Raw genomic sequence first — 142,132 nt, 5'->3', positions numbered from 1 at the left:
GCAGTATCAAGAGCATCTGTCACTGGGGAAAGTCACAGAAGGTTATGGAGGATCAGGTAGGCTCCGGTGAGTGAAAGGGCCTCAGAAAGGTCATACTCATCTTCCAAGTGTAAGCTTCAAGGTGAAGACAGATTTGGTGTAAACACCCACTCACCCCAAAGCCCAACACAGATGTCCTGGAAATGCCCTAACACCCAATGGCACAGTGGCCAATGCCCAACTCATCCATCTGGCTTCTGCCTTTGGCAAAACGAAAAATGAAGTCTTGATTGACTTGCAAGTACAAAATCAGTTTCCTGGATCTGTCAGGAAGCTGACCCACCTCCAGCCTGGAGGATGTGGGTGCTGCCAGGCACCCTGAAGGGTTATAGAAACGAGATGTTCACCAGTTCCCCTTGGCTTGGAAGCTGATCCTTCCCATCCCCCCATTAATTCCCATACACATCCCTTCTCTCAGCTCCCTGTGTCCCGTAAGCCACGGGTGCTGGAGCCACTGGTGGAACTAGGAAGACTGGATGAAGCATCATTGGAAGAAAACTGAGAGGAGGAAGATTTGAGACATTGCATTTCAAGGGCTTTGACAGCATCCAGTCTGCACCAGCTCACAAAATAGACAGCGAGAAGATACACAATAAAGATTCCATTAATTTGGAAAGAAATAGAAGACGATTTTAAAGCAGCACCTCTTTCATTAATAAAAATGCTAATAAAATAAAAATAACAGCCTCTATTTATTTACTTACTCAGTGTTGGAGTCTTGTTCTGTCGTCCAGGCTGGAGTGCAGTAGCATAACCACAGCTTACTACAGCCTTGAATTCCCTTGCTCAAGAGATCTTCCTGCCTCAGCCTCCTGAGTAGCTGGGACTACAGGTGTGCATCACCACACCAGCTAAGTTAAAAAAAAAAAATTAAACAGGGTTTTGCTGTGTTGCCCAGGCTGGTGTAGAACTCTTGGCCTCAAGTGATTGTCCCACCTCAACTTCCTGAGTCACTGGGATTACAGGCAGGTAATTTATCTACAGGTAAATAGATAGGTAAATAAAAGTCTAGCCAACATTTATTCAGCAGGATGCACCCCCAACGTAGTGAGTGACTTATGAATGGTTTTCTGATTTAATACTCTTGCCTCAAAGGGACCTTAGGTAAGGCACACAGGGGGCCTCTCCAGGTGACTTCTTGTACATCACCTCCTTCCTGCTAAGCAGGACTGGGTGGATGTGTGTGTGTGTGTGGGGAGGGGGGAGGCTGCATGAGTTCTCTGTAACTCAGCCCTCAGGGTCACTTGATTGGTGTCTGTTTCTCCTTTGGAACTATCAGTCCCAGGAGACCAAAATCAGTTTCTGTTTCTCTCACAGTTTTGTCTTAACCGCTCACATGGCAGAACTTCATTCATATTTGTTGAATGAATAAACAACCCAAAGGGTTAGGTTCTCCAGGACCTCTGAGCGCCTCCCTTGGAACTTGGAGTCATGGTTCTCATGGAAGATCTAGAGTTCAGTTTTAACCCACATTAAACTTGGAAGGAGGGACCTGAGGGCCCAGGCCTCCAGCTGCGGTAGCTTTCCTTCTTTAGAAAGTCAGTTATATTCTGATGATTAATGGCTGTGTAACAAACCAGCCCAAACCTTAGTAGTTTAGAGCAACCATTTGTTATCAACACTCACATTTCTGTGGGATGACCAGACTCAACTGGGTGGATCTCTCTTGGGGTCTGAATTAGTCCGTTCTTGCATTACTATCAAGAAATACCTGAGACTGGGTAATTGACAAAGAAAAGAGGTTTAACTGGTGTACGATTCTGCCGGCTGTACAGAAAGCATGATGCTGGCATCTGCTCGGCTTCAGGAGAGGCCTCAGGAAACTACAGTCATGGTGGAAGGCGAAGGGGGAAGCAGGTATGTCTTACGTGGCTGGAGCAGGAGGAAGAGAGAGAGAGACAGGGAAGGTGCTACACATTTTTAAAGCAATCAGATATTTTAAGAACTCACTATCATAAGTAGGACCCAGGGAGATGATGTTAAGCCACTCATGAGAACTACCCACCACGATTCAAGTATCCACCAGGCCCCACCTCCAACACTGGGGATTACAGTTCAACATGAGATTTGGTAGGGACAAGCATATCAGGGTCTCTCATGTGCTTATATCCAGATGGTGGCTGGGGCTGAACCATCCGAAAACTCAGCAGGATGGAGGTCCAAGACAACTTCGTTATGTGCATGTCTAGCTCCTCCTTTTTTGAGATAACTAGAACAGCTGGGGGCCACCCAGCAATCTCTGCAGCCTCTCCACGTGCTAGCTTGGGCTTCCTCAGAGCATGGAGGACAGTTGTACATCTTACATGGAGGCTGGCTTTCCCTAGAGCTAGGGTTCCAAGATTCCTAGGTGGAAGTGACAAGGTTCCTTGTGCCCTAGATTTGAAAGTCACACAGCGTCACTTCCATCACATCCTGTTGGCCAAAAGCAAGTCACAGGCTCCCCCTGTCCTGATAAGGGGAGGGGACCATGAAAGGTGTGAATATCAGAGGTGTGGTTCATTGAGGGGGTCATCTCTGGAGACCAGCTTCTCCAGAACTGAAGAGGAGATGTGGTGTAGCAGTCAGGTCTCTGTGTTGGGAGTCAGCAGACCTGGGTCTCAGTCCTGGCTCTTATGGTCACCCTTGAGCAACTCTCTTGACCTTTCTGGAACTCAATTACCCAAGGTAAAAAATGAGGAAAACCAACTAGATCTCAAGGGTTCTCCAGCACTGACTGGGGCTTTTGGTCTCTGAAGCACGAGGCTGGTCCTGCTCTCCAGCCTGAGCCCTTGTGGGATGGGTGAGCCGATTGTCCACCTCCGACCCCTGGAGTCCACGACCTCTATCGAGGCTCCTAAACTTGAGAACTAAGAACAGCTGGGGCTCAAAATCCTGAGCTTTGGGGAACAAACTAGCCCTCCCTGGCTATCCCAGGGCACATTATTCACTGGTTCATTACTGTTTAATTTAATCACCAAATGTCATCCAAATACCATTTATTCTGCCTTCTCACTGGAGATTTATCTATTTATTTTACATTTCAAATGAATTGCTCATTATTCTGTCATTCGGAGCTTTATTTTGTAATTTATTTGGCGAGTTCCAACAGTTAAATATGATGCTGTATTGAACACAGTAACTTCTGAGCCCCTCTCTGGAGTCCTTTCCTTAAAAGGACCTCCCCTGAACCTCTCCCTTTAAAAGGCCATACCAGGCTCTCTCCATCTTTCTCATGGGGGATGGAAAGAGGCACAGAGACCAAATTCTGCTCTTCCCTCCGGTCCAAACCCTACGTCCCTGTGACTCTCAAACAGGTACACGGATGGCCAAGGTAGGTAAATCAGACGGCACAGGGCAGGCTGTGCAGTGAGCACACCTAGGTTTAAGCTCAACTTTGATGCTTAGCTACCAGCCGAGTGCCTTAATTCCCTGGGGCAATTAACTCTCTGAGTCTCAGTTTCCTCATCTGTAAAACGGGATGGCAATAGATGTCGTCTACAGAAACGCTGTGAAGATTAAATAAGATGGGGCGTGCCCACTATCTCCTGAGCACCAGACACGTCTCTAGTGCTCCCTAAACTCGTTGTAGCCTCATTTCATCCTGAACACAACGTGAGACACGGCAATCCAAATAAGTCCCTGCCAAGAAGCAGGGGGTTAAACGCCAGAGGCTGTGAGGACTCGAATGCAGTGGGCAGTTCTGAGGCGCCTGCGGCTCTGGCAAGGTGGTCCCGGACCCCGTTCTGTCAGCCTCAGCCTTAGTTGAGGGGCTCCTGGTTTCTTGGGATTGGATTTAATCTCAGCAACCCTCACAGGCATTTTAGCTGCTGCCCAAGAAGTGGCTGCTGAGCCTGCAACACGGGAGGGACCATCGATCTAAGAGACTGGTGGACCCAAAGCCCACGTCTATATTACAAAGACGTGTACTGTACTCCAGGCAGGTTGATGTGCTGTGCTGCCAGAAAGCTCTGAGCCAGCTTCCCCAATGGGTTCCCTTCAAAGTCAATGGGGAGCCCCCACCCCAAGATTCAGATTCCATAACCTAGGGTGGGGTCTGGGGTGACCCCCGGCAACGAGGAACAGTTGCTTTCTGAGTGCCCTTCTCTGATGCAGAAGCTTCCCAGGCCTCTTGGAGTCTTAAAATTTTTATTTGTTTTCCTAATTATATGATCAATACCTGTGTACTGAAGGAGAGTTGGAAGACAGACACAGAAAAACCCACACAGGGGAATACGGTAATCCAGCTGCGCAGAGACTGCTAATGTTTTTGGCAATTTACTCTCAGCCTTTTTCTAAGAGCGTATTCCAACATGTAACGTATTGTTTTGCATTGTACTGTTTTAGACTGCCTTTTCAGTTAAGAGAATAATGCCATAAATGCTCTTCCTCAGTAGGAATTTTTATGCCGACCCCCATCTTCCATCCCCCCATTCTGGGGCTGGCTCGACATATTCTTCCTCTCTAATATATTTGCTCTTCCCTCTCTTGGGCTCAAATTTTCAGCCAGTATTCTTAGATTTCCTCGTCTTGGATTCTTTCTCCTCTTCAAGCTATTTGTCCATGTTCTTTTATGAATTTACTGTCAATTTTCTAAAGAAAAAAACCCTACCTTGCCCATGCTCCCCTCCACCCCACCTTTGTCTATTTTTAAGATATTCATTTCTTGATCGTAAAGCCCGGCTCTTGTCCCTTCCCGGTCCCTGGGGTGCTCTGGGGTAGCACAAACGGTAGAAATAGGATGTGAGCCACATACCGAATTAACATTTTATAGTAGCCATGTTCAAAGCTGGAAAAGGAACAGGTGAAATAAATTTTAATAACATACTTCATTTAACCCAATACACCAAACTATCATCATGTCAACACGTAACATGTAATCAACATCAACATTATTAATGAGATATTTCACATTCTTTTTTTTTTTTTTTTTTTGAGACAGAGTTTTGCTCTTGTTACCCAGGCTGGAGTGCAATGGCGCGATCTCGGCTCACCGCAACCTCCGCCTCCTGGGTTCAGGCAATTCTGCCTCAGCCTCCTGAGTAGCTGGGATTACAGGCACGTGCCACCATGCCCAGCTAATTTTTTGTATTTTTAGTAGAGACAGGGTTTCACCATGTTGACAGGGATGGTCTCGATCTCTTGACCTTGTGATCCGCCTGCCTCGGCCTCCCAAAGTGCTGGGATTACAGGCGTGAGCCACCGCGCCCGGCTCACATTCTTTTTTTTGTACCAAGTCTTCAAAATCCAATGTGTATTTTGCATTTATAGCACACCTCTATGTGAACTAGTCACATTTTAAGTGCTCAGTAGCCACATGTGGCCAGTGACGGTGGTATGAGACAGCACATACCTGAGGGACTCACCGAGTACCCAATGGTCAAACCCAACCACCTCTTTTCAGGAAGTGGATGTCTAGAGTGCATTCTGTATCTGGCACAGCTGTCCCTCATTTCACCTTCACATGTTAAATTTTTACTTTGGAAACTTCTTTTGTGTATCAGTAATACATGGCCATTGCTAAATATCAGAAAAACTCAGATCTGGTGATCTGGGGGGGTCCCCCTATCTCACTGTGTTGCCCAGGCTGGTCTCAAATTTCTCCTGCCTCAGCTTCCTAAGTAGCTGGTACTACAAGCTCAAGCTACCAGGCTGGTAGTCTAGATTTTTGAAATAGCATCTTTGTGACTTTTTCTGCACCCCGTCCCCAGACCCCTCCTTGTGGTCAACCCGTCTTGGTCAGGTAGAGGGCTCACTTTGCAATAGGGTTAATTACGGCTGAAGCCCAGAGACAGGAATAGTCACTGTTGGAATTTTTGAGGATGAAGAGGGAAAGTCCCAAAGGAAGCTGGATTTGAATTTTGTGCAATAGAAACAGAGCAGAGAAGATGGGTGAGCCCAGCTCCACTTCCCCTGTGCCAGGGAAACAAGACAAGGACACTAAGGTCAGTTTTAGAGAAGACAAGGGATATTTTGCAGAGTCTTCAGTGATCTGCAGAATCACTGGGCACTGAAGTCCCAAATTTCCACTTGAGCTTTCGGGATCCATTCCTACAGTCACATGGCAGAACTGGCCACCAACAGGGAGGCTGTCTTTTCTGTTGTCAAAAAGCCACTTGAGGAATCAGGAGGCTGTTCTTACAGCTACGGGCTTCTGATCACACTGCCCTGAACCTACTGCTGAATTAGGATGCAGCTACTACCATTTACACCAGCAACACTGGGGTTTTGGAGGCTGGGAAGTCCAAAATCAAGGTGACTGCTGATTTGGTTCCTGGTGAGGGCTCCCTTCCTGGCTTGCGGACAGCCACCTTCTCCCTTTGTCTCTGGTGTCTCTTGTTATTAGGGCACTAATCCCATCATGAGGGCCCCACCCTCATGGCCTTATCTAAACCTCTCAAAGGCCTCATTTCCAATACCATCACATGGGAGGTTAGGGTTTTAATATATGAATTTTGGGAAGATAAGATTCAGTACATAGCAGTATTTTTAAAATTGCAGGATTACCAAGGCTACTGAGCTGCAAGGGAGCCTGGGAAATATAGTGATTTTGCTCTGGTTTTCCCAATCTCTGCAATAGGGAAGGTGTGTTAGAAGGGAGTTGGGAGACATTGACACAATTGATGTGGGCATGACATGAAGGCAGCACTGGGGACCCCTTGGAAGCCGACCCCCCACCCCACAGACACCCTCCCCATCTATCACCAAGATCCTCTTTGATACTGTGTTGTAGTTTTGTAGACTTTAATAAATGTATATTAATGACCAGAAAGAAATTTGAGATTCTACTCAACACAGGATTCCAAGAGGGGCATTTCTATTTGATATATTGTTGAATCTTTTCTTATGTCTACAGACATTTGATGTCTACACCATCAATGTTGTTAATACCTTCCTGATATTTCACAGTCAGGATTTAAAAACTGATCATTTATTTAACCAAATGCTTATTGCTGGCATTTTTTAGAATGTATCGATATTTACATTATTCCCAATTTTCCCCATTAGACACAAAATTGCAAAAGACATTCCAGAAGTGAAATATAATGATAACTGACTGAGAGTAAAATTGCTCAAAAGGGGTGTACGTATTTTGAAGACTCTGGATATGCTTTACTAAATTGACCTCCAAAAAATTATGTCAAATTATACTCCCACCTGTAGTGTTAGAAAGTGCTTATTTCCTTAGGTCTTCAACAACACGGTGGGTTGTGATTAGAACTTTTTTCAACTTAATAGTGAAAAATTTCCCCAACTCATCTCCAGCACTTTGATGTCCTCCTCCTTCGATTTCGCTGGTAATTCTGCCACCCTCTTGGTTGGCACAGGTTTTCTCTTCCTCCCTTGGCCTCCAAATGTCTGTGCCCCCAGCTGTCTGTCCAGCCATCTTCTTTTCCTTCCCAACATCCCCTAGTACATTTGAGTGTAACTAACCTCTAAGCTCTCCCTCTGCCAGACACTCACTTTAAAAAGCCTTCATCATAATGTAGGCAAAGCCCCAGAGTAGGGCTTAGACCCCGAGGGTTCTTGGCTTTGCTCAGGAAAGAATTCAAGGGCAAGGAGTGGTAGAAAACAGCTTGACTGAAGAGGCAGTGTGACCGCTCCATGACTGCTCCCACAGAGCAGGGTTACCCCATAGGCAGGGAGTAGCAACTCAGGGCAGTCATACTTATACCCACTTCTTTTTTTTTTTTCTTTTTTTAAGACGGAGTTTCACTCTTGTTACCCGGGCTGGAGTGCAATAGCGCGATCTTGGCTCACCGCAACCTCCGCCTCCTGGGTTCAGGCAATTCTCCTGCCTCAGCCTCCTGAGTAGCTGGGATTCCAGGCACGCGCCACCATGCCCAGCTAATTTTTTGTGTTTTTAGTAGAGAAGTGGTTTTACCATGTTGACCAGGATGGTCTCGATCTCTTGACCTCGTGATCCACCCGCCTCGGCCTCCCAAAGTGCTGGGATTACAGGCGTGAGCCACCGCGGCCCGGCCCTATACCTACTTCTAATTATATGCAGATTAAGGGTGGTTTATGCAGAAAATTCTAGGGGAGGGGTAGTCACTTTTGAGTCATTGGGTCATTGTCATGGAAAAAGGCAGTAACTCCCAGATGTTGCTATGGCAATGGTCAACTGACAGGGCACACGGGTGGGCGTGTCTTATGAAAAGCTGCTTCTGCCCTGGTGCTGTTTCAGCTAGTCCTCAGTTTGGAACGAAGTCTGACCTCTGCCTCCTCCCTCAGTAACTGTGTCTCTCTTGTCCTCAGCCCCAAATAAACATGTGACAAATAAACAAATAGGAACTAACACTTCTAGTTACGATTTGCAACCAGAATATGGAGGGGCCATCTTCAGAACCTGACCTTAAGGGAAAATTGTTCGCATTCAGTACACTCAAGATTTCACCAGCGAGAACCAAAGAGAAAGCCCTGTCTTAAAGAATCAGCTTGAATGTGCCTTCCTGCAGTTTCCTGGGAACACAAGACAGATCTGGAACAGGGCAAGGCGGCGGTTCTTAGGAAGCACATCCTACCTGCAGATTGCAGAAGAGTTTCCTACGCCTCTCGTTAGAAAGATCTGCAGCAATACAATACCTTCAGGGGTGCTTCGGTTTACTCTAAAACAGTTTTTGTTTCCACCTCCAACAGGGTCTGGCCAACTCATTTCTGCTGCTAGAGACCTTTGCAAAACAAGAACCAAACAACAAAAAAGGATTTTCTCGTCTCTGTAGGGGAGCCTTAATTGTCATCGCCACCTCTTGAGCTTTATTTTTATTTTTTAGAGATGGGATCTCACTGCATTGCCCCACCCAGGCTGGCTTCAGAGTCCTGGGCTCAAGTGATCCTCCTGTCTCAGCCTCCTGAGTAGCTGGGACCATGGCGTGCACCACCATGCCTGGCTTCTCTTGAGCTTTGGGCTGGACATGAACTAGATGCTCTGCTGGGATCTCGGACTCAAGAGGCTACTGCATCATTTTCCAGTATTCTCATTTTTATTGATAGCCGACATTTATTGAGCACTATCTTCGGTTGTTTTCCCAGGAGCAAGCCCAGAGATGAGACATGGGTGCAAATAATTTATTGGGAAGTGATCCCAGGAACACTAGTTGGAAGAAATGAAGTTGGAGGGGGTGAGGGAAGGCAGCCAATACAGGGGGTGCTGATGGGCAGATGACTATTGTGGGCACACGGGGCTCACTCTCCTGGGGACGGCTGGGAGACTTCATAGAGCAGACTTCATGTCACCCAGGTGAGGAGCAAAGAGGCTGGTGTCTACCCACCAACTCTTCTTCCTTCCTACGGGAAGGCTGAAGGGACTGGTGCAGTGAGTGAGGTCTCTGGCCAAGGACCCACAGAGGCTTACCGTAGGAAGCCATTGGCTGTGCAGGGAGGGTGAGTGATATGGCTAGGTTTTGTGTCCCAACCCAATCTCATCTTGAATTGTAATCACCACAATCCCTCTAATCTGCACGTGTCAAGGGAGAGACCAGGTGGAGGTAACTGAATCACAGGAGTTGTGTCTCCTAAGCCGTTCTCGTGACAGTGAGTAAGTTCTCATGAGATCTGCTGGTTTTATACGGGATTCTTTCCACTTCACGCAGCACTTCTCCTTTCTGCTGCCTTGTAAAGAAAGTGCCTTGCTTCCCCTACGCCTTCCACCGTGATTGTAAGTTTCCTGAGGCCTCTTCAGCCATGCAGAACTATGAGTCAATGAAGCCTCTTTTCTTGATAAATTACCCGTTCTTGGCTATGTCTTTACAGTCGTGTGAAAATAGACTAATACAGAGGTGTTCGTGGGCTCAGAGGGTGCACGTGACATACCTTCCCTGTGAGAGTGTCTTGCTGTGTGATTTGCACACGCCATCTCCATCTCCACAGCAGCTCAGGAAGCAGAGACTCTGATGACCTCCACTTGCAGATGGGGAAACTGAGGCTTGAAGAGGACAATGGATCGGCTCAGGGTTGCCTCCGGAAGGGGAGGAGGCTGGGCTTTAGACCAGGGAACCTGACCCAAAGCCTGTGCTGCTACACTCCGCACCTCCTGCTTCCTGACACACGACTGTGCTCCTCCGAGGACGGCACGTGGCGAAGAAACGGGAGGCAGAGAGAACTCAGGAGCTTACTGAGCCTCCATGCTGTGCATGTCTTTAAATCACAGGATTCTTGCAATTTTCCGAGCTGCTGGCTCCCCTGCTTGGTGAGATTTTGGGTTCTGAGGTGGGAATTCTGCCTGGGAAGCCCTGCAGAGGGGAAATGAACCAGGAGCAGCCCTGGGGGCTTGGTAATCACATTAGCTGGATTTTGATTAAAGCAAATATGTGTATGTGAGATTTCTTAGAATGCTTTTGGGGGGGGTGCATTTGGTTGGAAAATAACCATTTCTTGGCTTCGAATAATACATTCTAAAGGCGTTCCCTCCTCTGTCTATTGGGTTCAGAAATCTCAGTCAAGCACAGGAGAAGAAACGTATTTTCATTCCTGATTTTCTTTACCTCGTCACTTGCTATTTCCTTCAATAAAATCATAGTAGCAGCAGTAACAGTGGTTATGGACAGAGGGCTTACAGTAGGTACAAAATGGTATAGAGATAATATATAAACATGTATTTATGTATATGATATCTAAATGCATAAGTATGAATATGTAACGATTATATTACTTAAGCTCCACACAACACTGTGAGATGAGTGTATGTCCATTTTGCAGAGGCTGAAACTGAGGCTCAGGAGGTGAAGTTATTTGCCTAAATTCTCACAGCCAGGAAAGGGTGGGGATGAGGTCCACTCCCAGCTGCCTGGTGTCAAAGCCTTCATTTCTAACCCCTCCCCACTCTGCCTTCCTCTAACCCACTCCCCAGTAACCCTGGCTTCTCCATTCCATTTTCCAGATGGGACCTAAGTTGTTGTTTTGGTTTTTTGAGACAGGGTCTCACTCTGTTGCCCAGGCAGCAGTGCAATGGCGTGGTCTCAGCTCACTGCAACCTCCGCCTCCCAGATTCAAGCGATCCTTCCACCTCAGCCTCTGAAGTATCTGGGAGGCCTGCGTGACCATGTCCAGCTAATTTTTGTAATTTTAGTAGAGATGGGGTTTCACCACATTGGCAGGGCTGGTCTCAAACTCTGATCTCAAGTGATCAGCCTACCTTGGCCTCCCAAAGTGCTGGGATTCCAGGCATGAGCCACCGCACCAGTCAGGGACCCAAGCTGAAGTGGGCTCAGCTTCTATTCTGGGTCATCTGGTAGAGTCGGTTGTGAGCCTGGGGACCTTGGGAGTGGCCCTGGAACCCCATCCCTGTTCTGTGTCCCAGGAGCCACCGACTGTGCCCTCTGCTGAAGGCCTCTCATCACAGGTAAATATGTCACAGCATGATTTGTTAAGCATCAGGACTATGGGTGATTTCTGTTTTACCTTCCATTCCAGTTCCTCTGGCCATGAAAGTAGGCGCCATGAAAGTGAGTTCCAAAGGCTTTATCCTCCCCGTTCCGCTCTCCCTCCTGGCCATCCTCTTTCATCCTGTCTCTCCTTGGGCATGTGTTGGATGTGAACGGCCATTCAGCAGCCCCAGCAGTGACACGGAGCTGTTCTCCAGCCCTGAATGTGGCTCTGTGTGGGGACTGGGGTCTCTCTCCACCAGAGAGAATCAACACAGGAAAATCAGCACCGTCACTTAGTGGGAGACACACAGACGGAAAGGCTCGGAAATGATGTTCTAAACAGCCACCAAATAAAAGACAGGGAGACCCAGATCCCACAGCCAGTAACGGAGCGCCCACTGGGAGCGGATGCCTGCCTCACGGATGCCGTCCGGCGGGAGAGGAGCAGGGGGGATTGAGCGCTGAACTCAGCTTCTTGGTTTCTAAGTTCTGCCAGCTCAGCCTCTCATTCAACAAACATTCCTGAGCATCTGCTATGCTCCACACCCAGTTTTAAGGCACTGGGAACGTAGCAGGCAAGTATTCTGGCCTCCTGGAGCTTAGATTCTAGCAGAGAAAAATCGAGTAGAACAAGATAAATCAGTAAATAATTACTAATAACCATGGCTTGTGAGATGGTGAGGAGGTAAAGCGGGGAGTGGGGCTGGCTGGGGCCATTTGTACTTTAAACAGTGTGGTCTGTGAAGGCTCTCGGAGGAGGTGGTAAAAAGACGGGTAGCATGGGTGGGTGTGAGCCCTGTGGGTCTGTGGAGGCAGAGCATCTGAGGTAGATGAGATGGAGCAGGGCAGTGAGTTTGAGGAACTTGTTGGAGCAGGTGAATGAGTGACCAGTGCCAGATCGTGCAAGACCTTGGGGTCAATGTCTTGAGTCAGAAGGGAGCCATTGGAAGGGTCTCAGCACAGCAAGGGTGCAATCTTGTGTGTGTGTGTGTGTGTGTGTGTGTGAGAGAGAGAGAGAGAGAGAGAGAGAGAGAGAGAGAGAGAGAGAGAAGTTCTTGCTCTGTCACCAAGGCTGGAGTGCAGTGGCACAATCATGTCTCATACCAGCCTCAGCCTCCCAGACTCATGTGATCCTCCAGCTTCAGGCTCCTGAGTGAGTACCCAGGACTATAAGCACACATCACCATTTCCATCTATTTTTTTCTTTTTCTTTCTTTTTTTTTTTTTGTAGAGATGGAGTCTCACTATGTTTTGTTTTGAGATGAAGTTTTGCTCTTATTGCCCAGGCTGGAGTGCAGTGGTGCGATCTCAGCTCACTGCAACCTCTGGCTCCCGGGTTCAAGTGATTCTCCTGCCTCAGCCTCCTGAGTAGCTGGGATTACAGGTGCCTGCCACCAGGCCCAGCTAATTTTTTGCATTTTTAGTAGAGATGGGGATTTCATCATGTCGGCCAGGCTGGTCTCGAACTCCTGACCTTCAGGTAATCCACCCTCCTCTGCCTCCCAAAGTGCTGAAATTACAGGCATGAGTCATCATCATGCCTGGATGGAGTCTCACTATGTTACCCAGGCTGGTCTTGAACTCCTGGGCTCAAGCGATCTTCCCACCTTGGCCTCTCAAAGTGTTGAGGTTACAGGCATGAGCCACAGTGCCCGGCCTGGGAGCACAATGTGATTGAGGATTTAATGGAATCCTCTGGCTGCTGTTTCTGGAGAAGAGGGTGCAGGGGTCAGAAGGGTGGATGCTGGATCCTGGGAGGGTGACCCTGTGGGACTCCAGGCTTGGGCCAGTGGGTGCTAGGAGGAGCTGAGGAGCCGCGGGTTCTGGAGGTAGAAGGTGGCACCGAGGGGGGCTTGCTATTAGGCTGGGTGAGGGGTGTGAGAGAGACAGCACTCACGCTGACACTGGATTTGGACTGAAACGGGGCAGGCTGCAGGAGCTGCGGGTTGCGGACAGGCCGGGGCTGCTCTGGTGAAGCAGGGAACGTGCAGTGCACGTGGCCGAGAAGACAGCCTAGGCCCTGATCGCTCGGCCACTTTCCTAAATGCAGCTTTAACTCTCTGGGCTCCGCATCAGGAAAACGGGCCAGCAACCTCTTCTCCATGCGTTGTCATGGGGCAGATAATAACAGCTGACGTCTGTCCCAGGCCACCCGTGCAGCTATGCTGCTAAGTGCTTTATGCCCCTTAACTCATTTAATCTTCACAGCAGCCCTGTGGGCAGTGTGATGGTTAACACGGAGTCTCAACTTGATTGGATCGAAGGATACAAAGTCTGGATCCTGGGTGTGCCTGTGAGGGTGTGGCCAAAGGAGAGGCACGTTTGAGTCAGAGAGCTGGGACAGGCAGACTCACCCTTGACCTGGGCAGGTACCATCTCATCAGCTGCCAGAGGGGCTAGAATATAAGGAGGCAGAAACACGTGAGAGGAGCTTTGCTGCGGGGCTTCCAGAAGAAAGCGTTTCCTCCCACTCTTGCCTACCTGCAGCCTCCTCATCTCTTCCAGCTTGTAATTTCCCTTCACCTCCTCAGGAACCAAAGCCATCGCATTAACCCACATTGCAGGGGGAGCTGTTTTTAAAGATCTTTTTGATTCTATGTGGCCTTGGTTTAGCTCCTGGGCAAATATGATGTCTGCTGTGGCCACCTGCATCCAGCTGAATGGAGCTTTCAGTAGCTGACCCTACAAGTGCCGCTAGTGGTTCTGAAAAGCATGGGTAGGAAATGCCAAGTCTATTTATTCCAAGACATGGCCACGGTCTCCAGGCAATTCTTCACTGTTTCTGAAGAGGAGGCGATGAAGAAGTTGAGTGTGTACGTGTGTAAGTGTGCATGTGTGTGCAGGTGTGCAAGCATTTGTATGGGAGAAAAATCAGGAGCTGATAGCCTAGAAATGCAACCAGCACTACACACATGAATCTAACCCTTATGAATTCACACCTACTGTGGACGCATGACATGTTCCTCCTAAAAACCCTACCAGGTAGGAACGTTACATCGTCTCTGTTCTACAAGTGGGTAAACCGAGGCACGGGGAGATGCAGTACATTGTTCAGGCTTCCACAGCTGGTAAGTGGAAGAACTGGGATTTGAACCCACAAAGTCTGGTTCTGGAGTCTGTGGGCTAAACCGTTGCACTCTGCAGCCTGGAGAGACTCTCGGGTCATCTCTCGGGTCATCATCTGCAACTCTCGGGTCATCTGTGGTGGGTGCCCATGGTGATCACTTTTGCTGGTGCCTCTGGGTCAGGGGTGGCCAGTAGGGGACATGCATGTGGCAGACTCAGAAAATCATGTGTGGCGGTCCTCCCCCACCCAAGAATCCAGGCTAACACTGTGCTCCACGTGGCTGCTACCAATCCTGGTGAGAAAATCTGCTCAATCTGGCTTAGGCTGAACAGGAAACGCACTGGTTCCTGTAGCAGAACCAGGGGTGCATCTGGCTTCCAGTGCCCAGTTCTCTCTCCACTGGCTGGCAGCTGCTGTGTTGGCTTGAATAGGGCTCTGGGCAGCAATGTGCAGCTCAGCATCCTGTCCTCCCAGGTCCTGGCCCAGTAGCTGCTTCCGAAGCCCCTGGTCCACTGAGTCAAGGGGCTGGAATGGTGAGATGGATGACCTCCCACCAGGGTGGGGCCTTTTCCCAGCACGATGGTGGAGCATGCAGGAGACAGTGGTTGCGGGGTGCCTCATCCCCTTTCTCTCCCGGGTGGTCATGCTCCTTCCTGTTCCCCACTCTCTCTTTTGGCTCCAAAGGCTCAGAGCCCATTTTCTCAGATAGCATCTCTTCAGGGGGCTGAAGATTTCCCTGAAGTTTGAGGTCTTCTGTTTCCTCCCCCTGCAAATCACTCCCCACCCCAGGCAAGGGAAAATTATGCCCAGCTACCTGGCGTGTGTGTGTGTGTGTGTGTGTGTGTGTGTGTGTGTGTGTGTGTGTGTGTTGTGTGCATGTGTGTATAAAGCCTGCACACACACAGATCAATATCCCAATACATTATCCTGGTGATGGAGTGGCGAGTGAATCAACCCTACTCCATCAGGAGTGGAAGCTGTGACATCTTTCAGCTACCTGTGGCCCCTCAGGTTCCCCGAACAGGACGGCTGAGCTCTGTGCCTTACATCATGATTGGCTGGAACTTCCTTTCTGCTCACCCCGGCCACCCACAGATTTGCTGCTGCCTCTGCCTCTGTCTGGACAGCAGAATGACAGAAGAGAAAAGTGGCCGAGCAGATTGTCATGAGCCCTCCCAGGAGCCACGCTCGGTGCTGTGCCCTGGATGCGGCTTTTCCTACTGGATTTTCCCAGGACGCCTGCCTGTGAGTTTCACGAGGGCAGGGTTCCTGCTGCCTGCTCTCAGAAGAAACTCCACTAATAATTATTGAAAGAATAAATGATCCACTGAGTTAGCTACTCTGTTATGCCATTTGTGAGACGAGGAAACAGAGGCTCAGAGAGGTTAGTAACCTGCCCAGGGTCACACAGCACAGAGGTGCAGAGGTGCAGAGGTGCAGAGGTGAGATTCAAACACAGGCAACCTCTGCCTGTAGGTACTACTCTAGCCTTGCCTGCTGCTCTGCTGGGAAGAGCCCAAAGTGACAGAAACCAGGGACAAGGCCAGGACAATATGGGGCTGAGTCCTGGGGACCTGCCCTGGTTCCTGCCAGGGGCCGCAGCTCAGCAAGCTCCCAGGCTCTCCGTGGTTCTGCTCGTGCTCACTGAGTGGCCGAGCCACCTGCTAAGCCACGCTGGCTTTTGTGCTCCTCCTCCCAGCCACGGTGAGTTCTGGTCACTGGGTGTCTGTGATGCAGCCTAAAGCACAGAGCGTACTCACCCATCAGCCGTGTTCCGGCACGCAGGCCATTACCACTGAACAAGCCGGAATGTTCTGCCTTCTTCTTTTATTAGGCTTGACACAAAACCCCTGCTCCTGGGGGAGTCCAGGGGAAAGTACACCCCACTCCTCAGAGGAGGCGGACAACTAGGAAACGAGTCAGCCAGGACCCTTCTTTAGGGAGGAGGCATCCATGCCCTCACTGCTGCCTGGCCTGGAACTTTCTCCCACTCTTCCCTCTCCCCCTCCCACCTGCCACCCAGCTGACTCATGCCACTCCCAGCGTCCCCAGAGCACCCCCAGCTCCCTGTCTTCTCATTGTCGCTCCTTCATCTTATTTTCTCACTGGACTATGAACTCCATGAGGACAGTGACTCCAAGTTTTGTGTTTGCAGCTGTTCCCTCCGAACCCAGTTCACGGTCCTCTGTGCAAATCCAAAAATGGAGCCTCTCCCTCACGATAGTCTGTTGTCATCTGATATTCATAGACAGTTGTCCCAATTCACATACAAATCTACGAACACAAAGTGTGATCAATGTCCTCTAGATTTGCGCAGTGCACAGCCTACAGAGGTACATGAGAACTTCTGTACAGCATGTGTTTATTAACCGACGATAGTTATGAATGAAATGTAATTCAAATGCTCAAATATGTAAACTAAGTCATTTAAATAAACAGCATCTGCTGTGGCTAAAGAGAGTCCAACCTTTGGTACACAGGGCAGAAAACTGGGTCAGGGATACCTGGACAACTGTCAAGAGGCTATTCAGAATGGCGAGGCCCAAAAATGGGTCGGGGCTTGATCCTGTGCAAATTAATGACTGTTTACTTAGTGACTTATTTAGTGGCTGCATGGTTGGAGACTTAACTCATTCTGTGGTTGAGCTGCAATAGAATAACAAAATTCCTTTTTAAAAACACCTTTCCATTCTTAAAGTAAGGCCTTTTCTGACCAGGCGCGGTGGCTCACACCTGTAATCCTAGCCCTTCGGGAGGCTGAAGAGAGTGGATCCCTTGAGGTCAGGAGTCCAAGACCATCCTGACCATTCTTTAGTAAAGAAACCCCATCTCTACTAAAAATATAAAAATTAGCTGGGGCCGGGGGTGGTGGCTCATGCCTGTAATCCAAGCACTTTGGAGGCCTAGGTGGGTGGATCACCTGAGGTCGGGAATTCAAGACCAACCTGACCAACATGGCGAAACCCCGTCTTTAAAAAAAAAAAAATTAGCTGGGCATGGTGGTGTGTGCCTGTAATCCCAGCTACTCTGGAGGCTGAGGCAGGAGAATCTTGCAGTGAGCTGAGATCTCACCATTGCCCTCCAGTCTGGGGGACAAAAGAGAAACTCCATCTCAAAAAAAAAAAAAAAAAAAAAAAAGTGAGGCCTTTTCCGCTGAGGTCAAGACTCAACATATCTGTCCCGCTGGCAAGGCGCAGGCAGAAGCAGGGACAGTAGAATCTCTTGTCTTGATTTTCTAACAGCTTGGAGAAAATTCAGATCAGCCTCTCCCGCTATGTGCTTAGGCTCTGGGAAACTCTGTCCTCAGGGCCCTCTGATGCCCCATGAGTATGTTGTGAAAGGGGCAGTGGCAATCAAGGATGCATGTATATGGGAGCAGGGAGATACAGACAAGTGGGAAGAGAAAAGGCCTAACACCTAGTGAGGCTGGCTATGTTTGGGCGCTCTCGGCACCTGTAAGCAGGTGATCTCATTTCATCTGCCCGACAGCTGCAAGAGCGAGCCTCACCGCTGCTGTCACTGAGCAGATGAGAAGACAAGGTTCGGGATCAAGGGTTAGCACACTTTTTCTGTAAAGAGCCAAAAGTTAAACAGCTTAGGCTTTGCGGGCGGTCTAGTCTCTGTTGCGACGTCTTAGCCCTCTCCTTGTCACGTGAAACCATGCCATAGACAATTCATAAACAAATGGACATGACCATGTTCCAATAAAACTTTATTTACAAAAACAGGTGGTGGGCTGGATTTGGTGCACAGATGCTCAGGATGATTAACTTGCTGTGCTGAGGTCTAATAGATGAAACGACATGGTGGATAAGGACGTGGAGGTTGGAGCTTGATAAGGACATGGGGGTTGGATCCCATCTCCTGAGCTTACCAGCGGATCCTGCACAGATTTCATAACTATTTTGTGCCTCAGTCTTCTTATCTGCAGAATGGGGACAAGCTCAGTACCTCCTTCATAGGTTTATGTGAGGATGGCCAGGTGAGCTAAGTCCCTGGTGCCATTAGTCAGTGCTCTACCAGCCTGGGGACATTTGGGCTCAAAGCCAGAGCTCTCTATCTTGCAGAGGGGTGGGGAAGGGGCAGCATCCTTCCCTCACCCCTCCCCGCCACCTCCCATCCACCTTGTGGAATATGTATATGCTACAGTTGAACCCTCAAGCCCAGCACTAGTCTCATCAAGTGAGGATGGGGAATGGGGGATGTGGGGCTTGTTCTAAAGAGAATCTGGGGTGTCGCCTTCCAGGCTGGAGTTGTTTTTCTTACATGCTCCCCACTGTCCAGGTGCCCTCTGACCCCAGGAGAACAAGACCTTAGGCTTTTTGAGAAGTGGGGTGACACCCAGTTGTTACCATGTCACTATGAAACAGGTAGGTGGCTGTGCTCGGGGCAACTGCAAGACAAGGATTTATGGGGTGAAGCGAGAGGCAGCCTCCCTGGTGGATTAGCTTCACGCAGCACTGTTTAGCATGGGGAGGAGAAAAAAAAAACATAACGAATGAGATGCCGTCCTGGAGAGTCAGCTAGTGCAGCCCATATATTTCTGCCTAAAAGAGATTTTATACAACTTGGCACTCGCTCAGCAGGGCCGCTGTGTGTTTACAGACGGGGGTTTTAAAGGAACGTCTATGACTAGTCCATAAAGTCACAATTAGCCAAACCCTAATTTATGAGCCTAATTTGTGGTTGCTGTTAGAGCTGGTGCCGCCGTGGCTTGCTGGAAACTGCCAGCATCTGCGCTGCACTGGCAGAGGGAGGCTGGGCTCTGTCTGCCACTGCAGGGCTGCTTGGGAGCAGATGGGGTACAGAGGGTGTCCCCTAATCGGGGGAGGCTCCCTGGTGCACAGCTTGACATGAGTTCTCAAATCCTCAAGACAACCCTACTGATAGTTTCTGATATTCTCTCCGATTTGTAAGTGAAGAAACCGAGGCTTGGGGGTGTTAAGTAACTTGTGTGGGGTCACGTGGTCTGTAAGTGATGGAGCTAGAGCCTGAGTCCAGAGCTGGGGATGGTGGGTGTAAAGCCCTTAGCACCATCCCTGGCACCGCTAGTGACTCTGAAGGATGGCAGACCTGGGCCCCAGGCGCAGCCTCATGCTCACTGCTGTGTAGCCTTAGGAACATTACTTACCCTCTCTGAACCTCATTTTCACTGTCTGGAAGATGGGGATGATGAAAAAGGCTATCTCATTAGACAAAATGACGCACAGGGCTTAGCTGTGGATGCATTTCCTATGGCTGCCGTAACAAATCTCCACCAGCCAGATGGCTCAGAACAGTGGAAATTTCTTCTCTTACAGTTCTGGAGACCAGAAGTCTGAGATCAAGGTACCATCATGTTGGTTCCTCATGGGGGCTGAGGGAGAATCTGGTCTGTGCCTCTCCTGCACCTTCTGGTGGCTGCCAGACTGCTTGGCATCCCTTGACTTGTGAACACATCACTCCTGTCTCTGCCTCCATCTTTACATCAGTTTCACCTCTGTGTCTGTCTTCTGTCTCCTACAAGGACATGTGTCATTGGATGTAGAAACCACACCAGTAATCCAGGGGGATCTCATCTTAAGATCCTTAATTTAATTATGTCTGCAAAGATCATTTTTCCAAATAAATTTACAGCCACAGTCTCTGGGTGGCCACATCTTTTGGGAAGCCACCATTCCACCATTACAGCCCACAAAATGGGTCCAGAGATGTGGTTCTTGCTGTCATCATCAAGGGCTTGCTGAAAACCTCTGTATTAGCCTCCCCAGACATCCCCAACACCCCAACCCAACTTCCGTTTTTGAGTACTCAGATCTGAGTTCTGTCTCTTTTTCTTTTCCATCTCTGGGTCTCAGGGCTGAAGGACAGATGCTCCCCCACCCTCCCTGATCCTCCGACAGACTCCCCTGCATTTGCAAACATGGCGAAATGGAGGCTTGTCCTTGGGTGTGAGGTGGTGCGCTGCGAGGGGCTGCCCAGTTCTCAGGAAGCTTCCCTTGCCCCCAAATTGTGGCTGAAGAGGTGGGTGTGGAAAACCCCTCGGATTCCCCTAGAAAGATCCAGGGTGGTTAATCGCTGAGACCTCCCAGCCTAGGGCAGAAACATGGGCCTGGGCCTTAAGGAGGCCAGGCAGGGAAAGCCGGAACTGGTGAGCCCGTGTTCTCACGCCAGGCCTGCCCTTGCCCTGTGGGTGCAGGAGGCAGCAAGCTCAGACGATGAATAGACTTCAAGTCTATTCACTTTTAAAATCAACTTCGTTGCTGCTATTGCAATAGCAGACGTGTTCAGTATGGAAAATTTGGCAACTGTAGAAAAGAAGAAAGGAGAGAAAGAGGTCGCTCCTGTTTCTCCCACCCAGGGGCAACCATCAACAGTTGGTCTTTCCTTCTTTCCTTCCAGATGGTGGTGTTTTTTTTCTCTATGAGTTATTTTCATTTCACTGGGTTTAAACTTTTTTTTTTTCCTGAGATGACACTTTGATCACCCAGGCTGGAGTGCAGTGGCGCTGATGCAGGGCCGGTGATCCCCAACCTGGGGCTCAGTCCACGAGAGTTCTTGGCTTTGCCCAGGAAAGAAATCAAGGACAAGCCGGTCGTAGAGTAGAAGGAAACGGGCTTATTGAAATGGCGATGCTACGGCTCCGTGACTCCTCCCGCAGAGCGAGGCTACCCTGCAGGCACAGGGCAGTTTTGCAGTTATGTTTACACTCGCTTCTAATCGCATGCAGATTAAGGGGCAGTTTATGCAACCATTTCTAGGGAAGGGATAGTAACTTTTAGGTGACCAGGTTATTGCCATGGAAAGGGGCGGTAACGCCAGGTGTTGCCATGGCAACGGTAAACCTCGTGGCGCACTGGTGGCATGTCTTAAGCCGCTTTCACCCTTGTCGTCCTGTTTTAGCTAGTCCTCAATTTGGTCCAATGTCCGAGCCCCGCTTCTGGCATTGAGCCCTGCCTCCTGCCTCAGTGGGATTGCGGCTCACGGCAGCCTTGACTTTCTGGGTTCAAGCAATCCTCCTACCTCAGCCACCTAAGTAACTGGGACCACAGGCAGGCATGCTCCACCATGTCCAGCGAATTTTTTGACTTTTTTGTAGAGACAGGGTCTCACTATGTTGTCCAGGCTGGTCTTGAACTCCTGGGCTCAAGCAATCCTCCCTCCTTGGGCTCCCAAAGTGCTGGGATTGCAGGCGTGAGCCACCGCACCTAGCCTGATACTGTTGATATAATTTCGTGTCTTGCCTTTTCCCACTTCCTCCTATAGCATGTAAGTATTTCCCCGTGTAATGCCCACGTCTTTATAAATAGCATCTTGAATGGCCAGGAAGTATCCCACAGAGTGAATACTGGGCCGTTTCCCTAGCCAGCCCCTCTGGCTGGACCTCATGGTTGTTTCTGGGGCAGGAGTAGCCATCAGAGCTGGCAGCCAGCAGCAGGGGAACTGGCGGAGGCCCGGCATGGGGTCTCAGGCTGGCTGGGCAGGACTGGGGCAGGCCTGGGCAGGGCTGGAGGGCTGGCTGAGCTGCATTCACTGGCCACCTGTAAGAACGGCCGCCCGGCTGGAGCCGCTGTCGCCGCCGTCAGACCTCCTCATCTGCAAGCAGCTTTATCTTCATTTCTGACTGATCTGCAGGGCTTAGCTCTGACACTTCCTCTTTATGTCTCTCCCTTTCAGAGCCTCTCTGTCAAGTAGCTAATGAACTGTAAACAGACACTCCAGTGCTCCAGGGGGCCCTCCAAGGAGCTGGCAGAACTGCCTCTGTACAGCAAAGAAGCCTTCAGGGAGGCGGATGACACTCCACCGCTGGCGGGGACAGAGACCCTGAGTCCCTGCATGTGCTCTCCCTGCAGAGGACACAAAGGCCCAAGGGGCAGAGGGATGGCGGGGGCTCTCCCCAGACAGCCTACGCCCTTGGATGCCATTGCTTGTTACTTTGGAAGCCTCAGGGGGTCCCTGCCCCGCCTTCCTTCTCCCTGTCCCCCAGCATCTCTGCTGTGTATAATCCTGGTTCATGGCTAGACTCAACAGAAGACCTTTTGGAAAATGCAGATTCCCAGGCTCCTGAGCCTAAAGATTGGGACTTAGTGGGTTGAGTGGGACTCCCATCTGATTAGATTGTCAGAATGCTTTGGGAACCACTAGCCTAGGCTGGGGACGCCCTCAAAACTATTTTCAGAAGCCCCCTTTTTCGGGAAAGCACCCCAGGATTGCCCCTTCCTCACTTGGAGCTTGGGATTGCTGTGCTTTTTTTTTTTTTTTTTTTGAGATGGAGTTTCGCTCTTGTTACCCAGGCTGGAGTGCAATGGCGCGATCTTGGCTCACCGCAACCTCTGCCTCCTGGGTTCAGGCAATTCTCCTGCCTCAGCCTCCTGAGTAGCTGGGATTACAGGCACCCGCCACCATGCCCAGCTAATTTTTTGTATTTTTAGTAGAGACGGGGTTTCACCATGTTGACCAGGATGGTCTCGATCTCTTGACTTTGTGATCCACCCGCCTCAGCCTCCCAAAGTGCTGGGATTACAGGCTTGAGCCACCGCGCCCAGTCCTGCTGTGTTTTTAAGAAGCCCCGATGTCACTCCATTCGGGGAGGGATGGGCCCTTTACACTGTGTCTCCCTGTTAGGCTTGGAGCCCTTTGAGGCCTGGTGCACAGTAGGTACTCAACCACGTTGAAAGTAAGCAAACTTGGGCCAAGTGTTACGTGGCATTCCCCGCTTTCACCCTCACAGCCCTTTGTGACGTGGGGCCTTTTATTTTCACCCCCATTTTACAGATGAGAACACTGAGGCCCAGCAAGTTTGCATAACTTCCCCAGGTCACAGGGCCTATAAGAGGAGGGAAGGGATCAAATCCTGTCCCTTCCCATCGCTACACCATGGATACAGGTCCCTTATCAGACACATGGTTTACAAATGTTTTCTCCCGTGTTGTGCAGCGTCTTTCTACTTTCTTGATGGTGTTCTTAGAAGTTCAGAAGATTTTTTTGTTTTTGTTTTTTGAAATCGAGTCTCTCTCTGCCACCCGGGCTGGAGTGCAATGGCGAGATCTCAGCTCACTGCAACCTCCGCCTCCCAAGTTTAAACAATTCCCCTGCCTCAACCTCCCAAGAAGCTGGGACTACAGGTGCCTGCCACCATGCTCTGCTAATTTTTATACTTTTTGTAGAGACAGCATTTCACCATGTTGGCCAGGTGGGTCTCAAACTCTTGACCTCCAGTGATCCACCTGCTCCCGAAGCACTGGGATTGCAGCGGTGGGCCACCATACCCAGCCAGAAGTTCAGACGCTTTTAATTTTGGTAAAGTACAAATTTATCTGTTTTTTATTTATCATTTTGTTTTGTTACTTTTGCTTTTCGCGTGGTATCTGAGAAGGCTTTGCCTAACCCAAGGTCATGGAGATTTACTGTTATGTTTTCTTCTAAGCATTTTATAGGTTCAGTTCTTACATTTAGGCCTATGAGTCATTTGGAGTTAATGTTTGTGTACAATGTGAGGAAGGAGTCCCATTCCTTTATTTTTTATTTTTATTTTATTGTATTTTATTTTAGAGACAGAGCCTCACTCTGTCACCTAGGCTGGAATACAGTGTGTTGTGATCATAGCTCATTGCAAACTCTAACTCCTGGGCTCAAATGATCCTCCTGCCTTAGCTGGGACTACAAGTGAGGACCATCACGCTGGCATTTCCTCTCCTCTTTCCCGTCCCTTCTCTTTCTTTCCTTCTTTCTTTCCTTCTTTCTCTCTCTCTCTATATGTGTATATATATATTTATTTATTTTACTGCACTTTAGGTTCTGGGGTACAGGAGCAGAACATGCAGGATTGTTGCGTAGGTACATACATGGCAATGCGGTTTGCTGCCTCCATCCCCCCATCATCTATATCTGGCATTTCTCCCCATGTTACTCCTCCCCAACTTCCCTACACCCCACTGTCCCTCTCCTATTCCCCCTCAATAGACCCCAGTGTGTGATGCTCCCCTCCCTGTGCCCATGTGTTCTCATTGTTCAACACCCGCCTATGAGTGAGAACATGCGGTGTTTGATTTTCTGTTCTTGTGTCAGTTTGCTGAGAACGATGGTTTCCAGGTTCATCCATGTCCCTATAAAGGACACGAACTCATCATTTTTTATGGCTGCGTAGTATTCCATGGTGTATATGTGCCACATTTTCCCTGTCCAGTCTATCATTGATGGGCATTTGGGTTTGTTCCAGGTCTTCGCTATTGTAAACAGTGCTGCAGTGAACATGCATGTGCATGTGACTTTATAATAGAACGATTTATAATCCTTTGGATATATACCCAGTAATGGGATTGCTGGGTCAAATGGAATTTCTATTTCTAGATCCTTGAGGAATCGCCACACTGTCTTCCACAATGGTTGAACTAATTTACACTCCCACCAACAGTGTAAAAGTGTTCCTATTTCTCCACATCCTCTCCAGTATCTGTTGTCTCCAGATTCTTTCTGTCTTTCTCTCTCTCCCTTCCTTCCTTTCTTCCTTTCTTTTTCTCTTTCTTTCTTTCTTTCTTTCTCTCTTTCTCTCTTTCCTCTTTCTCTTTCTTTCTGACAGGGCCCTGCTATGTTGCCTGGGCTGGTCTTGAACTCCTGAACTCAAGCAATCCTCCTACCTTGGCTCCCCCAAGGGCTGGGATTACAGGCATGAGCCACCATGCCTGGCCTCTACTCTTTTCTTTTGCTCAGGAATATCCAATTGTACCCCCTTCATTGCTTGAAGAGGCTCTTCCTTCCCCACTTACGACTCGCTTTTGAGGGCAGGAGGGAGGCGGGTTTACAGTATGTCTTCCCTCACAAGTCTCATTACTCAACTCTCAGAGGTCCCAGAGAGGCCATGGCAAGCTTCCAGCTAGAGCCACCCCCAGCCCTGGATTTTCCATCTCAGGGTGACTCTCTCCGGGAATGGGAAGACACGGAGGGGAATCGGAGGGACACAGAGGTGGCCACAGCCTGTGAGGGAGGGCAGGCACCCCAAGGAAGATGACCCAGGCCATGTACAACTTTCCAGGGAGGTGCTTGGGCTCTTGGAGCTGACCTTTGCCGTCAGAGGGAATTTTGCTGGTCTAGGGGCTCTAAAAGGAACACTGGGAAGGGGTTCTGCCAAGTGTTTGGATGGAGGCAACAGGACAGTCCGAGTCAGCAAGATTCTCCCAAAGCCAACTCCTTCAGCTCTCCCCATGCCCATTGGACCACAACTACTCAGTCCCCAGGAGGGCTTCCCTGTGCCCACAGAGGCCCTCCCATGGCCGTCTCCCAGGACTCCTGTGTTCCTGCCTTGGGGTCTTGGCACCTCCTGCAGTCTGGGATGCTCTCCTGAGTCCTGCCAGTGCTGCCTCTGCTTCCCTCAAGGGCCACCCAGAAGCCCACCCCATGTCTCCCAGGCTGCTCTGGAGCGGGACGCTGGGACATTGCCTGCTCTCACCTGAAGAATTCTGGGACAGCAGAGCCCTGAGACCATCAAGGCCAGAGGTTTGCACGCTGTCCCTCAGGGGTCTCTACAGCGCCAAGGGGCAGGACTCTGGATCCTCCCAGCCACCATCTTCCAGACCGATTTCACATAGGGAACTTCCGCCGAAGACTTTGTTTATACAGACGGTCCCATGATAGAGAAGTTTGAAAACTGACTGATGTAATCCAGTTCCACCATGTTACAGCTGCGTGAATGGAGGCCCAGAGAGAAAGGCCTTGTCTAAGTCCCTGGCGTAGAGCTGAACTAAAACGTGGCTCCCTGATCCTCCTGTTCCCCCAGATCCTGTCCCTGTGTCCGAGAGCTTCGGGGCCCCCTCCCATCCCCTGCTGCTGGAGCCCAGTTGGGCGGAGTGCTCAGATGGAAGTAGGATGAACGCCCCTGCCCCACCGCCCCGCCTGTCTCCCCACGGTTGAGCTCGGCTGCCCTGGTTCTCCTGCCTATCTGCAGCCGAGCTAATACAATTCTGCAGTTCCAATAGACTGTTAGGTCCCGCCAAGCCCTCCAGCTGCTTTAGTTTCCAGTGGGTTTTGCAAGGAGAGGAAAAGGCAAATGTCTATCACTTTGCCTTTTGAAGGTGACAATGAATAGTAACTCCTTTATCTCTGAAGTCCTTTTCATGCCTGAAATTCCCTGATCTTGCCCCAGATCTGCCTGCAGGGATTTGATGGCCTCCCCGACCACGTGCAGATTTGCTGACATCCTGGGGTTTGTGTCACGCACAGGGACCAGGTCCCTGGGGGAGGTGAGGATGCCTGAATGAGAGGCATGAAAGAGCGTGGTCCCCGCCCTGGTGAGGGGGGTGAGTAGCTCTTCTGGTGCCGCAGAGGGAGCGGAGTGTGGGGTCTGGGTTCAGAGAGGGGCCTGAACTTGTCATAGAATGCGTGTGCATGTGTATGTGCGTGCTTATGCGTGAACACTTTTGGGTGAAGGGGCTGGCAGCTCCGAGCCTGTGTGTCCCCTCCGGTGTGGGGTCTTCTCTGAGGCAGAGAGGCATCGAATGGGTCCACAGAAGGGAGCGGTGGCAGCTGAGGGCGCCCAGTGTCTGAAATGAAATATGGATGAGGCTTAGCATCCTGGTAAATTGGTAGCTGAGGCTGGAGGCGGTGCTGGCTGGAGGCCCTGGCACTCGTCTAAACTGAAAACGGCCATTCTCAGTGACTTCTACTTCCTCACCTCTGGTCTTCCCTCTTGTGTGAGCTTATCGCTGCAACTCTGGGATGGAGGTTGGGGGCTGAATGAAGAGATAGGATGGGGTGGGGTACAGTGGGGGGCCTGGAGGGAGCTGGTTTTCTAGGGAACTCAGATGAGTTCTCTTCTGGGGTGGAGTGGGGCAAGGGATGTCCTGAGTGTCATACTGGGGCAGCTGCTTTCAGAGACAGGGACAGGGACAGTACCTGCCCTATTCTCCCGAACCCCAGTGCCCAGCAGAAGTCCTAACATGAAGGTTTAACTAGTATTGCTAACTTGATGAATGAAGAACCTCAGCATCTTGTCCCTTCAAAAGCTTGTTTTCAGCCAGGTGTCAACTAGTACCATGGTCTGAACTAATCTATTCATTGACCAATATATATTGAGCACCTACTATGTGCTAGACCAAGTCCCTGTGGTCAAGAAGCTCACAGTCAGTGCTGAAGGCTTGCAGCTCTCAGGGAACATTTCAGACGCAATTTCTTGATGGTGGGCATGTTGGGATCATGTAGGTACCGGGGGAGGAGATCGCTGGTTTGGGAAAGAAGAGAGACTTTCGAATTACTATCTTGTTGGAGCCTCCCATGGATCTGAGCCAGACAAGGCAGGCAGGTGAGGAAGTGGAGACTCCAAGAACGAATTCCCATTTGCCCTGGGAGTTGGTGGTAGGGCTGGCAGCAAGACTGTGGATTGAGAGGGGAAGAAGTACCTTTGCGCTGTTTTCCGGCTGCTGTGGACAGCCCGGGCTGGGAGGAGCAAAAGTTTCTTTCTCTTGCACCCACTCCCCCAACTCTGTGACTGGTTGCAGCTGTGGGTGGGCTGCGGTTGCGTGATGCAAACGTCCAAGTGGAGATACTGACGCTGCGGAGAAGAACGGGGATGGAGGCCACCGAGTGTCCTTATCACACTGAAGAGTGTCTGGCAGGACGTAAAGGATCCATCTGGGAGCGTCCCCAGCCTGTCCCTTCCCCTGCTTGTTAGAGAAGGCTCTGGCATTGCCTATTCAGTTCTACCAGACCCCCTAACCCCCCACCCAGCTCCAGGGAGAGCCCTACTGTTGAGATGAGACTGGCTCTTTGGCACTCTGGGATGCAGAATTGGCAGGAGAGGGGGAGTACTGGGAAAATAGAGGGCTGCGATGAAGCCAGGGCTTGGTGGGAGGGTGCGGGGTTGCAAAGTGAGAGGGAGGAGGGTGGGAAAGGACAAGGCAATTGGGAAGTTTCTCCGACTATGTGTCCCCTTCCAAAGGTTTGGGAGCTGCAGTGGAAGACTTTGAAATAATTTTCATTAGCTTTTTGGTGGCCGGACTATGTGTCTTTATGTGACACCGACTGTGTGGATCGAGGTTTTAGTCAGGTTATGTGTCCTAAGACAAAAACGGTAGCTAACGGGTACTGAGTGTTATGCACTAGGTATGAACAGAAGTTATGAACCACCCCACATTTCACTTAGCAGCACTCTTCTGCCTTTTTCTCCTTTATACGGTAAGCTCTGACCTCCTCAGGCTGCCTTTTTCCCCCCTCACTGCTGACTAATAGAATTTCAATATTTGGTCTTAAAACCCTGGATTCTTAGTAACTGCTGGAGAAAGAAATGTCAGCAAGAGAAGATGTTAAAAAACATCTCTGCTCTCCCTGCAGCTACAGTAGGAAAACACATTCTAGTCTGCATCCAAAAAATCCATCCTTGTAAATATTCTTTTTTTTTTTTTTTTTTTTTTCTTGTTACCCAGGCTGGAGTGCAATGGCGCGATCTCGGCTCACCGCAACCTCCGCCTCCTGGGTTCAGGCAATTTTCCTGCCTCAGCCTCCTGAATAGCTGGGATTACAGGCACGTGCCACCATGAGTTTTAGGGACTTCAGAATAGTTGCAATGCTTGATGGTAAACACCTTTTACTCCTTAAAAAACTCCATGATTCTGTTTGATTGTCTTACTTAATAATTGATTACTCTGGCAATAGTATTTAAAGTGACATTCCTGTTTTCTGAAACATATATACTTGTGAGTAGTCTTTGTAAAACCAGAGGGGGTGGGCACTGCCTTCTCTCTGCAGGAATGAGGTGAAAAAAAAAACCCAGGTATCTGTTAGAATTCTTATTTAAACAAAGAGTTTGAGAACCTTTGTCTCATTTGAATTGACACCAGCAAAGTGCTGAGTTCTTTACCTGGGTTATCTTGTTTAATCCTAACAACCTCACATGGCAGGCTCTATTGTTATCTGTCTTTTACAGGCAGGACAATGAGACAACATGAGTCTGGCAAAGGTGCTGGAGGACATGCAGCTGGCAGGTGGCAAAGCTGGGAGTTTGAGCCAGGCGGTCTGACATGGACTCTCTCGCTCGAAGTGCTGTGCCACCTGGGTGTGGGGAGCTTCATTTCTTCCTGTGGGTTGATGATCTGGGAAAAGGAGGACAGAGAAACAGGACCCTTCTGGAGAATCTAAGCATTCAGAAAAGAGGAGAGAAAGGTTTCAGAGGAAGGGCAGCTTTGGAGAGCCTGGAAGGAAGGAATGGCCCAGAAAGGAGGAGCAGAACTGAGAGTATTCCTGGGTCAGGGTCCAGGAGGCTGTGGGGTAGCACGGAGTGGAGAAGAGCCCAGGGAGGGGCTGCCAGAATGACTGGGGTGGGTCTGGCAGGCAAAAGGCATGGGGACCTTAAGGCCAGTGCCATGGACATGGCACAGCTCAGCTCAGAGGGCACCACTTACCAGGAAGCCTAGGTGACGAGTGGCCCCTGGGCTTGGGCAGCGTGGAGACCTGGTTTCGAGAAGCAGCCAACTCACTGGATGAAAGAAGAAGAGGGTATATGCAGAAGAGCCTGATAAACGCTTTAATGCTCTGCCAAGCCAGCTGGGAAAGAGAGGCTGCATACCCGGAACATACTTACTTCTACATTGCCTGGATGGCACAAGCACTCCTCCTAGTAATGAAAGTTGGTACACTGCAAAATAGCGGGCACAATTCTAGGTTCTTCAGGTATAAGACTCAGTGCCTGTTTGCCTAGTGTGCTTCCCCATCCTCTTTCTGATCCTATATGAAGCTATCCTTTGCACACACACACACACACACACTCACACTTCCAGTTATCTTCTGCTACATAACATGTTACCCAAAACTGAGTGGCTTAAAACAACCAATCTGTCATGCCCACAATTTCTGTAGCTCAGAAACTGGGAAAGGGCACAGCTGGGACAGCTTGTCTTTGCTTACATGACTGAGTCTTCATTCAGGAATTCTCAGTCTTGGGGCAAGAATCATCTTGAAGCAACTTCATTCACATGCCTGGTGGTTGATGCTGGTTGTCCACTTGGATCTCAACTGGGGCTGTCAGTCAGGATACCTGCATTCAGCCTCTCTGTGTGGCCTGGGCTTCCTCACAACATGGCGGCCTTGATCTTCTTGAATGGGAGCACAGATCTCCAGAGGTGAGTGTCTCAAAAGGTAAAAATGCAAGTTTCTGAGGCTGGGCCCAGAAAAGAGGAGAATGTTACTTTTGCCGTATCCTGTTGGTTGAGGAAGCCACAAAGATCCACCCAGCTTCAAGGGGAAAGGACATAAACTCAACTATGAGATGGGGGGAGTGTGTACAGCAAGTTCCTTTTGAACTGGTTACCAACTTGTCTGAGTCTGGAGAGACAGAACACCCACACACATCACAAAGTATATGAAGCAGATTTAGTAGTTACAGACAGAAGACTGGGATCCATTGTGAGCTGATCCCCCAAGGCTCAAGAAAGCTGCCCAAGGCAGATGAGCCTCAACTGCACATGCCCTACCTACACCACAGCTGAGTGACTCAGAATGGCAGCCCACCCTGGGTTATTATGCATATATGGACCATGAGACTCACTGGGCTAAGGCTTGTAAGGGCATCTTGCTTCCTGGGGAGAGAGGGACCAAACATGGACTGTCCCAAGCACTTCCTCCCTAACTCAAGTGTTACATTTCCTAGAAAGGACTGGAACAAGACCCAGGCTGTTTCAGACAGTTCTATAGAATAACCTTATCTCAGGATATTGCATTCCCAATGCATTCCATAGTTATTCTACAAGGAAAGAGAGCTGGATCGGTCCACAGTCACCCAGAGAACCCTCCCGCAATGCCAATGAAACAGGGAAGGAAAGCATGTGGGATGGGAAATATCGTGGGATCCATCTTTGAAAAATACATACACCTTTGGCGGTCTTGGCATGGTTGCCAATTATAGTGTTCCCCACTCCCCTCCAGGAATGGTCACCTGGTTTACATGGATTCATCAGATTACCCCATCCCTCTGTCACAGTGAAATGTTCAGGATTAACTATGTGACCCAAGTAGAGCCATTTGAATTTTTCCTGGTGTTGGTCTATGGATTAAGGAGAGGAATCTTCTGGGAGGATACACATGTGTGGGCCTGCTGGGGACCCTCTTGGATCCATTGTAAGCTGGCCCCCCAAGGTTCAAGAAAGCTGCCAGAGGCAGATGAGCCTCAACTGCACATGCCCTATCTACACCACAGCTGAGTGACTCAGAATGGCAGCCCACCCTGAGTTATTATAAATGTCAGAACAATGAGACTCACAGGGCTAAGGCTTGGAAGGGCATCTTGCTTCCTGGAGAGAGGAACCAAACAGCTAGGGCAGCTAGGGTGTCTGTGACCCAAGCAGAGCCATTTGAATTTTTTTCTGATGTTGGTCTATGGATTAGGGAAAGCAATCTTCTGGGAGGATACATGTCTGGGCCTGCTGAGGACTCTCTTGGGTCAGCTAGGGCAAGCCTGCCTTTGGCATGATTCCAGGCAGACACATGCAGAGCTGGGAGTTCGAGAGAGACAGGCAGGGGCTGACCACATTGCTTGAGCCTCTGGGTAGCGTCATGCCCCTAACTCGGTCCTGCCCAGGATTTTTATGTTTCTGACATAATGAGAGAATTCTTACCAATAGACCAGGGGACGGGGATGATTAGACCACGAAGGTAGCAAAAGAACCAAGATTTGGAGTCCCAAGACATTCTGTGGAGGAGAAATTTCCTCCAGAGGGAAAGCAGAATCTCTCCAGGGAAGAAACAGTGAGAGATGCTTTGAGGAGTCCCCACCCCCATGAAGTCTGTCACTCCTATCTCCTCCTCTCCTCCCATAATGATCTTATTTGCAAAATAATACAAGAATCATGGAGATAACGTCAGAGTTGGGTAATTAAGGGTATCTGCTTCCCATTCCTGTGATACTGAGCAAGCCACTGAATCTCAGTGTTCTCATATAAAATATGGAGATTGGGGTTGCTTGAGGATTGAATGAGGTGATGGCTGTGAATCTCTGATAGCAGCACTGGGGACACAGTGAACTCGTGAGGACTGGAAACTGTTCCATGAGCTCCTTGGGTGGTCAAGACTCCTCTGATGTTAGCACAAAGATTCAGGTGTCAGCATCTCCAAAACAGCTTCAACTCTGCCCAGGCTTCTCTCAGTGCTGCCTGTGGAAAGACTGGAAATGACAAGAGGCGGTCTTACAGATTGATACATAATGGGTGAATGGTAATTTCCTTAACAAACAGGCACATACAGCAGGACACAGATTCCTCCAAGGCCCAAAAGCTGCAAAGGGAACACCTAGTAAACCAGGACTGGTGGATAAAGCCCAGAGTGTCCTCCTCAGCTTCCTCATGTTAATGAGCTGACAGATTCCAATCACAAGCCCAGTGGAAGGACCCGAATGGTGAAGTTTGACAGTGGTCTTAAAACCAAAATAGCAAATAGCAATACATACAGAGAGCGTGCAAGGTGCACGGGCATCTCCATAGCCCTGCACACCTCCTGACAATGGCCAGAGTTAGCAGGAGAGGAACAGGAGGAGGCTGGGAGGAAGGGAAAGGAATATCTGGGGAGTGAAATGAGGAAGGTCCTGCAGAATTAGTTGTTGTCAGTTCCCTTTGGGACAGGAAGTGTTTACCTGGTTGCATTGTAACGGCATCTCTGCTCCCACTAGCTCAGGCAGTTTGTAGATTTGTGAATAGTCCCATGTGACCTTCAGGTCTCATTCTGAAAAATGGGCACAACAATACAGGCTTTCCATACTTACTGGTAGTTTTAGGAGCAACAGCGGGGATACTCAGGTGTGGAAGCAAAAGCAATGTGGAAAACGCAGACTTCCAGACTATTGGAGCTGGAGGATCATGGAATTCAAATCAACCCCCTAGTTTTACATTTGAGAAGAATAAGGCCCAGGGACAGGAAGGCGGTTGGTTGCCCGGCATCCTCAAATGAATTAGTGAGGGAGAAGGAGCCCTGATGTTAAGCCACGTGATCCTCGTTTTCCCCTCATTGCTCAGTTTGCTTCCTTCCTGGCAGTCCTATCCAGGGCATATCCCCAAGTCCTATCCTGTGGCTGGTGATGAGGTAGGAGGCAGGACTCAACTCCAGAGGCAAGGCTTGGATACAAGACCTAATTGAGGACTAGCTAAAACAGGGATAAGAGGTGAGCACCTCCCTGTAAGACTTGTCCACCCATGTGCCATGTCAGCATGCTGTTGCCATGGTGACAACCAGAAGTTACCATCCCTTTCCGTGGCAATGACTTGATGAGTCAGAAGTTACCACACCTTTTTCTAGAAATGTCTGCACAATCTTCCCCTTAAATTGTACATAATAAAAAGTGTGTGTAAATATGACTGCAGAAGTGCCTCTGAGCTGCTACTGTGGGCACAGGGCCTCTGGGGTAGCCCTGCTCTGCAAGGAGCAGTATCTCTGCTGCTGCTGGGCACAGCTGCTTCAATAGAAGTTGCTGTCCAACACCACCAGCCTGACCTTTAATTCTTCCCTGAGCAAAGCCAACAACTCTCCTGGGCTAAGCCCCAATTTGGGGGCTCACCCGCCCTACGTCATTGAGTCTAGTTGAGTGGAGCATGGGCTTGTCCACCATGCACTGAAGGTCGCTTTGGGTCCTCTGGGTAGTCTGGGAAGTGATGGCCCTGTTTTACTAATACTTTAATTAACATATATGTTGATGTTTTTGTTCACTGCATAACTGATAGTGTATGGTCTCCCTGTTGGCCTCCCATCAGTGTGAGCCCAGATTTCCCTGGCTGTGGTGAGGTTCGTTTCTTAGGTAGTAAGGGTAGATTAAGCACTCTGCAAGCCCTCCCTCCCCAACCGGTGGCCCATGAATTTAAAGGGTTTGAGAAGAACCAGCATAGAAGTGGTAATAGATTCTATTTCTAGATGAGCCAGGTGGTTCCAAAGCTACTACTCATTCATCCTTTCAACAATAAATGCATACGCCATCTAAGTGACTCTGCTCACCTTCTCTCACCACATCTCACATCTCATTATATCTGGTGTCACGAGAGACACTAGAGGAAAGGAGCATGGTTGACTTGGGAAAGTGCATTCTTAATTTTGGAGATAAATCCCTCTTGGTGGGAGACAAGGAGAGGTTATCATTGCCATAATCTCAGTGGAGCACTGTAAGGCCCTAAACTGGTCTCCCAGGCTCCCCTCCCACCTCCCAGTCTCCCAGTCTCTTCTCCACAGAGCAGTTGTATGAGTCAGGGTTCTCCAGGGAAATGGAACCAATAGGAGATGTACACACATATCATTGATTTGTGTGTGTGTGTGTGTGTGTGTGTGTGTGTGTGTTTATTTATTTATTTTAAGGAATTCATCCATGTGATTATGGAGGCTGACTAGTCCCAAGATTTACAGTTAGCAAGCTGGAGATCCAGGAGAGCTGATTGTGTAGTTCCAGTTCAAGTCCAAAGACCTGAGAACTAGGAGAGCCAATGCTATAGTTGCAACCTGAGGGCTGGTAGGCTCTACACCTAGAAGGAGCCATTTCAGTTCAAATCCCAAGGGAAGAAAGAACTTAGATTCCAGCTGGAAGGCAGTCAGGCAGGAGGAACTTCCTCCGATTTGTGGGAAGGGCAGCCTTTTTGTTCTATTAAGAGCTTTGATTTTTTATTTTATTTTATTTTTGTCAACCCAGTCTATTTCCATACGCATTTCATGTGTGAGTCTCTGTCCCTGGTGCTGAACACAATAGCTTCAGCCGGGCACCTGGGCGTTGGGAGGGGGACACCTCTGGCGTTCATCCGCATTAGGGAGGGCCATCTGCTGTACCCAGTCTACTGATTCAAATACTAATCTCATTCAGAAGCACCAAGACTAATGTTTGACCAAATTCCAAACACCTTATATGACCCACAAGGTCCCCTCCTACATCTCCAACTTTATTGTCCTCATCTTCCTCTCACTCACTACATTTCATCCCTACTGGCCTCCTTCCCTTTTTTTTTTTTTTTTTTGGTCAAGGTCTTGCTCTGTTGCCCAGGCTAGAGTGCAGTGGCACAATCACAGCTCACTGGAGCCTCAACCTCCCAGGCTCAAGCAACCCTTCCACCTCAGCCTTCTGAGTAGCTGAAACTGCAGGTGTGCACCACCACATCCAACTAATTTTGTTTATTTTTTGGTGGAGATGTTGTCTTCCTATATTGCCCAGGCTGACCTCAATCTCCTGGGCTCAAACAATTCTTCCACCTCGGCCTCCCAAAGTGCTGAGATTACAGGTTTGAGCCACCATGCCTGGCCCTTCCTATCTTCTGATGCCACATTTCTTTTCATCTCAGCACCTCTGCAGTTCTGTGCCTTTTGAAGGATGCATTCCTGCTAGATCTTCACAAGTCCAGCTCCTTCTCATTGTTCAAGTCAAGACAAACATCACCTCCTCAGAGAGGTCTTCCCCTGCCATCCTAGCTAAAGTAATTCTCACTCAATCACTATAGAGCCCATCACTCTGCTTATTTTCTTCATAACACATAGAGCAAACTGAAACTTTCCTAGTTATGGATATGTTCATTGTTCATTGTCTTCCCCTCCCACTAGAATGTAAACTCCCTTAAAGCAGAGGATTTATTGGGTTCATTTTTATAATTCCAGTTCCTACTGCACAGTAGGCTTTAAGCAAATAGTAGTTGAATGAATGAATTAATTGTTAGTGGCACCTATTTTAAAGGAAAGATTTTAAAGTAGCTTTTCTTCACCCTCTCAGGAAAGACTTTTTGTGTCTATGTTTCAGAAAACAAGGTGGGTCGCAGTGGTTCTGTTCTGGCAACTCTAACTATGAGGAACCCCATTTACCTGGGCATTCACTTAAGTGCAGGTCCCTTGGGAAGCACCTGGATTGGAAGAAGGAGGTGGCAGTAGAAGGGAGGTAAATGCTGGATGTTTTCCAAACCAATCTTCTCATCACACATACATTTTTAATGCTGTCAGAATTTAATTTGTTATACAAAGCTGGAAGCAGTAGCGTTGTGTGTAAATAGCAAACCGTGGGAAGACTGCTCTCCTCAAATACGTTTTTTTTTTCCCTTTCTCCAACCGAGTCTATTTCCATTTCCATTTAATGTGTGGGTCTCTGTCCCTGGTGCTGAAACAATAGAATCAGCCGGGCACCTAGGCTTTGAGAGGGGGTCACCTCTCTCCGAGGTGCTGGAACGCCCTCCTCTCTACCTCTCATGGAGCTGCCAGCAGTGTGTGGTCACTGTGCCCTACCGTTGCTGGGTCACGCTGCAATGATAGCTGCAGGAAATCACAAGGCTCGTTTGCAATCTCTTGAAGCTCATCCAGGCACTGCTGCTGCAGCCATCCTGTTCTGCTCTAGGGAGAGGGACTATGGGATTCTAAGTCCTTTTGGCAGCTCCACGGGGTGTGTCCAGCCTCAGGTGTTGTGAACCCATCAATAATGCCATGAGAAAGGGCGGAGGGGCCACAGATCTCGGTTCGCCACCTCCACTTAGGATGACACCTGCCAGTCCAGCCTTAGGTTGCCTAGTCTATGGTGGCACCTCGGCAGGAATCCATGTGTCCAACGGGCAGATATGTTTCCATTTGCCTCAAGATTGAAAATAAGGAAGAATCTCTGTAAATCTCGTGGCCCACAAGAAGTAAATGACAGATAATAACTTGGATTTTGGAATGACAGGGTGACAATCTAAAAATATTTATTGACCGGTCATGGTAGGTGGCTCACGCCTGTCATCCCAGAACTTTGGGAGGCTGAGATGGATTGGATCACCTGAAATCAGGATTTCAAGACCAGCTTAGTCAACATGGTGAAACCCTGTATCCAGTAAGAGTACAAAAGTAGCCGGGCCTGGTGGTGCACACCTGTAGTCTCAGCTACTCAGGAGGGAGGCTGAGGTAGGAGAATCCCTTGAATCCTGGAAGTGGAGGTTGCAGTGAGCTGAGATTGTGCCACTGCACTCCAGCCTGGGTGTCAGAGTGAGACTCCCCCTAAAAAACATTGCTAAAAATTTTGAGATATGACATATAAAGGACACAAATCTTAAGTGCACAGCTTAAAGAATGTGTGTATGTGTGTGTGTGTAACCACCATCCAGATACAAACACATAACATTTCCAGCCTGCTCCTGCCCTAACAGGCAGCATTTTCCACCAAAGGTAACTACTTTTCTTCTATCTGTCACCATAGATTAGTTTTTCCTGTTCTCAAACTTCGTGTAAATGGGATTATTCCATAGGCCCTCTTCTAGGGTTCACTTCTTTCACTCAACATCATGTTTTCAGATTCATCTATGTTGCTGTGTATAAAGCAGTTCACTTTCATTCTTTTTCATTGCTGTTTAATACTCTTTTGTGTGAATAAACCACATTTTTATCTATCCATTCTACTGTTGATAAATATTTGGGTTGTTCCCAGTTTGAGTCTATTATGAATAAAGCTTTGAATACTTCTGTGCATGTCTTTTGATGAACAAAGCACTCGATTTTGTTGAATACATACCCAGGAGTGAAATTGCTGGGTTGTGGCATATACCTATGTTTTCAAAGTGGTTGTGTCAGTCTACAACCATTGCTTGAAAAAAAATTAATTTCTCCTTCCTGATTGTACCTCTTCTGTGTTCTCTTGATCAATGGAGATGTTCTAGGGAGAGGCTCTGTTTAAATAGTTATGGCTTTAGAGTTTTCTAGGGCACTCTATTAATCAATATTGATTAGATGACCATTCTCTATGAATCCCTTCCTAGAAACCATTCTTCTCACACATCTTTCTTCTCTTTGGCCATCACCACGACTGACTCCTGTAATGGAATCTGAATGAGATGGTGCAGAGTTAAGAGAAATCACCTCCTTTTCTTCCTCCACATGTCAGGCTTGAACACGCCTGAGAGAAGACTCCAGCCAAGGAGAATCAGGAGTGTGGTCTTCACCCCAGGTACCCTGGATGAGTCCTAGAGCTCCAGATAGGCAAAAGCCAATGAAAAATCTGCAAGGAGCCTGGGTGCAATGGCTCATGCCTGTAATCCCAGCACTTTGAGAGGCTGGAGGATTGCTTGAGCCCAGGAGTTCAAGACCAGCCTGGGCAACATAGGGAGACTCCCATCTCTAAAATAAATTTAAAAATTTGTGGGGAAGCCCCGGTGGCTGAAAGCCAGGGCAGAAGTGCTGGTCCCACTCGGGATTCTGGGCTCAGTTCCACTGAGGCAGTGACTTCAGTAGAAGAGAGGAGACTTTGGACATGCTGGTACCTCGCTGTTGTGTATTGCAGCATTATTTCAGTTCAAAATGAACTATATGCCCGGCACTGCCAGCCTCATCGAGGACATCGACAATAAGCATTTGGTCCTGCTTTGAGATGGAAGGACACTTACAGGCTTTTAAAGAAGCATTGATCAGTTTAGACTTGGAAAAAGAGAGTGACACACCCTTCCAGCAAGTATCCATGGAAGAAATTCTAGAAGAGCAAAGCATGGAGCAGCAGGCCAAGCTGGAGGCAGAGAAGCTGAAAGTGCAGGTCCTGAGGGACCGAGGTCTTTCCGTTCCTCCAGCAGACACTATGGATGAGTATTAAGTCTTTTGCCCAGAGGCTGGTGCTCTTGAAGAGTAGGGGCTGTCACACAGCTGATCAGAGACTGCAGAGTTTTGAAAAGTCACTTATATTTTTAATTCTTTTACACATGCATCATGAAGAAATCATGTAGGTGGGTTTTTTAAAAATAACAAAATCATTGTTTAAAGAAACAGTGACATAGACTCCTTCACGCATCACTGTGATGCCAGCACCTACTTCTTTATATTGTTCTTCGTATCTCAAAATAGAGTTTACGTGGCCAGGCGCGGTGGCTCAAGCCTGTAATCCCATCACTTTGGGAGGCTGAGGCGGGTAGATCACGAGGTCAAGAGATCGAGACCATCCTGGTCAACATGGTGAAACCCCGTCTCTACAAAAAATTTGAAAAATTAGCTGGACATGTTGACACGTGCCTGTAATCCCAGCTACTCAGGAGGCTGAGGCAGGAGAATTGCCTGAACCCAGGAGGTGGAGGTTGCGGTGAGCCGAGATCGTGCCATTGCACTCCAGCCTGGGTAACAAGAGTGAAACTCTGTCTCAAAAAAAAAAAAAAAAAAAAAAAAAAAGAGTTTACAGGGACAGTCTTCATTTACTTGTAAATAAAATATGAATCTCAAAAAAAAAAAAAAAACTAGTGGAATGTGGTAGCACTGGCCTGTGGTCCTAGCTACAAAGTAGACTGAGGTGGGAGAATCACTTGAGCTGGGGAGGTCAAGACTGCAGTGAGCCAAGATCATGCCACTGCACTCCAGCCTGGACAACAGAGTGAGACCCTGTCTCAGAAATAAGTTCTGCAAGGAGCTCTCTGCTTCAAGAACAGGAGTGGGCAATTAGGGGAAAAGAGCAAGCTCCTCCTTTGTTCTTACTCCTCACCTTTTCCTTCGATACTATGAGATTTGGAGGCAACATATCTACTGCCAGTGTCTGTACAGTGTTTAGATAACTTTAGGCTCAAACTGGAACTGTTTCATAGACAGCTCAACAATCTCGGGGGCATACATGGAGTACTTTATGGACTGTCCTAAACATTGATCCATTCATTAGAGCACCCAGTGCTGAATTCACCTCATCCTGCTGCTGTCCTCTCTGATGCTGGGGTCATGAGATTTCTAATCACACACTGACTCCTCTGTAAAATCAATCTCTGTGTGTGTTTCTGTTTCTCTCTGTATCTCTGCCTGTCTGTTTCTGCCTCCCTGTCTCTCTGTCTTTGTCTCCCTCCCTCTCTCTCTCTTTCTCTCGCTATTTCTGTCTCTATTTCTCTGTCTCTGTCTCTGTCCTGTTTTGTTTTGTTGTTTATGTTTTTTAGATGGGATCTTTCTCTGTTACCCAGGCTGGAGTGCAGGTATGCAGCCTTGAACTCCTGGGCTCAAACAGTCCTCCTGCTTCAGGATCCCCAAGTGCTGGGATTACAGGTCTGAGCCATCCTGCCCAGCCACTCTCTGTCCTTTTGAACACTAAGTCTCTGTCATCCTCCTTGCTCCTTATCGCTGGACCGCTCTTTCTCCCTGTCTTCTTCTCTTCCCACTTCCTCTTCTCTGCTATACTCTTTGGAGAAAAGAGCCTTGATTCAGAACAGCCCAAGTGGCTTGTGCAGAATAAAATGATCCTCCTGTGTCCTCCTCAGATGGAGCCAAAGATTTTTGTAGCCCTTGTAGAGGCAGCGGTAGAGATGCGTCATGTTTTATGTCTTGAGAGATGGGAGCAATCAGGGCTATGCCAAGAGGACCATAGAACTTTCACCCTGCCTTTCTGAGTTGGGGTCAGGAGAGCTTTTGGCTGAGCTGAGGGTTAAAGGACTCCAAACCTAGGATGAGGAGGGCACGTAGTACACATTCATGGTGGACTTTGGCTTGGATTTCCTTGTCCTAGAGACTTAGAGTCCAGGCAGGCATGGTGTGCAAAGGGAAGATACAGAGAGTTCATTCTAGGGCCCTGGGAATATTAGAGGATCACGTAGATCTTTAACATGCTTTTAGGGCAGTTCTGAGTACAATCTGCAGGACGGGGAATCAGAGCTCTGCCTGTCTTGAGGTTATTTAATTGCCCCGTTAGCCATCAAGACCACCTGCAGGTCACACAGGAAATGAGCTCAAAAATGCAGCCCAGCTGCAGGGGCCTCCCTGGGCCCACCAGCCCCTCTGGCCTAGTGATGGTCACTGTCAGCACTTTCCCTCTCTAGGCAGATCGATAGGGCCCTTGGCTATGACCTCAGGTTCCATTATGGCTTCAATTACGGAATAAAGAGGCCGCTACTGCACACCTACCTCTTATTAAAAACGCTGCACAGGGGGCTGCGGAGACTGGACCTGGGGGGGAATCATTAGCGCACTAATTTGAAATCAATTTAAAGTGCATTTGCTTAATGGTATGAGCATTGTGAATTATCTACAAATTGTTAATTTAGTTGAACTTGACACCAGATTTTTGTTTTGTAAATTGCACTTTGGGGTTGGCAAATGTGAGCATGGGTGTCCTTCCTCTCCCCTCAACTCCTGCCTTCTTCCTTTTTGTAAAAAAAAAAAAAAAGGTTCGATCAGCTGTCTTGTGGTCTGAGCTTGCGATCTTTCACTACTCAAAAGTCTTCGGCATTTGGAGTAATTAGGGCAGGAAGGATGCCGCCGAGAGCTTGCACACCTGTGACCCGCCCATGCATCAGTGACAGCTCAGGGAGGAGGGCGGAGCAGAGGAGGGAGCCTGGAGGAGCCGACCTGTCTCCCGGCTGGCTCTGTCTGGCTCAGAGTGGGAGGTGGCCGTGCCCTCTTCTCTGTGGATCACTGCCTCTGTCTGGACCAAGGAGACAGGAACATGTGCCCAAGAGGCATCCTCCCAGGATGAGTGAGCTCGGAGTGGTTAACAGGACTGTATGTTCTTTGCAGTCACTGCCGTGGAACAAGGTTGTTGGCTTCAGTGGCAGCTTTTACAGGGTGAAGTGGGCACCTTCAGATATGAGGCAGCACTGGGTGGGCCCTTGCAGGCAGGCGGGGACTCTTAGTACCAAACTGGCTGGAATTTATAAGACTCTTCCTGAGCCACTGTTCCACGGCAGGCACTGTGCTAACACTGGAGGTCAAATGTGAACAAGGACCCTACCCTCGAAAATAGCTATGTTGTCAAATCATCACTTGCTTTCATGTAGCCTTTGCTCTGTGCCAACTGCTTTTTAACACTGCTGTATTGAATCCTCACCGCGACACTGAGTTAACGCATCCATGGTCCCTTCTGATGGATGAAGTAATGGTGACTGATTGATTGCACAAATTCCCCTCCCTGTCTCCCCATGCCTTTGCACCATCATTTCAAATTTCCTCCCATTAAGAGGTAGAGCCTATTCCTCCACCATCTGAACCTGGGGTGACCCAGGACTCACCTTGACAGCCGAAAGGCAGCTGAAGTGATGTTGTGACCGTGCTGACGCCAGGCCTGGGAGGGTGCTAGTTCCCGAAGGCTGCCATAACTATAGAGCATAACCGGGTGGCTTAAACAACAGAAATGTCTTGTCTCACAGTCCTGGATGCCAGACTCTGAAATCAAGGCGCAGATAGGTTCCAGGTCCCTCTGAAACCTGGCGGGGCAGGATTCCCTCCTTGCTTCTTTGTAGCCCCTGACACTCTGCTGGCCCTCCCTGGCTTGGGGGCGCACTGACCTATTCTCCATTCTCACGTGGCATTTTGTCCCAGTATCATCACCTCGTCTCCCCTCAGCCATGTCTGTGTCTAAATTCCCTCTTTTTATCAGGATACCAGCTGTGTTAGTTTGCTGGGGCTGCCAAAACATGTGCCACAGACGGGGGGCTTAACCCAGAAATATTTTCTCCCACGGTTCCGGGGGCTGTTAGTCCAAGATCAAGGTGTGGGCAGTGTTGGTTTCTCCTGGGCTTGCACGCAGCCGCCCTCTTGCCGCCTCTGCACGTGGCTGTCAGTTCATGCTTTCAGGTCCCGAGTGTCTCTCTGCGTGTCCTAATCCTCTCTTCTTAGAAGGACAGCAGTCAGATTGGACTGTGGCCCATCTGAATGGCTTCATTTTAACTTCGTCACCTCTTTAAGGACCTTATTCTAAATACAGTCATATTCTAATGTCCTGGGGATAAAAATTTTGCAGTGCAGTGACACAATTCAGCGGATACTCCAGTCCTGCTGGGATTAAGGCCCACCCTAACGGGCTCATCTTAACTTGGTTCAATCTGTAAACACCCTGTTTCCAAATAAGGTCACATCTTGAGATACTGGGGGTTAGGACTTCAACATTTTTTTTTTCGATGTATTCTCACTCTGTGGCCCAGGCTGGAGTGCAACAGCATGATCTTGGCTTACTGCAACCTCTGCCTCCTGGGTTCAAGTGATTCTCCTGCCTCAGCCTCCTGAGTAGCTGGGATTATAGGCATGCACTACCACATCTGGCTAATTTTTTAAAATTATTTTTAGTAGAGAAAGGGTTTCACCGTGTTGGTCAGACTGGTCTTGAACTCCTGACCTCAAGCAATCCACCCACTTTGGCCTCCCAAAACGCTGGGATTACAGGTATGAGCCACTGTGCCTGGTACAACATACTTTTTTTGGAAAATAAAATTCAGCCCATAACAGAAGGTCATGGGTGCTTCTCCTCACCCTCCAGGAACCCTGCTGTTGCCCTGTGAACAAGCCCAAGCTAATTTGCTGGGTGGTGAGTGGCATATGACCCTGTGACTCCTGCCCCCCACCCCACCCCCACCGCCTGACAGCCAGCTAAGCCCCCAAAGCAGAACCACCCAGTGAACCTATAGCTGACTGCGGACACAGGAGGGAGCCCTGCCAGGGCCAGAACCCCCCGAAGAGCCCAGCTTCTTTAGTGGCAGAATCATGAGCTAAATACATGGCTCTCTTAAGCCACTAGATGTTGATGTGGTTTGTTAGGCAGCAAGAGATAATTGATACCCGGAGGCTCAGAGAGATCGGGAGGCTTGTACAGGTCACACAGCTATGGGTGGAACCTAGGTGTGTCTCATTGCCACGCCAAGGGGGCAGGATATGTCCCAAGGTATCAGGTTCTGCGAAAGTGTCCCTAGGACAAGGGCTCCCCTGGGTGGGACCTCTGGAATTCAGTGACCTAGGGACGAGATGGGAAGAGTCTTGCCTCAGCCTCATCATTTGCTGTGAGCCCCTGGGAGAAGTCACTCCACCTTGCTAAGCCTCAGTTTTCTCATCTGTAGGATGGGATGGTAACATGCCTGCCTTGCAAAGTCGTGAGGAGCTGGTGAGACTCTGAACGAGACAGCCTCCTGTGAGGTGCACAGCCTCTCTTCTTATTGTAGCAGTGCCACAAACGCCCTCTGTGTCCTCTGATGCTGACCGCATCACTGAGACCCTCTGAGCCACTGCTCCCTGGGAAGCATTCACACATGGTGCAAACTGTCCTTGGAGTCAGCTGGCCAGGGTTTTGATCCCACCACTCGGTGAAAGTGGGTGAGTCACTTTCCTGTCTGAGAAATGGGGTGCGCCTACTTCGCGGGGTGGGTTTGGGAGGAAGTGATCTTTTTGAGAGGAGGCCTGCGGAAGGGACTCGTTACAGCTCAGCTTCCCTCCCTCGCTCCCTCTTGCTCTGGCTTCTGCCTATTCTCACCAAGGGAAGGCAGATCAGCCCTGAAGGCACCCCGGCAGAGTGGAGTGGCCAGGGACAGCCCTGTAGGAAGCTCTTCTCATCTCCCCAGGCAAACCAGGTAAGTACAAGCAGCGTCCCATCAGGTGGACCTGGGCATTCATCTTCTGCTGACAATCTGCATTTTCACCTGGAGTTCCTTGGAGAAGAGGCAGGAGGAGGATGGGAAGCAGGGAAGGGTGGGCAGAAGCGGCTGGAGAGTGACTGGTGCGGTGCCGGCTCCTCCCACTGCAGCCAGGCCAGGCCAGAACACTGCTCCGCCCCAGTTCTAATGAGATTGTTCCCATTGTACAGAAAGGCAGACGGAGGCTTGAAGGGATAGAAAATGTATCCAGTCAATAGATTTTTATGATGAATAGACTATGCGCCAGGAACTGGATATGCCCAGTCTTGGTTTTCATGGCAGCTTCATGCCTTCTTCCCCCAGTGCGGGGAGAGAGCCAAGCAACAGGTCATTAACAACACAGGGCAGGGGAAGTGCAGGGCTGTGTGGTCATATCCCAGGACGACTAATTCAGACTTAGGTACCAGTGAAGGCTTCCTGGAGGAAGCTGCGTCCTGAAAGAGAAGGAGAGGCTATGAAGGTGTAGCAGGTGCTGGAGGAGTGTTTAGGCAGCACAGGAGCCACAGCTCCACATGACTAAGGAACTGAAAAGTTGGTTCCCCTGAGGCCTGAGGTGCAACATGGAGGCAGTGGCATGAGATAAAAACGCAGAAGTCAGTGAGACCCTAAAGGACCTGGGAGGCTGGATGAAGTACTGTAACCTCAACTTAATTCTGGAGGCAACAGGCAATGGTTCAGGCTGTGTAACAAACCCCTCAAACTCCATGGCTTTGCATGACAGTTACTTATGGGCATCAACTGGGAGTCAGTTGACCTACACCAGGACCAGCACAACTTGGCTCCAGGCCGCACATTGGATCAAGTCAGTTCCATGTGTCTTTCAACTTGCTGGATCCAGTGGGCTCGCTGGGGTCTGCTCTTCCCAGGGAGGCACAGAAGCAGAGGGAGGTCCCCTCAGACAGGAACTACAAGCCTGCACTGGCCTTGCTTTTGACAACATCCCCAGAGATGACAAAAATCACATGGCTGGGCCTGAGGTCAATAGAACAAGAAAACCTATCCCACCAGCAACTGGAGAGGGACCAGCCAGGGACAGAATAGTGCCTGTTTATTGAAGTGCTGTGCAATTCCAAGTGTATAAATGTGTCTTGAGTTGGGGCAAATCGGTTTTATAACAATGATGGTGGGGTGATGGCTTTAGAGATATTGCTGTGGCCAAGCCCTTGGCAAACATCATCTTCTTGAAACATGAACATGCACGATGGGTATTATTCTATTGAATGGATGGGCAAGACGGGGCATGTGACTTGCTCACATCCACACAGTTAACGGAGGCGGGGTGTAGGATATAATGCACTCCTCTTCAAAGGTTTTAGCCTCTAAATTGTTAAGTACAATGAGTTCTGAGATCCTCTCCAAAGAACCAATGTATCAGCATGTTCAGCTCCCCTGTTCTTTGTTCTCCATTTCAAAGTTTAGCTTCCTGATTTTCTTTGCCCCTCTATCCCTAGTTTTAGTAAACAACTTTCCCACCAGTTCTAATCAGTAGTTCATATCTGTTCCCCTGGTAACCTGCTTTGACCTAAGTTACCTTTTCTATAACTGTCCTTCCCACCAAACTGTTCACCCCACCACTCTGGCTCATATCCTTGCTCCCTTTAAAATAGCCAATCAGAATTAGCTTAGACTGCGCAATCCAACCCTAGCCACTAGGGGAACCACACAGCAGTAGGGGCTACCCGTATCAGGGATAAGAACCCTTCCCCTCCCTTGTTTGGGTGTGTGCTTGCCATTGCTCCATCTGTGAGATGTACCTTTCTGTAGAAGTAAATTGCCTTGCTGAGAAAATTTTTATTTGAGTGTTACTTCTTTTGCAGCACCAAAAATTGACATATAACACAGGGTGAGGAAGGGTTCTGTGACTACACTGCAGATGGCTGCATCCAAACTACGGCCACTTTCTGTTACCCTGTGCGGTCCCCTCTCAAGCACCCGCTCTGCTCAACTACAAGTGTGGGCAAGGGAGCAGCATCAGGCAATGCCATCCTGCTGATCACTCCAAAGCCTCTGACTGGGACTCTGGCTCTGGAGCAGGACAGGAGATCTCACTTCATTCCTGCTCAGGGAAGGCAGGGAGGGTGTCTGGTGCCCATCCCAGCATCTCCTGGCAATGCCTCCAGGGCAGAGCAAATCAGTTGACATTTGCTGATGACTTCTGAGCAGGGGGTACGCTCCTTATCTCCTTCCTCACTGCTTTCTCTCTCCTCCATCCTCAGTCCTGCAGCCAGAGAGAGCTTTTCTAAGGAGCAAACGACAGCCATGTCCCTCCCCTGCTTACAAAATATCATTGAGATAATACATTTCTGTAGCAAAAAAAAAAAAAATCCAAGAGTGTAGAAAGATTTATAAAACCTTCCTCCCGTCACGTTCTGCCATCTGTTAACACCACTCTCCCTGCACACACAGGTAAGCACTGTTTCCATTTTTCTTGTTTTCCTCAGAACTTCTTTACGCATATGCAAGCAAAAGTGAGGACATGTTCTCTCAGCCAGCCATTTTTTTTTACACATAAGCTAGCATATTTCACACACTGTTCTGCAAGTCCCCCCCCCTCCCCATTTAATGTATCCTGGCAATTTTTATGTTGTTACACAGAACACTTTCTCATTCTTAATACAGCAACAGAATGTTCCACCGTGCTGATGGGTGTGTGGGGGCTCCCAGCCCTTTGCTGCACTGGACAAGCCTCTAGTGAGTCACTTTGCACTTGGCCAGCATAGTAAGTTTAGCTACAAGATAGATTCTCAGAAGCAGCATTGCTGAATCAAAAGAACATGAGAATGTAATTTTGATAGTTACTGCCAAATTACTCTCCACTCTGGCCACCACCAATGCGTGACAGCCAGTGTCCCCTTAGCCCAGGCAGTAGTGTCTTATCAACCCTGTAGATCTTTACCGAGTAGATAAACATAAAATGGTCTTCTGTTGCTAAAAGCCTTTCATTGTAATCCTGATTCCCTCCAGGATGAAGTCCAGCTTTCTTGGGTAGACATGGGAGTGAGCACAGCTCTGTCCTTTCTCAAGACTCCTCGTCGGCCCGGGAGGTAAGGGGGTGGAACTGGGCCCAGCTCGTGTCTCTGGGCTTTAGTTGCTTAGCAGTGAAAGAGGGCAAAAGCATTCTCTCTGACGAATGCTCTCAAGAGTCCTGAGAACGCCCAGATTCTTGCCCAGGCAAAGCAGGCCTCTACACACATGGGCACGCATTGATGCCTCCTGGTCTCCGAGGGGAGGGAGAAAGAAGCAGGAGCTCAGGGAACCGTGGCGGGGGGTAGGGGTCCCTCGCTCTCCTTGTGCCTTCAGCCCCTCCTCTGTGCCACATGCTGCCACCTTGTCACGCTAAATGCCTGCACATCCTCGCAGACCTCGGGCTACCTGCTGTGCCCGAGCTAACAAAGAGCATCTCATTAACACTCAGCAAAGCTCATTAAGACCGTGAGCTGCGCATCAGTGGCAAAGGAAGGTCAAAGTTCTTTCCGTGGGAGTTAGTGCCTCTGGGTCCCTGCGGCACCAGTGTTCACAAACAAGATGAAGGGAGATATATTTGGAGGTAAGTAGGCAACCAGTTGTATGGCCAGAGTTCTGGAAACTCCCACTCATGGCCTTCCCTGAGCCTGGCCTTGGCCCCGCTCCTGGAGGAAGAACTATCACCCTGAGAGCTGACAGATCAGGCACCACACAGGGCCAGACAGGTCAGCTTTGATGAGGAGACGCAGACCTGAAGTTGAGAATGCCATTCCCAGGGGTGAGCCTGGCCGGAGGCTGGCGGGGAGGGAAGCTGCCGGGCAGCCTGCTGGGTGCGCTCTTTCTTCTCTGGGCCTCTGAGTGCTCATCTGTGAAATGGGAACTCCACTTGCAGAAGTCGTGAGGGATGCATCGGAGGTGAACAGGTGCCACGGAGCCCTTGCCACCCTGGGGGAGATGACAGTGACACAGGGCCTGGCTCCTCCACCCTGGACCTGCCTGCCCAGCACCCCCAAAACACCCTGGAAAGGCAGAGGCCAGGGGAAGGAAGAGGAACTGTACCACAAAAGGAGAGGGGTGAGGTGAGGGTTTCTTTACAAATGGGCATTATTTGTTTTTGTTTGAGACAGTCTCACGCTGTCTCCTAGGCCAAATCTCGGCTCACTGCAACCTCCACCTCCCAGGTTCAAGCGATTCTTCTGCTTCAACCTCCCAAGTAGCTGGGATTGCAGATGTGCACCACCATGCCTGGCTAATTTTTGTATTTTTAGCAGAGATGGGGATTCACCACATAGGCCAGGCTGGTCTTGGACTCTTGGCCTCATGCGATCCACCCACATTGGCCTCCCAGAGTGCTGGGATTATAGGTTCAAGCCGCTGTACCCGGCCAAATGGGCATTATTTGAACTACATGCAAATGATATGCAAATGATTCTATCTACATATTAAAACCAAGTTTTGGGGAAGGTCTCAGGACAAGTACTTGGAGATGTAGAGCTTTTTCTAAGCACCTCCTGGAGCATCTTGCTTGCCAGCCCCTCCCCTCCCCACAGCTACCACCAGGCCTCCTCCCACCGCCTGTCCCATACTCCCTGCATGGGTGGTCATTTGGACGAGGATCGATCCTGCAGATGTGGCCTCATGCACATGTGGGGACCATTGCCAGCGGGTCCCAGGTCAGAGCCCGGCCTGTGCCCTGATCAGGCCCTTCAGGGCTGTGTGCTTCGGGGCATGGTCCTTCCCCTCAACCACTGCCCTTTTGGCTGGGCCTCCCAGGGTCCAGGTTTCCCAGATGTTGGATGGGAAGATGCCCAGGTATGACGTTTTGTACAAACACAAGGGTTCTCATTCTGGATTTTCTAAGAACGGGCCTCTTGATCTGACCACCAATTTCAGACAACCCTGTAACCATCCTCGGCCTTTGTTAGACTGTACTGAGAGGCTCTGAATCTTAATGGCTGAGGGTACACCGGGGGACAGGCTGGTGGGGCTCGGTGCCTGGCTCCACCACTGTGTGGCTGCATGATCCCCGCAAGTCAATCTCAGATCCTTGGCTGCCCCGTGTGCAAAACGGGTGTGACTGTACCTACTCCTCATGGTTAACAAGTGAGCTCACACGTGAGAACCCTGCTGTGTCCCCGGAGAGAGATGCTGAAGTTCTAACTCCCGGTACCTGTGAATGCGAGATTATTTGAAAACAGGGTCTTTGCAGATGATGTTAAGATGAAGTCACTAGGGTGGGGCCTAATCCAATATGCCTGGTGCCCCTCTTAGAAACAAAGAAGGTGCCATAGACAGAGAAACAGACTAAGGAGGTCACTTGAGGATAGAGGCAGAGGCTAGAGTGACACAGAGACAAGGAACAGCAAGGCTGGTTTGCTACCAACCAGCAGGAGCCAGAAGAGCATGCAACAGACTCTCCGTGAAAGCCTGCAGGAGGAACCCACGCTGCCAGCACCTTGCTTTTGGACTTCCAGCCTCCAGAACAGTGAGAAGAAACTCTTGTTGTGGAAGTCACAGTGCGTGGAGCTTTTTTTTATGGCAGCCCCGGGACATGGACACAAACCCTGAGGAGAGCGTCTGGCATAGTTAGTGCCGTCATAGCTAGTGCTCACTCACTGTTTGCTTGATGTTGTTCTTCACCATGCATGGTGGGCCCAAGGTCTAACAGTCCCTCGCCAAACACTTGCTAAGTGGAGGACGCCATGGTGTATGTCTGCCTTGCATCCTCAGGCCCCCAGTTAGTATTTACAGAAGGCCAGGAGGGCTGGCCTGAAAAGCACCTTTGATGTCTTTCCCACCCTCAGGGATTCGTTCTAGCTCAGTCAGAGCCCACACTCAACAAGCCGAGTGGCAATGTCCGTCCCCAGGGAAAGAGCTCAGTGCCCAGCACCATACTTGGCACGCCAAAGGCAGCCTCAAAACACCCCTCTGTGGAGCCAGTTGGACCCTTTAGAGAAGCATCTCTTGAACTCCACCTCCCCCAGAGCATCCTGTGACCTGTTCCAGGAGGGTCGGCACCCTCCAGCCCACCCCCCTCTCCCTCCGGTGCCAGCCCCAGCCTTTGTGCCAGGTTCAGGATGGGCAGCGTGCACAGTCACACTTCAACTTGAGAAATGTGGTGGAGCCAGCAGTGCTTAAAACGCTCGTGTTAACAGCAGTGTCCACAATCCCATGTCTCTTTAATAGGAACCTCTGCCATGAGCAGGCGGCAGGCACGGCAGCTCCTCCCCACAGCGGTCACGCCCCAAAACATCCACTTGGAGTAGGTGGGAAAGATGGGGGCTTGGATCCATGAGGAAAGCTGTGCTGAGCCCCACAGCCCCGAGAGGGCCTTTGAGGGGCCCCTTGAGACTGGGGCCAGGGGTAGGACATGCAGAAGCTCAAGCCGGGTCCCTTTCTCTTCTCTGGCCAGGACCAAAAGGCCCAGGGAGGGGCACAGGGTCATTCAGCACTGGCCGCCGTAAAGCTGAAGGGGAGGGTTATGGGGGGGCAGGGGTGTGAGGCCCCCCGACCCCAAATCCACTGTGCTCTTCCTGCAAGACCCCGAGGGCAGCATGGGACTCGGAGGCAGCTCTGGCTCTGCCACCAATCCAGCGACAGGGCAGTCACTGTGTCCTGGTGCCTCAGTTTTCACGTCAGTAGAATGGGGGCCACCCTGTAACATCCACTCCGGAAGGCTGTGAGCACTGAGGCAGTGTGAGAGGGAGATCCCCTACAAAAATAACCTGACCCCCCATGGTGACCGGGCATGGGAGGAGGGCTGGTTTCTTCTGCCACTGGGCAAAAAGCCTAGTGTAGCCGCCAGCAGCCTGGCCTGTGGGGTGGTGGCCATCTCCAACTCCCAGCTCCGAAAAGGCAGCATGATCCACACCATTTGTACGGATGTCAGCTTCCACGCTGGCCCACAGGGCACCCCAGGCCCCGGCTTGGGGACACAGCTAGCCGGAGCCGAGTTGGGAAGCAGCTCCTGTCCCCCACCCATGGGACCAAAGGTGCAAGTGTCCGGAGCCCGGCCCGGGCTATAGGGAGGCCCCTGCGGGCAGGGGGATCTTATAGCCGCTCCGCAGGAGCACGAGGCAGGTGCCCAGCCCCAGGGCCCCTGTCAGCAGCACAGCACCCAGGGCCTTGAGGAAGGAAGTCCGGGTCCGGGTGAAGGAGCCGGGCGCCATGATGCCCAGCAGGGCGGTGCTGACGGTCAGTGTGTAGAGGATGGACACGCCCGTGTTGAGTGCCACAATCTTGCCGAACTTGGCAAATGGGGCGATGATGCAGAAGAAGAGGGGCACTGTGGCGATGACCGTGGTGAGGGCACTGGACACGATGGCCACGCCCACGTGTCGCACGGCCTCCAGCGTACGCCACTGGCGCTGCGATCGGGCGTCCTGGGGGCGAGAAGAGAGCTGGGGGCCCGGCCTGCACGTGGGACCCCTCTGGCCAGCGCCTGGGGAATCATGCACCCCCACCGCAGGCTGGGTTCCTGCTCTGTAACTGGGATGAGAGCTGCAAGCAGCCTCACAGGGTTGGGAGGGTAGGCACACGGTGGGTGTTGCTATGGCAACAGGATGCTAGGGTCTGCACAGTAGGTCCTCATAAATGGGAGCTCCTGCTTGGAGTTCATTTTGTTCCTTTGACCCCAGGCAGTTAAATGTGTAACTGATTTGATTTTTACATATTTGTGAATGTTTTCACACCAGTGCAATTCCTAACTAAGGAAAGAAATTGTTACTAGGCCCAGATCCTTTGGCACTGAGTATGTAAATACGTCCTCACCAAGCCACCAGGGGCTGGAGCAGAGTTGCAGCCTCTGGGTCATGGCTGGAAGGAGAATGAGCCATGGACTTGGGGCAATGGGAAGAAGGAAGGGCCCTTAGAATCCTGTGTCTGGTCCAACCCTCTCATTGCTCACTTGGGGAGACTGAGGCTAGGGGGGAGTGGACCTTAGAATGTGATTCCCTGAGGCTTGGGGATCAGCTTTGGGAAACCTTAGGTCCTAGAACGCAGCCTGTGTGAGGGTCCTGGTACCGGGTTGTCCAGCTGCCCTTGAGGTGGGGGAAGACTCAATGTGGGTGGTAGGGGTAAGGCAGGCAGGGTGCTCACCTCGGCCTGGTGGGGGGGCAGGTTCTCTCCAGCCAGCAGGTAACCTTCAACCAGGTGGACGCAGTAATCCACGGAGGAGCCAACAAGGATGGACAGAGAGATGGCTTCCACGGCGCCCATCTCCCAGCCGCTCCAGTACATGATGGTCACCACCAGGCACACGATGCCTGTGAGGGGACAGCAAGGGAGGCAGCTTGGACTCCTGCCCTGGAGGCCTTAGGGGAACAGGGATGTCTGGAGTCCAGCCCCACCCTCAGGTGACAGTAGGGACAAGGCACACTGAGGGGGCCCCTGAGGGACAGGACAAGTGTAACAACACATCACTGAGCTGAGGGTTGCTACCTGGGTACCCCGGCTCTGCTTGGAAGCACAGACGTGCGGGAAAGACAGACCTATAAGCCAGTGTTCCAGACGGCACCGGCAGGTCTTGTGACGTGGGGTGTGGGACGGGGAAGCCTCCAACAAAGAATGCGACAGTGAAGGGTTCAGAGAAACTTGCTACCTGGAGGTCACCAGGAGACCCTGCTTGTTGCCATCCTCACCAGCTGGATGCCTGCCAGCCCCTCACCCACGTACCCAAGATGCTCAGGAGCACGGGAAGCAGGAGCAGGATGTGGGTGGTGAACACGGCCACCGCAGCCACGCAGATGAGCAGGGACAGCACCAGGCCACACAGGGCGCTCTGCACCCCTGCAAGGGAGAACAGGGTCTCAGTGCACTGCTCTGTGTGGGTGGCTGCAGTCAGCTGTGCTGCTGGGGTGAGCCCTTGACCTCTCTGAGACTCCAATTCTCCATCTGTAAAAGGGGGTCCTAACAAGACCTACCCCACAGGCCTTGTTTGGAGTTGAAGAGAACACAGGGCAGGCCCTCAGTCCAGAGCCTGGCACCTAGGGGGGCTGGTAACTGGCAGCTGCCATCATGGTCATGACTGCTACTTTTTTCTTTTTTTGAGACGGAGTCTCACCCTGTTGGAGGCTGGAATACAGTGGTGTGATCTCGGCTCACTGCAAACTCAGCCTCCCGGGTTCAAGCGATTCTCTTGCCTCAGCCGCCTGAGCAGCTGGGACTACAGGCACGTGCCACCATGCCCAGCTACTTTTTATATTTTTAGTAGAGAGGGGGTTTCACCGTGTTGGCCAGGATGGTCTCGATCTCTTGACCTTGTGATCCGCCTGCCTCAGCCTCCCAAAGTGCTGGGATTACAGGCATGAGCCACCGCGCCCGGCCTCTTTACTTTTTAGGTGGCCAAAGTCCAGATCAGAGAACACGGCCAGATGCCCCCGACAGGAGAGGACCCAAACTCCAGCCTCTGATAAGTGTTCTGGCCACTGTGTCACTTGGTTTCCCCAGGGCTCTTGGTCAGGATGGAGAGTGTGGCTCAGAAAGGCCGCTTCGCACCCTCCCTGCCCCAGGTCCCTCTGCCTCAGCCTCTGCCTGCCCAGGGTGGAAGGGCGGGGCTGCCGCTTGCCTACGATTTCCATGAAGATCTGCTTCCAGTGCTCACAGGTCTGGAATCCCCTGTGCAGGGCTGAGCCCTCGGGGAAGGCCCGCAGCTGCTGCTGGAGGAAGCTCTCCCAGCGCAGGTAGTCCGAGTATGTCTGGAAGGAGGATTTGCCTTTGTACGTGGTCTGTGCGGAGAGACAGGAGCTGGTGAGACAGGCAGGGGCTGTGCGGCCCACCCACCCTTCCCAGGGCATGGTGGGCTGTTCTGTGGCCACTAGTGGGGTGTTGTGTGTGTCGGGGAGGGTGTGAACAACGATTCAATCCAAAGCGAGTCCCCACCAGCTTCTGGAGGCATCATGTGATTGTTACAGCAGCGCTGGTCCAGATGCAACCATGGTCCTGGCCCACCAGAACGCCCTTCAGCTCCCAGGATCCCCCACGCTCTTGTGTCCACGCAGAGTGCATACTGTTCCTTCTGCCTGCTCAGCCAGTTCTTGTTCACCCTTTAAGGCTTTCTGGGGTCCTGTCTCCTCCAGGAAGCCTTCCTTGATGCCCCAAGGTGAGCCTCCTTTGGGGTCTCCAAACCCTCAGTGCTCCCCCAGCTCTTGTCACTGCCTGGCAACCTGCCTGGCCCTGGAGGGTGAGACTGGGAATTGAAAGAGCAGAAGCCTGGCTGGCCCACAATGCCCAGCCCCCATGAGGGGTGCTCATGGATGATGGATGAGAGAAACAGGCACTCGCCCTGCTCTAGAAGGTTCTTAAGGTATCTGCTCATCAATTCTGCTCTTGCTGTGCATAAGCCTGTTCACAGGAGTCTGCGTCTATGTGTGTGCACGTGCGTGTGTGTCTCAGTGCTGGTGGGGTCAGCTTGGAAGTGGGCGCCCTGCCATGCGGTAAGCCTGAGTGGGGACTTTCCTCCCTGGAATTGCCTGGGGCTTCAGCCTGCTGACGGAGCTGAGTTCTGATATATGGTGCAACATGGATGAACCTCATACCGAATAAAATGAACCAGTCACCGGCCGGGAGCATTGGCTCACACCTGCAATCCCAGCACTTTGGGAAGCCGAGGCAGGTGGATCACCGAGGTCAGGAGTTCGAGACCAGCCTGGCCAACATGGTGAAACCCCAACTCTATTAAAAATAAAAAAATTAGCCAGGCATGGTGGCGTGTACCTGTACTCCCAGCTACTCGGGAGGCTGAGGTAGAAGAATGGCTTGAACCTAGGAGGTGGAGGTTGCGGTGAGCCGAGATGACTCCACTGTACTCCAGACTGGGTGAAAGAGCAAAACTCCAGTTCAAAAAAAAAAAAAAAAAAAAAAAAAAAAGAACCAGTTACCAAAGGACAAAGACCACATGATTCCACTCACATGAGGCTCCCTAGAGTTGTCAAATTCATAGAGAAAGTAGAATGGTGGTACCAGTGGCTATGGGAAGGGGAGGGGGAAGAGTTGGTTTTTAACAGGGACGGAGCTTCAGTTTGGAAAGATGAAAAAAGTTCTGGAAGTCGATGGTGTTAATGGTTGGATAACAGTGTGAACATATTTAATGCCACCGAATTGTATGCTTAAAAATGGTTCAGGCTGGGCGCAGTGGCTCACGCCTATAATCCCAGCACTTTGGGAGGCTGAGGTGGGTGAATCACCTGAGGTCAGGAGTTCGAGACCAGCTTGGCCAACATGGTGAAATCCCATCTCTACCAAAAAAAAAAAAAAAAAAAAAAATCAGCCAGGCTTGATGGTATGCACCTGTAGTCACAGCTACTGAGGACTGGGGAGGCTGAGGTGGAATAATCACTTGAACCCAGGAGGCAGAAGTTGCAGTGAGCCGAGATGGTGCTGCTGCACTCCAGCCTGGGTGACAGAGTGAGTGGCTCAAAAACAAAACAAAACAAAACGGTTAAGATGGTCAATTTTCTATTATGTATAGTTTATCACACTAAAATAAATAAATAAACAATCTTTAAAAACCCATCTGGGGTTTTGAACTGGTGTCTGCGTTTGCCTAGGGTCTTGCTGAGGGCTCTGAGGCCCTCCTGGCTGGTGGCTGGTGGCCGGTGGACAGTGGTTTCCTTGCTTGTGCAGTGAGTCACACAAACAGTAGGAAGGAAGTCCGGGCGGGGGCCAGAGAAGAGTCACCTCCCCCTGTAACCTGTCACATGTGTTCTTACTCCCCAGGCTTTCCCATGCGTTCTTATCTCCACACCTGCCAGAGGGCCGCAGGGACCTTTAACCCTCTTCTCTAGAGGAGGCCAGAGGGGATGAGTAACTTGCTCAGGGACACAGAGCACACCAGGATCCCAGTGAGGACTGAGCCCAGGTCTCTGCAGGGAAGCAGCAGGGACGGACTTGCCAAGCCTGGGAGAGCCACGTGCCGGGGCAGAAAGGTCCCACAGTACCCATGAACCTGGCACTAAGTAAAATAAACCAGCCACCGGCATGTGTGTGGGTTGTGTGCATGTGTGTGTATGTGCACAGGTGTGTGCCTATGTCTCCTTGGGCAGAGCCCAGGGAGCATCCAGGGGTGACAGAGGCAGCAGGGAGGTATAGGGGATGGCCGGTCCCCTGGCCACCCTGAGGCAGGCTGCCAGGGTCTGGGGCCCTGACCTGGCCTCACACAGTGGCAGAGGGGGGCATCCTGGACTTCCACCAGCCCCTACAGACTAGAGCAGGCATCCCCAAACTTTTTACACAGGGGGCCAGTTCACTGTCCCTCAGACCGTTGGAGGGCCGCCACATACTGTGCTCCTCTCACTGACCACCAATGAAAGAGGTGCCCCTTCCTGAAGTGCGGCGGGGGGCCGGATAAATGGCCTCAGGGGGCCGCATGCAGCCCGCGGGCCATAGTTTGGGGACGCCTGGACTAGAGACTAAAAAATACCACAGATACCCGGTTAGTGGAGAAGGAGGGGAGGAGAAGAGTGGGTGGAAGGGAACTGGCAGGCTGCCCAAGGGGAAGAAAGGGCAGAGCTCAGTCAGGCGGCCTGGATTAGCACTTGACACTGACACCCACTAACTAACTGTGTGACCTCAGGTAAGTCACTCCACCTCTCTGGGCCTCAGCATCTCCCACGATCTGGGATCAGAGGTGGCACACACGGTGCCCAGAGAGGCTGCCCGGGCTCACCGACTCGAAAGCCATGGAGATCCACTGCACGCGGCCCTCCCTGACGCCCACTGCCCCATGGGACAGCTGCCCCGGGAGCAGGTTGGGCTCAGGCAGCTCCTTGCACTCAGGGTGCAGCATCTGCAGGAAGGAGGAGATGCTGTAGCCTGCGGAAGAGACAAGAAAGGGAGTGAGTGGTAGCCTTGGAAGAGCCAGTCCACCCCCGTCACACCTGTGCCCACGAACTCACCTACCTCCGGGGCTTAGAGTGTTTGTAACCAGTGGCAACGCCATTGGGAAACCTACAACATGCATTTGCCATCGGGGTGGAACATGACATGTGGGACCCTCCCAGGGACACCCCTGCAGTGGCCTCATCCAGGCTGGCTGTGGACCAGCCCCTGGCCCCGACCCCAATTTTGGAAAAGCTACCCCTGCCGGTGTGCCCCACATCCCACACATGGGCACCTCTGCACCAGTGCTGTTCACACACAAGCCTGCGCACCTCCGAAAACCCTTGACTGCCGGCACACACCCCACCCTGGTGGGGACCCACACAGCACAGATACACACCTGCAAAGACCCCCACAGGCCAGGCGCTGTGCCCTTCGGGCTGTCTACCTTGGACCACAGCCTCTGTGTCTCCCGGCTCAGTCCATCCTCCCTCGGAGGAACCAGCTCCCCTCACCCCACGCACCTGAGGGCAGGCACTGGGCCCCGCCCGGCTTCACCAGCTCGGAGTTGGCTGCGATGGCCTTGCAGAGACGACACAGGTGCCCAATTTCCTTGAAGAGGTCAAAGCTGCTGTCGTAGACAACGCTGCCCTTTCCCAAGGAGACACAAGCCGGCCCAGGCCGCTCAGTGAGATGGGGACTCAGTCCTGGGTGCTCACCCCCAGCCCCATGGATGCCACACAGGCCCCTACAGCTCCCCTCCTCCCCACCCCCCCACCTCACCTGGACTTCTTCCTTTTCTCCCCACCCTCCCAGACAGCCACATCCTCACTGTCCCACAGCACCTGCCTGGTCCCCTGGCCCTGCTCTGAGCGTCTGCAGACACCCAGTGTGGACTGAACATGCACATCTCCGACTCCACCTTGCTCCCGACTTACTCCATGGCTGCCGTTCCTGTATACCCCACCGTGCTGTGCCTACTAAAGGCAGGGGATACCCAGCCATCCTTCCTCCCAGGAATCCCCAGCACCCACCACACCCAGCTCAAAATGGGACAGGAGTGCATGTGAGGAAGGGGCATCTCAGAGAGGAGAAAGCCACGGCCGAGCTCAGAGCAGGGCGGAGGGCCAGGGGAGGGCAAGGAGGTATCCACGCCTGGATCGCCCTCTCTCCATTCTAGTCCCTCACAGGCGGGTGGCCCCCTCGGGCCCTGAACCCAGATTCCTGGGTGAGTCTAAGAGGTGGATGCTGCTGAGTCCTCAAGAAGAACAGGGACCCCGGTAGCCCAAGCGGGTTCTGTTTGGACTGGAGGAGCCATCGAGGAGCCAAGAGAGGGTGGGAGGCGCTGGACGTGGTTCCCTGGGCAGGTGCTTATTTGCAAGTCTGTTGCAGCTGGGCCCTCGGCATCTGCCGAATGCAAGCCCCGTACCGGGTCTCCAATGACGTGGTTGTCCACCTGCCGGGTGCGGTTGATGCCAATAATGCCGAAGACCACGAAGACCATGGCCCCGGTGTCCACCAGCGGCCGCACCGCCGGCTTCCCACAGCCTGTGTTCACGCAGGGGTTGAAGCCGAAGGTGGCTGAGAGATGGGTCTTGGGCACTGGGAACAGGGAGGCAGAGCTGTAAGGGCAGGCGGGGCCCAGCTCCTGAGGTCCCTACCCACGTGCCCCTGCTGTACCTTTCTCGCTAGGCACGAAAAAGAAGCCTTTGGTCGGCCCGTCAGGGCTGGAGCTGAGCAGGCAGCCAGGGGGAGCCAAGCACACACGCCCGTGGAAGGGGGGCTTGTGGGACTGGGCGAAGTACAGCTTCCTGTGGAGGCAACGGAGGCCGGGCTGAGGCCAGAAAGGCCAGGAGTCAGGAGACGCGAGGCCAGTGGGCCGGGGCTGGGGCTGGTGGGTAGTGGGGTCTGGACTGGGCTCTGCCCTCGTATGGGGATTTGTTCTCGGGCTGGCGGAAGTGTCCTGGGCCAGGGGTCTGGAGGCTGTTCTAGCCCCGCCTCTGCCAAGGCTGACTGTGGGAACCTAGTCAAGGCCCTGCCCCTCTGGGCCTCAGTCTCCCCATAGGAGGCATGAAGGGTGGAGAAAACCAGCAGCTTTCAAACGGTCCCCCAGGGGTATGAGGGTTCAGGAAGGACTCCAGGGCCAACCCTAGCAGTCCCCGCAGAAGCCCCCAGCCTCGCCTCAACCCCAACAGTGAGGAAGTCTCTAGATTCTACAGGGAGGAAGGGCTGCAGGGTCAACAGCTGGCTGACCACTGGACCCACTGCAGCTCAAAGTTCTTTCTAGAATGTTTCCAGATCATCTAGGCAGCCTGCCTGAACCCTGGTCACTGATGTGTCTATGCAGAATGGGGCCAGCCTGGGGCTCAGGGGAGGACAGGCAGAGGGGCCCCCACCCCTGAGTCAGGGTGTGGGGCTGGAAAGGACCCAGCGAGAGATGTCCTGCCATTCCCCGACCTCTAAGCTGCACCCTCAGCCTCATGCAGAGTTCAGCCTCCTGTGGGTGTTTGACACTTTAAAGCCAGCCCCATCAGAGCCCATAGTCCCCGCATGTCACCCAGCCCCGTCAGAGGCCACAGTCCCCGTGTCACCGAGCCCTGTCAGAGCCCACAGTCCCCGTGTCACCAAGCTCCAACAGAGCCCACAGTTCTTGTCACCTAGCCCTGTCAGAGGCCACAGTCCCTGTGTCACCCAGCCCCATCAGAGCCCACAGTCCCCACATCACCCAGCCCCCTCAGAGGCCAGTCCCCATGTCACCCAGCCCCGTCAGAGCCCACAGTCCCCACATGTCACCAGCCCTGTCAGAGCCCACAGTCCCTTTGTCACCAAGCTCCGACAGAGCCCACAGTTCTTGTCACCCAGCCCTGTCAGAGGCCACAGTCCCCGTGTCACCAAGCCCCATCAGAGCCCACAGTCCCCACGTCACCAGCCCTGTCAGAGCCCACAGTCCCGGTGTTACCAAGCTCTGACGGAGCCCATAGTTCCTGTGTCACCCTGCCCTGTCAGAGGCCACAGTCCCCGTGTCACCCAGCCCCCTCAGAGGCCACAGTCCCTGTGTCACTCAGCATGGCCTCACAGCGCTGTTTTCTACCACAATGACGGTGGGGCTGTTTCTTTCAGAGCACGTATCATAGTTTATAATGATACTGCTGTTTACTTGTTAGTTGCCTGTCTCCCAATAGACGGCCCGAGGGCAGGAGTCACATCTGTCTTTGTCACTACCACATCCCTAGCACAGTGCCAGCACAGTTGGAGCCCACGGTTTAATAAATCCATGAACGGTGGAGAGAGACTTTCGGCTAACACGGCCTCCACAGACAAATGGATGCAGGGCCGTGTTTACAACACGGGGAATGAAACCCCCAAATGTGCCCCTGGCTGGCGTGGCGATCCCGAGAGCACAGAATTTGGCCTCTCACTTGGCAGGTAGTGGGGGCCGATTTCACACCAGGCACTAACAGGGACTGGGCCGGTGGCAGGTGAATACAACAGAGGCCCTCCCCTCACTCTCCTTCCAGTGGAAGGGGCGGGGGCATTCAGTCAATGTTTTCTGAATTCATGATGTATTTAGAGTGTGGGTGAGCGCCTTGTCAAGGAAGAGCGGTGCGTACTCACTCATTCATTCATTCATCAAGTATTTATCTGCACCTGCTACGCCAGACACCATGACAGGTGCCGGGAGGCGGCCCGAAGTGAGACGGTCAAGGTGCCCCCACAAGATGCCCGCGTGCTCCCGTGGGAAGACAGGTGACACCGCAGGTCAGCATAGTGGCAGGCAGCACTGGGGCCGGGAGCGCAGTGGGTGACGTATGGAAAGAGGTTGAACATGGCGCTCAGGGAGGGCCAGCCTCTCCCGGGAGATACTTGGACAGTGGCTTGAATCTTGAGAAAATGTCTCGCACGTGAGAAGCTAGGGAAAAGCATTCTAGGCAGAGGGTGTGCTAGAGGGACAGCAGGTGGCCACTGTAACCCCCGAGGAGCCATCAAGAGGGGGAGCAGCTCCCAGGCCCGTCATCTTTCCAATGTTCTCCTACTACCCAGCCCTGGGCAGAGACCCATCTGAGCAGGTGTGTGGAAATGGGTGGCAGTTTCTTAAAGGGGACTGCTGGCCTCCCTCAGGGCCGGGCGCAGTGGCTCATGCCGAGGCAGGTGAATCGCCTGAGTTCAGGAGTCTGAGATCAGCCTGGCCAACACGGCAAAACCCCATCTCTACTAAAAATACAAAAATTAGGCAGGTGTGGTGATGCATGCCTGTAATCCCAGCTACTCAGGAGGCTGAGGCAGGAGAATCACTTGAACCTGGGAGGCAGAGGTTACACGGCGAGCCAAGATCGCACCACAGCACTCCAGCCAGGGCAACAGAGTGAGACTCCATCTCAGAAAAAAAAAAAAAAAGGCAGTGGGGGGCGGGTGCTGCTGGCATGCCTCATGTGAAGAGAGAGAGAAAAATGAGAAAAGGGCAAAAAGGCAGTGGGGCTGGTGGGCACCAGCTTGTCTGCCAGGCTCTGTTACCGGGTGTGCTGCTGCTCCTTGGTGGCCACGTAGAAGCTGAAGTCAAACTTCCAGCCCCGCTTGGCATCACAGGCCAAGGTCGTCAGCATCCACTTGCAGGAGGGGCTCGCCGCCTGGAGCAGCCCTACTGTAGACATACAAGCGGTCAGCTTCCTGGTGAAGTTACCAAAAGGCGCTCTATACACCTAAGCAGTGGGTTGACAGAGACAAGACACATGACTCGGGGGGGCTGCCTCGGCCTGAGCCCGGCCTCAGGCTCCGTCCCCTCCCCTCTCAGCATAGTTCACCCTGTCCCTGTCCTCGGAGTCGGGGACAGAGCCCTGGGCGGAGGCTTGGGAGGCCTGGGTTTGAGCTCGGCACTTGGGCAAATCCCTTCCTCCCTCTCTGAGCCTCATGTCTTCAACAATTGCTCACTGTCTGTCCCACGCCAGGGACTGTGCCAGGCTCTGATAGGCACGGTCCCTGCCCTCGTGGAGCCGGCAATGATGATGGCTCCCAAGAACAAGGAAGGTAAGACGGGACAAATGGCAGGGAGAGGAGGACGAGGTGACACAGGTGCCGAGGCAGGGCTGTGTGGGGCCTGACAGGCGAGCCGAGACCTCAACGAGCCGAGACCTCAACGAGCCGAGACCTCAACGAGCCGAGACCTCAACGAGCCGAGACCTCAACGAGCCGAGACCTCAACGAGCCGAGACCTCAACGAGCCGAGACCTCAACGAGCACCAGAGTCAGCCACGTACGGAGCCGAAGAAAAAGCTTTTCAGGCAGTAGGAACAGCACATGCAAAGGCTCAGAGGCAGAAAATGCCTTAGAGACCTCATCTTTCAAACAAAAATATAATTTCTGAACAAAGGAATTGGCACGTGTCCCTGTCACCATGGAGGGTGTACCATATTAAAGAAACACAAAGGCCGGGCGCAGTGGCTGAAGCCTGTAATCCCAGCACTTTGGGAGGCCGAGGCGGGTGGATCACGAGGTCGAGAGATCGAGACCATCCTGGTCAACATGGTGAAACCCCGTCTCTACTAAAAATACAAAAAATTAGCTGGACACGGTGGCACGTGCCTGTATTCCCAGCTACTCAGGAGGCTGAGGCAGGAGAATTGCCTGAACCCGGGAGGCGGAGGTTGCGGTGAGCCGAGATCACGCCATTGCACTCCAGCCTGGGTAACAAGAGCGAAACTCCGTCTCAAAAAAAAAAAAAAAAGAAAAAGAAACACAAATGAGCCTGGGCAACACAGAGACACCCTGTCTCTACAAAAAATAAAAAACAAAATTAGCTGGTGTGGTGGTGTATGCCTGTGGTTGTAGCTACCCAGGAGGCTGATCAGAGAGGATCCCTTGAGCCCAGGAGGTCGAGCCTGCAGTGAGCTGATCGTGCTGCTGCACTCCAGCCTGGTGACAGAGCAAGCCCCTGTCCTCCCGACTCCAAAAAAAAAAAAAAAAAAAAAAAGAAAGAAACACAAATGACCCCCATGAAGGGGAAGACTCAAGTCTGTGCTGGGGAACTCCTTCTTTCTGCCGTGCTGGAGCAGCTGCCAAGGACGGCAAGATTCCTGGCTGCCACTGCCCAATCAGGGACAGCGCCCAGGCGTTCTGCAGGGCACATGCCTCACCTCACACACTTCCCACAACACTGGCTGGTGCTTGTCGCATCCCCATGTCACAGATGAGGAAACTGAGGCTCAGAGAGAGTAAGTGATGTGCTCAAAGACACACAGTTAATAAATGGCAGAGCCAGGATTTGAATCCAGGCCTGGCTGACTCAGAAGCCCACACTGCTACCACTCAGCAGGTCCCTGTCACAGACATGAATGGTGGTGGGGGAGGGGGGTCCTCATCCTCAAAGCTGTGTCTCCCTCCCTATATGGCCAGTGCCCATAGTGTGGCCCTCAGGGCCCCCAACCCCCAGTGGTGGTGGCTCGCTTCACGACAGCCCAGGCTCACCTGGAAGGAGGGCACCTCTCCATCCCCAGTCGAAACAGCTTGCCAAGGAGCAGGCAGGCTGGCATTGAGGGAGAGCCTGTAGACAGCAGGGTGGCCTTTACTCTTCACTTTAGAGATGTACACAGTGCCCAGGAAATCTACGGACAAATGAGGGATGACAGAGGGGCGGACTTGACCTTGACTGACTTATCCTGACCCTGAAGCAGGACACCCTCAGCTCTGTTGCCTAAAGAGCTGAGTCCTGGCCTTGGGCTCATCTCCAGTGCTGGCTGTGCCCCTCTCTACTCGACCAGGTCCATGGTAATGATAGTAGAGGAGGTCATGGGCACATGGACGGGGTGGGAGGGATGGTGAGGGAGGTGATGGGCACACAGATGGGGTGCAGGGATGGTGGAGGAGGTGGGCACTAGGATGGGGTGGTAGGCACTAGGATGGGGTGGCAGGGATGGAGGAGGTGGGCACTAGGATGGGGTGGCAGGGATGGTGGAGGAGGTGGGCACTAGGATGGGGTGGTAGGCACTAGGATGGGGTGGCCACTAGGATGGGGTGGTGGGCACTAGGATGGGGTGGCAGGGATGGTGAGGAAGGTGGTAGTCACTGGGATGGGTGGCCCAGATGACAGTGATGGAGGGTTCCATGGTGAAGGTGTGCCAGTGATGATACAGGGCTGGCGCTGGGAATGACAGTGGTTAGGCAGAGGTGGTGACGGTGCCATAGGGTGACAGGGATGGACAGAGTTCCCTCCATTCCTCCAGTACCCTTGTCCCGGCACCCACCTCTGAGGGAGACTCCAGTAGGTTTAAGCCAGTGTTCAGGGCCCGGGATGCCCTCCACTCCCCAAAAACCCCCGACACGCTCCCCACCCCCCGACACTCAGGAGATGGCTCTGGTGCACAGGGAGGACTTGGGGAGCACCACAGACCAGGGAGTCAGGGGAGCCTACTGTCCCGGCAGGATGGTGGGTGAGGGCCCCCAATGCCCCTCCCTTCCCCAGCTCCTCTGCAGTGACCAGGAACACATGTTCTTCTTGCAGGAGAATCCAGAAGGAATTTTACCTACTCCTCTCACAGAGCCCCCAACCCTAGCACCAGGGAGGATTTCCCCAGACTCCCACCCCCAGTGCTCACCCTGCAGGGTGGCCTCAGGCCGGCTGGCCCAGGAGACCCCTGAGCCTCGCCTCTTCTTCTCCAGGGACGTCCGGATGTTGTTCTGCAGGCTGTGAGGCTTCTCCTGGAACAGACCTGCCCCCCAACAACACGTCAATGACAGCAGAGCATCCCGGGCTGGGTCCGATGGGCAGAGGGAAGAGGCTGGGATCTGAGATAGTCTCAGGAACTGGGGCCCAGGGACTGGAGGGGGTGGGGGTGGGGGTCGGGGGTCAGAAAAAAACTAGGAACAACTTTTAAAAAATCAAATACTGAATTTATAAAAATTTTAGGCCCAGAGAAAGGCACCATCAGCCTGCTCAGAGAAAAACATTAAACCGCCCCTTCTAGCCCTCTCTGTGTCACTCTGCCTTCTGTTGGGTAGGGATGGTGCCACACTTCCCTCAGGGGTGGGATGTCACATCCTCTGCACCCAACTGACAGGCATGACTAAAGCCCAGGTCATCAGCTGGCGGACATGATGGGAGACATACATTCCTGTCTTGCCCCAAGTGTTGTACGTTAGCCTTTTGAGTTTTTAAAATTAGAAATGAGAGAAACTACACCTTCAAAGTTTTAATCCTCACAGCCATCCTGCGGCAGTTCCGTGAACCCCACTTGATGGAGTGGAAAGCAGAGGTGGAGGGACCTGCCCAGGGAGTGACCTCAGCCCTGTTAGGGTCTGGCCTCACCTGCCCTTTGTAAAGCTGAAGCACTCTGCTGTACTCTGGAGGGGTCTCTCCAAGAGGCAGTTCCAGAGGAAGAGGTACAGGGGGCAGGGGCTGGGCTGGGGGTGGGGTTCTGGCCCCAGATGTTGTCGGGGAGTTTGGGGTTTGTCCATCTGTGGAAGGGGAGCAGGCCCTTTGAGCAGGCAGGAAGCCTGTGGTGGCAGTGATGGAGCGCAAGGCCAAGCCCTGGCAGCGGGGAGAGGAGCTGGGGACGTGGCCGAGGCTGGCTCCGAGGTTCAAGGGGTTCCCCCGGTGCCTCTTGGAGCTGCAGCGGATGATCATGCATTTGGCTGCCATTACCAAGGGGAAGGCCAGGTTAATCGGAACACCGCCCTAATTAAACGAAGGCAATTACAGCAGCCGGCAGACCTGCTCCCGGGAGCTGGAAGCGCTCACCCAGGAGTCTTCTCATTTGGTTTCTAACTGCCCTGGCAAAGCCGGATGACCTTGGGTTGATTTCACCTGCCCCCACTCTACTCCCCCTCTGTAAAATTCTCCCTCAGAATCAGGGAGCCATCTCTATCTCCCCTCCTTGCTCATTCCCGGCTCCCACGCCATCATCAAGCCCTGTGGAAACCACCTCCTAAAAACCTCTGGACTCCACCGCGGCTGCCGTCAGCACGCTGCTCCCAGCGCCAACGTCTCTCATCTAGAATACCCTATCAGCCTCCTACTCAGCCTCCACCCAGTGCCCCAATCCACTCCACACAGCACCTGGGAGACTCCATCACCCCGCTTCTCCACTTAAACCCCATGACTAGTCGCCAGTGACGATCAGAATAAAATCCAGAATCCTCACTTCTGCCCCCCTGCCCTGGCCCAGCCCATCGGCTCACAGCCTTAGCTCCTGCAACTGCCTCTCTCAAACATGGTCTCGGTCTTCCCATCTCTGTGGCGCTCCTCTGCCTAGACTCCTCCCTCCTCTCCCCTCCCTGCCTGGCTAACCCCACCCCTTCCCTCCTCTCCTCTCCCTGCCTGGCTAACCCCACCCCTTCCCTCCTCTCCCTCCACTGTCTGGCAAACCCCACCCCTTCCCTCCTCTCCCCTCCCTGCCTGGCTAACCCCACCCCTTCCCTCCTCTCCTCTCCCTGCCTGGCTAACCCCACCCCTTCCCTCCTCTCCCTCCACTGTCTGGCAAACCCCACCCCTTCCCTCCTCTTCCCTCCCTGCCTGGCTAACCCCACCCCTTCCCTCCTCTCCCTCCACTGTCTGGCTAACCCCACCCCTTCCCTCCTCTCCTCTCCCTGCCTGGCTAACCCCACCCCTTCCCTCCTCTCCCCTCCCTGCCTGGAAAACCCCACCCCTTCCCTCCTCTCCTCTCCCTGCCTGGCTAACCCCACCCCTTCCCTCCTCTCCCCTCCCTGCCTGGAAAACCCCACCCCTTCCCTCCTCTCCCCTCCCTGCCTGGCTAACCCCACCCCTTCCCTCCTCTCCCCTCCTAGCCTGGTTAACCCCTCCTCTTTCCTTCTCTCCCCTCTCAACCTGGCTAACCCCAACCCTTCCCTTCTCTCCCCTCCGGGCCTGGCTAACTCCTTCCCATTATTGTGAGTTTTGGCTTAGATGTTACTTCCTCCAGGAAGCCTTCCATGATGTGGGCCTCTAAGACTCCCTATTCTTCCTCCACCAAAGCTCAGATCTACTATTACAGTGACTAGTCCCTCGAGCTGGAATGTGGACTTCCTGAGCTTGGGAAGCCTGTGCCTCTCACCCACCACACTCCCCAGAGCCAGTACCCAGCCAGGTACCCCGCAAGCATCTATGGAATGGACTGCAGGAACATGGGGGCTCAGAGGTGAGTGGGACTTGGCTGAGGTCAGGCATCAATGGGGAGCCCAGATCCTGCATCTCTGACCAACAGACTTTGAGACCTGGACACCCAAGAGGGCAGGTAACGCCTCACCTGAACAGGTGATGCAGGAGATGCCCTCGGCGCTCAGGTTGTACTTGAGGTCCAGCAGCACCTGGATGTTGGTATCGGGCCGGAAGAGCAGCGGGGCCCGGCTGGAGGGGCGGAGCCGGCTGGCGAACACCAGGGACAGGATGAGGATGGAGACGAACAGCCCTGTGAGGAAAGGGCGCTACACCAGGCGGGGCTGGGCCCAGTGGTGCATTCCCAGCGGGCTCCCGAGCGCTGGGAGACAGCTGCTCCGGTTGTGGGGGCCGGGGTGTCCTAAGGGAGTGGGGGAAGGCCCTGCATGCCAGCCCATGGGCGAAGCTTCCTGGGGATGGTCCTCAGGGCCAGGGATCAGATGCTTCGTGGTGTCCCCTGGGGTTTGACTATAAGCTATAATCTGACCCTCCTGGACAAGAAGCAGCCACCACCTCGGAGCACCTCACAGTTTATGAAGAGCTGGTGCACCACTTGATCTCACACAACGCTGAAATACTGTTGAAGACGACAGTGATCACAGCACTTCACAATCACTGAGCACTGACTGCATGCTCAGAGTGAGGTCTTTACACACTCTCAAATCACAGCTGCCTTCCTAGCCATGCTTCTCATCCTCAGTTACAGAACTGAGCGCTACACGGACTGGAATAGCCAAAGTCACACAGCTAGGATGTGGCCAAACTGGGACCCAGGCTCAAGTGGATCTAACTCCAGGGTCCGCGTGCTCTGTGCTGCTGCCCAGTGTGAGGCTGGCACACAGCAGGGGCCAATGAGCAACCACTGCCGTGCGACCAGCTTCATTCTACACGGGAAGGAGGGGGGGTTGGAGAAGGAGAGACCCCAGCCCAGGCCTCTGACCCTGGTGCATCTGCGAGAGGGGGTGGGCTCCCAGTTTTGGGGGTGGAACTGCAGGACAGGGGCAGGAGCGGAGGGCCCACTTACCCACGATCACCCAGCGGCTCTTGACGGCTGACCACAGGACCCAGTGGTGCAGCAGCTCCTGCAGCTGCGCAATGAGCTGGCCGCGGCTGCCCGTGTTGGAGACTGGCTGTAGACCCTCGGGGGACACGGACACCAGGGACACGTCTCCTAGCTCCAGTGACACTGCCAGGGCAGAGCAGAGGCCCGTCAAAGCCCACCGTAGTCCACGGTCGCTTCCAGGGAAGCCCAGATGCTTGGTGAGGAACCTCCCAGGCCATCCTGTCCAGCCCCCTGCCTCAGGACCAACTTGTCAAGTGCTACTCCCCTGGCAGAGGCAGCACTGGGTCTGGCTGGGGTGAGCAGGGCAGGCCCATGCCAGCTCTCACCTGGCTCTTCTTCGACTTCCAGCAAGGGGATGTCATCATCCAGGTAGGGCATGGGGCCCTGTGCGGGGCTGCTGCCAGCCTGCTCGGGAGCTGCAAACATGACTCCAGGGAAGTGCAGGGAGCTCTTGCGGCCGCAATTCTGGTGGCAGCTGTGGCGACAGTAGGGGACAGGGGTGAGCCAGAGGGGGTGAGGCAGGGCCCTGGGGATCAGATGAACCCAGGTATAACAGTGCTGCTGACATCACACACAGGATGCACACCCAGACTTTTGGGAGCTGGTCACTTGGTTTCTTTCTAGTACCATCTACCCCAGGGCCCTCAGGTGCCAGTCTTCCTCCAGAGAGACAAATGGTGACAGCAGACATTACCCCGGATGACAACACACAGTGGCCCGGGCACTAAGGTGATCAAATCAGGGCCTCATTCTTCCGCTGCTGTGTGGCCCAGGGCTTCTGCCACCAACTTAATACTCAGGGGAGGGACGGGGGAAGGGAGGAGGAGGAGGAGGAGGAGGAGGAGGAGGAGGAGGAGGAGGAGGAGGAGGAGGAGGAGGAGGAGGAGGAGGAGGAGGAGGAGGAGGAAGAGGAGGAGGAGGGCGGCTAAGTGTATAGCTGTGTGGCCGAGGTCTCAGCTGGAGTTAACACATGAGAGACAAGGCTTACCCTAGGGACCTGGCACAAGAATAATCCTCATGGTTGATACGAGCACTGTGTGTGTGGCTAATACCACTGCCATGTGCCAGCAGCAAGCCGGGAGCCCTGCGTGGATGATCTCAATCAATCCTCACGGGGCTCACACACAGGGATCACAACTGCTTCAAAGAAAAAGAAACAGACGCAGAGAAGTGAAGTCACCTGCCCAGGATTCCACGGCTGCCAAGGGAGGAGGCTGGGCTTGGAGCCCATGTCTGACTTCGAAGATGACTGTGCCCAGTAGGACTATTGAGGGACAGTCCCAGACTGGGGGGCAGTGGCGGTGGGCTTATTTGGCATCTCTGTAAAGATTAGAAAAAGGTGCCCTTTTCCCATAACACTGGTTCTATGTCATGAAACTGTCATGGAAAACAGTCAAATCTGAACGCCAATGGTACAGAGAACAGAGCTTAGCCAGGGCACCCGTGGGCAGTGCCCAACCCGTGCCACCACAGCAGGATCCTGAAGGGAGAGGGTGTGAGTGGGAGAGCTCAGGGGTCCGTCTCAGGCCCAAGTCGAAGCTCCTTGCTGGGCCCCTCTCTCCCTCCAGCCCCTCCAGGGCTCACCACGTGCAAGTGGACATTGTCATGGGTCCCTGAACACCACTGACCAAGGCTTTTCTTTTCTTTTTAATCTAGAAAGACCAAGGCCTTTTTCTACAATGAATGGCCCTGTTCCAAGCCCAGAGACTCTCCATCATCTCTCCATTCTCTCAACCTCAGGCGGCCACGCAGGCCTGACTCAGCTCCACCACCATCCCCCTCCATCTTTCCCGACCACCAGGCCCACAAGACCTTTCCCCCTAAACCTCCAGCAGCAACTCTGAACTGACCTGTTCAGCTCTGCACATAGCTCACTACATCTAAAGATGAGAACCAGAGGACACTGAACATGGTACCTAAGAGCATGGGATCTGGAGGCAGACATTCTTGGGTTTAAATCCAGGCTCTACTGCCTACTAATATGGGTGACCTTGAAAAAGGTGTCCAACCTCCCTAAGCCATTGTTTTCTCATCTGTAAAACGGGCACAGCAAGAGAACCCAGCTCCCAGGGTACTTTGGGGAGTGAATGGTGATGTCATAAGATCTTGGACAAAAGTGTTTGCTCACTTCCCGGTGACACCGGTGATCACAAATTGCGATTATTGGACGGAAGTATCTTCTCCTCCCTGTTCCCTGCCTAGCACAGGACTGAGCACACAGAAGGCTTTTGGAAGAGAGGGTGGTCCGCCGAGCGGCTCCCAGAGCCCTGTTGTGGATACCCTGCTGTGGGAAGAAGCCCTGCCTGACTTTACCTGGTCTGGCAGGAGCTCTCCAGCGGTGCCAGGTAGAGGCTCCAGAGGCCCAGAGCTGCAGGCATGGTGACAAGCACGGCCAACCAGCAGCAGGACACGATGAGAGACATGAACAGGCCGAAGTCATGGACGGCTGGGATCTGGCGATGGAAAGGAAGAGAAGGATGTGGCGCTAGTTGGATGTGGAGTCAGGAGGCCTGGGTGCCCCTGCAGCCGGAGAGACACTCAGGACCCCAGATCCCTCCCAGACTGAGGCAGGAGGAGGCGGCGGCCCAGGCTGCTAGAATGCCAGCCACCAGCCTCACAGGACACCAGGAGCTAAGGGCTGGTGTCAGGGAACACAGTAGCACAGGAAGGGCCCCATCTCGAGCGGAGGCTCTTGGCTATCTGTAGCCCACTGCCTAGAACAGTGCCTGGCACAGAGCAGGGCTCAGTAACTGTCATTACGGGAATGAACGGAGGACAGCGGAAGACACACCCCATTAGAACAGGCCATGTACTAATGGTGGGGAGGGAGAGAATGTTGCCACATGACAGAAGCAGGGACCCTGGGAGCAATGGGTATGTTCCAGAAGTACGACAGGGACCACAGGGAGGTGCCAGTTGGAAGGAAGCTGTAACCAACATCACAGCAGCCTGCACTCTGTGAAACAGTTTCACAGCCATCCTAGCACATCAGTCCCCGGATAATCCACACATGAGGAAAGCGAGGCTCAAGAGAGGTCACACAGCCTGCCCCAGGTCACGCAGCAGAAGCTGAACCCAGCTCTGCCTACCTTCTGGAAGTGATTCTCTAGAAGGACCCAGATAATCCCAAAGCATCTACTGGTTTCCAGATGGACTGCTCAGCTCAGGTCGTAAAGTCTCTCAAAGACTTGGGCCAATGCACTCTTTCCACACCAAGGACCCAGTCTGGGTTCAAGGCCTTCTCCTCAGCCCCACTCAGAGGCAGTGAGAGGAGATCAGCGTGAGGGAGGAAAACGCAGCTGAAAGCAGGCAGGGATGGGGGCAGGCGTGGGAATCGCTGTGGACTTGGTCAGGCTTCTCACTTACCTGCTGTGTGACCCCAAAGAAACCACTTTACCTCTCAGGGGCCAAGTTTCTTTTCTGGAAAACAGGATGGTAACTGTACCTTTGTCAGTTACCACGGGTGATGAAGATTCAACGAGAAGGAGCTTTGGAAACTGCCAAATGTCCTCCAAGGTGGAGGCTGGGTTAGAACTACTGAGTATCCCTGATACACGCCGTCCAGATGATTATAATAGTCCTACTTGTTAAGTTTGGGTAATGGGTGATTTGTGACAAAAATGAACTGCAGAGATGGAGCAAATACCTTGAGGTGAAGGCTATGCAGGCGCTCATGCGGTGGTGGAAAGGGCAGAGACCAGGGGCTAGGTGTGCACACAGGGGGCTGGGGGAGGCCAGGACAGGAACGGAGGGCAGGTCCGCACCTGGGAGAAGACGTTCGCTGCATAGGCGGCAGCTGTGGTCAGGGAGGTGAAGAAGGTGGCCTTGCCTGCAGTTTGGACGGTGTGAATCATGCGCAGCTGTGGGTCTTCCAGATGGGTGGCCTGGCGGTAGGTGTTGATGAACACAAAGACGTCGTCCACACCTGTGGGAGGGAGTCCCAGGCCGGGAGGACAGGCTTAGGATCATTCTGCTGTCTCCAGGATCGGGCCCAACCTGGGCCTAGACCAAGTCTGAGTGGCCTCCTGGGAGGTCAGGCTGCAGGAGAGTCCTGCTTCTCAGCTTCGAGTTTGGAGAGACCCCTCTGACTGGCCCCTCCCCCACAACACACCACACTCCTTGGCCCCAACCTCACCCAGAGGTAGGTGCCTTCTGCCACATCCTGGCCTCCTTCCCATACTTCCTGGGCTTTTCCCACCATCCTCACCTCCGCCCAGCAAACCTTCCTGCTCTCTCCACTCACCCTATGCCAAGGATCCGCCCACCACCCATATTCTAACCCCACACTCCAAGGCTCTGGGCCTCGGTGGGGCTGTGTAGAGCCCCAATGGAAGCCAGGCTTTGTATCCAGGGAGAAGGGGGGTGGGGCAGAGTTCCCACGTGGGAGGCGTACTGCCATGGCAACAGCGGCAACTCACCAATGCCCACGATCACGAAGGCGGCCACCCCATTAAGGATGCCCAAGTACTGAATACCAAAGACCACGTGGTACAGGAAGAGGGCCACCAGGCAGCTAAGACCAATGCTGGCAATCCCAAAGAAGGACAGGAACACTGAGCAGGGTAAGAGACACAAGGGAGAAGGTTGGGGGACCCTCATGGAACACAAGCCCCATTAGTGTCCCTGACGTCGGCTGGGTCCCACCTCTTCCCCACAACCCTGGACACCATTCACCACTCTCTCTGTTCCCAGCACAGCTGCTAGATATCTCAGTTCTCCATGCCCAAAGAGGGCAGCAGCAGGAGGCCCAAGTGGCAGATGAAGCCATCTCTGAGTAAGTCCGGTCATCCTCCCCTTTGCAGACCTTCCCTCAAGAGCCTTATGGACCTTATATATCACCTGAGCGTAGGAACTGTCTGGATCCCTGTTACCTTACAGCATCTGGCATTTAGTTTGGTGCCTGTCAAATATTCGTTGCATGGATGAATGAACGTTCTTTTCCATTTTGGAAAGGATTACCATTCTCTCGTCTGCTTGGGCAATAGAGTGTGCCTACTGTATACAGACAGCAGTAAGCAGCAGCTGGTGTCCACAGGCAGGTGGAGGTGAAAAATTGAGCGGTGGGGGACAGAGGGCAGCTGACTTGCACCCCAAAATAGGCTACAAAGTAATCCACAAAGGAGTGCAATACCCCTGGCTCCCCACCACAAGGCTACCAACAGGAGAAAGATGGTCAACAGGCAAAAGGTCCGATCATGCAGGTGCCCAGGGTAGTGGGTGTGACCCAGGCTGGCACAGCTCAACCCGCCTCTAGGCCTTAGTCTGCGTGCCCGCGGTTAGAAGATGATTTCTGGACACATCCCTGTGTCCCCAGCTCTGACGTGCTGGGTTCAAGAGTATTCTGGCACTCTTAAGAAGGCAGGCTCTGGGCAGACAGGAGCACCCTGGGAGGGGAGGAGGGGGTAGGCTTGAGGGAAGCCCTACCTGAGCAGGAGGTGAGCACGTAGACCAGGGCAGCGATGCAGCTGCTGCTGATGAAGGCCAGGAGCATGTCATTGTTGAATGTCCTGCGCACTTCATAGTCAAACAGGTCTGTCCCCCCATAGAGAACCTGGACTTTGCTGGGGGAAGGGAGGAAAGATGGGAAGAGGATTAGAGCCGGCTGGGAACACATGGAGGAGGATCAGGAGCTGTCCACTTCACCTGGGGCTCTGTACCTTGGCTGGACATCAGAATCACCTGGGGGCTTCCAATCATCCTGATGGAAGGCCAGACTCCAGACAAATTCTATCAGAACTGCCGGGGTGGGGCTGAAATCATCAGGGCTCTTTCACTCTCCCAGGTGATTCAAATGCAGGGTCAAGGTTGAGAACCACTGCTCCACACAGATCATGATCAATTATAATCAGCCTCTATGTCATCTTCCAATTCTCCGTATCTATGGCCAAGGTCTAAATTCAAACTGGCTGCTAGATATTCAGTTTTACACTGCTATTCAGAGTGTGCTTAACACAAGTTATTTTTAATTAAAAAAAAAAGTAACTAGGCTGGTCAAACTGTCTTAAAATACAAACATGAGTGATATCTGCTCCGGCCAAGACGCAGTAAGAAGATGGAGTCCGTATTTGTCTTCCCACCGGAACCAACAAAAATGTGAGAAAATACATGAAACAAGGCAACCAAGGATGAAGATCCCTGAGAGGTGAGAAACAAAATGAGTCCTGTGCGTATCCTGGCTTATTGCTTTGAGAGAGTTTCCAGTCCTCCGTGCAGCCTAAAATATGGGTTATTGGACTCCCCAAAGGAGGCTGAAAATTTTCCAAACTTGCTGAAAACTATAAACCCACTGATACGAGAAGCTTCAGCAATGAACCCAAGCACAAAAAAGCTCCAGTGCACATCATAAGCAAATTGCTCAAAAATAGTGACCAAAAGAAAATCTTAAAAAGCAGCATGAGGAAAAGACACAGAGGAACAAAGACAAGGCTGGCAGCAGCTTTCTCATTAAAAACAGGGCACACGAGAAGGCAGGAGAGCAACAGCCTTTGCAGGTAGTGGGAAAAAAGTCAACCCAGGATTCTATACCCAGCAAAAATACATTTCAAAAAACAAAGGCACAACGGAAAACTTTTTTAGATACACAAAAACTGAAATAATTAATCTCCAGTATACCTGCACTAAAAGGTATTTTTTGAGTCAGGGTCTCACTTTGTGACCCAGGATGGAGTGCAATGGCATGATCATAGCTCACTATAGCCTCTAACTCCTGGGCTCAAGCAGTCCTCCCACCTCAGTCTCCTGAGTAGCTAGACTACAGGTGTGTGCCATCATGCCTGGCCAATTTTTTTTTTTTTTCAGTACAGATGGTGATATGGTTTGGTGCTGTCCCCACCCAAATCTCAACTTGAATTGTATCTCCCAGAATTCCCATGTTGTGGGAGAGACGCAGGGGGAGGTGACTGAATTACGGGGCTGGTCTTTCCCGTGCTATTCTCATGGTAGTGAATAAGTCTCATGAGATCTGATGGGTTTATCAGGGGTTTTCGCTTTTGCTTTTTCCTCATTTTCTCTTGCCATCACCATGTAAGAAGTGCCTTTTGCCTCCTGCCATGATTCTGAGTTCTCCCCAGCTATGTGGAACTGTAAGTCCAATTAAACGTTTTTGTTCCCAGTTTCAGGTATGGCTTTATCAGCACTGTTAAAATGAACTAATACAGTAATTGATACCAGTAGAGTGGGGTGTTGCTGAACTGATACCCGGAAATGTGAAGCAACTTTGGAACTGGGTAACAGGCAGAGACTGGAACAGTTTGAAGGACTCAGAAGAAGACAGGAAAATGTGGGAAAGTTTGGAACTTCCTGGAGATTTGTTGAATGGCTTTGCCCAAAATGCTGAAAGAGATATGGGCAATAAAATTCAGGCTGAGGTGGTCTCAGATGGACATGAGGAATTTGTTGGGAACTGGAGCGAAGGTGACTCTTGTTATGTTTTGGCAAAGAGACTGACAGTATTTTGCCCCTGCCCTAGAGATTTGTGGAACTTTGAACTTGAGAGAGATGATTTAGGGTATCTGGTAGGAGAAATTTCTAAGCAGCAAAGCATTCGGGATGTGACTTGGGTGCTGTTAAAGGCATTCAGTTTTATAAGGGAAGCAGAGCATAAAAGTTTGAAAAATCTGCAGCCTGACTATGTAATAGAAAAGAAAAATCCATTTTCTGGGGAGAAACCCAAGCCAGCTATAGAAATTTGCATAAGTAGCAAGGAGCCTAATGTTAACTCCCAAGACCATGGGGATTAACATTCTCTGACATAGAAAATTTCAGAGAATTTCATGGCAGCCCCTCCCATCACAGGCCTGGAGGCCCAGAAGGAAAAAATGGTTTTGTGGGCCAGGCCCAGGGTCCCCATGCTGTGTGTAGCCTAGGGACTTGGTGCCCTGTGTCTCAACCACTCCAGTTGTGGCTTAAAGGAGCCAATGTACAGCTCAGCCTGTGGCTTCAGAGTGGATGCCCCAAACTTTGGCAGCTTCCACATGGTGTTGAGCCTGCAGGTGCAAAAAAGTCCAGAATTGAGATTTGGGAACCTTCACCTACACTTCAGAAGGTATATGTAAACACCTGGATGCCCAGAAAAAAGTTTGCTGCGGGGACGGGGCCCTCGTGGAGAACCTCTGCTAGGGCAGTGCAGAAGGGAAATGTGTGTTGGAGCCCCCCACACAGAGTCCCTACTGGGCCACCACCTAGTGGAGCTGTGAGAAGAGGACCACCATCCTCCAGACCCCGGAATTGTAGATTCACTGACAGCTTGGACTGTGCACCTAGAAAAGCCGCAGACACTCAATGCCAGCCCATGAAAGCAGCTGGGAGGGAGGCCATACCCGGCAAAGCCACAGGGGTGGAGCTGCCCAAGACCATGGAAACCCACCTTGCATCAGCATGACCTGGATTTGAGACCTGGAGTCAAAGGAGATCATTTTGGAGCTTTAAAATTTGACTGCCCCACTGAATTTCAGACTTGCATGGGTCCTGTAACCTCTTTGTTTTGGCTAATTTCTCCCATTTGGAACAGCTGTATTTACCCAATACCTGTACCCCCATTGTATCTAGGAAGTAACTAGCTTGCTTTTGATTTTACAGGCTCATAGGCGGAAGGGACTTGCCTTGTCTCAGATGAGACTTCAGACTGTAGACTTTTGGGTTAATGCTGAAATGAGTTGAGACTTTTGGGGAACTGTTGGGAAGGCATGATTTGTTTTGAAATGTGAGGACATGAGATTTGGAGGAGCCAGGGTGAAATGATATGGTTTGGCTGTGTCCCCACTCAAATCTCAACTTGAATTGTATCTCCCAGAATTCCCATGTGTTATGGGAGGAACCCAGGGGGAAGTAATTGAATCAAAGGGGCCCATTTTTCCCATGCTAGTCTCGTGATAGTAAGTCTCATGAGCTCTGAGAGGTTTATCAGGGGGTTCTGCTTTTGCTTTTTCCTCATTTTCTCTTGCCATCACCATGTAAGAAACGCCTTTTGCCTCCTGCCATGATTCTGAGGCCTCCCCAGCCATGTGGAACTATAAGTTCAATTAAACCTCTTTTTGTTCCCAGTTTCAGGTATGTCCTTATCAGCAGCATGAAAATGAACTAATACAGATGGGGTCTCATTACGTTGCTCAGGCTGGTCTTGAACCCCTCGCCTCAAGCAATCCTCCCGCTTTGGCCTCCCAAAGTGGGATTACAGCCATTAGCCACTGTGCTCGGCCTATGAGTGATGTTAAAGGAAATCCTCAGGCAAAAGGAAAATGGTAACAGATGGAAATATGGATCTATATAAAGAAACAAAAAGCACTGAAAATGGTAATGACATCAATAAATATATACAATTTTCTTATTTAAATCTCTTTAAAAGATAATCGGCCATTTAAACAAAAATAATGTAGTGTGGGGCTTATAATATACATTAAAATAAAATGTATAACCACATAACATAAAGGTCAGGAGGGAAAAAATGGAAGTATACTATTATAAAGCTCTTATACTATATATGAAACGATATAATATCATTTGAAGATACACTGTGATAATTTAAAGATATATACTATAAACTCTAAAGCAACCACTAAGAATTATAGCATAAAAGCCAACAAAGGCTATACAATAGAATTATTTTAAAAATTTCAATTAGCTCAAAAGAAGGCAAAATAGAGGAAAGGAGAAACAAAGAGCATATGGGACAAACAGAATAACATATACTTAAGTCTAACCATCTTAATAATTGCATTAACTGTAAATGGCTTAAACACTCCAAGTAAGTCAGAGGGTATCAGAGACCTTTAAAAAAATCAAGACCTAGCTGACTACCAGAAACCCACTTTAAATATAAAGACACAAATAGGATAAAAGCAAAGGGATAGAAAATGATATACCATGCTAACACAGATCAAAAGGAAGCTGGACTGGTTATATTACTAAAAAATAAAGAAAATTTCAGAGCAAAGAATACAACTAAAGGCAAAGAAGATAATTTCAAAATGATAAAGGGATCAACGCAACCAAACTACAATCCTAAATGTTTTTATAGCTAATAACAGAGCTTTTAAAATACACCAAGTAAAAACTAACAGAACTGAAAAAAGAAGTAGAGAACTCCCAGCTGTAGGTAGATGTTTCAATCTCTCTCTCTCAATATTGCTAGAAAAATTAGACAGAAAATCAGTAAGGATATAGAAGACCATGAATTAGCTGGGCATGGTGGCGTGTGCCTGTAATCCCAGCTACTTAGGAGGCTGAGGCAGGAGAATTGCCTGAACTCAGGAGGCAGAGGTTGTGGTGAGCCGAGATTGCACCATTGCACTCCAGCCTGGGTAACAAGAGCGAAACTCCGTCTCGGGGAAAAAAAAAAAAAAAGAAAAAAAAAAAGACCATGAACAACACAATGAACTTGATCTAATCAACACCCATAGAACATTTCATGTAAAAACAGAACTTTTTTCTTTCATATATATAGAGAACATTCAGCAAAAAAGACCACGTACTGGGCCATAAAACAAGACTCAATAAATTTAAAAGAACTTATATCACACAAAGTATGTTCTCTAACCATCATGAAATTAAATTAAAAATCAGCAACAAAAAGCCTGAAAAATTCCCAAATATTTGAAAACTAAATAACACACTTCTCACACATGAGTATGAGAAGAGAGCAAAAGGAAAAATAGAAAGTACTTTGACCTGAATGAAAAGGAAAATAACATATCCAAATTTTGAGATGTGCTAAAATAGTCATACTTAAGGGGAATTTTATAGCACTAAATACCTCTATTAGGAAAGAAAGGTTTCAAATCAATGGCCTTAGTTTCTACTTTAAGAAAGTAGTACAAGAGAAAATGAAATGTAACATGAACCAAAGAAAGAAAATAATAAAGATCAGAGCAGAAATCAAAGAAATAGAAAAGCAATGGAGAAAATCAATGAAACAGGTAGCACAATAGGGTGACTATCGTCAATAATAAGTTAATTGTACATTTTAAAGTAAGAGTGTAATTGGATTGTTTATAACTCAAAGGATAAATGCTTGAAGAGATGGATACCCCATTCCCTATTGATGTGCTTACCTCACATTGCATGCCTCTATCAAAATATCTCATGTACCTCATAAACATATACACCTACTATGTGCTCATGAAAATTAAAAATAAAAATAAATAAATCTAGTTCTCAAACAAGAAAATCAATGAAACCAAAAGCTAGTTCTGTGAGATCAATAAAACAGACAAGCTTCTAACCAGACTCACCATGAAAAAAAAAAAAAAAGAAGACACATGGAACGTGACATCACTACAATTTCTACAAATATTAAAAAGATAATAGGGAAATATTATAAATCATTTTATACCAACAAATATGACCATCTTTTTTTTTTTTAATTTTTTAAGAGACAGCGTCTCGCTCTGCCACCCAAGCCACAGTGCAATGGCATGCTCACAGCTCACTGCAGCCTCGAACTCCTTGGCTCAAGGGATCCTCCCACTTCAGCCGCCACAGTGGTGAGGCACATGTCACCACGTCTGACTAATTTTTGTGTGTTTTTAGAGATCAAATCTTGCTGTTTTCCTGGCTGGTCTTAAACTCCTGGCCTCAAGGATCCTCTTGCCTTAACCTTCCAAGTAGCTGGGAATATAGGGCATGAACTACAGTAGCCTACTAGTGTTCACTGTGTTGATGGTGGTGAGGGCTTCCCAGTGTGTACACATGTCAACACCAATTAAATGGTAAAGTGGTTGTATGTCAATTATACCTCAAGAAAGCTGTTAAAAAATATAAACAGGACTCTAAAAAGCCAAGTTGAAAGAATCTCTGGATTATCTTCTTTGTTGAATTAAACAGGTTAGCTATCCTTTCGTTAGACTAGAAAATCAATCATTCATTCGTTCACACATTAATTTGGATAGCTTTTATAGAGTAACTTCTGGTTCTGGGTCCTGTGCTAGATGCTGGTTACAAAAAGACATACGCCCAAACTTTTACTCTCAAGTTGAAAGAAATAGCTTATGGAAGACCAGTATCTTACCTAAAACAACCATAATGTCCGCTAAACTTCAGAAATGATTTGTGATGACAGCAGAGAGTTGCTGAAGTACTCAGAACTAGAGCGCTAAGACTCCAGAAAGGAAAGAACCTAGAGAAGACAAGCTGCCCTTCTATAGCCATTTTTACCCTGGAGGCATTTGCTGATTCTAAACTTGGGCAGAAGGCTGAAACACCTGGCTGGGAGTCAGATAAGCCAGCAGAGCTTTGGGCAGACACTTGCAGACCAGCAGAGCACATGGCCAGGTTTTCCCTCAGCCCTTCTGCTGAAGATGGGGGCTGTGTGGGGCCTGAAGCCAAAACCTAAGCAGAGAGCCTCTGAAAAAGCAGGGTGGAGTTTTTGTTTTTATTTGTTTAGAGCTTTGCAAGGTAAAATGTTAGAGTTTGGAACGTATCAGGGAAAAGGACACTGCCGAATACACCAAGCTTCCAGTCGAAAATCCTAGAGAATCTAGGGCAAAGTAGAGGTAGACCGAGACTTTTCACGATTGCAAACCATCCTCAACTCTCAGTGCGGTCACTGCCTGTTTAAGGTGATTAGTCATGACTCTGTGTGCCTTCTGAAGTGAAGGATAACTTTTCTCTGGAGGAAATAACATCATTTGGACCTCTGTGTGTGTTTTTTTTTCTACATAAAATGTTCATCACTTAATAAAAGTTACACTTTGAGAAACTGAGGTGGGAGGACCACTTGAGGCCAGGAATTTGAGACCAGTCTGGGCAACATAGTGAAACCCTGTCTAAAATAAAACCAAATAACTAGCTGGGCATGGTGGCACATGCCTGTAGACCTAGCTACTCAGGAGGCTGAGATGAGAGGATTACCTGAGCCCAGGAGTTTGAGGCTGCAGTGCGCTATGATCATGACACTGCACTCCAGCCTTAATGACAGAGTAAGACCTTGTCTCAAAAAGATAAAAATAAAAAAATAAAAATTACCAGGTATACCCATAGGCAGGACCACATGATCCCAAATCAAGTGAAAGAACAGACTACAAAACAAATCTGCAGGCTATCCATATACTAAAAGTTGGTAAGATCTTTTATAATTAACATGTTTAAGAACAGAGAGGAGAATGTGAACAAAATAAATTAAGTGATGAGTAAAATAACTGCACCAGTGATTTAGATCTATAAAAGATTCAAATGGACATTCTCAAAATGGAAAAACAGAACAATAACATTAAAAACTCAATAGACATTAAATGGCAGACTAGAGACAATAAATAGAAAGCAGGATCAGTGAACTAGAATATCTAAATCAAAGTATAGAAAGAAAAATAGAAAAAATAAAACTCAGAAAAAAGCATTGAAAACATATGGGGCTCAGTGAAAAGATTTAACATCTGTGTAATCAGAGTGCATAAAAGAGGGAACAGAGAACAAGGTAGAAGCAATATTTGAAGAGATAATCGCTAGGACATTCTTAAAACTGATTATAGTTTTAAGATTTGCGTCCTCAAACAGAACAAACACAAAGAAAACGCACCAAGGTACCTCACAGTAAGACTGGTGAAAACAAAGACACAGAAATCTTAAAAGCAGAAAAAAGAGAATTTTTAATAGAGGAACAAAAACGATTTACAGCCTACTTTTCTACAGAAATGATGGAAGTCAGAAGACAATGGAGTGACATCTTCAGGTAAAGTATTAAAAGAAATTGACTGCCAATTTATAATAATTCTATACCAGCAAAAATATACTTCAAAAATGAAAGTAAAATAAAGATGTCTAATAGGCAAACAAAACAAAGAATTTGTCACCAGCAAACCTGCACTGAAAGAAATGCAAGAGTTTCTTAGACACAAGGAAAATGATCCCAGTGGGAAACATGAAATAGTACAAAGTAATGAACACCAACAGAACAGGCAATTATGTGAACAAGTATAATGAACACAGACTCTGTAAAATAATGATGTCATGTCTTATGGGGCTTAAATGGAGCAAGAATTAAAATGCATGCAACATAAAGGCAAAAAACTGAAGCTCGATAAATGTAGTAAACATATTCTAAGATTCCAGTATTAAAAGCAGTAAAAGTGATCATTTATATTATACTGTTATAAGTCAAGGTACATGTTGCCATCTCTTGGGTAACCAATAACAGAGTTTATCCAAAAGAAGGCATTAAAGACAGGATTGTCACCACTGCTGTGACACTCTAATGGGAGGAAACAGGAAAGAATGGCTTTTTCCCTAAAGGCAGGGGTTTTGCTTTAGCAGCTAAACATCTGGGCAGAGATAACACTGGTACCTAAAACTGTAAAGGTTCTTCTATAGTAAGCACCTTTCAATTTCCCAACCCAGCCAAGTACCTTTCCTTGAGGCATCTCCATTCATTTATTCATTTACTCCACAGACAAACCCTTAATAAGGGGTACCTGGCACTGTGCTGTGGCTTGGCCCATAGAAACGGAACCAGAAACAAACCCAGTCTTCAACAAATTCACATCCTATAGAGACAGACAGTTACACCAGACCTCTCTCAAACTCAAATGTGCAAACCAATCACCTGGAAATACTGCAGGTCTGAGAGAGAACTTGAGATTCTGCATTTCTAACAAGCCCCTAGGTGATGCTGATGTTGCTGACTGGAGAAATGCACTGTGAGTTACAACTAAAAGACAGAGTGAGAAGCACTATGATAAAACTGTAGCTCAGAGAGGTGAAATAGCTCACTAAGACTCACAATAACTTGAATAACTGGGATGGAACCCAAGACACATCTAACTCCAAAGTCTGTGTGTGCTCTTTCCTGCATCCCTTAAGGAAAAGAAAGGGGACTGTGGAAACGGCAAGTTTCTCAGTCCGATTTGTGCTGTTACGACAGAACACCTGAGACTGGGTAATTTACAAAGAAAAGAGGTTTTATTTCGTTCATGGTTCTGCAGGCTGGGAAGTTCAATGGCATGGCACTGGCTTCTGGTGAAGGCTTTTGTGCTGCATCATAACACAGAGGAAGGTCAAAGGGGGAACAGGAAAAAGGGACCAAACGAGGAAGAACCTTGCTTTACAACAAGCTGTTCTCTTGGGAACTAATCCATTCCCGAAAGAGTGACAACTAGCTCACTCCCACAATATGGCATTAATCTGTTCATGAGGGATCCACCCCCATGACCCAAACGTCTTCCGCTAGGCCCCACCTCTCAATACTGCTGCATTGGAAATTAAACTTCAACATGAGTTTTGACAGGGACAAAACATATCCAAACCACAGCAGGTTGAGTGGACATTTAGTCCAGCCTTTGGGCAAAGTTGCTCAAGCTGGATCTTAATAGATGAATAGGAGCTTGCCTGGCAAAGAATTAGGGCAGGGAGAAGGCTCCCAGTGCAGTAACTGGCACAAAAACACAAAAGGTGAGCGTCCGGATTTCAATCTCATTCCACCACCAATAAGCTTTAAAATTGTGGACAACTTACCTAATTGCCATTTCTCAGTTTCCTCAACTATAAAGTGGAGATAATCGTAACAGCACTCACCTCATTGGGCTGGTGTGAGAATTAAATAAGTTGGTATGTATAAAGGGTTTTTTGCACAGTGTGTGGCACAGAGTGAGTGCTCAATAAACATTAGCTCTGATTATTCCAGCAGTTACTCAATATAAGGGATGAACAGTGGAAGGCATGAGGGTATTTCACGCAGAATGAGTCCTCCTGTGCCTGGGACTGGCCTGTCAGGGCGGAGACTGGGAAAGCACTGCAATTATTGCCCAGAAAGATTTCTGCCCTGTTCTGGTGGGGAGGGACCCAGCTGTATTCCGAACACACCATCCCAAAGCACCTTCCACCCCAAAGCACTTTCACATCTGTTAGCTCATCTCTTAGTGACTCCAGAGGGCAGCCAGTATCACATTCTCCATTCTGACAAAGGAACACTGACACCCAGAGAAGTAAAGTGACTTGCCCATTACCTCCCTGGGTATTAGAGACAGGAAGTGTGGTTAATTTTAGGTATCAGTGTGATTGGATTAAGGAATATGGAGAGAACTGATAAAGCCTTGCCTCTGGGTGTGTCTGTGTGGGTTTTCCCAGAAGGGACTGGAATGTGAATCAGTGGCCAGGGTGGGTAGAATCCAGTTGGCTGGGGGCCAAAATAGAATGAAAAGGGCTGAAAGGTGATTTCCTCTCTCTCTTTCCCTCCGGGAGCTAGGACACTCTTCTCCCGCCCCGGACGTCACAACTCCAGGCTCTCTGTTCTTTGGATTCCAGGACTTAAACCAGCAGTCCTAAGGGGTTCTCAGGCCTTTGGTCTTGGACCAAGAATTACTGCATTAGTTTCCCTAGTTCTGAGGCCTTCAAGTTTGGACTGAGCCAGGCTACCGGCATTCAAAGGTCTCCATCTTGCAGATGGCGTGTCCTGGGACCTAGATTCCATAACTGCATGAGCCAATTCCCCTAACAAATCCTCTCTCACGTATCCCTCTATCTATCCTATTGATTCTGTCTCTCTTGAGAACCCTGACTAATACAGGGAGAAACTCCTTACTCCCTGGCCAATACTCTTTCCAGAAAGACCTTGAGCACCATCTCAGGAGAAAATCAATACCCAAGACTTCCAGGGCAGAGTTCTGGGATTTCCTACCTGGCCCAAAGCTGTCATGTTCACTAACCATTAGCATTGATCAAGCAAAGGGGACTTTCATTTGTCAGAGTGACTGCAAGGATGTACTTGGTTCTGCCCCGATTTGGAACGAAAGACTTCCCAAGGAAAAGATGACAGGGAAAGGGATACGGAGTTTAAGAGTAAGAGGCAACTGGAAACCAACTTCCTGTCGTGATGCAGCCCTTTCCTGGGACACACATGGGCAGGCACACACAGGATGCAGCTGGACTTCCCACCTGGTAGACTGCTTGGCCAACATGGCCACGTAGGTGACCACGAAGCTCTGAAACTTAGCCCGTTGTTCCTCCCAGCGGTCATCCACTGAGTAGTAGTTGGGCAGGGGGGCTCCAAACAGGATCTCACTGCGCAGGAGGGAGCTCTTCAGATTGTCTGCAGAGAGGCCCTCATCCACGTACCAGTAGAATTCAGGGTGAGTCATGGCCAGCTCCAGGGAGCCTGCAAGGACAGGGGTGGGGCCCCAAGAGTTCAGCCGGACGGCTCCCACCAACCCTCCTCCCTCAAGGCCATCCGGTCTCATTGTAGCCCCGCCTCCCAGGATTCTCCCCTGCCCACATCTACCAAAACTCCACCCCAGGCCCCACAGCCACTCTCCGACCCTGCCCTACCCTTCCTTAAGCCCCTCCCTAATTTACCTAAAAGGAACCCTACCTCAGTCTTCTTCAACCCCAATCTTTCTCCTGTCTTCCTCCGGCCAGATTCCTGGTTCTCTGTTACCACATCCTGGCCTTTCTCTAACCAGCCTCACATCCGAGCCCCATCCCACGCTTTCTCTACTTTCGACCACAGCAGAACCCTCAACCAACCTTCACCTGGGTCTGCGTCCAAGCTTCCCTCCCAGCTTTCCTTCAGTTCCCTCTCACGCTCACCTCACACCTGAGCCCAGCCCTTTTCACCTTGCCATCTGGCCATGCCCAGCACTCAGCTCCAGACTGACTGGGCCCGGACCAAATCTCCCTAAAGAGCTGCATGAAACCGGGTCCTACGCCCCGCCCCGGCATCCCGGCCGCTCACCCCGGATGTCCGCTAGGTCCTGGCCCATGCCGTCATAGTAGATCTTGCCACCCCTCTCGGTGGGGAAAAAGTAGGTCATGAGCGAGCTGGGGGGCGAGCAGTAGGAGTAGGAACCCAGCGGCAGGTCCTTGAGCACCTCGTGGGGCTTCCAGCAGAACTCCCGGAAGCCCGGGTGGTCCATGATCTTGCGCTCGATCTCGTGGATCGTGACCAGCCGCTCACTGGTGAAGATGTTGCGCTCTGCGTCGCCGCGCGCCAGGAAGATGAGCTCGATGCGCCAGTGCGCGTGCGTCTGCGTGTTGGCACTCACGTAGGCGCGCGAGTAGTCCCAGCGCGAGGCTCCTCGGCGGGCACGGCTCTGATTGGCCGCGGCTGCCGCGGGGGGCGGGACGCTGGGCTGGTGCCGCCCATTTTTGCTCAGCCGCTCTTTTCGCGGGTCTTTGCTCTGGTTGGCTGCCAGATCCTCCAGGGGCGGGGTCTGACGCCGAAGTCTCCCGCTCCGATTGGCGGGGGGCTTTGGGGCCGCGGAAGTGTCCTGGGACAGTCCTGGGCCGCGCAGTGAAGCCGCCGGGATGACGCGGGGGACTCGGGAAACTTGCCGTGAGCGGTTGCTGAGATGCAGCTGCTGCAGCTGCTCTGAGATAAGGCGCTGAAGCGTCTCGGAGGTGAAGTCAGCCAAGTCGCGCCGGTTCCGCCCCCAGGATCCAAACTGGGACTTGAGCGCCAGGGTGAGGGCGTCGAAACGCTGCGAGGCCTCGTGGTTGCGGATCTCAAAGGCGTTGTAGGAGATGTCAATGTCCAGTGGTGGGTAGTAAAGGAACATGAAGGCTGACAGGGCCATGGGGATGCTGCAGCCCAGGAAGAGCACCAGCCCAGCACAGCACGGATTGGTGAAGGCCCAGCCCAGGGTACTCCAGAAGCCCGAGGCTGGGGGCCGGGAAGGTAAGGGCCAGTGCCGCCAGCAACAGTGCCCCACTGCCCCAGGTGGGGGCCCTGGCTTCTGGGCCCCCGGAAAGGCCTCACCCGTTGTTTCTTCTTCCTCCTGCTCCTCCTCTAGCCACACATCCTGCAGCAAGGGGTCATCCTCTGTGTCCATAGCCTGCAGAAAAGGGAGAGGGTCAGCAGTCTGGAGAGACAGGGAGGGGAAGGTGCCCAGTGGTGTAGTTCGCGCAGCCCTGGGTAGCAACTCTGTCCACTCATAACCAAATACTAACACTGCAATGGAATTGCATCAGGCACGCATCAACACAACTGAATTTAAACACCGGTAAAAAAAAAATGCAAAGAAAATTCCTGTTATTTGCCCATCAGCTCTCCGTTTTGGGTCTTGGCTTGAAAGCCAAGGCCACAGAAAAAAGGAGAATTGCAGACAGAAAGGATGTTTCTCCTGGGGTGATGGATATTTTTTTAAGTCTCACCACACAATTTTCTAATTTTTGCTGCATCCTCTGACACTAGAACTCTCAAGGCCAATGTAAGATGCGACTTCACAGCAACCACTCTTATTTAACGAACAGCTGTAAAGTACCTCCAGGAAGTATCAGGGTGCAAGGGAAAGAGCATGATCTTTCGAATCAGGCAGACCCTGATTTGAGTCCTGGCTATGTATCAGCAAGGCAGTGAGCCTCCCTGAACTTCGGAGTCCTCATCTGTAAAATAGAAGTGGCCACTGCTGCCTCGTACGACTGTGGGGTCAAAAGTGGAAGTACTCTGCAGTCTGTGTAGTATGTTAGTTATTATCTGTCACATAAGCAGATTTCTTTGCTCCCCGCTGGGGACTGTAACATGCTCAGCCATTGCCCAGGAACTGTGCCAGGACTAGGTGCCTGTCACAGCTCTCCTGGAGAACCCTCAGTAGCTTCCCACCCCCTCTCCGGGATACTGCAGCTGCAGCCACTGTTTGTCAGGCTCGGGCCACTTAATATGCAGCTCCAGCAACATCAAACCTTTGGGCATGGGCAGGGGCCGGGCATCTGCCTCCCAGAGACTTCAGCGAAGCAGCAGGAGGGCCTGGAAGGAGAGGGCAGGGCTGGGCAAACAGAGGACTCCAGTGGGGTGGTCCAGAGAGAAGAGGCTTTCCGACATCCCCGGAATGGCCTGGCCCCTTGTCCTGCCTGCCCTCTGGACAGAGAGAGACTCATTATCCAGTTAGATGCTAGGCAGTGAGTGGAGGAAGCTAATTATGCTAGCGCTAGCTAATTAATGCTGCCTTTCCTATTAACATTCTCTGGAGTGCTCCACTTCAATTAGATGATCTGTCCAGGAAGAGAGGCTGCTGTCAGTCCACAGAAAGTAAGCAAGAGGAGGTGAAGGAAGGAGGGAAACAGACAGACGAAAAGAGGAGAGAGAGACAGAGGGGAGAGTGGAATGGTGGGGGATGAAGGAGAGACTGAGATGCAAACAGGAAGACAAGAAGAAACAACAGGAAGAGTGACAAGAAGAAACAGGAAGAGTGACTAAGGATGTGGGGGAGAGGATGGGGTTCGCAGCAGAAGACTTGCAAGAGAGAGGCCTGGAAGGGGCGGGAATTGCTCCTGTAATATGCAAGATTCCTATCAATGAGATAATTAAACTTCCCATTTGCAACGCCCTAACACGAGCCTGCCAGCTTGCCGAGGGGGTGGTAACTGCTCTGAAGCCCAATTTGTATTCGCACTGGAGGCAGCTCAGACTGACCCCATCTCCAAAGGGAAAAACCGAAGCTGCACGTGGAGGTGAGGGGTGTGGGAGCCTCTGCCCCATTCTTAGCCTCAGAAGAAGAAAGCTTATGGGAATAAGGTGGAGAGGGGAGGGGCTGCATTTGCAGTTTTCTGGGAACTATATCCATCCATCCTGCCAGTGCCTCAGCCTGCCTTCTGGGGAGTACAGTTTATTGTGTTAGTGTTGCAGGGGGTCAAAGGCCAGGATTCTGGGCCACAGCAACACTCCCTGGGTGATCTGAAGGCCCCTTGATCCCATTGCTATTCCACCAGGAATGTCACCCCCTTCCCCCAGGGGTCCACACTGAATTCATCATTCAAGTCCTTGCTCAAATGTCACCTCTGCCAAGAAGGCTTCCTAGATCTGAACCCCTCCAGCTGCCTAAGCTTCTCACCATCCTTCCTAGATTTTGCCTGGAGGTAAAAATTACTGCAGGGAAGGGAGGGAGAGGCAGTGGTGCAGAGTATTAAGAGCTACGGCTTCGGAGGCAGACAGACTTGGGTGCAAATCAAGATTTAGGGCAGGTAGTTTACCTTTGCTGAGCATCAGTCTTCCCATCTGCAGAATGGGTGTAACAGTGCTCACCACCAAAATTGTCAGAATAATGGTGTACACAACAGACCGAGCGCAGTGCCTGGGAAATGGCAGCTACTATTCTTTTACATGCTCCTTCCCTCCAAAGGCTGGAACCCCTAACAGATACATGGAACAGGCTGTGTTTTCCAAAGATGGCTGCAACAATATCTGCCATCTCAGGTGCTTTTCTCAGGATGTGACTTTGACACTCCTCCTATCAAGCAGGCAAGGATGCCATAGTCACCAGCCCACCCACATTCAAAGGGAAGGAATGCAGACGTTAGGAAATAAAGGAAGATGTGGCTTCCTCCCGGCTGTCTTCAGAGGCTCATCCTTGGGATCAGCCACCATGCTATGAGAACGCCCAAACCAGCCCATACCGAGAGATCACACGTAGGACTTCCTGCCGACAACCAAGCTGACAGCCGGCATCAACACCATGTGATGTGAGCATGTAAGCGACGTTGCTGCAGATAATCCCAGCCCCCAGTCATTGAGTAACCCCTAGCCTTCCAGTCTTTCTAGCCGAGGCCCAGATGCCACGGAGCGGAGCTCAGCCATCCTCTCCCGTGCCCTGTCCTAACCCGCAGAATGCTCAATAGTTGTTATACATCTCTGCGCTCCGGGATGTTTTGATACATAGCAATAGCAACTGGAACAATTGCAGTGAAGCCTTATTCGGCATGTGTGACTCCATGCCCTGCAGACAGCATTTGCTGGATTTAAGTGACCAGAAAATTGGGCCCAGCCACTGCACCTCCCAGTGAGAGCCCTGCAGGCGGGTGGACATGAGCTTTAAGGGAGCAGGGACTTAGTTATCCTACTCCCTGCTGGGTTCTCATGGCCTAAAATACTGTTAGGGAGGGGGGCAGTCAGATAGTTGTTGAGTGAAAGAAGGAAAAGGAGTCTCCAATCTGAAGCAAAATCCGAATTAGAAAGGTCACACAGCTACTTAGGTATTCGGTAGAACTTGACCCTGGACAAATGAATTAACAGCATTTGCAGTGACCTGGATGAGATTGGAGACTGTTATTCTAAGTGAAGAACTCAGGAGTGGAAAACCAAACATCGTATGTTCTCACTGATACGTGGGAGCTAAGCTATGAGGACGCAAAGGCATAAGAGTGACACAATGGACTCTGGGGACTTGGGGGGAAGGGTGGGAGGATGAGGAAGAAAAGACGACAATGGGGTGCGGTGCTAAGCAAATTGCAAATCTGCTTTCCTTTCTCAAATAATGGGAACTGATTAGCAGTGCACCCTATTTGATGGGTGATGGGCACACCAAAATCTCACAGATCACCATTAAAGAACTTATTCAGGTAACCAAATACCACCTGTACCACAATAACGTATGGGAAAATTTTTTTAAACACTTTTTTTTTTTTTAAAGAACTTTCCCCTGGACAGAAAGGGCAAGAGACCCCAAGCCACGTAAGCATCGACAGGGAATACAGCTTCCTCCGGGTTGGGAAGGATCTGGCAGACTGTGAAATGGACAAGGCAGGAAGCGGATTTGATGAGTTCTTGGTCTGTCATGCGCCCTCCCCACCCCGTGCTGCCTTCTCAGTCTGCCCCCAAAATGAAAAGTGCCACAGGGGAAACCACACCAGACTGGTAGGTGGTCAACCCGTGTCTCCTCCAGGCTGGGCTCAGCCACCAACTTTCTGGGTGGCCCTGTGTCTGTCCCACCCCTCTTGGGGCCCTGTCTCCCCTGTCTCATAGCGGGGTGTTAAAAGCCGAGGTCCTTCCAGCTGTGCCACCCCTGGAGTCTCCAAGAAATCCCCGACAGCCAGGCCTTCCCATCTCCCAGTCTGCAGCCTGAATAAGGCAGGAGCCGCCTGAGAGTCTCTCGCACCAAACTGAGGCTGGGTTGGTAGGGTGTCACACCAATGCTCAGCGAGCGCCTCCCTCCGCAGGCCGCTCCGCTAGGTAGGATGGGCAGCAAATTGTAAATTTGTTTTCCTTTCTCAAATGTTGGGAATTGATTAGCTTAGCGAGGAACTCCAGCTGCTCCGTGGAAAGGAACGAAGGTGGTTCCTGCAGTCGCTGTCATTGATTCAAAGCCCGGAGTAGGACTGGGAGGGCTGAGGGAGTGGACTATGGTGGGGGAGGGTGGGGGCTGTGGCCCTGGGAATGTTCTTCTCAGTGACCAATGCCCTTTCTCTCTGCCTGTGTCTCTTTCTCACACACACAGGCATTCTCAGAGGCTGTCAAAATGTAAACTCTGGGCTTCGCTGGGGCCCATGAACCCAGGACGCACATCCACATCATCAGATTGTCCTCCTCTTGGAAAAGGCAACAGGGAAGCTGCTTAAAAAGGAACAAGAGACCCTAGGAAGCCTCAAAAGGAAAGTCCTCACCCAGTGTCAAGCCCAGGCTTGTGGCAACCCAAAGCCGTATCTGCAGTCAAATCCCAGCTTTATCACAGAAAAACAAACCATATGCCCATGAACAGCAGTTATCTTTTTGGGAGGATTATGGGTGATTTTTATTTTCTCCTTTGTACTGGTCTGTTGCCAATTTTTCTGCAATGATCAGGGATAGCCTTTTAGAATCAGAAATAAATGTCATTTAAAAATAGAATATTTGTGTATGTGTGAGGAAGGGATTTTGCTAACAGCCTTCAACTCTGAGGAATTCCTATAATAGGCAGGGGAGGAGGGCTCTGCCCTCCGAGGAGAGAAACCAAGGAGAGTTGGCTTAAGCTGTAGCAGGAGAGCGCCCGGTAAGAAAGCAGAAGGACTCTGGACAGCGGGAGTTGGCAAACGCCCTGTGGGTGAGCGAGTGTGGAATCACCTATTCCCGAGATGGAGAGAGGGATGGTTCAATGAGCAGGAAGTAGGTAATGACCCACTGGGCCCAGAAGAGACTTCAGAGTATGCCTTCTCCAATGCCTTCATTTTACACATGGGGAAACTGAGACCCAAGGTTAAGTCAAGGAGAAGGGACTGACCCAAGGTCATCTTATCAGTGGCAGGACCAGGATTCATTCTACTTCATCCCCAGATTCTGGGGCCAGTTTTTGGCAGCCCCAAGGAACAACCAGGCCTGGAGGGAGATGGCTTGTGGACTCAAAGTGCCAAAATAGGAGGGCTAGTTTTGTTTTTGTTTTGTTTATTTGAGACGGAGCCTTGCTCTATCGCCCTGGCTGGAATGCAGTGGTGCTATCTCGGCTCACTGCAGCCTCCGCTTCCTGGGTTCAAGTGATTCTTGTGCCTCCCAAGTAGCTGGGACTACAGGCATGCACCACCATGCCTGGCTAATTTTTGTATTTTTTAGTAGAGATGGGGTTTCACCATGTTAGCCAGGCTGGTCTCGAACTCTTGACCTCAAGTGGTCTGCCCACCTCAGCCTTCCAAAGTGTTGAGATTACGGGTGTGAGCCACCACGCCCAGCGGGAGAGCTGTTTTTGAAGCTGAAGGGAAAAGGCAATTTTCAAGTCACAGGTCAGACGGACTTCCCCATTTGGACAGAACGGGGCTTTGGTGGGGGGTGGTGTCGCCTCAAAAACACCCCCAGCCCCCTGCCAGGCCTCACTCTTCTCCAGAGCAAGTGGGGTTCCCAGGGATGTGAACCCATGCCAGAACCTCCCTGTGCTCCCGTTTATAACTTCCCTCCTCTGGCAGAGGATGACAGAACGCTTCCTTCTCCATTCCCCCATCCCAGACAGACTATTAAAATGTAATCAAAAAATCACATTAGACATGCAGATTTCACTTAAAATACGTATATGTATATACAATTTAACGGCAGTTAGGAGCTAATCAGCTTTTTCTTCCTGGATCAGGGTGTTTTGCCTCACCTAGTTCAGCTCTGGTGCTTGAACATCTCGAGGTCTTTGATTCTTCTACCCTTGGGTCGAGAGATTTGGGCAGAGGCGCAAAATGAGTTATTTTGAGTTGGACAGCCCCAGAGAAGGGAGGAAAGAAAAGAAGAGGCGTTGGTGCCTTCCAGGCATTGCTGTCCTAAGTCCAGATACTCCATCTTCTGAGAATCTGTCGCTCTCCGGACGCCCCGGTTATGTACCTGACTGTCATCAGAATTCCAAACCTTTCTCCGAGACCTGGATACTGCACCTAGACCAGGAGGCTGGAGAGGCACTGGAGATGTGGTGGTGAAACTGGGGCAAAATCACACACATGGAGTGAAGTCAGAAGCCCAGCTAGTTCACTGCAGAAACTGACACCCATTAAGATCATCATCATCATTAAGTCTGCATCTACCACGTGCCCAGCACTCCTTATCCATCTTCTGTCATCCCCACATCAGCCCTGCAAGGATGCTAGAGAAGGCGTTATTAGCATCTACTTTTTACAGAAGCAAAATCTGAATTAGAAAGGTCACACCGCTACTAAGGGGCAGAACTGGGGTTGGAACCTCAGTCTATTGATCCTAAAGGCCAGGCTCTTTTGGGCCATACCAGGCAGCCTACGAGCTCTCCGACAGCTGAGATGTCAGTAGTCGTTGGAGAAACCCATTGCCTTTTAGCAAGTTTGAACCATCCCCATAAGCCTGGAAATCACTCGGAGCCTGGCAATTCTGCTTTCAGTAGGCGGCAATTCAGGGCATGATATAAAGGAAGTCTCCCATCAACCTCAGAAGCTTGGCCTTCCCTTCAGTGGGTCATGGGTGTGATAGTTAATTCTATATGTCAACTGGACTCGGCTATGGGGTGCCCAGACATTAGGCCAAACATGATTGTGTGTGTGTGTGTGTGTGCATGTGTTTGTGTGGTGTGTGTGTGTGTGAAAGAGAGAGAGACAGAGAGAGAGACAGAGAGACAGAAAGAGAGAGTTTCCAGATAAGTTTGGTTTGTTTTTATTATTATTATTATTATTGAGATGGAGTCTTGGTCTGTTGCCCAGGCTGGAGTGCAGTGGTACAATCTCGGCTCACTGAAACCTCCGCCTCCCAGATTCAAGTGATTCTTCTGTCTCAGCCTCCTGAGTAGCTGGGATTACAGGTGCATGCCACCATGCATGGCTAATGTTTGTATTTTTAGTAGAGATGGGGTTTCACCATGTTAGCCAGGCTGGTCTTGAACTCCTACCTCAAGTGAGCTGCCTGCCTCAGCCTCCCAAAGTGCTGGGATTGCAGAAGTGAGCCACCAAGCCCAGCCTCCGGATAAGATTAGCATCAGTACACAGAGTAGAGCAGATGGCGCTCACTAACAAGGATGGGCCTCAACCAATCAGTTGAAGATCTGAATAGAACAAAAAGGCTGAGTAAGAGGGAATTCTTTTTGCTGACTGCTAGAGCTTGAACATTGGTCTTTTTTCTTTCTCTTTCTCTCTCTCTCTATTTTGAGACAGAGTCTTGCTCTGTTGCCCAGGCTGGAGTGCAGTGGCGTGATCTTGGCTCACTGCAACTCCACCTCCCAGGTTTAAGCAATTCTCCTGCCTCAGCCTACCGAGCAGCTGGAACTACAGGCATGCACCACCACGCTCAGCTAATTTTTTTGTATTTTTAGTTGAGATGCGATTTCACTATACTGTCCAGGCTGGTCTCAAACTCCTGACCTCATGACCCACCTGCCTTGGCCTCCCAAAGTGCTGGAATTACAGGTGGGAGCCACCGCGCCTGGCCAACATTAGTCTTTTCTGGCCTTTGGACTAAAGCTGAAATATCGGCTCTTCTTGGGTCTTCAGCCTGCCAACTTTCAGACTAGAACTTACACCATCATCCTTCCTGGTCCTCAGGCCTTCAGTCTCGAACAGCAGCTATATCGTCGGCTCTCCTGGGTCTCCAGCTTGTTGCCTGCAGATCTTGGGGCTTCTCAGCCTCCATCATCACATAAGCCAATTCATTCTAATAAATCTCTCTCTCTGACATATATAAATCTCCTGTTGGTTCTTTTTCTCTGGAGAACCCTAATACAATAGGGCCATGAAACATCCCAGAGAGAAAGTAGGGGTGAAGCAGGGAGCCCCATCCTAGCAGCTGGATCCTAGGGCCCTCCCAGAGTCTTTTCTGAGGAATTCCCAAGTCCTACCTAGAATCTCAAATAAAAATGGCAACAGAGCCCGGGAATGCCTTCTAGATCCATAGAGGAAGGGGTATGGCTGGGTGACTTTCCACACTTGTCTGAGCTCTTTCCCCAGCAAGAAGATCCGAAATCTATCACCCCATGTCCCCTGCCCCAGCCCCAGGGAAACCTGGCGTTGCGGCTGCGGCTGAAGCAGGCACCTACCCCCACTCCCCACCACCCCTGCAGCCCCCTAAGAAACATATCTTTGTTGGCTCAATTTGCCAGCAGGAAATTCAGAGGGCTATTCTCTGCAAAGAAAATCTGGGCTTATTATTAGGAGCCCAGGTTGGGGATGGGAGGGGAGTTGGGTGGGGCTCTGTGATGAGCCTGTCCAAGCCCCCCATTTCTCAGAGAGGGTCAGGCTGCACAGATGGAGTCGATGAAGGATGACTGGCCTCCCCGGGCTGACAGCTGGTGAGGAAACTGTGGGCGCTGACTCGTAAACCGAACGGCTCAATATTTATCAGGCAAACAAGCTTTGCCCGGGCCCATATATCACTGGAGGAAACGTCCCAGCCAACACCAGAGGGATCCAGGGTTGATGGGCACAACAGCCACTGTCACTTCCCCTGTTCTGTGTCCCCTCTCTAGTGGACTCCGTGGGACAGAACTGGACCCCCTAACACCAAGAGGGAAATATGGAATTGGGCTGGGGACACTGCCCCCCCTGCTGAGCCACAGCAGCTGGTGTGATTATTATGGACTTCTTATTTCATCAGAAGGTCTGGCCCCTGCTGTAGGCAGGTCCACAAGTCGACTGGAGCGGACTCTTTTATTCTCTGCTGCAAAGATCCTTGGACTTCAGCATGAATCGGAGTGACGAGGCATACTCGTTAAAGTGCAGATTCTAGGGTGATGCCCGGTCAGATTCTGAGTAGGTGGGGCCCAGGAATCTGGGCTTTGTTGTTTTGTTTTGTTTGTTTTGAGACGAGGTCTCACTCTGTTTCGCAGGCTGGAGTCCAGTGACACTATCACAGCTCAATGCAGCCTCGATCTCCCGGGCTCAAGTGGTCCTCCCACCTCAGCCTCCTGAGTAGCTGAGACTACAGGGGCGTGCCACCACACCTGGCTGTCTTTAAAAAAAATTTTTTTCTGTAGTGATGGGGTTTTGCTAGGTTGCCTAGGCTGTCCTCAAACTCAAGCAATCTTTCTGCCCCGGTCTTCCAAAGTGTTGGGAATACAGGTGTCAGCCAACGTGCCCAACCTGGAATCTGTGTTTAAACACCTCCCCAGGTGATTCTGATACGGGTGGTCCAGGAGCATTCGTGGAAAAGCCTTGCTGCCCTGGTCCTCCTCCTGTTCCCAGTGGCTCCTTCCAGCAAGTGATCCAGCCTTTGGCCTCCCCGCCCCCACCCAACATGGCTCACATGTGCCCCTGGGGGTTCGGGGAATGAACTCAGGCTGCTGGATCGCTAGCCAAGGCTCACTCCTCAGCAGAGCGTCTTTTCCTGCAGCCATGGGGAGGGAAGAAATGATGGCATTCGGGCCAGCCAGACAGGGGGACACACACAGCACACCCAGATCAGCCAAACAGCTCTTCTTGGTAGAGCCAGACCGTAGAAGGAAATAGAAGTCCAAGGGCTTACTACCTGCCAGGCCCCTTACAAGGGGACTGGGCAGGGAGTTCACCATTCACTGAGCATTACCGTGTGTCTGGCACATGGGAGGTGCTTTATTTATTTATTTATATCATGTCTGATCCAACCCCTGCCCTACAAGGCTGCCTGCAGAGCTGGGCTGGATTGGAGCCTCTGGAGGCAATGTCACAGCCCATCCTTTTAGCCACAGTGCCCCGCTGCCAAAAGGAATTCCATCGACTGACCTTCTTTGGCCCCTTTTCCCCACCTGCTGCCCCTGCCTGCACAACTCAGGCCTCGCCATCAAAACCCATCAGCACCGGATCCTGAAGCCCACAAAGCAGCCTTGGCATCACTGGGAAAAGACAACGAAAGCTTAATAAAAACAGCAACACTTACAGAACCTGTGAAATCTGACCAGGCTCCCAGATGCCCTGGCCTGAAGGGTCAGGAAGTTCCTGGAAACCCTCACCGAAGGCCTTAGCCAACCCATCCAGACAGTCCCCTCCCACCGCATGGCTCCCACCCTCAGTCCGAAGTCCTGCGTGTGTGACGCTGGAGACCACAGCTGCCAAGTCCAGAAGAACCTCTGGGCCCAGCGGCCAGTCCAGCACCCCAGCCCCTAGACCGCTGGGTTAATACAAAATAAGAAGATTCCAACGATGTATGAACAATAACTATGGCCATAAAAGCCAAATTGGATTTCTTCCTGGCTGATGAGCTCAGGGCCCTTTTCATTCTGAGACTCGATTAACAAATATGTAAAACAATTCCCCCAGCATCTCATCTTGGGATCTTGCTGCAAGTAAAAGCATGGGGGCAAGGAAGGTGGAGGGAGCAGGCGATCTGTGCCTGGGGCAACACGAGTGGCCCCAGGGACTTGAACCTGCGTGGACACTGGCCTGCTGTGTGACCTAGAACAAGTCACTTCACATCTCTGCATAAGTAGTTTCTCCGTCTGCCAGATGGGGAGCAGGAAGAGATGCTCTCTAAATCCTCTGATTCTCAGTCACCACCCATTTGGGGAAGGCAGAGCAAAGGCAGCTGGACGCTGAGAGGCTCCCCTTCATCTCTCTACAGAATAACTGGCGGTGGCAGCAAGCAGGGGTCCTGCTGTCTTTGGAGGGGGCATGCACAGAGGCCAGGCCAAGTGGCAAGAGCAGCTGAATAGCCAATAGCCATGTGCTGGGTGCCATCAGCTTTGCTGGGACACAGCAGGTGGTCACCGGCCAGTTCCTAGCTCTGGGGAAGGCTTGGGAGACTGCAGTCCCTCCCGCAGCCCCAGCACGCCCAGACCACAATCCATGGGTCCAGGGATGTTGCAAAACTCTTCTTTGGCTCTTTCCCATCTTGCAAGATGGCGGGTGAAAAAGTTGAGAAGCCGGATACTAAAGAGAAGAAACCTGAAGCCAAGAAGGCTGATGCTGGTAGCAAAGTGAAAAAGGGTAACCTCAAGGCTAAAAAGCCCAAGAAGGGGAAGCCCCATTGCAGCCGCAATCCTGTCCTTGTCAGAGGAATTGGCAGGTATTCCCGATCTGCCGTGTATTCCAGAAAGGCCATGTACGAGAGGAAGTGTTCAGCCGCTAAATCCAAGGTTGAAAAAAAAAAAAAAAAAGAAGGAGAAGGTTCTTGCAACTGTTACAAAACCAGTTGGTGGTGACAAAAACGGCGGTACCCGGGTGGTTAAACTTCGCAAAATGCCTAGGTATTATCCTACTGAAGATGTGCCCCGAAAGCTGTTGAGCCACGGCAAAAAACCCTTTAGTCAGCACGTGAGCAAACTGCGAGCCAGCATTACCCCCGGGACCATTCTGATCATCCTCACTGGACGCCACAGGGGTAAGAGGGTGGTTTTCCTGAAGCAGCTGGCTAGTGGCTTATTACTTGTGACTGGACCTCTGGTCCTCAATCGAGTTCCTCTGCGAAGAACACACCAGAAATTTGTCATTGCCACCTCAACCAAAATTGATACCATTAATGTAAAAATTCCAAAACATCTTACTGATGCTTGCTTCAAAAAGAAGAAGCTGCGAAAGCCCAGACACCAGGAAGGTGAGATCTTCGACACAGAAAAAGAGAAATACGAGATTACAGAGCAGCGCAAGATTGATCAGAAAGCTGTGGACTCACAAATTTTACCAAAAATCAAAGCTATTCCTCAGCTCCAGGGCTACCCGCGATCTGTGTTTGCCCTAACAAATGGAATTTATCCTCACAAATTGGTATTTTAAATGTCCTAATAATCTAATTAAATAACCAATTACCTTTTGAAAACAAACAAACAACAAAAAAAAAAACCAACTCTTCTTTGCCCCACACCACCCAAAGAGAAGCTGGAGGATGCACCGGAAGCTAAACGTGCTCAAACCTGCTGGGGGGCAGGGATGGAGCTCGGGATGGAGCTCTGGGAAAGGACTGTACCCGCAGCCTCACTGCCTGGGAAGGAAAAGAGAACGTTAGGGCAAATCTCTCTCTCTCTGAGAACTTGGGGCTCCCCCATCCCCTGCTGCCTGGGCCTGTGAAGGGCCGAGGAGGCCAGCAGCAGAGGAAAGCGGGGAGGAGACGGTGGAGGCTGCCCTTGTGATCCTGAGCCGGAGCCCTTTCTCTTCCGGTCCGCAATCCTCTCGTGGCGGTGGGGGGCAGTGGGAAAGAATCGTGTTGCATCCATGCAGCAACTTCCAGCTTGCGGATCATTTTTGTGTAGGTTTCTCCTCCTAGGGATTATTTCCAATTTGCAGACATGAAAACTGAGACCAAGGAAGTGAAGGGACTTACTTGAACCTGACTTCTGAGGAGCTCAGTACCCTTCTCACTGTGGTAGATTTTATTTGAGTCTTTCATATTTGAATATCTCAGGGTCCTGGAGTCAGTCCTCCCAACCTCCACTTGGGTGTGTGTGCATGCATGCACCTGAGTGTATACACACACACACACACACACACACACACACACACACACACACACGAGAGCATCTGCCCTTCTGCTCACAGCTTACTTATAGCACTGGCTGGATTGTGGGTTCCAGGGAAGGGAGGAGGGTGGAACTGGACTGACCTTCCAGTTCCCCATCACAGGTGCCCAGGTGAGATCTCACCTTTGGTGCGCACACAGGTCAGTGGCTCCAGGGAAGGCTTCTTGGCTCCCTTGCTGAGTGACAGCTCAGGCATGGATAGTGGGGAGCAGGTGTCTGTCCAGGAGGTGGGCTCAGTACCCCTTGGCCCCTGGGGCCGGCACAGAGGCCCTTGCTCTGGGGTGCGGAGAGTCTGACACTGGCCTCAGCCTCAGCACACCCTCCACAATGATGCAGCTGCCTACAGAGACAGGAGTTGAGGGTTGGTGCTCAGCCGCTGGGACAGAGGACCAGGGATGGAGAGGGGACCCTCAAACACTGCCCTCCCCCAACTCTGCTGCCTTTCAAATAAAACGCTTGGGAGGCTCGCAGCCCCAGGAACTAGGAACTGTTGCTCCCAGCCCCAGAGGCCAAGAAAGACCCAGCGAAGCTACCTGGACTAAAAAATCCCAGACCCCTTCCCTCACACCCCAACCCTGCTCAGTGGTGGAGTGTTACCAAAGTCTCATGGGAATGCCTCTCCCCACACACCAGTTCTTCCATGATAATGGGGCTCTGTCTCCTATTTGAACTTGGGCAAGTCTTTCCCTCTCCTGGGCCTCAGTATACCCTTCTGTCAAATGGGAGGGCTGGACTCAAGCTTTCAGATACCTCCCAGTTCTGTCATTTGGAGTCCCTGGAGGGCCAGGACACAGGAGTGTGACACAGGAGAGAGGAATCGGTAATTTAGGGCTGGGGAACCAGTTGAGGTCAAAAGGGTTGTAGATTCCCTGGGTCCTGAGGCAGCAGCCTCCATCTGCTTTCAGCAGGTTCCAATGCATGCCACAGCCGGAAGCCAGAGATACCCCAGGACCAGAGGGTCCTGCAGAATGGGATGAGGGTGGGGCAGGCAGAAGGCAACATTCAGGGAGTCAGTCTCTCTACCCAACGTGAGCCAAGGGTATTCTGGGCCCCTCATTACTCCAGGACGGGGCAGGGGGTGGGGGGACCAGCTGGAGGAGGTGAAGGCTGGGAATGCTTTGAGAGTAGTTCTGCAGAGGGAGAAATAAGCTACTTAAGCTACGTAGTCTTTGAGGCTGGTGACAGCAGGAATGATGCAAATCGATTTCTATTCAAGTGCTGTCCCAGGCAAGGTGGTGGCAGGGAAGGCAGAAGCCTCCTTCCCGGAAGCAATCACCTCCAAGCAATCACCTCCAAGCGCACCCCCTGAGCATCAGAGCAACTTCTGAGCAGGGTAGCAGCGCAGCCACCCCGTTCCTCCAGACCTGGGCTCAGCTGCCCATTCTCCATGTCCCCCCAGGATGGGAGGATGTCCAGGACTCTCCAATCCAGAGCTGTTGAGCTGCTGAGCAGGGTAGCTCCTCAGCTTTTCCTGGCGTGGGGGACATTCTTTCAAGTTTGGGGGGTGAAGACAAGAAAAGGACTCTTCCTTTTGTCCATATTTGGGGTCAGGCCCTGCCAAACCAAAGCCCCGACCGTCAACATGCCCCCTCCCCAATTCATACATTTACCAATTCATCCACTCATTCACTCTCACTTCATTCACTTGTTGGTGCTTGCAATATAAAATAAGGACTTTCTGCTAAATCATCATAATCTGGCCAGGTGTAGTGGCTCACACCTGCAATCCCAGCACTTTGGGAGGCCAAGGCAGGTAGATCTTAAGCCCAGAAGTTCAAGACCAGCCTGAGCAACATAGGGAGACATGTCTCTACTAAAAGTAAAAAACATAGCCATACGTAGTCATACACACCTGCAGTCCCAACTACTCAGGAGGCTGAGGTGGGAGGATTGCTTGAGCCCAGGCGTTTGAAGCTGCAGTGAGCTGCGATTGCACCACTGCACTCTAGCCTGGATGACAGAGAGCCTATCTTAAAAAGAAAATATAATCTTAACTTAGTGATGTCTTAAACTCCTTTCCTCCTGAAGGCTCCGTGAACCTTTTCACCCCAGATCTATTCGCATGCTCATTAACGCCCAAGAATGCCAACTGGCTGAGTGTCCCTGTTCATCAGACTCCTGGCTCTGTTACTCCGGGATCATCTGCTCGAAGACTCCGGAGCACCAGGTTGGAAAGTCAGAAACCTCGGAGGGAACCCACAGCAGCTACTGGCCTGCCATGCACGCTGCCGGCAGCCTTTTCCAGCTCCCCTGGTTAAAGAAGGGAAGGAGGGGTTTTCTCTTCTGGCTGCCGACAGTTTTCCAAAGCCTGATTCCTCTCTAATGTCTCCCAGGCCTGGACTGCAGGGAACAAAAACCAACAACCTGCTTTTGTGAAGTCACAAGATGATGCCTTAAAACCAACAAATACTTTTCAACCTGGGATTCCCCACACACAATCATGTCCAGAGGAATGGAAGTCTCAGCTGTGTCTACATGGAAGGAAAAGAAGAAACATCTGGATGAAAGCCAGCAATGTCCTGCCAGTCTGCCAGATGCTGCCCACATCTGGACATTCAAAAAGTGAACTGTCCCGTGGCTTGGCAGTCAAGAAGCAAATGGTTAGCTCACATCACCCTACCCATCTGAACACAGCGCGGGTTCCCATGTGCAATGACCAAGATTACTGAGGGACTCACCAGGTACTCTGGCTTCAATCATACTCATCCTCAGAGATCCAAATTAAGGGGAGGTGAAGGCCAGAGTGTGGGGCTCAGTGCTTGTGCACGTGGCCGCTGGGTCCCATCTCCACTGCTTATTAGTAAGTGCTTAGTCTCCGCACTTCACATTTCTCATCCTTAACATGGAGATAACAGTGCTATCCCCCTGGCTGGGCAGGTATAAGGACGAAATGAGATCATATCTGTAAAGTTCTAAGCCCAGGGCCCAGCAGGTACTAAACATTCAAAATATGTTGACTTTTATTATCATGATCATTATCATTGGGGTGATTGCCCTGCAGAGCTCCCCAACAAAGAACAGAGAGACCCCCAGGCCAGTGCAAAGGTCAACGCAGTTGCAGCATGTGGGGGACACATACTTTTCCCAAACCTCCCAGGAACACCAATTTGTCACAACCTTCCCCACCCTGCCCTCCATTGAAGCTGCCTTTCCCAGAGACAAGAAGATCGCCACATCCTTCTTCACAACAGGAGCAGCTTCCAGCTGGCAGTCACGTCTCTTCTATTCACAAGGTTTGGCAAAGGACACATCATCCAGGTGCCACTGTATGTGTTAGATGCCCCAAGCAGATGGCTCGGCGGAAACAGCCTTCTCCACCACACCTTCCTCCTACCAAGACATCAAGCTCATGGACAGCCCAGGTGTCCTGGGGACAATACCTACAGGAAACTTTCCTCCTGACCCTGGAGTGATCCCTTGCTTGGATCATGCCCTCTCAGCCCCAGGGGTCTCCTGAGTCCCTCTTCTACTGCGGTAGGGGACCTGGCTGAGACACCATTCATCATCTATCACCTCTGCTCCTTCGGTCAGAGGTGCTGGCAGGTGGGAACGGGGACTCTGATGAGCTCTACAGGGACAGAGACCATTAGGTTGGTGCAAAAGGAATTGGGTTTTGCCACTACTTTCAATGGCAAAAATCACAATTACTTTTGCGCCAACCTCACACTTCTACAAGCCCACACCTGTACACAGTAGGACTGCTCAGGCAGATGCTTGTCGGATGGGAGATTACAAAGAAGACCTTTTCTGGCAAAGGAGCTTTAAGTTCCTGGACACTATCTCCTAGGACATCACTCTGTGGTTCCAAGAAGTGCCCCTGTAAATGGTACGTTCTGGAATCTAAATTCAGGCCAATCCTTCCCATTGTCCTTACGGCCCCCTTGGTCCCGATGGTCGAGCCCACTGTACACAGAAACACCATCGCCTGCTACCCAACAGCCTTTTCCAAACTGGCAGGTTCCCCATTTTGTTCCCTCAGAGGGAGGAATGGATGGGAGGAAGTAAATTGCCCGGATCCAGGGCACGCCGGGAGTTTTGCAGGCAACGAAGCCCTCTCCAGCATCTTCTCTCCCCTGAGTTCAGGGAGAAACATACCCAGACCTTACACTTCACTAGTGCCCTCCAGGGGCTGGCCCCAGGATGCTGTACCAGGTTCTTCCTTCCAGGTTTTGGCAGAGACACAGCCTCTGCTGGTACACATGCCAGCGAGCGTGACCAGCCTGGAGGTGTAATATAAATAGCCTGCCGCTGCCCATCAGCTCCTCTGCCCCCTTGGCATCAGTTCCAAACCTTCCCCTTCCTCACCCCCAGAGCAAACCAGCCAGCAGGGGCTCTGCTGGGCTCCACCTGCCTCCTCACCAGCACTGTGACCTTGAGAGGGTGACTTGACCTCTCTAACCTCAGGCCCCTCCATTGTGAAATGGAATCAGAGCACCTCCCTCTTGGGTGGCCATGGGGATCGCATCAGTTAAGGTCCATGAAGCATTTGGCACACTGCCTGGCATGTGGCTGATGTCAGAGGGGTGCAGGGGAGAGGACTGGAGCAATGACAGAAAGCAGCATTTCACCTCCACTCTTGGAAGGGAGCTGTTAGGTTTACCAACTGCATCGGTTCAGTGCTCTTCCCTGTCATGGTTTGGACGCTTCCCACGCACCCAAGGAAGCCAGCCTCGCTGCCTGGGAAGAGCCCTGGCCTGGGATTTGAGACTCAGGCTCTGCTACCAACATGCTGTGTGATGCTGGGCAACTCATTTGCCCTCTCTTAAGTAACTCGCCCATCTGCAGAGGCCTCTCATATCCTTGACCTCTTGCAGAGTTAAGTTGTTTTCAATAGTCCAAGCTTCACAGCTTGAGCCCCATTCCAGCCTCTCATGGGGACTCAGCCCCAGCCCAGCCATGGCTCAGAAGCCTTGAGTACCCAGCCCAGGCCACTGATTGATCAACAAAGGTGAGGGTACTGCCCTTCACCTCTGGCCTGTCTGGCAGAGAAATTTACATCCTTTTGAAACCCATCACATAAAACAGGTTTCTTGACAAGAAAATATTTATTGAATGACAGTAACCAAAACAATATAGGGTACTGGGAAAAATGGGGGTTTCTGCTTCATTCGGATCAAAATCTGATCCCAGCCTGGCCTCTTCTCACTGTGTGACCTTGGGCAAGTCTTTTCACTTCTCTGAACTTTGCTTTTCCCATACATTAAATGAGGATGACAATTTATGTGCCGTGAGATGGTGGCAAGGCTTAAGTGAGACAGTCCACGTAAATGCTTAGCACCTGGCACATAGTAGGTACTCTACACATGGCAGCTATGAATGTTGGTATTGTTAGCGCCAGCCTCCCATCGTAAGGCGGAGGACCTGAGGCCACCAGCCATGTCTGGTGCCTGTTTCTAAAGAGCTTTGACAAGACACAGACACATATTCCTTGCAATCCTCCCACCCGCGTACCTTCCAGCTGGTGCAGAGTGGAGTGTGGCTGTCTGGTCTCCCGGCAGCCAGGCAGAGAATGAGCTCACTGGGGGACGCTCTGCCACCATCCCTGGACTGGTCCCGCAGCATCCATGCCTCCAGCCTTTGTTGGGCAGCTGCAGCATGAGCTGCACTGTCTGCCTGTGAAATTCGACTTTCGGAAAACATGCATATTTGTGAGTTGGTGCATGTTTCTATTTTGGGCCGACACTGCTCTCTTTATTTATTTTCCCCGGGCTTCGATGCTTTGGAATCCAGCTTGGAAGGGTGTTTTGACAGACTTTGACACCTCTCCCGGCTCCTCTGGCAAGACACATGCTCGGGGTAGGGGGAGGGCAGGCAGAGAACAGGATTTCAGCTGACAAGCCCTCCCTCCTTGGCTAGGACTGATGGACAATCCCACACCCCTGCCTCACTGTCCCAGCCCTCAGTTTTTCCAGATTTGGGTGTGGGGAGGAGTATGAGAGGGGTTCAGATGGAGAAACCATTTCAAAGAAGGGGAAGGGAACTGAAAAGGCTAATCACTGAGCTTCCGATTTTAACAATGTTAGCATCATTATCCACACCGATAGCATTGTTACCGTCAACCATCACTACTACCACCCCCACCATTTTGGGGTGCCTACTTTTATTGCTGGCAGTGAGCTGGCTGCTGGCCCTTAGGGACACCACCTCCTTGCTCAACGTCTCACTTGGCTCATCTGTGGAGGCTATTTTTGCCAACCTCAGCTCATGGGGTTATGAAAAGAGGCTGCTCAGCCACATGGTGGTCATGGCTGTCTTCCCTCTTGGCATCAGAGCCTGGCCAGCAACCAACTGCCCATGGGCAGTCTACTTGGTTGGGTCTAAGGACATGAGGCTGATTGCAAAGTGCTACTTACTGGGCAGGACCTCTAAAGCTGCTCTCAGCTGGTCCCTTCTCTGTGGCCATTTACAACCAGCCCAGCATCTGCCACTTGGGAGGCAGGACCTTCACTGAGGCAATTCCATTTGCCTTTGATGACTAGGGGAATAGGGGGTGGGGAGGATGGGGAGACAAGGGAAGAATGTCTACACTAGCAGAGAAATGGGCTTAAACCATTCAAGGACCAGGGGATCAGGAGATCCAGGTTTAAGTCTTCTATTCATTCATTTGATCATTCACTCATTCATTCACAGCATATCTACCAGCAGAACTGGTGGTTTATGCAGAGGATATACAGACAGTAGAAGTAATGCCCACCCCAATAAAGACTGCATGTCAGCAGTACAACCTCAAGAAAATTACTTGGCATCTCTGGTACTATGAAAGAAATCATCTGAACATCCCTCACTCAGGGAACAGCAACCCTTTACTAGTGGTGGGTGCTCTAAGGAAGGGGAAAGGCAGGATCATCTTTGGGGTTAGAATCACAATTTTCAATCCCACCCACATTGAAAAGACTCACTGGAGAGTCAATGTTCCAGATCATTAGGACCCTACAGGTCACCTCAGCCAGTCCTTTAATAGATGGGAAGCCTGAAGCTCAGAGAAGGGCAGTAGTTTGCCCAAGGGCAAATTGGGAGTCTGTGGTCAAGCTCGGACTAGGATCCAGGTCCCCTCACTTCCAGTCCGGTGCTCCTTCCGCCACACCATGCTGGGACTGTTCTTCTTTCAACCCAGTTTCTGAAGGACAACAGCAGGAGAGGTGTCAAAGGGCAAGCCAAGTCATGGCTACCAGATCCCATGGCTAGCCAAATCTCCATGGGGGGGTTCCAGAATGATTCACCCAAAGTTCTTGGCCCCTTGGAAACACCTCTCCCAGCTCTCTTGGCAAGACACATGCTTGGGTAGGGGGAGGGCACAGGGGCTCCTCCTGGGGAGGGGAACAGAAGCTTCTGAGGCCATGGTGGAGGGCCATCAGATTTCCAAAGAGAGAGTAACGGAGACATGAAACCTACAGTGGAGAAAGCAAGTCTGAGAGAATGGAGTCAGCTCCCCCTAAAGGTCAGCCGTGCCCACATCCCAGCAAAGGCTGGGTCAGACTCAGCCTAAGGAAAGTTGGGGAGAGAAGTGAAGGCAGTGGGTGGGGAAGGATGACTGAAAAAAACAAAAAAAGAGGGCGTGTGTGTGTGTGTGTGTGTGTGTGTGTGTGTAAGATAAATCTTGGGGAGGGAACAGAGCAGGGAAACAGATGATACAATCAAAGAATGTGGACCCTGATTGTACATGTGTCTGGACTAAGGTTAGAGAAAGAGGAGTGACTATTGGGGTAGAGAGCCAAGCAAAATAGACCCTGGGCTGAAAATGGAGATTCTGTAAGGCATCCGCCCAGGCTAGGCTTCTGCCCAGAGCTTCCACCGAGCCACAGTCTCCTCCCTTCCTCCCTCCCTCCCTCGGGCAAATGCCCTGGTCCCCTGGGAGGTATGTAGTAGGAGGTGGGGAGGGGGTGTTTGCTCTGAATCTCCATGCTTTGCCCATAGGAGAAGGACAGTGTGTGTGTGTGTGTGTGTGTGTATGCACGCGTGCGCTGGGGGTGGGAGTGTGTCTGTGCTTGGGAGCATGAGTGGCTTTGTGAGTCATGGCATCGGAGGGAACACCAGGTGCTGGGCTCTGGAGTCTGGGGCTTAGTCAGTGAGTCCGGAGACAGCAGCCTCGAGTGTGGAGCGGGGGCGAATACGCTGCCCAGGTCCACAAACGAGTGTGCTTGTGAGATCTGTCCACCCACGTGTGTGTGAACCGTGGGTCTGTGTGTGCATTGTGTGCACCTGAGGATTGTGGGTGGGTGTGTATCTGTGCGAGTGGACTACGAATATGTGTGTGGACTGTTTTCCAGTGGTCTGTAGATATGTGTGTGCGCGTGGATGGGTGTGCGCGTGGACCGTGGGTGTGCGCGGGTTTCTGAGTTTCCAGGGTGGCCGCGAGGCGCTGTCCGCGGTGCTGACCCGGGGCCGTGGGTCGCCCAAGACCTGTGGCCAGTCTCGGAATGCGAGGGGAATCGCGGGCGGCTGACGCCGGCCGTGGAGCAGAGAGGGGCCGCGAAGAGGTAGCCCCCAAGAAGGCGCCTTCCCACCCCTGCTGCCGGCTTCCCCAGGGAGTTGGGAAAAGTTCTCCCTGCGGTGGTGTTGGCTCCCGGGACTCGGCACCCCTTGCGCTAGGAATCTTCCCAGACCCTCAGCGCCACCACTGCCCGGCTGCGCACTCCACCTCCACCCTCGTTCGCGTTCCCGGCAGAGCCCGGGGACCCTCTCGCGCGCGGATTCCATAGCCGTCCCAGCGCGCCCCAAAGCCCCCACGCGCCCTCCCCGCCGGACCTGCAGCCAGGTTATTCGGCAAAATGTCCTTCCGAGAGTACGAGTGCGATAGGTAGGGGATGGTTGGAGGGGGTCATTAACCTTACTCTGTCCCTTCCCTCCGCTCTAGCGAGAGCCCGATCCTGGGGCGGCTTCAGACTGACGCTCAACTTTTATGGACCCAGATATCCGCCAGCAGGGACAAGCAGGGGCCGGAGGTCGAAGCCTCGCCGTTCCCGGACATCCAACATTCAACTCGTCTAGGCCGACCGAGGCTGCTGCAGCCCCGCGGGGAGCTGGTGTGGAGCTGGGGCCCGGCCGCGGAGGGCAAGCCTGGGCTCTGTCCACCCGTGACCGGCTTTTCCCTGGGGGCCCCCGAGGCCCGCATCCCGGGCTGGCTGGAGAGCGGGAGAACTTCGCGCGTGGCGCCACGCAGGCCAGGGTGCAAACGGCGTGGAGGACTTCCCCTTCCTCCTAGCAACGCAACCCCCAGCCCCGAGACTGAGGCCCGATGGCTCCCCGCGGCCGTGCACTCACCTCGGCCGGCCGAACGGGGCTGGGCTGAGCCGCCGGAGCCGGAGGGAGTGCGCGGAGAGTCGGGGGGCGGCGGCCACCCCGCAGCGCAGACTCGTCTCCTCGCGGGAGCCGCAGGGGGAAGCTCCTCGGAGCCCCAGAAGGCCAGGGCTCCCCGCTCCGCTCCTGGGCAAACAGACCCCGAGAAGCTGCGCGCGGATCCCTGTCCCCAGCTAGCAATCCGAGCACTCCGCGCCGCCGCCGCCTTTTATTCGCCGCCCGCCTTTGTTTGGGTCTCGGCTCCTACCACGGGGCGCGGGGGTGTCCGAGTCAGGCTCCGGAGCCGCGCCGCCGCCCAGCCCCTGGCGCCTCCTCGACCTTCGCGCCACCGCGCTTTGAGCCGTGGCGGACGAGAACCGGCGCCACGCTGCGCGCTGCGGTCTCCGGGTCCCGCTGCCTGGCGCCGCCTTGGCCGCCTCTCCCCCTGCCCAGTTGCGCGGTGGTTCAGCCCGGCCCCGGCGCCCGCGGGCTGCGCAGCGACCCCTGGGGGTCGGTCCCCGCCCCTGCAGACGGCCCAGGCCAGACCCCACCGCCCCGCCCCCGAGTTACCTGGTTCCCAAGTCTCTCCCCACACCGTGCTCTCCCTTCTCTCCAGCCGGCCCGCCCAGCCTTGGCAGGTCACCAGCCTCCTGGACACTCGCAGGCATCCCCGGGTGCCCTCCGGAGGGAGCTGCCAAGCCCAGGCTCCTGGCGCCGTCCCTTCCTCGTTTGTTCTTCAGTTACCCCTCTGGCACCAGAGCCCGGAGCCATGCCAGCCCCTGGGACCGGGCATCCTTCCAGCTCTAGCACATAGCCTGCCTGACACCCCTGGCCAAAGGGCCACAAGGAGAAAGAGCCTGGGGGAGGGGGGCAAGACCAGTGCCCAGGCCCATTTCTCTCCATCAAGGCTCAGAGAACGTTGACATTGGTGTTGCCCAGGGAGAGCTAAGGGGGACCCCTCAAAAGGGGGCCAGCTGCCAGCCCCCAGCTGCAGGGTGGAGGGGTGTCAGTGATGGAAGCCAGAAAGGAGGAAGGCCATTGCCATGCTGTGTGAGTCATCAGCTTGTCATTTGTCCTCTGAGTGTGTGCTGACCAAGGACATGGGAAGATAGGACGATGGTGAGACACAATGCTTGCCTTCAGGAGGTTTCTGGCTTATGAGAGAGAGAAGAATGTGGGAGAGTTATAAATGAAACATGGCAAGCCCCGCCAATCAATACACACAGATGCTCACCCCACATCATCCCCTCCCCACCCCTGGGCCCTTATTTGTAAAAGAGGAAAACTGGGGGGACACACCTCAAACACCAGGGTGCTGGGTGGAGCTTCTGCGCTGCTCCACTGCTGCTCTGCTCTGTCTCTCTGCTGTGCAGTCCCCAGAAGCTGTACCCATAGACTGGCTGTCAACGGGACACATTGGTGTTTATGACCTGGGTACCGTGAGAGCTCATCTACGCAGAAGCAAATGGCCCGAGCCAGTGTCCCTGCCCTGGCACTCACCCCCCATGTGCTCAGGGTCTCAAGAGAGCCATTGCCAGGCCGGCCAAGTCTGTCAGAAGACTCCCAATGGCTCCATCTGGCCTTGAAGACATCAGGGTTGGGGGCAGTTCCTGGGGTGAAGGGTACCACTCTGAGCTGTGAGGGGGAGAAAGGCAGTAGAGGGTGTGCAAATTGCTGTCCCAGGACCAGAGGCCAAATCTGACATGAGTGCAGAACACCAGACTTGGCACCGCCCTGCAAATGTCCAGTCCCATTTGCCGTATCCTAGAGGGAGGGCAGAGAATGAGGAGCCATGGGAGAGGGTGGGAAGAGGGAGAACAAGGAAAAGATTTGTTTTTAAAGGAGCAATAGAGAGACACAAAGTGTGTTCCCAAGCCCAGCTGACAGCAAAGGGTTTTCTTGGCTGGGTGAATGGCTTGATTCTTTTCAGTTTGTTTTAAGACTGCTTCTAGGAGCCTCCTCAAAGTTCTCCAAGGCTCCAGCACTGTTCCTCTCAATCTGACAAATCCACAGGCCATCCCATTGGTGTGCCCCACGGTGCTGTGCCACCCCCAGCCCATGCCTGGGGATACAGCTCCCACTCCCCTGGGAAATAGATTTAGTGGGTTTCATAGGTCCCTGATGAAATTCTCACCACCTTCAAAGGGGTCCTGCTTCATGTTCCCTAGCCTGCCATAGCTGTGGCCACCTTGGCCATACCCTCCTCCAAACCCTCCCTGGCCTCTTGAGACCTCCAGAGGATCTCCAGCGGGGCTGGGCTTGCTCTGCCTTTGGTGGGGGATCTTCTGCGAAGGGAGGGTGCAGAGGCAGAGGCCCGTGGAGGGGGGCAGGAGGTGCAGAGTGTGGTAGCCAGGAACACTGGAACAATGCAATTTTCCCAGGCCATCAGTGAGGTTTTAAAAACGCAAATGGAACCAGGCCTTTGAAATATGCCTGCCATAAAGGGGAACCGGTGGTGGCAGCGGAGCTGGTGTGGGCATGAAAAGTCATGAGAATCCTCCTCCTGGGGTTCATCCCGAGGTTCCTTCCCCCTCCCCCTCCCCCTCCCCTGCCGGCTCCCACTTGCAGGAAGCCTATTTACTAAGTGGGCCCCTGGGGAAGCTATTCTCAGACATCCCTGCCCAGCTGCAGGGTACTTTCCTGAAGCCTCCTGTACCTCCAGGTGAGTAACAAAGATGGCTCTGGTGGACGGATGATCTGCCCAGATGAAAGGCTGCAGAGAATGAGATTCTGTGTCCCCTCTGGCTCCTCGTTCCAGTGCTGTCTGGTGGAAGTTCTTCCTGGGTCTGATTTAAATGCCTCGTGGTGCCGATAAGCTGCTTCCCTGATAGTCTGTCTTCACGACTAATTGAAAAGCCTTCTTTGCAAAGGATATGAGCTATAAAGGGCTGCTTTATCCTCTCCTATCCCTTTATTTCTACTTCTATTTTCTCTCCAACTAGGTCTGAAGCAGAGCCTCTGAGCTAAACCTCTGATTCTACTCCTGTCGGTAAAAGTCATCTTTCTGTTCCACTCCTTACCAGCTGTGTGACCTTAGGAAAGTCACTTCACCTTGCTGAGCCCCAGTTGTCTCATCTATAAAGTGGGGCTGGTAAGAATATCTGTCTCATTGCAGCAGTTGTAGTTACGAGATCATCCTGTGCAAAAATTGCATTGGGCACTGTTTACGGCACACATTAAGCACTAAATAAACATTAGCAGTTTCTTCACCGCCCCGGCCCTGCCCCCGTGAAGGGATTGTATGCAAATCAAGTCCTCCCACCAGATGGGTGAGCAGCTGAGGACTGAGCATATGGGGAGGGTTGGGAGTGTTTATCTTTTAAAATATGATATTAAGACATTGTCCCAGCACCAGGGAATAGAATGAATGGATTTATAAGTAATCCCCTCTTCGATCTGCTAAGGCATTGACTTTGACACTCTTGGCACCCAGCCCCAATCTCACCTTCTCCAAGAAGCCACTGGGCAGAATCAGGTAGGCTGGTCTGTGCTCGAAAGAACTCTAGGTTTAGGAAACTGGGTTTGATTTTTATGTGTGTCTTTTATCAGTACGATCTTGGGCAAGTCACTTCATTTCTCTGAGACTTAGTTTCCTCATCTGCAAAGTGGAAGTCATAATGACTACTGCCAATAATCTTTTCAGCTATGTAGAACACAGATTTATTATAAGTAACCATTTGATAGTTAGCTCTAGATATAGTTATAGTGATAATGTAGAGAGATAATAGGATGATCAATCCCTGTTTCCATGAGTTTCAGGGTTGATTATGCTTCACGTGACATAATAGATGCAAAAGAGCTCAAGGGGCTTGCTCCAGTTCATGGTGAATGAACTTCTGACTCCAAGTCACATAGAAAGTTAGTGGAAGAGCTTGGGTTGGACTCCAGGTATCCCAGCTTCCCATCCTGTGCTTCTCTGAAACACCATCCTTCTTCTCCCCAGCCCCTTCCTCCCTAAAAAGCTCTGTTCAGGAGGTGAGTGTAAGCTTATGCGAGCGAGAAACATTAGAGGATCTCATAATTAAAGAGAAGACAGAGCGCTCTGAAGAAGGGCCTAAAGAAGGCCAACAGAGCTAGGCTTAGGGTAAGGATGCTGCAGACAGGGCCTAAAAGAGGCTAGACAGGTGGCAGCTCTCCCCTGCTGCCTTCCCCAGAATTCTGCAAACAGCCAGGCCTAGCATGCCTTTCCCAGCCTTGCCTGCCTCCTTCAAGGGAGCAGGCATCCTGTGCCAGAGCGAGTACAGTCCAAGTTATTAATTGCCTGCAACAATTAGCCCCAGTGCGTGGGCCTGCAGACACCCAGGCTCTAAGAGAGGGAGCCAATTACAGCTTCATCAATATTCACGCTGCTGCACAATCCTCTTCCAACAAGACAGCCCCCTTGTCCCCCATCCACATTTCTAGGGGCCTTTGCTCTGACCTCAACATCTGGAGAAGACTAAATATTGCTGATTTCTTCAAGAGAGAAAGTCAATGGAGGGGTTAGACCCAAGGGGCGTTTTGCATAGCAGAGCCAAGACATTGGCAGGGAAGGGAAGGATCCTGCCAAAAATCTGGACAGTGTGGCATTAGCCAAAGACAGTCCCTTTGTTGGGAAGAGATTGTAACCTCCAGGCTGAGGGTTTTACATAGATACCCTGAGGGCTCCTCTTGATAGAACTGGCTTGAAAGGAGGAGATCATAAATACCCCAAAAGTTACAGTTTTAATCCCAGCTCTGTCGCAGACTAGCTTTGTGGTTTCTGGAAAAGCCTTTTGCATCTCTGAGCTCATGTCCTGACCTGTAAACCAGTGGCAGTGGCCACCCCTTCCCATGAAGGAGAATTACAGGAGATGCTCTGTGGAAGCACACAGCAGTACAGTGAGTGGCTCCCAGTGAGCTGGGAGTAAATGGCTGTGCTTATGTTCTGTCCAGAAAAAGCTCCAGAAGGAGATCTCTTGATCCCCAGAGGAGCGTGGGGTGATAGGGAACAAGACAGATGGGCAGTTAGGAGGCCAGGATGCTGATCCCAGATTTGCTGAAACATGCTCTGTGGTCTTGGTGCCCTTCCATCTTCGGCCTCTTGTTTCTATTTGACAGACAAGTACATGAGCTAGATGTGCTCCAGAGCCCCTCAGACTGTGATCTTCCAAGAGAATATGAGGAGATAGGATGAGTTCAGACTGGATAGGAGGCCACAGGGAATATTCAATCCCCGATTTTCCAAGGGGGTAAACGGTAGCTGTGGTCAATGTGAGGGAATCACCAAAAGAATGCGAAGGCAGGCACAGGAATAGTTAAGCCAAAGTCACAAATTTGTTGTTTCTGCAGTGGTTAAAAAGAAACCATATGTCTTGGATCAAGACAGAAAATAAAAATCATCATCTTGTTCAGAACTCCTGGGAAAGGCTGAGTAAAAGTCCCCAGCACAGGCCTTGTCCATGGTGTGTTTCAGAACCATGGACAGTTGCTGCTACCGGCTTTGGTTGTGATGAGGCGAAGGGATGAGGGGCATGAACTCAGCCACCGAGTTGAGTATTTGGAGGTAGTATGATGCTCAGGGTGAGTGATGGTGAGCAGGTCCAGGTTCAAGAATAACAGTTACAACTGCCTTTTTTTTTTTTTTTTTTTTTTAATATGGGATCTCTGTCGCCCAGGCTGGCGTGCAGTGGTGTGATCACGACTCACAGCAGCCTCGATCTCCCTGGGCTCAGGTGACTTTCCCATCTTAGCCTCCAGAGTTGCTAGGACTACAGGCATGTGCCACTATGCCCAGCTAATTTTTTTTTCTGTAGAGCCGTGGTTTCACCATGTTGCCCAGGCTGGTCTCAGACTCCTGGGCTTAAGCAATGCCCACTTTGGCCTCCCAAAGTGCCAGGAGTACAGGTATGAGCCACCACACCAGGCCACACCTGACTTTTGAGTGCCCAGTGGGACTGCTTAAATCTTTAGAGGGTAGAGGTCTGCCCCCTCCCAGGAATACCTAAGGTTCCTGGTGCACCTACCCGTGTATGGGTTCCTTGTGACTCAGCAGAGTCCCAGCCCCATCTCCACACTCTGCCTTGCTCCTCTGTCTCTCTGGATTTGGTTTCATGGCACAAGTTGACCAGTGCCTTCCTCCACCCCAGTCAGCCTGGCTGGCCCACTGGCTCCGGAAGCCAGGTCAGCTTTAACCCTGGCTACCAAATCCCATCTGGGCCTCGGCAGTGACAGCAAGAAAGAGCTTTTCTGGCATCATCCCAGTCAGGAATCTGTGCAGCTCTGATGGGCTGCCCCAGTGCCAGGTCCTATTCAGGTACTTTCAGTGTGGGCAGGGGTGGAGCACGTTCAGTGCCAGGACCCCTGAACTGACATGCAGGGCTGGTAGGCAGATCATCAGGGTCCCAGCAGCTAAAATACCTTCTGTGCAGCAAGGGATGCTACTAACAACATCAGCGACAATCATAATTAATGGCTGCACTTCTGGATTGCCAGACCCTATGTATGCATTATTTCATCCAAACTCACAACCACCCAATAAAGCAAGTCCTCTTATCATCCTCATTTCCAGATGAGGAAATTGGGGTACAGAGAGTAGTAAGTTGCTAAAGCTGATAGCAACCCAGTCAAACCCACCCAGGCAGTTTGACTCTATAGCTCAAGTTCTGTAGGAGATTATTCTCCCCATTTTACAGATGGGAAAACTGAGAGTCAGAGAGGTTTAAAGACTTGGTAAGGGTCACAGTAATGGAGAGGATTTGAATCCAGCACTGCCTGATGTGGTAGATGCTGTTTATCTGCTCTACTCTACCGCTCCCCATGGAACTAAGTCCCTGTTGGGGGCCCACTCTCAGTGCTCCTTACTGTGGCACTGAGGTCTCACCCTAAGTCTAATCACAGCTGAACTAATCTCCCTGTTCATCCTTAGGGAAGCCACAGCCTCTCTCTGAGCCCAATCTACTGAGGGAAACTTCCTAAAGCAGAGCTCACATTCCAATTCGAGAATGGCTTTGTTTGATGAGATCCTTCCCTGGAAACCAGAGGAGCCATGCCATCCTGCAAACGGACAGGGTAGTTCCCAGGACCCAGGAGGGCCAAGTCATGCCCATACCTCCAGGACAAGATGCAGGGACCAGGGCCTCTAGCTGCAAACACACCGTGGGATCGGCATCACCTGGCACAAAATGCCAGGTCATCTCCTGGCCTATCGTTTCACAAATGAGGAGACCAAGGCCCAGGGTGGGTGAGCATGGTAGCGACTGTCCTTTTGGCCACCCCTCCAAGCTTCTGTGTCCTTCCCAACATCCCTGTGCTCTCATTTTGGAGCTGGGCACGTCAAAGGACAGCTGTTCTTGCGGGCATCCAGGGCCACATCTGGCAGCAGGCACAGAAAGAATGCATGAGTGCTCTAAATGGCCACATGGGGAGCAGCTCAGGCCCGACCAGCACATCTGGCTGCGCTTGGGTCGCTGGGCTGGCGGCAAGGCCTCCTCTCCTCCTCCTCCCCTCCCCGCCTTCCCCTTTTCCTCCTCCTCCTCCCCTCCCCTCTTCTCCTTTTCCTCCTCCTCCTCCCCTCCTCCTTCTCTCCTCCTCCCCTTCCTCCTCCTTCCCCTTTTCTCCTCCTCCCTCCTCCTCCTCCCGCCTCCTCCTCCCCCCTCCTCCTCCACCCCTCCTCCTCTTCTTCTCTTGTCTTCCCTCCTGTCTCTCCCCCACACTCCCAAACTCCCTGCCTTCCTTCCTTTACAGTCATTCCTTGCTTTGATAATGAGGACAGTAAACATTTACTGAGTACTTACTGTGTGACAAGGCCTGTACCATCTTCTTTAATCTTCGCAACAACCCATGGAGAATAATCATCTCTCTTTCACAGATGAGGAAAACATAGGCCAGAGAGGCCAGGGTTTGTATGGCCCGGCTGACTTCGATCCCACACCCTCCTGCTCCTTTGCTTTTTGGGAGACTAGCACTTCATCACACAAGGGGCAAAAAGACCGGAGATGGCGCCATCCATTCGCTTTTGATCTAGGATGTGTTCTTTGGCAGGTGCTTTGCTTTCTTTTGATTTTTCTTTAAAACTCTAAGCTGATTTCATCCCCACCCCTAGTCTGTTTCATTTTCTCTTCCTTCTGAACCTCTACTTCCCATCCCCACCCCTAGTCTGTTTCATTTTCTCTTCCTTCTGAACCTCTACTTCCCGATGCATATATGCACAGCCAGGAGTGAGCCGCTGGTCTTTATTATATTGACTCTGGAAAGTGGAACCAGACCATCACATGTGGCCCCTAAGTGCAGAGGACTTCCCCTGTCCCCAGGGATGTCGTGGTTGCCACCATTTTTAATGCAATCAAAGGGGCATGCAGAGCAGGTGGCTCAGAATGTGGAGTTTGAGATCAGACAGACTTCAGTCTATTAATAGCTGCATCGCTTACTGGCTGGGTGATGTTGGCCAAGTCGCCTCAACTCTCTGAATCTCAGTTTCCTCATCTGTAAAATGGAGACAACACCTGCCTCAAAAAGCAGTTGTGAGGTGTCTGTGTGGCACATAGCTGTCCCCAGGTAATGTCATTGCCCTGCTCCATTTCATTGTGGGTCTAAAGAACTTGGGAAAACACATTCCCTCCAGCCCATGGAGGCCCCTGAGGACTCATTTCCCAGGAGTTGTTTGCTCTGCCAGATATATTCGGTAGGATTTAGGTAACAAGGTAATAGTTTACATTTTTCTTTTTTTCTTTTCCTTTCCTTTCCTTTTCTTTTCTCCTTTCTTGCTTGCTTTCTTGCTTTCTTGCTTTCTCTTTTTTTTTTTGATGGAGTCTCACTCTGTTGCCAGGCTGGAGTGGTGCAGTGGCAGGATCTGGGCTCACTGCAACCTCCGCCTCCCGGGTTCAAGCAATTCTCCTGCCACAGCCTCCGCAGTAGCTGGGATTACAGGCACACATCACCACGCCCAGCTAATTTTTGTATTTTTAGTAGAGACGGGGTTTCACCATGTTGACCAGGATGGTCTTGATCTCCTGACCTTGTGATTCACCCGCCTCGGCCTCCCAAAGTGCTGGGATTACAGGCGTGAGCCACCGCACCTGAACTTTTTTATATGTGCCCTTTATGTGACGTGCAAATTGTTCCCGGCATATATAGAGTATGTAAGTTCAGAGCACAAGCCCTGGAAACCAGATGATCTGGGTTCAAATCCCAGCTCTGCCGCTTACTAGCTGTGTGACTTTGGGCAAGTCACCTAACCTTTCTGTGCCTCAGTTTCCTCATTGTAAAAGGAGTTAGTAGAATTGCGTACGTCTTGATGCTGTGCGAAGAAGTTAGAGGGTGCATGGAAAGTGGTGAGATCGATGCCCAGACATAAGAAGTGCTCAGTGAATGTCAGCCATTATCATTATTACATTTTTAGAGACAGTCTTGCTCTTTGGTCCAGGGTGGAGTACAGTGGTGCCATCATAGCTCACTGCAACGTCAAATTCCTGGGCTCAAGCAATCCTCCCACCTCAGCTTTCCAAAACACTGGGATTACAGGTATGAGCCACCACACCTGGCCACAGCTGTATTATCATTATTATTATTATTATTATTATTATTATTATTATTTTGAGATAGAGTCTCACTCTGTCACCGAGGCTGGAGTGCAGTGATGCAATCTCAGCTCACTGCAACCTCCATCTCCTGGGTTCAAGTGATTCTCCTGCCTCAGCCTCCCAAGTAGTGGGGATTATAGGCGCCCACCACCACACCCGGCTAATATTTGTAATTTTAGTAAAGATGCAGTTTCGTCATGTTGGCCAGGCTGGTCTTGAACTCCTGACCTCAAGTGATCAGTCTGCCTGGGTCCCCCAATGTACTGGGGTTACAGACATAAGCCACTGCCCCCGGCCCGGCCATATTATTGTTTTGTCTTCACGTTAATTTCGAAAAGTGAGGCTAAGTCATGAGTCCAAGGTCACACAGATAGTAAATGGCAAAACCCTTTGAACCGGGGTCTGACTGATTGCCAGGCCTAAGGGTTTCCCGCTGCAGCCTCATGTCTTTAAGGTAATAGGAGGAGAGGGTGTGTGGGTCAGCCTGTGGCTCGGCTAGTGTCCCCTGATGCCACAACCCAGGTGAGCTCATCTTCCCACTCTCATGCTTTCTCTTGCACCTGTCTCAGCTGGATCTTGCCCTTTCCCACCGAATCGTTTATTTCAAAAACAAACTCCTCCTTAACTCCAGCTGAGCCCCCTGGGGCTTCCCACCCTTGAAACTTGCTCACTTCGCAGGGCATGGGTGCCTGTAGAAACCCCGAATCCAAGTCTTGTTCCCTGCCGGGCCTGGCTTATAGGACACCCAAGACACCCCAGTCACTCCTGCCAGTCGCTGGGGGAGCGTCTGTGGCCCCAAGCACTGCATGACCCCACCCCACTGCCTGCGGGACACAGTCTTGACACTGAACATGGCACTCAAGGTCTGTTCCTCCTCAATGACATCTCTCTGGCTCCGTTAATTGACAGTCCCTGTCTACACCCCCGGCAGCCCCGACTCGCCTGGCTTGATCACTGCTCAAACGGGCCGGCTCCTTCCTGCCTCTCAGCCCTTCCCCACACCACTCCCTCTGCCTGGAGTGCTCCTTCCCTTCTTCCCTATAGGTGGGAATATTATTCATCCTTAGGGTCCAGAGCCTCCCTTTCGCGGGGAAGCCGCCCCCAGACCTACCCCACTCTTTCCCCCAGAGAGCCTTCAACTCTCTCTCCTCTTTGCTCCTGGAACAATTTCACACATCTATTTCTGCATTTATCACAGGCTGACGTGTTTTCTATATAGAGTCTGTTGTCTAAGTGTGAGGGTGCACGATGACTCTCTAGGGGGGTGACTTCCCAGGCCAGGGCTGGGGTGGAGGGGAGACAGATCATAAGCAGCAGAGCTGGGACCCTCTACTCCAGGGCCTGGCTCACAGGTCTGAAGCTGGAGTCAGACTGGACTCTTCTCAGTTTATCGACGGGACAACGGAGGAATGACTCTCTCATGATCGCGTGGTGCTTCACAGGGGCAGCTGAACCTGAGCTCCCAACTCCTAATCCTACCGGGCTCCCAAAGTCCCACTTTCGGGGCTGGGCTGATGCATAGCAGAACCTCTAATCCTCCTCATCAGCTATTGCTGCAACAGGCTGTGTTCTGAACCTCAGCGGCATTTCACGGTAACCAATACTTTGCTCACAGGCCTAGACGCTGGCAGCGAGCTCTGCTTCACGCTGTAGGGTAGCTCAAGTCTGCTCCACTTGTCATGTTAGGGGCCAAGGCTACCCTGGTCAGGTTCCTTTTTCGGCTACAGCAGGAGAGCGAGAGGGCAGGCAGAACTCACGCCAACACATCTCAAGGTCCTTCCCTCATTATACCTGCTACCATCTCATTGGCCAAAGCAAGACACCTGACCAAGCCCAGAGTCAGGTGGTGAGGAAGCAGACCCGTCTCACCGCGTGGCCTTGGCAATAATGTGAACGTGAAATACTACTCCCGGAGGGTGAAGAATTGAGCCCAATAATTCAACCTTCTATGCTGCATTTCTGCCTCCACTTTCTTTCTTACAGATTCAGGCTGATAGCTGGCTGTCCCCCAAAGCCACTAGACAGAGCCCCCCAGTTCCCTTCCCTGCAGCCACTACTTGCAGAGTCTGTGGCTCACTCTCCACTGTCCCCATCTGAAACTTAGCCATGCTGACTGCAGGACAACAGAGAAAGAAGGTAAAGAGGACACTCAGGTCCCAAGAGTTGGTGTAAAGGAAGAGTGAGGGGCATGTGGTCTGTTTAACTCTGGAAGAGCAGAGAGTGAAGGAGATCTGCCTTCATTCCCAGCTTCCAGCACCATCCATTGTCCCAAATCTGAGAGATGAATTTTAGGAATCCCTCAGAGCTTTGAGTCCCGTTCTCATAGGATCACTGCTCTCTATAGCCTCAGAATTTCAGTATGCACTTTTTATTTTTGCCCTCCTGCATCTGTTCACCTTCCTTCTAATAGCAGCCCCTCAATTTCCAAAGAACTACCCTCCTGCCTCAGGCCATGTGATTTGGGTGGGGTGCATGCCCGCATGACTCAGGCCTAAGCCAATCAGAATATCCCATCATCCCCTTGACCACAGTGATTGGTTCAGGGATAGACTCATGGCAAATCTGGGCCAATGAGAACTCAGTTGTGAACTTTCTCTGAAATTGCTGGGGAAGAGACTATTTTTCCTGCAGGACTGGAACCTGAGAAGATATAGCCTTTGTGTTATCAGCAGCCATCATGCCACAACATCAATGCCAAGAATAAAGTCACCATGAACTGAAGGACAGAGAGGCATGACTTGAACTCCTGGATCAAGCTATGCCTGAAGTCCTAGTTCTACTTTTGGACTTTTCTACAACTATGAGACCAGGCAGAACATATTTTCTGTCACTTGCAACTAAACTTACAATCCTTTAATCATAAAATTTTAGATTCCTAGAGCCAAGGATGGTTAGAATCATAAATTTCTTTACTGTCAGAGTTGGAAGTCCTTAGAGATTGAGCCTTGACTCAGGGAACAAGCAGAGGGGCTAAAAGCTTTGAGTGTGGAGACAAGGAAGAACCACATGCCTTTATGTACCCACTCTAGTGCTGGCACATTTGTCCTGGACCAGGAAGTCCAGCAGGGCCCAGCCCTTGACTCCAGATTAGCCTGGATGAGCCAGATACAGTGAGATTCGTAATCCCAGCTTCTTGTCTGGGCCATGGCCCCCACTTGCAGCCCTTCATGGTTGTGTTTCTAGATGCCACATCTCATCCAAGGAGGAGATGGGGTCTGAGCCGGCCTGGGACACTGTGGCCAATGTCGGTAGGAGAGACTGCTGCAAGCAGACGGCTGGTACGCACAAGGACAGCTCTGAGAGAGAGGTGGGCAGTGAGGACGCCCCTCTACAGGGTTGCATTTGGCCAGCAGGGAAGGCTGCCCCAGACCACACTCCTCTGAGCCAAGCACTGGGCGCAGCATGCCAACCTCCAGCTTGGCATAATCGCCAGCTCCTGCTGGCTGACCTTTCTGAGCAGATAGTCCAGGAAAAGGAATGAGCTCCTACCTTGGTCTGGCTTTTCCACCTGCACAGACAATCTTCAAAGGTGCCAACGACTGACCTGGCTCCTGAGTCACTTTCCTCTGCCAGGGCTGGGGCTACCACTGGCTCTGTTTCTCATCAGTTCACAGGGCTCCCTGCTTGGCTTCAGCTCCCGGGCCCAGCAATACTGCTGGCCTAGCCACTCTGCCTCCGAAGGCAAAGGACTCTTTTGCCCTGAATGGAGGTTCCTGAGTGTAATAGATATGGATTCTAATTCCACTTTCCAATGACTTGGGACCCTCTCCAATAATGGCATCCCTCACTAAACGCATGAAAGAGGCCTTTGCTCTGCTCCCCATTCTACAGGCAAAGAAACCAAATCTCTTTGAGGTCATGACTTCCTTCAACAGCATTTATTTACAAAGTATTGTTGAGCACTCACTAACTTGCCAGCTACTGTAGTAGGCTCTGGGGACACAAGGTGATTAAACAACGTCCCAACCCACATGTTGCTCAGTTGGGGTGAAACAGACTTGCTCATGGTCACAGAGCACACTGTCATTTCCCTGCACGTAGTAGGTGCTCAGTGAATGCATGAGTTGGCTGAAATACCTTGGCGGGGGGCACTGACAAGGAGGAATCACGGGCAAAAAGACAGTGTGAAGGGGCCGGGCGTGGTGGCTCAAGCCTGTAATCCCAGCACTTTGGGAGGCCGAGGTGGGTGGATCACGAGGTCAAGAGATCGAGACCATCCTGGTCAACATGGTGAAACCCCATCTCTACTGAAAATACAAAAAATTAGCTGGGCATGGTGGCACGTGCCTGTAATCCCAGCTATTCAGGAGGCTGAGACAGGAGAATTGCCTGAACCCAGGAGGCGGAGGTTGCGGTGAGCCGAGATCGCGCCATTGCACTCCAGCCTGGGTAACAAGAGCGAAACTCCGTCTCAAAAAAAAAAAAAAAAAAAAAAAAGACAGTGTGATGCAAAGGACGCATCAGGAGGAAGGGAGATGTCACTTTCCAGCCTTGAGGCTGGATTTGCAAACAAAAAATCTATCATATCTGACAGTGTTTGCTAAAGACCAGAATGGAGATGAGGGAAATGAGTGGTGGCGGACGGTGGGTTTGGCTCCTGCCTGACAAGCAGCTTGGGGCCTGCAGTGAGCTTTAGAATGGTCCCCAGTTCCCCCAGTCAGGGCTGAGAGAGGGTGGGAATACTGCAGCCAGGGTAGCGTGTTGGGAACATTGGGAACAGGAAGGAGCGTTTGCAATATGAGAATAGACACGTAATGCCTAGTTGAAGTATCCTGAGCCACACACAGGAGGGTGTGCCTGTAATCTCAGCTACTTAGAGATGGGAGGCTCACTTGAGCCCAGGAGTTCAAGTCCAGCCTGGGCAAAGTAGCAAGACCCCAACTCTTTTAAAAAAAAATCTTGAAATGTGCCAAGCACCAACAATGATACCGGCAGCTTCTTTCTCTCCCCTGGGACCGTGCTTCTCAAAGCAGTGTTAGCCCACAGGCATCTGTGAAGATTGCAGGCTCCAGGACCCCTCCCAGACCTGCTTAATGTGAATCTGCATTTTTAACATGATCCTCCATTGTTTCTCAAGTTGGGCTGCATGTTAGAATCACCCGGGGCAGTTTAGAAAACACTGATGCCTTGATGTACCCCCAGAGATTCTGATTTCATTGGTCTGAGCTACCACCTGGGTATCAGGACTTTAAAGTCAATCAGGTGTGAGCCAAGGTGAGGGCCACTGCTTTAACTTCACGGAGCGTATCCCCAAACTTTGCCTCAAAAGCCCTGATACATCCCTAGATGCTCAGGAGGATAAACGGTAGCCCCATTTTTCAGAAAAGAAAATCAAGGCCATCTACTCCCAGCAGGTTGATGTACAGCAGCAGTTCTCAAAGTGAGGTCCCCAGACCTTCAGCAGCAGCATCGCCTGGGAGCTTATTAGAAATGCAGAATTCTAGGCCAGGCACGTGGCTCCCACCTATAATCCCAACACTTGGGGAGACTGAGGTGGAAGGATGACTTACGGCCAGGAATTTGAGACCAGCAACATGGCAAAAACCCTGTCCATACAAAAAAGAAAAAAGAAAAGAAAAATTAGCTGGCTGTGGTGACATGCACTTGTGATTCCAGCTACTCGGGAGGCTGAGGCGGAAAGATCACTTGAGCCCAGGAGGTTGAGGCTGCAGGGAGCTGTGTTTGTGCCACTGTGCTCTAGACTGGGCGACAGAGCAAGGCCCTATGACAAAAGAGAAACACAGAAGAGAGGAATATAGATTTCTGAATCAGCACCTCTGAATCAGACGGGCCCGGAGTCTGTGTTTTGACAGGCCCTGCAGGTGATTCTGACACATGGTCAGGTTTCAGAATCTCTGGAATTGTGGAAAGAGCCCTGGGTTGGGAAAGGAGCTCTGGCTTCTCTCCTTCGCTCTGTGCGTCCTTGGGCGAATGATTTGCCCTCTCTGGGCTTTCTCCATGTATAAAATGAGGGCAACTTGAGCAACCAGATGATGGGTGCCTCCCTTCCAGAGTGCTCCCATGGCAGACATGGCTAATCCATACAGCACCGCTTCCCACAGCTCCCTGGATTGACCCAGGAGCCTTCTGAGTACACGTTCTCACTACTCCCTGTCCTCTTCTTCACCTCCTCCTCTAGAGTAATCTTCAGCAGCCACCAAGGCCCAACTCAAATATCACCTTCTCCGTGAAGCAACCCCCCACCCCCATGACTCCAGGCAGGGACATCAGAGCTTCCTTGGAGACAAGAGCACTTCCTACCTGCATTGTAACATGTCTGTTGTAACCCACATCCCCCAGTGGACTGTGGCTGCTGGAGATCAGGGACCATCAGGATCCCTAACACCAAGCTCTGAGTGTGGCAGGGATAGTGCTCAAGACAAATGAGATTGGAGGGAGCACCTAGATTCCTAGTGGGGAGGGAAGCGGGGGCGAGGCATCCTCATGGGCTCCAGCACCCTCTGGGTCACAGTGCCTCCTGTGCTCATTTGAAAGGAGTATTGGCTGACTTCCCACCTGCCAATCCTCCATCACACAGAGTCCAGCCGTGGCCCTGGCACAGATTGAGAATGTGGAGCTTGGGAGCTGCCAGGGTGCCCGGCACAGCCTGTCTGGCCTGGCTGTTTCCCAGGAAAGTGATGGGGAGGGAGAGAGAGGCAGGTGGTGGCTGCATCCCTGCGATCGCTAGCAAGAAGCCTGCAAGCAGGTTAGCCAGCCAGCGACAGAGTCAGAGTACTGACCCTATCACGCCTGTCACCCCAGCACTTTGGGAGGTCGAGGTGGGTGGATCACCTGAGATCAGGAGTTTGAGACCAGCCTGGCCAACATGGCAAAACCCCATCTCTACTAAAACTACGAAAATTAGTTGGGCGCGGGAGGGGATGCCTGTAATTCCAGCTACTCAGGAGGCTGAGGCAGGAGAATCATTTGAACCTGGGAGGCGGAGGCTGCAGTGAGCCGAGATCGCACCACTGCACTCCAGCCTCGGTATCGGAGTGAGACTCTGTCTCAAAATCAAAAGCGAAAAACAGTATTGCCCCAGAGGGCTGGGGAAGGGGCCCCGGGACTGTGACCGTGTTCACACATCAGGTCCAGTTCACGGATGTGGAGCGGCTGTCCCCTCTCCGCGTGCCTGCATGATCTTCATTCGCTATGCTCAGCCCAGCTGGGAAGGAGGAGAGTCCATTCAGTCTCTACTAGCTGTGCACGTGTGGTGCATTTAGCCACAGGTGCGGTGCCGCGGGGAGCATCGAGGAAAGACACGGTCTCTGCCCTCAGAGGGGAATGAGCAGGCGAAAGATGCCGGTACGTATCGAACGTAGCTACGTATTGAGCCATGCGAGAGGGGACTGTGCGTTCAGCGCAGACAGCGTGCCAATCCTTGAGCCAAAGGAAGTGCATAGAGCACCTACTGCGTGCTGAGCCCTGTTTGGGGAGGGGATGTGTACTGCATACCCCTGGCACTGGGCCCTAAGAGAGGAGAATCCGGTTTTTCCACTGGAGCACCTACTGTGTGCTGAGCCCTGTGAGGCTGAGGACACTGCATATCCACAAAACACCGGGCCCTGAGAAAGGAGAGCACAGATTGAATGCCTGCTGTATACAAAGTCCTGCGGGAGAAAGTTTACAACGGTCCTTCCAGGCAGCTTCGGGAAACGGGCTTCTGTGCCTTTGTCTCCCTCCCCGACAGGAATCCAGTTCCTCCTCGACCAAGGCCCAGCTCAAAGGCCGCCTCCCACGGAAGCCTTTCTGCACTTCCTTTTCTCCGCTTTTCCTCAGCACCGTCAAGCCAGCCCTCCTCTCCTCTGCCTGAGATTGTTGACAACCAGGACCTCCCTCTGCCCAGCCCTTCCCATGGCCAGAAACGGCACAGCACTGCCATGCATTCTCTCTCAGTCTGCGCCGCCAACTACTGGGTAGGTACAACTGTTACCCATTTTACAGCTGAGGAAACTGAGGTCCTGGGAGGCTAAGGGACTTTCCTGAAGCCATGCACCTAGCAGGTGACAAAGGAGCTTGACCCTAAGCCCAGCTGTTCCCTAGCTCATTGGGTAAATGACACAGCCCAATTCCAGGCCCTGGGGCATGGCTGGCCTCAGAGGACAATGGGCTGTTTTAACAGCAGAAAACCAAAGTCTTCTTCCCAACGTGGCCGTCCTCAGCCCATCCCCACTAGCCGCTGACTTGGCAGGCAGGGACCCCTCCCCTGGAGAGCGGCAAGACTTGATACGTTATATTTCCAAACTGGGACACACGCTGACATTTCTGGGAAAGGAGGAATCTCGAGGGGCTGGATTGTCACCCTCCCGGGGAATCCGCGCACCGAAGCCGCCATGGTGCTCCCCTCCCTCTTCACGGAGTAACTGCTGAACAGATTGCATCGGAAACAGAATGCCTGGATTATGGAGTCATGATTCTAAATGGCTGTTTAACTGTGTTTTCCTTCATTTCTTTTTTAAAAAATGTGAAAATTGAAGTAAGTGAGTTAAATGCAAAGGAAATGAGCGCAGCACCCCTCGTCCCGTGGAGGACCAGATCGTTTAGCGCGGGAAGAGGCCGGGAGGTCTCCGAGCCACTGGTGACTGCCTGCTGGCTTTTCGGACTCGCTCCCCACTTGTCCGGCACAGTATCCTTCATTGTCTGCCCCATTTTATAGATGAGAAAAGGAGAGCCCAGAGAATTAAAGTAACTAGGCCAAGGTCACACAGCATTGGAACTGAAAGACCAGTTGGTCCAAGCGCAAAGCCAGGCTTTCCTCCTTCCCATGCTGGGCTAGAGCATTTTTAGGCTGCCTGTTCTTGAGCCCCGCTCATGGCTGCTCTAGAGTGACAGAGAAGAACACAGAGGTCCTGAGAGAAGCGACTCCCAGATCACATAGCTGGCAGCAGAACCAGGGTTAGGTTCCCACACAGAGATGCCAGGCGTCGCCCACTATGGGTAAGGCTTCTACCAGAACTGGGTGGAGAGATGGGTGCAGGGGGAATCATGGGCCTCCCCTGCCCCCAGGGAGGTTAGTCTCAGGGATGAGATGAAGGGCCCCAGCATGGTGACATGCAAGACCACACCACCTCCTCAGGCCAGGAGCACATCTCCAGATCCTGGCTTCCCACAGCACTGATGCTGTGAGGCTCCCTTTGGGCCCTGGAGCAGGAGATTCCAGGCACTAGGGAAGCTCTCTCTGCCCCTCAGCTACACGGCCCTTAGAGGAACCCTTCACGTTGCAGATTCAATCACAGCCTCTACAGTTTATCAATCACTCCACCCTGGACAAGTTGCTTAGCTCTGCGCTCAGTGTGTTCATCTGTAAAATGGAATTAATAATGGCACCCACTTGGTAGGGTTAAGATTGGGATTCAATGAGTAAAGGCAGGTAAAGGGCTCAGAACAGTGGCTGGCACAGGGACACAGGAAGTGCTCCATTATTCTTCATTTGATAATTCATTTACTGGGCACCTGTGTGTATCCCATGCTGGGGAGGCAGAGATGAGCCATGGACCCTGCCTGCCTGGAGCTCGTGTGCTCAGGACCTGGGAAGTCATGGTAAGTGGGTAAAGACCCTGGTGTGGGTGTGAGCACGGGGCATTTAGGAGCCTAGAGGCCCGGGGTTAGGGGTCAGGGAAGGCTCCCAGGAGAGGAGATGGCAAAGCTTAATTTTTTTTTTTTTTTTTTAAAGGCAGAGTCTTGTTCTGTCACCCAGGCTGGAGTGCAGTGGCTAGATCTCGGCTCACTGCAACCTCCCTCTCCTGGTTCAAGCAATTTTCACGCCTCAGGCACCTGAGTAGCTGGGATTACAGGCGCATGCCACCGCACTTGGCTAATTTTTGTATTTTTAGTAAAGAGAGGATTTTGTCATGTTGGCCCGGCTGGTCTCGAACTCCTGACCTCAGGTGATCCGCCCACCTTGACCTCTCAAAGTGCTGGGATTACAGGCGTGAGTCCCTGTGCCTGGCCAGCAAAGCTTACCCTCGATAGATGAGGGGTCGTGCAGCCACTGAACAACGGTAGGATCAGGCATCCAGGGAGGAGGACAGCACAGGCGGACCTCAGAGATGCAGAGGAGCCAGGCACGCCCGGGAAGCTGCAGGGGCCCAGGATGGCCGATGGCTGAGGTGTGACAGGCAGTGACGAGAGACAGCCACAGGAGCCTCTGCAGCTGGGATGCATTGCATGCTGTCCCCAAAAAGAAATGGGTTGAACTCCTGTCCCCCAGTCCCTGTGAATGTGACCTTTATTTGGAAATGGGATCCTTGCAGGTGTCGTTGGTTAAGATTAGGTCATAGTGGAGTAGGGTGGCCCCCAACCTAGTACGACTGGTGTCCTAATGAGAAGGGGAGGGACGCGGGGAGAAGGCTGTTTGAAGACGGGGCAGAGGCTGGAGCCACGCAGGAGCTGGAAGAGGCCAGAGGGAGCTTTCCCTTGGGCCTTCAGAGACAGAACGGCCTGGCGACACCTCGAGCTTGGGCTTTTGGCTTCCGGAACTTCGAGAGAATACATATCTGTCACTTTAAGCTGCCAGGTGTGTGGCACTTTGTTATATAGCAGCCTCAGGAAGCTACGTCCAGGTAGGAAGGGTGGACCCTGTTGTGCCAGGTAAGGAGGATCTGGCCATGGTGGCTTCTCTGATTTCCCCTAGGTGCCCAGTGCTCAGTGGCAGCTCATGGAGAGCTGGCATCCTGCTCCCTGCGGGTGCCCCCACGTCAGCCCTGTCTCTGCCCTCAGTGCGCCTTCCCTGACCCTGTGTCCAGGGCCCAGATCCCCACTGCAGCCAGCTCAGGGCTCATTGCTGAGAAATACGGCTGGCCTTGAGCTGGTGACAGGGCTTGGCTGGACTGGCATGAATCATGTTTATCACAAACAGGAAACAAAGGGAAGAAGGAAGCAAAGCCGGGTGGGGGAGGCGGGCAGGCGGGAGCAAGGGGGGAGTGGGGGCTGGCCAGGCGCTGCCCACAGAAAGGCCTATTCATTTCCTGATGTTTGCTCCACGACGGAGCAGCCCGCTGCCTGCTGAGGTTTATCTGTGCCGCTCAGCTGTGGTGCACACTGCATGCCAGCTTCTGGGTGCTTCAGAGATTTGCCAGACCCAGGAGGGGGCAGGAGGCACCGGGAGCAGCTTCCGGCCCATCCGTGATACCAGCAGGGCTGCTTTTCAGGCCAGTCATGGGTGAAATCGAGGAACATTCTGCCTGGTAATGAGGTGCGGTGGCCCTTGGCCAGAGGACGGGAACTGCTCCAGCCGCCTGACCCAGCAGGTCCCCGCCAGCCCAGACTAGCCTGGCCCGAGGAGCCACTGGGGAGGGGAGTGGGTTTGGTGGGGGTGGAGGATAGTGGTGGCAGAGGGTCAGCAGTGAGGGAGAGCAGCTTATTGAGCACCACCGTGTACCCAGAACTGTACCCTTTGCCGCACTGAAATAGCAGGAGATTCGTGTCTTAGGACTGCTGTAGCAGGTGAACACACACGGTGCGGCTGAAGACAACAGCCGTTCATTCCGTTACTGTTCTGTCAGCTAGCAGTTCATATTCAAGGTGAAGCAGGGCTGCCTCCTTCTGGAGGCCCTGAGGGAGATTCTCCCAGGCCGCTCCCCAGCTTCTGGTGGTGGCAATTGTGGGGTCCCTGGCGTGTAGGTGCCTTGATCCAATCTCTGTCACCATCGTCACGGCTGTTCCCTTTCTGTCTATGTCTGTGTCCCAAATTTCCCTCTTATGAGGACAACAGTCATTGGATCCGTCCTCACCCTAATGCAGTATGACCTCCTGTTGTTTTTTGTTTTTTGTTTTGAGACGGAGTTTCGCTCTTGTTACCCAAACTGGAGTGCAATGGCATGATCTCGGCTCACCGCAACCTCCGCCTCCTGGGTTCAGGCAATTCTCCTGCCTCAGCCTCCTGAGTAGCTGGGATTACAGGCACGTGCCACCATGCCCAGCTAATTTTTGTATTTTTAATAGAGACAGGGTTTCACCTTGTTGACCAGGATGGTCTCGATCTCTAGACCTCGTGATCCACCTGCCTCGGCCTCCCGAAGTGCTGGGATTACAGGTGTGAGCCACCGCGACCGGCCGACCTCCTCTTACTCATCTTAACTTGATCACATCTGCAAAGACCTATTTTTTTTTTCTTTTTCTTTTCTTTTTTTTTTTTTTTTTTGAGACAGAGTCTCACTCTATTGCCCGGGCTGGAGTGAAGTGGCGTGATCTTGGCTCACTTCGACCTCTGCCTCCCAGGTTCAAGCGATTCTACTGTCTCAGTCTCCCGAGTAGTAGCTGGGAGTATAGCCACGCACCACCACACCCAGCTAATTTTTGTATTTTTAGTAGAGACGGGGTTCCACCATGTTGGCCAGGCTGGTCTTGAACCCCAGCTCTCAAGTGATCTGCCAAAGTGCTAGGATTACAGGCGTGAGCCACCACGCCCAGCCCAAAGACCCTATTTCTAAGTAAGGTGACACTCAGGTACTGGGAAGTTAGGACACCAACATATCTTTTGGGGGACACAATTCAACTCATAAGAAACAATTAACATTTACTGACAGCTTATTTGATGCCCAGCAATCTGCTGGGAGCTATTCATGAGCTCTCTGATTGGATCTTCACAACAGAAATATGAGGTAGGCACTATTACTTTCCCACTTTATTGAGGAGAAAATTCAAGCTCAGAGACAAGTAGCTAAAATGTGGCAGGTCCCAAATCCAGATCCAGACCTGAGAAGATGTTACACAGAGTCGTGCTGTGATGCGAGGGACAGAGGGCATGGAAGTCTGGAGCACTGAGAGCATTTAGTGAAGGCATGTGATGTTGTTGGAAAGACCAGGGAGGCTTCCTGGAGGAGGCGAGGCAGAGGCAGAGGCTAAGGGGTCTTCCTGGAGGAGATGCTGCTGGAACAGACATTTGGAAGGTGAGTAGGAGATTGACATTTTACAGACAGGGAGACAGAGGCCCAGAGGATAGGAGGACAAGTCCGAGGTCACAGTGTTGAGGGCTGAGGGTGGCGGCTCCAGTCTCCGGGGCAAAATGGGAGATGGGAGCCCTGGCCTCCACTCCCCATTCTGCCATCCCTCCCCCAGGAAAGGGGCCCTGGTCCAACTCCATTCCCCTGACAGTGCCCTGGTGGTCTTGGCCATCCCCCCAAGCCACTGGGGACGTGACAGCAGGGCTGGGGCTCAGCTCTGCCACTTCCTACCTGTGCGTCCTCGGGCACCTCTTCATCTCTCTGAGCCGCTTACTGCAGCAGCAACTGGACGTGAACAAACAAGATGACAGACGTGAAGCTGGTCTGGAACCTAATGCCCAGGAAATGCCGCCACTTCTAAAACACTTGAGATCCAATCACAACCACGCCTTTTCCCCCAACTCTCCCTGGCACACCCACCTGCACCCACCACCCACTGTCCTGTGTCACCCTCTCCCTCCCCTCTGGACCTTCACACAGGCTGTGCCCTGATAGGAGAAACTTCTCCCTGTTCTTGTCTTCCTTGCAAAATCTCAGCTTCACAACACGCTGGCTGGGTGACCCTGGAGGAGTGATGACGCCTCTAGGCCTCCGTTTCCATAAAATGGGGATAACTCTCATGCCAACTTCCAGGCTGCGGTGCGAATTAGATGAGGTGATGTTCGTAAAGCCTTGAGCGCAGTAGCTGGTATTAGTCTGAGAACATGGTGGTTTCCACTTGAGTGGCCGGGAAAATGGCAGTGGCCCCACTTACACAGAGAGGACAAAAGGCAGGACACTCGGGCAGAGGACAGACAGGAGAGACAAGAGCTCTGGAGCTGCCTTCAGAGGCAGGATCTGAGGACAGAACCGAGGGGTCCCTGCCTCCTGACACCAGCCATTCCTCTCCCAGCCGCACCTGCAGGATCGCCCGTCCTGCTTCCTCCAGAGAGCCGGTCGTTTGCGGGAGCCTGTTTCACTTGTCCTCCAAAACTCACCTTGGCCACCCTCTCTCATGAGGACAGTCCCGATCCCTCGCCTTTCTCTACCCCAGCCTTCGCCCAAGGCTCCGTTCATCTCCTCTCGCTGGCCGATCTCCAGGACACAGCTCCTGCAAGGCAGCTGTAGACTTTGTTTCCAATCCCTAGACTGGCACGAGATGGAATGTTTCTCAATGAATCAATGAATGACATGAGTTCATGAATGACCGAGTGGGAGAGGAAGCCAATGACAGAGTCAGCAGCCCCAGCAGCCCCAACATGACCCCCACCCCCGACACTCCTGCCTCTGCCTTCCGCCACGTGCAGCCCACCACAAGGGAGGGAACCCTGGGAGATGGGAGGAGGCTCCGTCACTGCTCTGCCCATCATCCCCAGCAGAGAGGCCCTGGCCAGCACACAGCTCCATGGGCACCGAGTCACTGGAACCCTGCCATCTGCACCCTACCTCTTTTATTTTATTTATTTATTTATTTATTTATTTATTTTTGAGACTGAGTCTCACTCTGTCACCCAGGCTGGAGTGCAATGGCACAGTCTCGGCTCATGCAACCTCTGCCTCCTGGATTCAAACGATCCTCCTGCCTCAGCCTCCTGAGTAGCTAGGATTACAGCATGTGCCACCACACCCTGGATAATTTTGTATTTTTAATAGAGATGGGGTTTCTTCATGTTGGTTAGGCTGGTCTCAAACTCCCGACCTCATGTGATCCACCCACCTCGGCCTCCCAAAGTCCTGGGATTACAGGCGTGAGACTCTGCACCTGGCCTGCACCCTACCTCTTGTTACAGCCTCAGCAGACGGGAGGCCTGACAGTTTGGGGGGCTAGCTGGTAGGTCCTGGGGAGAGGTGGGCCTCACCAAGGGACAGTAGCAGTGTCCCAGCCGTTCTCTGCACCCGAGGTGCATCACATCCTCACCCACCCAGCAGGCTCTTCACCTTCCAGGGACCCTGATATTTAAGGAAATTAAGGTCAGGCCTGGCTGCTAAATATTTGTCTAAGTGGAACAGAAAATGGTGCCAGAAAAGAAGGCCTTCCATTTTACGAGCAAATAAATCGTATGAGGGAGAATGGGCTGGGGAGAGGGAGGCAGGGTGGGGTGTACAATTATTTAGAGCAGATAGTAGCTCTCCAAATCCAGGGGGCTGTCCAATTTCCCCCCTTTATAAAAGCATGGCTCCTTCACCTTGCTCCTGGGGGCGAGGCAGGGGCAGATCTCTTGCACGCTGTCACCTCCTTGCGTTGATCCACAGCAGGTGATTGAGGCTGCCTCCCCCTGGAGGGCTGCACGTCCGGATACCCTTGCCCCGCCACCACCCGGAGCAGCAGTGCAGAGGAGCTTGGCCTGTGGGCTCAACTGGTTCTGAGTCTGAATTCAAACTCCACCACTGGCTTCAGCAAGTCAGGACCTCCCTGGGCCTCAGTTTTCCCCTCTCTATAATGGGGTAAGCTGGTACCGACTTCACTGAGCTGTTGTGAATGTGAAGCGAGATGCCTGCTCCCCGTGCACGATCCATGGGAATGTGCCCTGCTGGGGTCAGCAGAATAACAGCCCCCAAAGATGTCCATGTTCGAATCTCCAGAACCTGTGAATATGTGGCCTTATGCGGGAAGGGGAATCAAGATTGCAGATAAAATGAAGGCTGCTAATTGTTGGGAACAGATGCTAGGTGCCACAAAGAAAATCAGCACCGAGACAAAGGATCTTTCAGCAATGCAATTTTAACTTCCTGGACTGAGGAAGGATACCTTTGCTAGCCATCATGCCATGAGAGTACAATGAACAAAGGAAAACAGACAAATTTATTCCTTACACATTTGGGGTCGTCCTTACTGCTGTATCTGATCTCCATTGGCTGGAGCCAGACCTCGCAATCTAAACTAAAATGTGATTGGCTGACAACTTAAAGTTTTTTTAACAGGTAAAAACAGTGGAGAGCTGGGACATGCCTGTGAGCACATCTAGCACAGATACCTTGATTAAAGTACAAGGACATAGAGTGTACTACGTGCCTGTAAGCATGGCATGTCTAACAACTACATAGGATAGGGCTTAACAAAGTCATTAGCACACTTATTCTCTAACAAGAAAGGAAACTTTAAAAAAGAACTTTTCTACTTCCCACACTGAGCCATTGACCTTGAGATGGAGACATTGTCCGGGTGGCCTAGTGTGATCACGGTGGGAATACAAGTGGAAGAGGGAGCCAGAGTCCGTGTCAGAATGATGTGGTGTGGGCGACCTGGCTGGTGTTCCTGGCTTTTAACATGGAAGAGGACTGTGGCCAAGGAATGTGGCAGCCTCTAGAGACTGGGAAAGACACAGAGATCAATTGTCCCCTGGAGCCTGCAGGAAGGAGCACGGCCCTGCCCGCACCTTGACCTTGCTGGAGGGAGACCAATTTATACTTCACACACCAAGAACTGTAGAGTAGTAAATGCGTGTTGTTTTAGCACGCTACGCTTGTGGTGATTGTTAGAGCAATGGTAAGACGATGGACGGTAACCACTATCACCTCTGAACAGTCACTCGAGGAAAACATGTTGATTACATGAATAAAAATAACTCTGACCTGGGCATCTAGAGTCTTGGAGTCTAGTTTCAACCTTGTCCCCAACAGGCTGTGCTACTGAGGTATCCCCGGAGCTCTCTGGACTCAGTTTCCCCATCTGGAAACTAAAGAGTTTGGATTACAAATGCTCTTCAGGGTCCCTGCCTCCCAACTCAACCTTTTCTTCTTATAATTGTCCCCCAAAAGGGCTTCGTGCCCCCCCACTCCCCTCCTCTTCTTTCCACCTGCAATCTGCTCCCTGCTCGAGGGCAGGGTCCAGCCTGGGACTGGCGGAGCCAGCAGCCCCCCGAGGAGATAGTTAATAAAGGCGGGAGGAGGAGAATCAATGTGTGCTGACAGCCCGATGACAGATTGGTGAGAGCGACAGATTTAATATCCTGCCGTTTTCCTTCCCCAGCCCGGGGACCAGAATTGATTAAATAAATTAAAGCTCTGCAGCCCGCGAGGCTCTGGGTAAGGTCGCCTGGTCCTCCCGCTGTCACCATCGGGCTGCGCGGCTCAGCCTGCCGAGGATGGAGTCCTGAGAAGCGGGGTGCCTCTTCTCTGTTCGGACCACATGGGGGTGCAGATGAGCCCTGGGTCAGGTGGGAAGTGCGTGACGGGACGCGAGGAAGTGGGGAGGAGAAGAGGAAGACAAGAGGCAAAGAGAGGATGGGACTTCACTGAGCGCCATCCTCAGGTTGTAGGGTTGCAGCCGTGAGCAAGGTGGCATGTCAGCCTGGACAGAGCAGAGAGAGCCCTCAGCATACATCCAGGACAGCAGACAGGGGAAGAGACTTGCCCAGTGGAATTTGAGTCCAAATGGGAGCTAAGCCCCACAATCCTCGAGGAAAACATGTTGATTACATGAATAAAAATTAACTCTGGCCTGGGCATCAGGAGTCTGGCAAATGGGAGCTAAGCCCCATAGTCCTCCCTCTAAGTCTGCCGAGCCCCTCCCCTGGCACAGCAGGTGGGCCTGACCTCCCTAGCCTGCTCCTATTCCAATTTCTCCCATGATTGGTTCGGGGAAGGCAGACTCCTGAGCCTGTAGGATTCGGAGTAACTCAGGTGTTTAAAATGACAGCAGAACGCATCCTAAGGCTCAGCCGAAAAGACTGGCCGTCCCGGCACGGTCTGCGTCCCAGCTCCCTTCCTCATGTGCAGAGCTGAGAGCTACACGCAAGGCCGAGGAGCACTAGTGGGGGCCTCTCCCCTCCCACCCCACAGCCTCGGCTTTGAGTCTTCTGGCCGTTTGCAGTGGCTGGCGGGATCTTTTGGTCATTTTCCTTCCTTGGTGCTCACTGTTACCATTGCAGAGAGTGGAGGGCAGATCCTCATTTCCCAGATGAGAAGACTGAGGCCATAAAAGGGGAGCAGCTTGCACAACGTCACGGCTACAGCCTGAGCCTGAGCCTGGGATGCCCGGCTGTCTCCCAGGTCAAAGCTTCCACATCCGAGGAAGCACAGAGGCTGACTGGGGGCTGGGCTGGGGCAGGGGTGACGGTGGGACGGGGTAGGTTGGGAATGCAGTGATGAATCTGGCTCTGGTTCAGGGACCCACCCCACCCTTTGTATTCTGCCAAAGACATCACCAGCCTTCTTCAGCCTCCGGAGTCAGATCATCCGGGGTTCAAGTCCCAGCTTTCCCACTGAGGTGGCCCTTTGGACAAGCCATCGGCTTCTCAGAGCCTCAGTTTCCCTGTCTGGAAATGACGGTGATGATGAGGTCACCAACTCCATGCAAAATGACCTGTCCTGGGCCTTGCTATGGGTGACAGAGCGGAGACGGCGCTCAGGCCTGCCCATTGCTCGCCTGAGCCTGTGAGGCCCTCACGTTCAGGGAGGATCATCCCTCCGCTCTGTCCCACCGGGCCAGGCACGCAGCACGCACTCAGCAAGCATCAGCCATGCTCAGATTGCAGGCAATGCACCCGAGCCCTCAGCTGTTTTCTGGGATTCAGTTTAACTCATGAGTTCATTCAACACAGAGTCTGAAATGTTAGTGGAGTTCACCGTGTAGCCCTTCCCTTTTTCATGAGGATTTGGTCAGCGGCACCCAAAACACACGTCCCAGTCACGGAAATCACATCGTTTCGGAGAAATGACAGAAGGTGCTCGGGACCCATGGTTTGAGCCGCCTGCATAGGGCTCGCTTCTCCTCCGTCAGCCCAGGATACGCTGGCTCTGCTCATGGGGCTTGGGCCAGCCACGGTTCTTCAATCCCTCTCAAGTCAGGCCCCTGTTTTTCTCGGCCTTGATTTTCTCACTGTTGCAATCGAGTTGGAACACGCGGGGGTGAACGCAGCCAGGTGCTTGGTGAATTTCAAGCAGAGCATCTACACTCAGCCGTCAGCGAAGCTGGCTCCTCCACAGGGCCACATTTCTCCCTTGCAATTAATTCTTGCTCCAGTTTAAGCCCTTCCCAGGGAACGCTAAGCAGGTGCCCTAGGAATGGATGAGTCCCAGGAAAGAAGGAAGCAAATCCGGGTGAGGTGATGGCAGGGTCTGGGGAGGAGGGCAGCTGGGAAGACCAGCGGTGGGCACTCCAGGCGGGCGGGTTTCCTGTGTCCCATTTTTCAGCTCCTGCTCTTGAGTCCAGAGCCAAATTCATCCTCCTCCTCCCGGCCTGCTCCTGCTCAGCAGTTACCCCTGCCCGGTCCCAGTCCCCAGTACAGCCAGCTCTTCCCTTCTGTGCTTCCTTTTTCTCCAAATGCACCTCCCAAAAACAGTCTTCCAGGTGTTCAAGATGGAAACACCCACTGTCAAGGTTAACAACAGCAGTAATAGTAACGCTCCCATCCCCAAGCACGCACAGGCCGAACAGGCATGGCGCCGGGTGCTCTGGACAACCATCTCCTTTCGTTCTCACACCCCTGAACTGGTAGGTGTGTGACTGTGCTGCCAGTTTGCAGAGAAGAAAACTGAGGCTCAGAGAGGAGCCTCCCTGTGAGCCACGGCTGGGGATTTACACCTAGGCCCACCTGGTTCCAGAGCTGGCTTCTCATCTATCGGGAGGGTGGGGGTGCCCATGGCACCTACAATTCCTTGCCTTCTCTTCTCACCTGGTGATGAGCCCTTTATTTTTTATTTAATTTATTTAATTAATTTATTTATTTTGAGATGGTATCTCACTCTTTCTTCCAGACTGTAGTGCAGCGGCGTGATCTCAGCTCACTGCAACCTCCTCCTCCCAGGTTCAAGCGATTCTCCTGCCACAGCCCCCCGAGTAGCTGGGATTACAGGCACGTGCTACCATGCCCAGCTAATTTTTGTATTTTTAGTAGAGTTGAGATTTCACTATGTTGGCCAGGCTGGTCTCGAACTCCTGACCTCAGGCGATCTGCCTGCCTCGGTCTCCCAAAGTGCTGGGATTACAGGTGTGAGCCACCGAGTCCAGCCTTGTCTTTTAGATCTTTCCTCCCCTACACCCGCCCCCCCTTACCCAGCCCCAGCCCAGGCTCTCGGACTCTCCAGGGACAGTCACGGCCCTGCCCTGGTCCTCTAGCCTCTTTGCTCTCCCCAGCCAGTCACTGCCTGGCAGAAGCTTGTCCTGGCTGGGAGGGTACAGAGCCCCATCTCTGCTGGTCACTGCTCCAGAGCCAGGCCACCTAGAACAAAGGGCTTCACTCCCGGGGCTCCAATCACCCCATCTATACAATGGAAGAAACTTGTGCCCCCGCTGCACCAGGTCCATGGAATTCACCTACTCCTACTTCGCTCAAAGTGCCACATATGCTGGTAATAGCCTTGACCAGCCCCAAGGAGCCCCCGAGAGGCTAACAATGAATGTTGCCACTTTGGAAACAGAGAGACTCACTTCCCACACAGTCTCTGCTATAGCGGATGGGGGCAGCTGAGGGTGGCAGGAGCTGGGTCATGCTCAGAGGGAAGGAGCAGCCAGCTTGCCGGGAGCAGGCACTGGTGGAGGCTGCACCAGGTGGCTCTGGCTGTCCCCTCTCCTCATTAAAGCAGCGCCCGAGGGCTGCTGCCTGCCAGAGATGCAGGGGCAGCTCACCTAGCCCTGCCGAGGGTACTGTGCCCGGCCAAGCTGCCATCTATAGGTACTTGACCTCCTCAGCTATGCCCTGGAGGCCTCCAGCTGAGGTCTGAAAGCCAGAGGCCAGTGAGGGCAGGACTGGTTACAACCTCTTCTCTGCATGAATGGGACATTGACTGATGCCCAGAGAAGACCAGAGACACCCCAGGTCTCCCTCGGCTCACACAGCATGTCTCGAGAACCGGAAACATCAGCCCCCTGCCAAACCCACCCCTGGAACACTGACCTGTCTGCATCTTCCAACACTCCAAACCTGGGAGAGTGTGTGGGGGCAGAAGAAAGGTCTCTGTGGTTTAACTGTGTCCTCTGTAATAGATGTACATGATTTTTTAAAACTCAAGCAGTATGGCCGGGTGTGGTGGCTCACGCCTGTAATCCCAGCACTTGGGAGACCGAGGCAAGCGGATCACGAGGTCAGAGTTCAAGGCCAGCCTGGCCAACATGATGAAACCCTACCTCTACTAAAAATATAAAAATTAGCCAGGCATGGTGATGCACACCTTAGTTCCAGCTACTTGGGAGACTGAGGCAGGAGGACAGCTTGAACCTGAAAGGCAGAGGTTGCAGTGAGCTGAGATCGTGCCACTGCACTCCAGCCTGGCAACAGAGTGAGACTGTCTCAAAAAAAAAAAAAAAAAAAAAAAAAAAAAAAAAAAAAAAAACTCAAGCAGTATTAAAGAAAATAAATAAGTGCTCTTCCCTCGAACCCTGCCCCCGTCTCCCTTCTTGTTTCTACAGTGGTAAATTAGACATAACATAAAACGTCTGGGTTTGGCCATTTTTAAGCACACAGTTCAGTGGCACTGAGAACATTCACGTCGTTGGGCAAGCTTCGCTGTCATCCACCACCAGAACTTCCTCATCTTTCCAAACTGAAACCCTGTCCCCACTGAACACTAACTCCCCTCTCCCTCCCCAGCCCCTGCCACCCACTGTCTGTCTCTGTGAACCCGACTCCTCTAGAGAGCTCACGAGAGTGGAATCAGACAGCATCTGTCCTGCGATTCTGCCTCCGCTCTGCCCGGGTCCACGTGCGTCCTTCAGTCCCGTTGTCTCTTTCCCGTAGCAGAGGATGGGGTGATTCTTCCTGCGTCACTCAGGTGGGTCTGCCTGATTCCTTCGACCTCCTTTCCTTGTGGCCTGACGGTCCTCATCCAAGGCATCATGTCCTCTCCAGTCCCCTTGCTCCTGTGAGAGCTGCTGCGCTCGGGCACATGGCACTCTGCGTGCACGGGTGAGTGTCTCTGCAGGGCAGACTTCTTGGAGTGGACTTGCTGGGTCAAAGGGAGTATGCACCTCTTTAGTCCTGACAGGCACCTCCAATCATCCTCCAATGAGGTTGCTTCAGGCACACACGTCCCTCGTGGTGCTTTGGGGACAGGTAACAGCTTTGGAGAGAGGGCAGAGGGGCTAAGGAGCTGACCCAGGCTCCGCTTCCCCCAGCTTCTCCCCGGGTTTGAGAGAAGCAAGGAGGTGACACAGCATCTGCTGTCCTCGGTGACATGTGTCTCTGGAAGCTCTCTGACCCTTGTCCCCAAGCTAGAAGACCAGGCTGGGACAAGGCTGGGGCCCCTTTCCAGTTAGCCCTTGGGTTTATCAGCCCCCCACCAGCCCCAGCACCGCAGACCTGAAGCCCAGCACTCAGGCCGGGTGCAGCGGCTCCGCCTGTAATTCCAGCACTTGGGACACCAGGGCGGGCGGATCACGAGGTCTGCCACAGAGGCCCTGGCTGAGTTATGGCCTCAGTTGTCCCTCTAGCAGATTCCTCCAAGGGTATTTATCTTGGGCCTTTCTTTCCCTGAGATAAACTGAGAAAATTCACAGCCTGCCATTCTCCAGGGCAAGGCGGGAGCGGGTGGCATTGCAGGTCTGGAAGTCAGGCCTGGGGAGGGAGAGTTCCGGGGAGATGGCCAGGACGCTGGGTGAGGCCTGGGATGGGGTGGCTGACAGGACCGTGTGCTCCGATGGGGCCCGGGGCCGGCAGGGCATGGGCCCCGTCCACCTGCTCTGCTTTCAGTCAGGCGTCCTGGGCAGAGTGTGGGCCCCTCCGAGACTCAACTGGCGACGAAATAAACTTAGCAGCCGCTGCTTGCCAAGCTCTCACACTGTGCCAGACTCTGTACTGACATCTTCTTGCTTCACCCCCCAAACCCCGCACCCCGGAAATGCTCCCATCTTACAGAGGAAGCAAAGGAGTCTGGCAAGGCTCACCCGCCAAGGCCACACAGGTGACAAGGCGCAGAGCTGGGATTCGACCCAGGCCTCCCTGGCTCTAAACCTCAGCTCCTAGCCCCTTTTCTACCAGGGAGTGAAAACCAGAAACCTGAATTCTGCCTGGAGGGTTACTGAGCTCTCCCTTCCTCCCCACCCAGACCACTTTCTCCCCATCCCAGGCCAAACCCAATTGCAGATGGAGATGGAAGTTTCTGGATGGTTTTCCGTGGGTCTCCTTGCTTACCACAGCCATACAGTTGTGAGCCTCAGCCACGGGGCCGGTCACAGTCACAGTGGGCAAGGCAGAAGACTCGTCAGTCCAGTGTCATCTCCCAATCCAGCAGAAGCTGGGGAAGCTTCTAGAA

The 142,132-nt window shown here is 51.8% G+C and overlaps 1 protein-coding gene and 2 pseudogenes across 1 annotated transcript; 2 read left to right on the top strand and 1 right to left on the bottom strand.

Moving 5' to 3' along the window:
• Positions 1-38,664: 38,664 nt before the first annotated feature.
• Positions 38,665-38,950, top strand: LOC120365913 (U6 snRNA-associated Sm-like protein LSm1 pseudogene; annotated as a pseudogene).
• Positions 38,951-50,832: 11,882 nt separating this feature from the next.
• On the bottom strand, positions 50,833-109,834 carry DISP3 (dispatched RND transporter family member 3). Its single transcript, XM_003936028.3, has 21 exons — positions 109,465-109,834; positions 86,349-87,447; positions 85,553-85,772; positions 74,117-74,253; positions 73,111-73,245; positions 72,457-72,617; positions 71,006-71,145; positions 69,019-69,167; positions 68,654-68,815; positions 67,721-67,882; positions 65,075-65,188; positions 63,948-64,084; positions 62,001-62,185; positions 59,169-59,299; positions 58,918-59,090; positions 58,013-58,139; positions 57,337-57,482; positions 54,238-54,397; positions 53,346-53,459; positions 52,770-52,936; positions 50,833-52,054 (listed from the first exon to the last, which is right to left on the bottom strand). The coding sequence occupies exons 2-21, from the start codon at positions 87,442-87,444 to the stop codon at positions 51,692-51,694; spliced, it is 4,179 nt and encodes a 1,392-aa protein (XP_003936077.1). The 5' UTR covers positions 87,445-87,447; positions 109,465-109,834; the 3' UTR covers positions 50,833-51,691.
• LOC101045908 (large ribosomal subunit protein eL6 pseudogene) lies at positions 98,577-99,475 on the top strand (annotated as a pseudogene).
• Positions 109,835-142,132: the final 32,298 nt, after the last annotated feature.

Source organism: Saimiri boliviensis, chromosome 11 (assembly GCF_048565385.1).
Source record: "Saimiri boliviensis isolate mSaiBol1 chromosome 11, mSaiBol1.pri, whole genome shotgun sequence".
Classification (NCBI taxonomy): domain Eukaryota; kingdom Metazoa; phylum Chordata; class Mammalia; order Primates; family Cebidae; genus Saimiri; species Saimiri boliviensis.
This window is presented reverse-complemented; position numbering and strand designations above follow the sequence as displayed.

Excerpts from the sequence above, each read along its gene's own strand:
- DISP3 (XM_003936028.3), bottom strand. The coding sequence starts at position 87,444 with ATGGACACAGAGGATGACCCCTTGCTGCAGGATGTGTGGCTAGAGGAG. Across the intron at positions 52,937-53,345 it reads CGTGCTCCTGAGCATCTTGG|GCATCGTGTGCCTGGTGGTG; the intron begins GTACGTGGGTGA and ends GTCCCCTCACAG. Across the intron at positions 52,055-52,769 it reads TGCCCCCCCACCAGGCCGAG|GACGCCCGATCGCAGCGCCA; the intron begins GTGAGCACCCTG and ends TCTCGCCCCCAG.